This window comes from Neopsephotus bourkii, unplaced genomic scaffold (assembly GCF_033783945.1).
Source record: "Neopsephotus bourkii isolate Nb327-2 ecotype Australia unplaced genomic scaffold, CSIRO-AGI_Nbou_v1 NB_663, whole genome shotgun sequence".
NCBI classification, from domain to species: domain Eukaryota; kingdom Metazoa; phylum Chordata; class Aves; order Psittaciformes; family Psittacidae; genus Neopsephotus; species Neopsephotus bourkii.
The window spans coordinates 209,807-333,895 of record NW_026901162.1 but is presented as its reverse complement, the minus strand read 5'-3'; the positions used below and the strand labels follow the sequence as shown (position 1 = coordinate 333,895).

Below are 124,089 nucleotides of genomic sequence, written 5' to 3'. Positions count from 1 at the left end.
CAAACAGCCACAGCAATGTGATTAAGTTTAGAATTACCCTGTTCCCTGGATATATGGTATTTCTTGAAGGAGAAATAACACAAAATCCGTGGAGCTGCTTGCAAATCCTTTGTGAGAATTCTACTTCTTCTACAATGGAAGTAAGAGACATTTTAAAATTAGGATTTTGGAATGCTGATTCATTAAACTGGTAGACAAGGGCATATGCATTTGTGGCTACTGAGAATTCAAATGATTCAATAGATAATGCATAAACTGACTTTAAACTTTACTGGAAGGCTAGTAAACCAGAATGGGATGTGGCTATTCTGTTTCAGCTTTACTCCATTATTAATAAATTCTGGCTATTACTGGGGACATATCACTGTGCAGGCCCTTGCTGACCTATCAACACATTTAGAGTTTAATTAATTACTGTATATAAGTCTTTCACATCTGGTAGTAAATTGCATTTGAGCATGAATAAATGATGGATTTTTTTCTCATCAGTGATACACCTTCCTCAACAGGGCAAGCCCTTGGTCCATGCTCCCACGCTGGGCCTTCCAAGCACTTCTGATCTGCTTCAGAAATGTGGGTGGAAGCACATGGGCCTGGGAGCCAACTTGCAAAATGAGAGAAAGATCACAGAGCATCCTGTGTAATGATCTAGTGTTGTAGTTCCATTGTCTCCACATTAAGTCGTATCTGAAATGGGTGGATAATATTGAAGACAAATGAACCATTAAGTTTAATTTACTCTCATTTTCAGAAGGGGTTGAGGGCTGCTGTGAACATTGCAGAATTCCAAAGTTCTTATTAACCCAGAGCTTTATAAAATTAATTTATATGAGATTTTTAAATATAGACAGAGTAATAAAGAAAGATCAGCTGTGTTTGTCTGTTTTAAGACTCTGGTAAATTAAGTCTTCCTCTTGCAGACTTGCTCAGCTGCAGATAAGGTTGGAACATCCAGATTTCTTAGCCTAAAAAAAATCAGTTACTTCATGCTTTGTCTTTTTCTTTTTTAAATTTGTAAAAGGCTCAATTATGAGAGAGATTTTTTGGAACTATAGCATCAAGTGGAAATCAGCTTGATTCTTCACCAGATTAAATGGACTCACTGTGTGCTTTGGGGATTAATTCAGAGAAGACAGAAGCCGAAGATGCAAAAGCAGCTACTAACCTGGAGTGAGAACCACAATGGCCCTCAGGTGCTCTGATCTTCAGTGCTTCAACATCTTGCCTATAGGACCCTAGGCTTTCGAGAAGAAAGCAGAGTCCTGAACTTGGAGCCAAATCTCTCTCCAACAGGACTAAGTCAGAGGGTTCAGACCCACATCTCCCCACCCACCTGATAGGAAGACCCTGCTTTGCCCTGTGAAGCTGTCCTGCTTTGCAGCAAAGACTAAAGGCTTGAAGGGAACAACAAAAGAGGGAATACAAGAGTAGCTGTGGTCCAAGGATTAAGGGACTCACCCAGAAGGGAAGAAAACTGATTTAATCCCTACTTTAAGGGCTGTTTATGCAGATTAATGCAAAACAGGCAAGCTGCTTCTGGAACAAGGACTGGCATGAAAGGAGCACTCTTCATTCAGGCATTCAGCTCTGATGGGTTTGGGGAGTGAGGATCCTGCAATGGAGGTCCCTTCAGCAGTGCTGGGCATTATGAGGTCTCTCTGCTGATGGACAGTCTGTCACAATTTCAGCACTGACTTCAACAGAAACAAGCTTAAGCCCAAGGATTTTGAAATATTTTAGGATGAAAGCTGCCGCGCACAGTCAAACCACTGTGCAACAAGGCATCACTTTAATCCATTAGCTCTCCATTATGGGCTAAGTATGTTCCTTAATTACTGAGGATGACTTTGGAGAGTGGCTTAACCACATGATTATCACTAACATGACTGAAAAGTCTATTGTTGCATCCTAGACTTTGTCTAATATCTTAATTTCACCCTTAGGGCTGTGCCTGCAGGCAACAAAGTCAAATGAGATCCATTTAAGGAAAAATGTGTTTAGTATCAGCATTCAGGATTTAGTGCACAGAGCTTGATCGTCTCTTTATCTGCAATTCCCTGTTCAGTCATTTCTCTTGTACATTGTGAGTGCATCTTGTGCTCTGAAAAGGCCAGGCTGAGGGATAACATGTGGTGCAATTACAGCAGAGCTGCTCTTCCTGAAGTTAAGGAATGTGAACTCAAGGCCTCCCGGGCCTGTCCAGTTTTTTTAAATCAGTTGTGTTAAGCACAGAACAGGAGGAAAGGAACAGACAGGGCTTTACAGCCTCAGCTTTACAGCCTCTTCCTTCTCCCTTGGGCTGCCCCCAGTGTCACCAGTGAACAAACTACAATCTCAGCTCCCTGATGATTTGTGTTCAGAGGCAGGCAGCTGCCACATCCCTGCTCCCCTGCAACCCCTATCAAGGGCAACAGCTGAGAATATAAGGAATGCAGTAGCTCAGGTCACCTTTCTCTCACCCTCCCCTTCAAAATACTCCTCTTCCAGAAAGGAAAGTAACGGCTTGTTCTGGCAGTGCTGCACCATTCAGCAAATCTCCTCAAATTCACAATAATCAAGGTTGTGTGGGAAGAGTTCACAGGCATCAGTGTAGAGCAGGCAGTTGAACCCTCAGAAGTTGAGGGTCTTGGTCACAAAAACCATCTCTGTCAGTGCAAAACTGGTTTAAAATGTTGCTTCTGTCTCAATATCAACCCCTTTCTTCCCACTCACATGCTGAAGCTCATGCTCCTCTCAGTTGTGCCAGGGCAGCTGCTTTGAGGACTGTGCTGCAAACAGGATCAGCTCAATGACCACGGTTTAAAAATAGACCTTTTTCTTTTCTTTTTTAGTTATTCTTTAACTCAAATGATGTCAATAATCTGCTCTGCACTCCAGCCACACATGCTGTTTTGTTGCTTAATGGAAGAGGCAGAGAGACGTTATGTTAGGAAGGGAAACTGTGGCTAAGGAACTGTTTCACTGCAATACAGCCCTGCTCTCTCATCTGGCTCCTGTAGTACAACCTGGATACTCCAATGTGTACAGGGCTCTTTGGCCAATAATACTGAGCTATACACTGCTTGGTCAGGCAGCAGGATAAACTTATACCCAGTGAAACACAGATACATCATAGCACGTCTGCTGAATGGACTGTGTCATCTTTCAGTATTCATGCTGACCTTATCTTATGTGAAGCAAAGCAATACCTTTCCCCATGTAAAGACCCCAAGGATGAAGTTCCCTTATACACATTCCCACTTGTCTGGAAAGGAGTTCAATAAGCAGATTAAGCACCTAATTCAAGCCTAGTGTTTTTGAAGGAGACACTACTGGAAGACCCATGGCTATTCAGCACTGGTGGCTTCTGTTTTGGTGCATCTATAAGTGGGGGGAGTACCCCATGCTTGAATGTGCTGGTCTTAAGCTCAAGTGCCTGAGTGTCAGGCCCAGAGGTGGTAGTAAAATATTTTGCTGTATCTGTGGCAGCCTACATAATGGTGAGAAGGAGGAGGAGAAGGAGCAGCTCTCACCTGGACCTCCTCTATGTAAATACCGTGCTCAGAAGTACTAAACAGGACTGATCTCAGATGTTGGGACACAGACAGGAAGAGCAGGGAGAGGCAGGACCTGCCAGACTACTGAAAGAAGAAAACAGTTCATTTAGGTCACAACTGGAAGGAAATGGTCTGGGGCCCAGTGAATGCATTAGTTGAATAGCATGTGGTGCAGAAAGCATTGGTGGAGATGAAAGCTTGCATATGAAAACAAGCCTGAACTACAAGAAGTGTGTATTTGGCTGCTAGTCTTAATATTGGAAGTCCTCAGCCATTGTGCACTCCTGGGTGACTTACCTGGTTCAAGGATTAACTGCACTTGATTGCATGTGTCAACAGCTCAGGTCCAATCAGTTTTACTGGATTAGAGGCACAACACCTGAAAATGTAGCTCTTCTTGGGTCTGGAAGACATACAGCTCATTTACTGTAAAGCTGAGCTTGATAAACCATGTTGCACTGAGGCTAGCTCTGTGAGAAATGAGCTTGGGCATCTTGGTACATGGCTATAGAGAGCATGCTCAGTCAAGGTTATACCCCTCAGTGAATTGCATGGACCTGCTGCTCCTGCTCTCCCCAGCTCCCACACAATCAGAGATTTCTCACTACTCAGCTCCAGCTGTGACTACCAGGCCAAATGCAGCTCAGTTTACGTTTCTCACAAAACTTGGCATTTCCACAGAAGTGGAACAGAACCATCTGAAGGTTACCCACTAGAAGGACACATGAACATGTAAATAAATGTACTATATGCACACATACACCACCCCATGTAACACAGGATGGTTTTGGATTTCTCAGTGGTGGAAACACGTGTAACTCAAGGCAATGAAGTTAAACTAAAGAAAGAGAAATTTACATTAAATAACAGCAAAATATGCTGGATTATGTACTATCCTTCATAATAACCTGCGTTTCTAATATTCAACAAAGATTGGACTAAATAATCAAAACAAAGCATAGAAAATACTTTTTCTCAGGTGAGACAGGCAGAGAGATAAGCTTACTGGTCTTCATCCCTTTCTACTTTCCATGAAGCTGAGAATGATTAATGGTTTATTTCCCACAGAACATGTAAAAAAGAAAAGTACTTTTTTTACCACTCATAATATAACTGAGCTTATTAAATACTTCACTGGACTCAGATAACTCTGTTCATATGAACAAGGCAACAAACATTATCCAAAGGATGGCCACTTTCTGATTTGCCTGAAAACATCTCTGCAGCCAAGGCCCTTGCATCTGAGTCTGAGCCAAGTTGTATTCATAAGCTGGATTTACAGCACAGCCTGCTTCACACATATTTTATAGGGATTTTAATTATTTGACTCAAGGCACAGTTTACCCTGAGGAAGTTAAATGACACTGCCCTGGGCCAGATGTCCTACTGGAACTTGTGGTTACCTTAAGGAGGGTGGGCTATTTTAACCACAGTACCATCCAAACCAAGCAAGGGCCTGAGACCTCGTGTTTAAGCAGCCCTTAAATGATTACTGACCCAAAGTCAAACTTTCTCTGCCTATTTTTCAGCTGAGGGGCCTGAGCTTGGTTGCTTTGCCCTGTTGAGCAGGACAACAGCATTAACACGAACATTAGCAGATACCCCCGGGCACTGCATTTAAGCAGGAAGAGAACTTGTTAAAATGAATGTCTACTCTTCAACTAGTCAGACAACATCCTCAGCCACTTACACCTCTCTAGTTATCTCACTCTGTTTTTAAAACTGGGGAAACCTTCCTCAAAAGGACACCAAGAGTTTGATTCTTACATTGCAGAAAGGAGACGTGATGAGTGTTTCCTACCAGCTATTCTTTCCTTGGGCCTTCCCTGCATACAAGCATTCTAGATATTGCTTCTGAGGTACCTGTTATCCTCCATTAACAGGAAAAGAGAGCCTGTAAGACTAAATAAGAGTTCCAGATCTTCCTGTTGGGGCCAGGTGCATTATTTTTAAGCCTTGAGTTTAATGCAAGCACCAGATTTGGATGATCTGAATGCTGCTTTTGTCTTTATAACTCCCCATAAAACTCTCCTTATTTGACATTACAATGTCAAATCTTATTACACTATTGTCAGCTCAGAAAAGTATTTATCCCTATGGATAGTCTCCTTTATTCCACCCGAATTCCTCTTAAACTTTTGTCTCCTGAAATTCAGTATTGATAAGGCTGACATCATGATGTAGTTTAATATACTTGCGACTGAAAGAAAGTGTCTAGGTAGGATGTAGATTAAGTCTAAATTTGGAGCGAGTAACATTTTCTGCAAACATCCCAGTTTCATATGAGAATGACAGTTTTAACTGGGAACTGGCAATGATTCCAGCAAACTACGCCAGAGCAGCTGAGGTACGAGAAACAGGTGACCTCATTTCTCTCCTGCCTGCCAGTTATATCAGCACAATGGCTCACTATTCCTCTGCTTACTTATGGGCTTTTGGATATTCACCCTTGCAGTATCGGGCCGTAGCAGTACTGAGTCCTGATCTCTGTACCTCCTCCTCTGACATGAAGTGGAAAAAGGCTATTAGCTGTCCTTTAAAAATCACAGTTATGAGACTCCCTTCTCTTTTCTTGCAGATGTCAGTACTCAGATTCAAAACTTCTGAAGGCGAATGGCTTTGTGCAGATGTTTGTCTATAATGAAATAACCCAAACTGGCACGAGACATCGCAGTCTATGTGAGCAGCTGGTAGAAATGAGGTTTGGCAAACATATTTCTCTTTCTCACCGGTTGGAAACAATCTCAGTGATAGTTTGAAGTAACATGAAGGCCACTGCAGGAGACTCGAGTTCAAGCGGTACATGTTGAGGCCAGGCTGGTTTGATGGACATGTAGGAGCACCGCCAACCCGGCACCTCCGCACGCTTTCACCACCCGGGTTCCCGACCTGCCTCAGGACGCCGGAGCTGCCGGATTCGGACGGTAGCTGGGACTGCTCTGGACACCGAAACTCTGCACTGCAGAGCACTGACGAGTGGTGCGAATCCCCCTCGGCTCCGCACCGCACCGCCCCAGGGCCGGGCTCTGCCTCCCCCTGCTGGGCGCTCCCCCGCTGCAAGCGCGGCCAGCCGAGGCGCCTCTCCCGTGACGTTATGCGTGCGTCACGGCCGGCCGGCCGGGCGCGTGTCTTTAGGGCTCGCTAAAGCTTTCGGGGCGCCCCCTCCAGGCGTGCGGTGAGGGGGGGCGGTCACGCGCCGGGTGTCCTAACAGGATGTCTGGAACCCAATGAAATGTCCTGGTTTGTAACACACGCGGTGGCGCCGTAGGCACCGCACAGCAACAAGAGCCGGGTCGGTTTCGATGGCCCGGCTCATTGCACTGCCTCTGACTCTTCTGTACCTAATCGGGGCAGAGCCCCAACGTCCCACCAAACATGGGTTGTTCGCCCATGTACTCCCCAGCCTACAAGATACCAAACCAGGTACCATCAGGATCTCAATTCCAGCAGCCTCTCTAGAGAAAATGAATATCCAATGTTCACTTTAGAAAAAGCAAAGAACAATATTTTTGATGAAAGCAAAAAGGCAATGTATGAAATGTAAGACAATAAATAAAATGTTGTACCAGAGGGCAGTATTTGCAGACTCTGCTTGTGCTGCTGGAATTGGAAGCCTATGTTATGAATGACCTACAAGTCAGGATGTCTGTGTGAGGATTCCTCCTTAGATGTTTCCCCTTTCTCAACCTTGAAATTCCCATTTGGGGAAGTCCATGCACAGACATGACATGGAGCTAGAACCCAGAGCAGTGCATTCCCAACCACTCATCCACCAAAGCAAGTGGACACAGCATGAAATAAAAAGTGACCGTTCCACTGTGGCTTAAATCTGTCTCATCTGAGGCTGCCATGGTCATCTCCCTCCTTTTCTTCCCTCAGTCGCATAGCTGAGGCTGAGGAGGATATCAGTTTAGTTTAGGCATGGCCCTGGAACAGCTTTTGGTTAGGCATTTTTACATGGACGTTCTAATGATCTCACACTAACCCCACTGACATCAGCTGTTCTGCAACTACAACCAACTTACCTGCAACAGCAGGTAAAGCATTGCATAACGCTCCCTTTATGTGCTTTCTGATTAAATCAGTGCTTTGCCTAAATAAAATTGGAAACACTGGCATACTTTCTATTCTCAGGATGCCAGCGCATTTTATTGCACAGAGTGATTAGATACGTAAGTCAATTGACCTGTACAAAGTGGGGTTTATCAAAAATAGAACAGAAAGGCTTTTGGAGAACTCATTACCCTCCCTGGGAATGCAGTAATTGGAAATGCTATTTTAACTAGCTACCTAGTTCATTTTAATATTCAAATATTAATTCCTCCTTTCACTGCTATAAATGCCTAAACTACCTTAGTTATCAGCTCCTTAAATCTAGCACATTCTTTCTCAGCTATTAACATGTATCTTGCTGCTGCTAAGCAGTGCTTAAAATTGATGGGGGAACTCTGCACTCATATGCCTTCACAAGAAGAAGCAGCCCATACTGCTGCTACTCCTCCAATATTATGCCCAGTGATTTGTTTCATTCAGAATCTCAGCTGATAATGCAAACCATTCAGTATTGTGGGATGGCTTTTGTTCCCATGAAGCCTACAAGCCTTTCTGGTTTTGGCCATCAGTGACAACTGGTAGGGTTATCAGAGACACCAGCAGGTCTGGAGGTGACCTGATGTATCAATCACAGAGCCACAAGAGTTGGGGTTTTCCGCAGGATATGAGGCAGGACTGAGGGGTAATATTTGCACAGGCAGGCCAGCCATGAGGCCGGGCTCTTATCTTAATATACGTCAACCTCATTCTCTGAAATACTGGTCTGCTGGGGATGGTTCCCCACAGCTAAAGTACCAAAATCGCAGGAAGCCTTGGCCAAGAGTGAGGTTACCAAACCTCCCCACAATGCCGGCCTTGGCAGCATGCTGCAGCATAGTTATTTCATTCCGTACATCAAGATTTCTAACTCAGAGCTTGGATCCCATGAAGTCAGAGTGACTCTTTTGTGCTCACCCATACGTCATTAGTTATCACTCACCATGTAGACGAGGCCCTCAGTACCATCGGTTAGTGGTGGCCTTGGCAGTGCTGGAGTAAGGGTTGGGCTGGATGATCTTAATGGTCTTTTCCAACCTGGTTTATTCTATGATTATAAAAAGGAATCGAAATGTCAAGCAAAGGGAAGAAAGAAAATAAATATAAATAATTTAAATAAATAGTGAATAGACAAAATAGGCAAAAGAGGATGTAACAAACACTGTATGGCTGAGGCAAGAGAACAAACCCAGCATTTACCTGTGGTATTCAAATACAGAAAAAAAATCCACTGATTTCATTGAGAGCAGAATCATACCTTGGCTTGATGCCTGTGAGATTACAAGAAAAGATATCTATGTTTTCCGCCTGAAATAACCCCTGCATACTGAAAATTCACTACTTTTCACTTTCATAGCTCCTGACTGCCAACATTTTTTTTATATCATATGTAGGGATTTGTGGTTTCTGAATTGTACTTCAGGGATGTTTGGTGACCTATGAAACCCTCCCATGTTTCTGACACTACCACAGTGCAGGTCTCTTCGAGTAACACAGCCATCTGCCAGGACTTCCTCCAGCTTCAAGGACTTCAGTGGTCACAGAAGTCATATCAAAACCAAGTAGCTTCTCTTTTCCCAGCTGAGTAAAGTCTTTAGGCTTATTTATGAATATTAAGATCTCTGTATTCAAACTAGATCATTAGTTTTCTTTGAGGAGTCTGTGGACTGTTTTGGCCTTAAGAGGTAACTAGGAAAAGCAAGCTATATGAAGAGCAGGCTTCCTTCCATGCACCATAAAACTACTCCTCCTTTGAAAGAAGTGTAGGATGCCTGCACATCAGAACTGTTCAAAAGCACTGCAGACAACCAGGAAGAAAACCAAATCAAAACTAAACTGGAATGAGAGAGAGAGAGAGAGAGAAGGATTTATAAGGAGAGGCAGCTCTCCTAGCAGGTCAGCACTATAAATAAGACAAGATTAGGATACACTGAAACAAGTCCTGTCAGTGGATTTCACCAAATTCATTGTTGAATATTGGATCTTTCATTAACAGATTAATACCCTCTCAAGTAATCGAGGATGTCTTTTGTCTCTCCTCTGTTCAGCCATTAATACAGCAGAGGCAAACACATCCTTGACAGAGGATTTCTTGTTAAAAGTATTTTAGACTGTATGGTTCAGAGGAAGGGCTGACTCCCAATATCCCCTCCTTCGTGTGAAGTCACTGACAGCTAAGCTACAAACTCAGCTTGTGTTTTTCAGTATTCAGTGAATTTTTGTTTCACAATACTTCTTCATTTGAAGGAGACCGAGCACACACAGGCGAGAGCACCCCAGACCCTGGTGCTGAAGGCCTTCCACTCCAAGCTAAGCACAGTGTGTGAGACCTTGTACAAAGAGGAAGGAACTGCGCTCACCAAACCCTCAGCCTTCTCAGTAAGATCCATGGTCTGGCTCTTTGCTTCCTTGTAACTGAACAGTAGCATGTTCTCCAATTCGCAGGGAAGGGAGAAAGGCAAACCAGAACTGAACTATTAACATTTAATATTTTGACAAACAAGGTATGACTGTTGCTCTTGTTTTTCCAGCTGTTCAGATGGGCAGCCAAATGCAAATATGACTTTTTCAAGTAGTCCTACCAAGGTGTCAGTTAGCTGTGAATTTGCAGAGTCAAAGGTTTTAGTTATTGACACAAACCCACTTGTGGTTAATGTATTTAATAATATGCTGCAGTACATTTCTAAGAACTGCTAAAAGACTGCAAATGCAAAAGGTGGCCTGTTTTATCTCCAGCTAATGCCAGTTGTCATAAGCTCAAGGAAATATACCACTCCCTTCAACCCTGCCCTTTCCAAAAACTGGAGCTGGTTGGACTAAATGTTCTTTAAAAGTCAATTCTGATACCAAACATGCTGTGATTCTACAAAATCCTACCAGTAGTCCAATCTTCAACATAATTCACACATTCTAAATGTTAAATGCTCTGAAAAAAACACAGTTTCAAGCCCTCCTTCACAAAGCCTTCTTCCCTGTTTACTGGCCTTGCCTTGCAGTGCTACAACTCACACAGGTCTAGCTGTCCCAGTGAATCCCTACATGCATCCAGCTAGTGTAAATAAGGAGATAACCAGGCTGCAAGACATATTTTGAATGAAGTTTCCCCTGATGAGCTGTCAGCTTCCCCTTATCCATTTTTCTGTGCTGGTTGGCGCTGTGAAATGAAGAGCTGATTTGGTCTGGCTTTTGGCCATTTGCATAGTTCTTATTAATGAGACTTTGGATTTATTTAAATTCTGTTTCCAACAGACTCCACAGCCAGGATAAACCCTACCTGTGCACACACAGTGAAGCTCACTGACAAGCCCGTACTTGTACGACAACTTCAAAGACAAACTCATCTGGCAACCTGGGCACACCCAGTATTTTACTCCTCCAACTTCTGCCACGCACCACCCACTGTGGATTTACAAATTGATGTCTAATTGGCAAATAACTAAGTAGACACCTGGATTCCCTTTTCTGTGTTGTGAAAGAACCACTCTCCTAACTGGCTGTCCTACATCTTACAGGCACTTTAGATTTTATCTGGACTGTAGGATTTTGCTAGCTGAAGTCCTGCTAGCACAGGTTTCTGATGGTGGTTTTGAAAAGCTGCCCAGAAAGGGATCATGAAGCAGCCATGGAGAGTGAAGACAGGAGACATAGCAGTGCTGTCTAGCGAGGCTCACACAATTTAACACACAGAGTAAAAAAATGCCCTAGGGTGGGACAGTCTGAAACCTGATTTCTTAAATGTAGTTTATACCAGGTCAGTATGCAAATGTTCTGTAATTTTTAGGGTCTGAAATAGGTGGTGGGTTCCATGGTTTGGTTTCACTGGTATAAGCTGCATGCACAGTAGGATTTTTTGATTTTTTTTTTTCAGTTTAGCTGTATCCATCTAATATCAGCAAAATTTTTCAGCTACAGACCTGACCTGAAAACCAGCTGGTTTTAGTATCTTGGAAAAGCAATGTAGCCTCATGCAGCAATATTAGAAACAGCTGATATTCTCATTTGTGCAGAAGTACTAGGAACAGTAGTGCCTAATATGCTATCTCAATTAAATGAAATTGAAATTAAATTGAAATTTGGACATTCTTTGTCATTCTTTTTCCTTCAACAAGCAAGAAAAGAGGCAACTAATTTCTTAGCAAAATTACCATGATTTCATGGAAATAGTTTTCTTTCTACAGAGGGCAGTTTTGAAAGAAAATAATACATATGGAAAATCACTATGACCTGCTCAAATTACCAATGAAACAGTATCGATATTTAAGGGAGGAAAGCAGAAGTCTGCTGCTGCTAAATATTTATCCCCTGACGTTTAGCTCTGTATTTAAGTGGAAATGTCAGTGATACATTAAAAAAAAGTGATCTACCTTTTACAGGGCATGTGGCAATTTGGAGTTACAGCTCAGGTCTCCAACGGACCTAATGGGGTTAAACAAGAGTAAATACTGAGGCAACTGTTATAAAATATGTCTCAGAAGAAGCCGCTAAACAGTAAATGCTCAGGCACTCAGTTGCTTGTGGTAACTAGTACGTGTGTAAGTGTGTGGCTGCTGCAATGGTCATTTGCTATATACCACTACATCCTTTTTTATCAGAGCACGTGAGCTAGGTTTGCAGCATGCTACCTGGTGGCTGTGTGCTCCCAGGAATTACTTTTAGCATTTGAGCCCTGATAGTGACCACCCATGAAGTACTGCCAGACCACAGCTCCTCCTGAAAGCAGCAGGAGTGAGAAGCTCAAGACCTGTGCAGGGCCAGACCTCTCCAGTGGCCCTTCCAAATGTTTGGGAGTTGAAAAATCCTGTGTGGTTCATCCCACAGGCATGGCTGGAGCTTCGCTAGCAGGGGTGCAACACCTGAGAGATGTCCCTAGCAAGATTTTCTCATTCATTTGAGTAAATTTATGGCCTCAGAGGACATGGTTCTGAAGACACTGTTTTGAATGGTAATAGTGCCTTATGGATCTTCTGTTCGCCTTGCAAATTCTCACACATGTTATTCCTTTATTGAGCCAAATCAGCCATGTGTGGGCAGCCACATGGTAAACTGATCTGGCTGGAAAACAACCTCATTTTCATGAATATTCCAAGCTGTCTGCATTCCACCACTTGGTTCACTACCTAGCTGTGCAACCTGCTAAAACAGTAGTTTGGGAAGGACATGGGAACGAGTATTCATGAACAGAGAGGCAAGAACCAAGCTGGTAAAGCAGCTTAGGCAGTGCTACTACCAAATGTGAAACTAGGGTCTGAGGCTGTATGTTTCACAAGGAAATTAAGGGAGCCCAATAGAGTGCAAGCAAGCACTGGCTTACAGACCCCTGGCACAGACTCAACCGTGTGCAGGATGCTTTAAGACCAAACCCTAGATCCCTCAAATAGCTGTTACAGAAGTTCTTGGGGCACACAATGAAAAGTGGGAGGAACTCAGAGCTATAACTAAATTCAATGAAGTTGGGTCACTATATAAGCCACTTCAGGAAAGCAAGCTCTCATGATGCATCTTGGTAAGGGAGAGACAGCATGAAGTATGCAGCTCACACACTTCTTGCAATTAGCTTTATCCATGCATGACAAACCAGGCCAGCCTCATTTCTGCTTTCCCATTTAGTAAAATGTTTTAAACAAAGTATTCATTCTTTAAAGGCTAGAACTGGGAGCCTAATTTAGATGTGTACGGTGTAGGTTTCTGATGTCTTTTAGCTATTTCCTCTTAGGGGGCACAGAATTGCATCCTATTTGTGCATGAGTGCCAGCTTGGCTGGGGACAACTGGCTCAGAAATGGTGATGGAGGTGATGGGTGAAATGTATGGCTCCTCATCTGGGAGGTGGGGCCAATGTGCATGGCCCCCATCTCAATGCCATGAGGTGGGTAACAGCTGCTGAAGTGATACAGGATGCAAGTGGGAAAAATGTGAGTGAACAGAGTCCCTTAAAACACCTGCAAGGGGAGTTTGCCCCAAAGCAAGTTGTGCTGAAGAGGAAAATAACAATAATCAAGTTTGCTTAAGAGAGGGCCATCAGCTGAATTAAACAGTAACCAGGAAATTACCAAGAGACTTCTGGAGGAAAAAAAAACCTGACAGAGTCAGCTTCATAAAGAAGTCTAAACAAAGCACGCAAGTTCATGGCCCGACAACGAGAGATATCATCAGCATGGGGTATGTAAGTGTTGGGTGCCTGTAGCTCTGTGAAACTGGGAGGGGGTTGAAACTTCAGGGATTGTTCATAGAAGGGTATTCAAGCATTTGCAGGTATTTGTTAACATTCTGGGTTATCTGTTGTATTGCTGATACTGATCCTGAACATTTAAGTACGCTGATTGTCAGGTGATTAAGTGACATTAATAAATCATTGGCCAACTGTTAATGAATCCCTGTGAGTGAAACCTGGTGGGTTGAGCAGATTTTTGCTGTGATGAGAGCTAGCAAATTCTACCTTTCTCCCACTGGCAAAAATACAGACCTTAAATGAAGGTGTATTCATACAGTTCTTCCCTGAGACAAACTTCCTGGAATTCTGAATTCCTTAATAATTCTGGATTTTTCTTCTCCTCCTCCAGCAGCATTTCACTGCCATTCAAGGCAGACAGGAGCATATTCATTAGCCTAGATCATGCAAATGCCAAATGTGGGAGGAATTTAGCTCCATAGCAATACTGATAATACTCTTCTATTGCATTTACCCCGATATTTGTAGAAATACAGCAAGGCCTGTTTGGATGTTCCGATAAATTTCCCTGTGTAGAGAAGTATTATTATCAGATGTGAGCTTCACTAAATGTTTTTTTTTTTTTTTTTTTTCACACCCAAAACTGTCTTTCTCTGTTATTACTAAATTCAGTGATAGTCACAAGGCTGTTTTTCCATCAGTAGTCAGAAGTACAAAGTTTCAGCATACTAGTCCCAGGTTCGTTTACCTTTTTTTAAACCAACACTTCATTGAGAAGTAGCACAGGATTTCAGTGTGTGTATGTGCACAATTCATCTTTGTTTAGAATGAAAAGCCTTTCATAAATACCACAAGCAGTTTGGTTTTAGACTGTGTTTTCTCATTCATTGGTGCAGGATTTGTGCTGCAGTTATCACCCAAGAGTACAAACTTCATCCACATGAAATGCAAACACACATTATCACTTCTGTCATGTTAGAGCATAGGAGATGGTGTTTATTCCAGTGCTGTGATTCTTGGGGGCTGAGAGTTGGTATCTGATAGACCATAAAATCTGCTTGGACAAAATTGTCTCTGCAAAATATGTATTACATTTCAGCTGGGATTATGAGTTTGTACCACTTTATGTCAAGTAACTGCAGTGGTTTTGATCCTGTACTTTGGGCTTTAGACGCAGTTTTCATCTTGTGCAATAATGGCCTTGGAAGAAATTCAGGCTCCGTGAACTGGGCCACCACCTCAATGAGATGAAGGGCTTCTTGTGTCCATAAAAAGCCAACCTGTTCTTCACCAATGCATCATCTGGTCTAATAACAGATATTACCTCTCACTATAGGCACTGCTTCTTTTTAAGCACTTGACAGTTCAAAAGTTTCCCTCTCTGAAAGACCTTCTTGATATTTCTATGTTCTCTTTAGCACCAGAATATTGTGTGAGCAGAGTTATGTTCATTACATAAATGAGACAGTTCTATCACAACAGGAAAACTTCTCTGGGAAGGAGCCTTTGCCTGGATTGTTCCCACTGGGTTTGTCTGGGTGGACAGCCATATCTCCGTACACTCCTCCCAATTTCTGGGGGTCTCTATGTGTGTGAACACTGTTCCAAAAGTGAGACTTCTTGACTCTGCCTGCAGTACAAACACCACATCAGCTTGTAAGCCAGTCTAATTAAACAAAGGCACAACTGTCCTGGAGAAAATTTCATCTGCTTTTGAAAGACTTGGTTAGTTAAACAATTTAATGGTGCAAATACTGAAAAGCAGAAGTTAATAAAATAAGCTTGACACACAGATTGGTCCATGTTACATTTGAAAGGACACTAGATGTCTAAATAGCAGAACTTCTGTTTAAAAATGGAAGGGAGAAGTAAGCAAATGACTAGTCATCTGTTTCAAAGAACTGAACTGTGAACATCTGCATTTCCATCAACATTGATAACCAAAATAAAATGTACAGACTGTAATTAACATCTACTGTGAAGAATAGCCTGGAGGCTAAAATGCCTGGAGGAAAGAAAAAGAACATTTTCTTGAACTGGTTCGTGTTTTGTGTACTTATCCATGTAGATAATGACCTAGAAGCTTGATGACAGAGGCAACAGCACATAAGCTGAAGCAACTGAAAATATTTTGCAGTCTGATGTCACTTTTCTTGCTTCTGCTCCATCACTCAGCAGTCTCTTTCCTACCTACATTTTGTTTTTTTTTTTCCATAACGAACAGCAGATGTCACCAGGACGTATCTTAGAAACTGATTTTTTTAGCAGCAGCCCTGCAGGCTTAGGAAATGGCATGAGAACACTCTACAGAATGCCTTCCAGCATTATGATATGGAAGCTTTTAAGGGTCTGCTTCTGACAAGTGGACCCTCTCAGCAGCCGCTCTAACATTTCGCAGGGTAAGAGATCCTGTGAAAATACTCAGTTCTTCCAGCATGTTGCCTGGGAACTGCTTCTCACTAGAACAGATGAAGCGTCACTTCCTCATCATGCAGCTCTTCCATGCAGCAGTTACACAGTTCAGACGTCAGAAGTCAAACTTGTGACTCTGGCAATAAAACATTTGTCACTTTCCTGTTGAGTGCTGAACATTTGAATCAAAAAGAGCTATGTCTGTCCTTTTGTGCTGTTTAAAAGAAGGAGAGACCTTAATGTAAGTTTGGTGCACTGACTTCACATTTTCCTTTGATTCCCATAGTTCTCCCAGCAAAGACTGGAGGAAAAGAAGCTGTGTCTTTCAGGCTTGCCTACTTTAATGACTTGCAGTGACTAATCCTGCTTGATCTACTTTCTCTATTTGCAGCTGCTGTTCTTAGTGTTTTTACTCAGGGTGACTTCCTGCATTATTTAGTGCAGGTGAAATAGTTTGATTTGCTACTTAAGTTTGTCAGAGGAGTGAATTATTTCCCAGTACTGTTATTCAGTATCTGTGATGGGCAAAACAAAGAAGGAAAAAACATTTTTCTCGAAGGGACTAGTCTAGTGATCCAGCTGTATCTTCTTGATCCATTTTCTTTCATGACAAAGCTGGTTTAACAAGCAACCAGCCCCATATTTTGCCTCGTCTGCTGTTCCTTCTCACACACACACTTCCTCATCTGTCTCAGTCTTGTGTAGCTCTGCTGTACACTGGATTGCCAAGCAATGTAATTTAATAATAAGCTATAATACCTTTTTTTCTTTTTTTCATTTCAACGTATAGTCTGAATTACAGTGGCACTGGCACCTGAAGGAGCAATAAGCTTCAGTGTAAATGTGGGAACACATGATTATGAGACATGATAGCTGGCAGCAAGGGCAAGGACTTCTTAAGCCCGTTTTGCCATCCAAGAAAATACACGAAGTATCTACTCAGGGGGTATATGGAGCAATACATTCGGTGTTAAGTGTCTGTTCTGTCACACATTTGTGCGAGGAAACCACCCTCACTGGCAAACAGACTGTGAGCTTGGCTCTCTACCCCACCTAAAGAGGACTTTGCACATTTGAGAGTTAGCTCTTAAGTATCTCCATTTCCTCTGTCTTTAATCTCCTGTGTGATTCACCCTTCTCCCTTTTTCTACATAATCCACCCTTCCACACACACTTCACTTTGGAAATTGCTCTGCAAATTGTGTTTCCAAATTATTGTGGAGTCTGGTTTTGTTTTATGTTTGTTTTGTGTGTGTGTGTGTGTGTGTTTGTTTGTTGTTTTTTTTTTTTTTTGGGGGGGTGTTTTTTTGTTGGTTTGGTTTGGTTTTGGTTTTGTTTTTTTTGAGGGGGAGGCAGGGGGGTTTAGCTGTACATAGGGAATAGTTGCATCCTGAGCTACACAACAGGTTTAAACTGGAAGTTACTTAGATATACGTTCATATGGTATTTTATTGACTTTAAAGCCCCTGTATAATCCTTGCCTCAGCAGTTATACTGGTACAGAGTTTACTATTAAAAACATCCAAAAGTGACAGGTTTCTTACTGTTTCTCATGTTTGGTTCATAGCTGTAAGGATTAGCCTTTCCCCAAGATGCCAAGTTTTACCATCTGCCTTCAAATGGACAGTACTGGAAAGCCTTTGAGTCTGATTTTAATGGAAAACTGCAAGGTCTTTTAATTTTTCTTTCCTTAACCTCCCAAGCCCAGCTATACTCCTCCTGAGATCAGCTCCATTCTGTCCTTTTCTCCAGTCCACAATTTCCACTGCTTAAAAGAATGTGTGGATGGATGCTTGATTATGTCTTCTAATGAGAATCATTTCACTCACTATAGGGTCTTTAAAAAAGGCTTAATCACATCTAAACCATGAATGGGTGTTAATTATGGCTGCTGCATAGTACCACTATATTATGGTTTAACCCCATCTGGCTACTAAGTACCACACTCACTCCCTCCCCCCCCCCCCCAGTAAAAAAAGTTATCAGACTATTAGGATTAAATGAGTTGTCAAAGATATTATGGTGTTTGGCTGTAGTAGCATTTACTAATGTAACTTACTAATGTAAAGAAATACTCAGGATGTGCATTGCTCTGATGGAGATGTGCCTCAGCACTGTAAGGTTGACCAGCAAACTGAGGCTATGGTAGCTCACTCAGCAGCAGCATGACCAGCATCCCAGTAGCTGTATGGAAAGCTAAGGACACTGTCACAAGCTGTCCTTCTCTAACAGGGTTCCAGCATCTTCAGACATGTTTTGTATTTTGACTGGATGCATGTCTGGAATTCTTTAGAGGGTCAGCTCACCACCCATTTCCTGGGTATATTTTTGGCTAGGGATAATGATCCTTGTAATTATTTTGGTTTTACATGCAATTATTTTAGACTTCCTTCTTTTAGCATATTGATGATATTTTTAACTTTGAGCCCATTCCAAGTAGCTCTTTCCTGGAGAATTAGGAATAATGACTCCTTTCAAATGATAAAATTCAGTCATTATGCAACATTTGCCTTAAAACTTAAACCCCAACCAAACAAAAAAGCATTTTGGGGGGCTTCTCTGTTGAAAGTTTTCTAAATAATTGCCAAGTAGAAATACTTTAATTGTGTGATAAGAAAATACTCCTCTCCTTGATTTAAAAAGAAGTCCTGTTACCTTCAAGCAGTCTGACGCCAACACTATGAAGTCTTGGCCCTCTGTCAGGAACAATGTCTTGAACATGTTTAAATTATCTGTATTAGAGACGCCAAGGATATCTGCTTTCAGTTCTCCTCAGTTATTGTTTTATAGCTCAAAGATCTCACTGTGGTGTATATCTTGGCTACTACTGAAGTTTCCAAGCTACTTCCATGCCCAGGATATGGGAAGTAGGAAGATTGCTCTACAGAAGCCCAGTGATGTGAGCTTTTAATGCTTTCTTCTTCCAACATCTCTTCTGTTTTTTGACATTCTGCTGGGAGGTTTTGGGCAGGTTTTTGCTGATGCTTTTTGTTTTGGCATACACTAGACAAAATGGCTTGGTTTTCCGAAGTTAGTGTGGGTTATTCAGGTAGTAGGGCAAAATACCAGTTTGGTGTACCCTGGCCTGGTTGAGTTTTTCCCCTTGTCAACTTTAAAAACAGTCCAGCATTTCTTTCCTCTTTTCCCTTGTCATTCTGTATCTGTCCAGTTTTCTAGGATTTCTGCTGGTGCAATCCTGCAAAAAGTAGAGAGGTTTTTAATCACATTCCAGGCAAAGGGGCTGACACAATATGAGGGTTCCTGGCAGTACACATATACACAAAGGGCGCAGCATGGAGACAAAAAAGCACTAAGCGGAAATAAAGATGTTCTTTCTGAGCAACGTTTTTGACATATTTAATATTTCCCATTTGTATAATTCTTCTGTTGTAAGGATTTTTGAAAACTTCATGGGAATAAAGCACAAATTCCCTAGCTGGATTTTTGCCAGGTTTTAGTAAGTACTACAGATAAACCTATAGGCTTTTCCACCTTACTGCCTGCTCTTCCCCACATGAATGTGTGTCCCAAAAGTAGAGTTTGTTTTCACAAATTACCATTACATAGCTGGGAATTAGAAACACACACCAGAGAATAACACAGAATCATAGAATAGGTTTGGTTGGCAGGGACCTTCAAGGTCATCTAGTCCAACCTCCTTGCACGTCTTCAACTTGATCAGGTTGCTTAAGCATCACATCCAGACCAAGTTGAGACAACAACTGTACAACTTGGCCAGCAACTACCTCTAGGTTTCCACAGCCCCAATCCACTGCCCCATTTACTGGCTAAGTCATCATTGATGCTTAAAAAGGTAGGCAATTACTCCAGAGCATCTGAAAGCTACATTGTCAGCTGCAACTCTGCTTTGCATTCTGTTTACTGCTTCTATTTATTTCTGCATGGCACCATCTGGACTCTGCCTCCTTTCTACTTCCTCACGGTTTGCAACTTCCTAAGTTCCTGCACATGTATATGTATATATATTCCATTTTATGGACAATCAGCAACTTTTTTAGCTCCACAAATACAGCTCAGCATTCTTTATTTTTAGCCTGATCTGACTGCTAGTAACTGAAGCTTACTCGCTGTGAACCCTCTAAGGCAGCTGACTCACAGACAGGCCTGGCAGGTGGCTCAATTCCTTTCTAAAAGCTAAGTGAGACTAGATCTGTCATTTCTAGTATGCCAGCTGGTTGCAAATCCTCGCATACAGCTGATCCTTGAGGTGTGTCTACACATGTTGCCTGTAGGCCTCTATCCACCCCCTCTCACGCCAGCTTGGGGAAACACCCCCCATTCGCTCCCAATTGACTTAGCTTTGACTTGTTTGGGTTTAGAATAGAATAGAGTTTAGCTGGAAGGGGCCTATGATGATAACCTGGTCCAACTGCTTGACTACTTAAGGGCTCACCAAAACCTAAAGCTTGTTCAGATACCTCTTAAACACTAACAGGCTTGGGGCATCGACCACCTCTCCAGGAACCCTGTTCCAGTGTTTCATAGAATCACAGAATATTTTGGGTTAGAAGGGACCTTAAAGCACATCCAGTTCCAACCCCCTGCCACGGGTGGGACACCTTCCACTAGACCAGGTTGCTCCAAGCCCTGTCCAACCTGGCCTTGAACACTGCCAGGGATGGGGCAGCCACAGCTTCTCTGGGCAGTCTGTGTCAATGACACACCACTCTCACACTAAGAGCTTCCTAATGTGTAATGTAAATCTCCCCTGTCAGTTTAAAGCCGTCCTGTCACCACATGCTCTTCCCCTCCTCAGAAGGATCAACGGCTCCCCTCCTCAGGAAGCTGTATGGCGCACTAAGGTGGTGCCTCAGCCTCCTTTTCTCCAAACTCGACGAACCCAGGGTCCCGTGCCTCAGTTCCCGTTCTGGTTTGGGTTTGCTCCTTCACAACCTGTGCTGCGGCACCGAGGGCTCCCCTTCCCTCACGAGAGGGGCGGGCCAGCTGAGCCCCCCACCCCCGGCCAGGCCGCACCGCCCCTCACCACTGTCGTGGCTGCGGGCAGGGCCCCGCCCTCCCTCGGGAAGCTCCGCCCTGGGGCCTGGCCCCCTTTCTCACCCGGAGAGGGCGGCTGGCCGCCCTGGGTGCAGTGCTGGTTGTGGCAGTTGTGCTGTGGCCGGCGGGTACGGGAGCCGCGTCCGGAGACCGGAGGAGCCAGGTGCGGCGGCTGCGGGTGGGAGGCCGGTACGTGGCAGGGAGCTTGGTGCGGGTGGCAGGATGCTGTTGCGGTGTTGTTAGTGTTGGGGTGCTTCTTTCAGGGTTTATTGCCCTCCGAAGCTGCCCCGGCGGGCTGGGCGCTTCCGTGGTAAGGGATACGCGGCTTCCCAGTGCCGTGCCGGGACTACGGCGTCGGGTTTTGTTCACCGCCGGTGCCTTCCCCTGCCCAGTCACCGGTGGAGGGGAGGGAGCAGCCCCGCTGCTACGGAGCCCGGCGCTGCCAAGTCCGCTCCCTCTCTTCCTTGCACAACAAACGGATCAGTACCTTCCTTGATGCCTGTGGTAGGCATTCCTGTTTGTTTGTGTTTTGGGTTTTGTTTGTGGTGGTTTTTTTTTTGTTTGTTTTGTTTTGGTTTGTTTTTCCCTTGGAAATTCTTGTATCTTTAACACGGAATTCCATTGCTGCTGAGCGATGCTTTTCTCTAAGCTTATAAGCGTGCCAAAGCCAAGACCGCAAACAGTTCCCAGTATGACATGTACAGCCTGGAAAACACATGGAGAATCGCGGTTAACGTGGCGGCGATTGTAATTCTTTATCGCTTCCAGGTGCTGAAAAACAACAACAAACCAGGAATGCTGCCCCATCATGTCTCTCCATGCGGTACCTCTGGCCAGCTATAGCAGACCGGGAGTCTTCAAGCACCCCAGCACTGAAAAGGTAAGGAAGAGGACAAGGCAGTGGAGGATCAGTGTTTCCCTTAGCTGCTGGAACTTCTTTCAAGAAAGAGCTTTGACTTGTCAGGGGTCGTGGTAAATACTTTAAATGCTGGATGTTTCATCATGGAGTTAATGTTGGAAATACATTCCCAATGTTGAGGGGGGAAAGGCTGACTCGTTTGTGCTATGAAAGACGTCAAAGTGGGGTTTATTAGTTACGGCAGCATGTTGTGGAACTTTTCACTCACCTCTGTTGTAATATTTACTTATAAGTGCTCCTTAATTTCTTGGTTTGTGATTATTTTTTTCTTTAATATTTTAATAATTAAATACTAGAGGAGCTCTTTCCTAATCTGCGTTATGATTGAAATTGTAACATAGAATTGGAGAGAGATTTGTGTTGGAAGGGACCTTAACGATCATCTAGTTCCAATCTTGAGTGTAAATGGGAATCTTTCTATCCATATTTTCAGAACACTAATTGCTTCTGATAAGATCTAAGGGGTGGGAGTACTATTTTAAAAGAAAAAAAAAAAAAGATACAATCTTAAGATGCTTAACATTTACTGATAAAGTAGTTACATGTACCCTGGTGTCAAGTTGTGATACTTGATAGTTCCTAAGAAGTAGAGTTTGTTAATAACTGGTGTTAAGACCATTAAAAAGAAAATGAAAGTAATGGATTAAAACCGAATTCCTGTAAGAACTACTTTACCCAGTGATACTAGCTATATGAAATTTATATATATAAAGCCATTTCTCCAAATGAATGCATGGAGGGGGAGAGAAAAAAGAAAGCACTGATACTGAAGAGTGTATTTTCTAAGCACTGGCATAATCAAACACTAAATGTTTGAAATTCAGTATACTATTTTTGGCTCAAAATGTTGTTTTCTAGTTAAAAGGGGAATTCTTTGTGGGGTTTAATTTCTTCTGCTTTCCATGACTCTGAAGGGTATCTGCACTAGATATGCTTGCTGAGTCTCCTCACTCTCCCACGGGTGGAATGTGGAGATGAGTACAGGGTGGCAGAGGACAGTAAACCTTTTAACTCCCCTTTTTGTGGGACCACAGGGTGCAGGGGAGAGTGAGAGTCATCCTGGAGATGCTTCTGCATGGAGACATGTCATCCATGTCACGAGCAGGGAGAAGGCAGGAGGTACACCTTAGTTAATGCACCTTTCGATGGCCTGCCCAATAAATATGTGACCCTCACAAGGTTTTGTGAGCTTGGGGAGGAGACCTGTTGCTTCACTGTCCTGAGTGTATCTTACTCCCTTGCTGGTATTAGCCCCTTGGTATCTGTGCTAAACTATTTGCCCTAGTTCAGCTTAACCTGGTTTGACAATATGGTAAATCCAGCTTTGGGGTTAGAAATACCAAGCCGTAAGCATAATGTCCATACTCAGTGAAATGCTGATCTGGTATAAACCTGCTCAGTCAGTTCAAATGCATTGAGAATTTTTGTCAGCTTCTACTGTCAGGCTCCGTGCCAGGTCAAGTATTATCTATTTGTGTCACTTCTTGCTTTGTTCTGGGTCAGCTGCATTGCTGACGTGAACTGTCATGTAGCTATGTGCTACCAAATTAGGCAGATGTGATTACATGACCACACTTGGAGCAGTCGATACAGCTGGGAGATCAAGCAGCACGTGCATCAGGTGTTTGTGGAGTCTGGGCCTCACAGGTTTAGGTCTGCATACATCTAAATGGGCCCTTTTTTCCAGCTGCAGATTGGTGACTCCTTGAATTCTTTTCCACTTCATTGTTGCTCTTTTGCAGATATACAGGCATATGATTCGGCATTTGTATCTCCTATATGCCTTAAACACACGCATGGCTCTCCTATGGTGGAGACTTTCTTTGGTCACCTGCCTTCCAGAGTAAAATGCAAGATGCAGAGTTGAGATGCCAGTGCTCTTTCAGATGGTGCATGCTTCTGGGGGAATTTGCAGACAAATACAGGCAGTGTTTAGGTGATGTGTCAGCAGGCCTTAGCATGGTGTTCTTCCTGCTGGGATGCCTGTGAGTGTCATTACCAGACTACTGCTGTCTTATAACCGAATTGTCTGCCTGTGTGTTCTTGTTCTAGTTAAACCATGAAAGCCTAAAGGTGCCTTTCACAGAGACAGCATATTCTTCAAATTCTTCAGCAAGGATTAGCTGCCTCGCTCCAACACCTCAAATATCTGTTCTCTCAGGTATGCCAGTTCTAAAATGCCTCTCTGGGGAGCTTTGCTGGTACTTGTAATGGTAGCAAAAGCTATCAATGATTGTGTTACTAAACAAGTATAGTCTGGTTGGAGAGAGAACCTTGCTTACTGGCTTTGAAGATGGGGCAACACCAAGGTGTATTTATACAATTTGAAAGTATGGGAGTTTTTGCCTTTCAGATGGTAGTTTGCCATTTTAGTTATGTTGGCATTTTAAGTGCTCGAGAGTAAAATATTTGAACCATTCAGATGATTCTTGGTAGTTTAAATCTTTGTTCATTCAAGAAATAGTTTATCAGATTTTAATAGATTATGGCAGTTACTCACATGAATATCAGTTACAAAACAATTTAAGATTTATTTTTTTTCTTTGTTGGAACTAAACTATTTCTGTATGTATCTTAAAATGTGGGTTTTGGTGGATTTGGCTTTGCAATAGGAGAGCAGAGCAGAAGAGCTGAAAACAGTAAGGCTAAATGTTTTGTCTTGCACAGAAAACATGCAGTCTGCAGCCCAGGTTAAGGTATTCCTCTGAAATTTAAAAATTGTTTTATTTTAATGAAAACATCAAAATATGTTTTAAAGTCAGCTAGCTCTTACTTTCCTGTTCCTGCCCTTACACTGCTATGGCTGGCTACTTTGGCAAGGTGTTTCTTTGCAAATGCAACCAGTGAAATATGCAGTTTTGTTGCTATTTCTGCAAGAGCTTTCTCCTGATATGGCAGGTGGCTGATCCCAGTTGCTGATGAACTCAGCTAATTTTGTCTTGGCTTTACGACGACAGAATTGCTAGCAGCTTGTGCAGTATAGCTGATGTGTGATGTTGGTAATAACTTTTTCAGTTGCCTTTTGACAGGGACTGCTCTTCATATAGACTTGCTTTTCCAAAGTATGTGAGTTTTTTTTTGTTTTGATGCCTTCATTACTAAACTTTCTTATCATGTAATTTGAGTGCATGCTGGCTTCCAGATGAGTAACTTGTGGAGAGGCTTACTGATTTCCACTGAGAAATGTCCAGGGAGAGCAACCCACGAGCAAAGACTAGGCTGCAAGACTTGCTAGCTTTTATCTTTTTTTTTTTCACCAGCAGTGTTTAATGTTCCTCCTAGACCTGACTAGGAGTTCTTTGCCCTGGAAATGCATCTTCTTGATTGTATCTATTCTTAGAGTTTTACAACCTGCTTATCTTCCCTAGACAGTTGTTAACTTCATTGTTATGTGGTCAATAGCTTCTTCTTGAACACAGACTTTGTATCTAATCTCTCCATTGTCTGGATTATGGCAGTTCCTGTGAGGCTTTTTGTTCAAGGTATAGGACTTCAATTTATTCTTGAATAGCTACTGGTGACAGTGCCCCTTCTACATCACACTAATGTTGCCATGTTTGCCACTAAAGGCAGTTTGTCCCTTTTCAGCTGAACTACAGCTTTGTAGTAGGTCACAGAATCCTGGCAGGTGGTACTTTTGGTTCCTTCAGGGGCATTATATTAAAAAGAGCTGGGTGTGACAGCTGTTTTTCTTTATGGGTTCATGTAAATGTTGCCACCCCTATGCATAGTGGACTGAAAATTACTTTAGCCTTTTCCATGTGAGGAGGAGTGTCTGAACTAAAACGTGCAAGCACATGACCTTTAATTCCTAAGTGTCTATTTTTTTGTTTTCTTCCTGCTATATTGATCTGCTATGTATTTTGCTATAATGTGACCTTCTTTTTTACTGGCAGTGGTATCAGTAGCTGTACCTCATCCAGTTTTGTAGAACAATGATGTTTTTGAGCATGCTATCAGTCACCATTAAAGCTTAACTAATTGTGTTTGGCTAGCAGCAGCATACTTTACTGTTTGTTTATTACCTAGCCTTATCAATGACAGAATTGCTTCCAGACTGCAGAAAACAAGAGCTTTCTTGCAGGAAGAGGCAGCAGAGAATAGTGTTTGAATTCTGCTCTTTCCTGTCTCCTCACATATGTAAAAAATAACGTGTATTTTACATTTTAAATTAACCTTTTCTTAGGATTGTTTCCTAATCTCTCTGTTCCTCCCCTTCCTGAACAGACAAATATTCAAGACCAGCAGTGATTGGACATGCTGGAAATTTTGGATCATACCCAAACAGTGCTGAAGCTATCAAAGACATTCTAGTGTCTGTTTTAACTGCATCTGGTTTGAAGCCCTCTTTGGTGCTGGAGCAGACCACAATGCAAGGAGCCAAACGTCCGGACAGTGATGTGGAACAGTGGGAAGAAAGCAGTGCTGGGGATAGCCATGATGACAGTGACAGTGATTCTGCACGTTACAGCGCTGCCTGCACACAAACAGACATTCGGTTTACAAGGCACCAGGCATGTTGGGACAACACGTGCTGTGATTCCTCTAAACCTTCACTGGATACTTTCTTTAGTTCCCGTTCCTCTGATGATGATCCTGCTGCTTCCTCCTTGAATAGTTTCAGTCTTTTGGAGATGTCCCCTCTGAGGCAGGACTGCTTTACGCAGGTGACGTTAACAGGAGGCACTGTCACATCGGCTGTTTTGCATTCTGGCAGAGAATGTTATACCTCACCCAGACAGGAGCTGACTTTCACAAGGTTTCTTTCTGATTCAACTGTTGATAAGACAGCAGATCTGTTGACATACCCTGATGCTTTGGAGCCTGTGCCTATCAGCAACAGTGACAGCAATTCTCCCAGTAGATGTTCCCAGTCAGAGCCAGTCAATCAAACAGGTAACTTTGCAAGTCCATTTTTGTTTTAAGATTTCTGTGCTAGGAAAGACAACTGTAACTGAAACGGGCTTTGTTTATGGTGATTGCGAAGTAGATAAATGCTGTCATTCAAGAGGGGAGAGAGGGGAGAAAGAGCTTAAAAACCAAAGGAGAACCAGAGAGTTGGACTGTGGTTCCTGAAACAGGAAACACTCATGCTTGCAGTAGTCTGTCTCATGATGTAGAAATGCTTCTGTAATATGGAATCTTTGGTGAAATGTAAAATTGCTGAGCTGTGAGCAATGTAGAACATCCACTGGATGAGGCTTGCACCACCTTCATCTTGTCTTTACTACTACCCTTCTCCCAAAAGCGCACAGTGTGGATCTGGGTGATTAATTGGGGTGTAGGGGCTCCCTGGGATATCTTGTGTTTGAGCTGAAGGAGAGGGAGTCCCTTGATTCTGGGAATTTGGAGGCAGGGCTTTAACATCCATTCTCATTAGTATTAAATTGGCTTGTGCCAGTGCAGGACTGTTTTCCCTCTTCCCCTTTCCAAGTGTATCCAGAGTCTCAGAGGCACATAGCTCCATCCAATACAGGTCAGGATCTTTTACCAGCCATATGGATAACCCACATGTTTTTGGTGAAGAGATACAAACTGGGGGCTGCTGGCAAAGGGTGCCTCATGTTGATGCAGTGGCAGGCAGCTCAGAGTGGCGCAGGCCTATAGGTGAGGCCAGGTTCAGTGGGGATGTTCAGCATGGTGCCCCCAAGATGGCCTGGAGCAGCTGGCTGGGCCCTGGGGGCTGTGTGTGTCTCCATGAGGTGTGCTGGCCATTCTGGGCTGCAGGGCAGGGCCCTTGTCCCTTGGCTAGGATAAGGGAACAATCCTGTCATGTTTAATACCTAACAGCCTTTGCTACAGTGAGATGAAGCATCTTTGTTTTGTAAAGGGTGTTATTGGTACCTAAGGGATTATTCATAGGATTACAGAATGGCTTGGGTTGAAAGGGACCTACCTGAAAGATATCTAGTTCCAACCCCCCTTCTGATAAACCAGGTTGCTCAAAGCCCTGTTCAGCCTGACCTTGAACACTGCCAGGGATCGGGCATCCACAGCTTCTCTGGGCAGCCTGTGCCAGTGCCTCACCACCATCATAGTGAAGAATTGTTTTGAACATCTAATCTAAATCTACTCTCTCAGCTTAAAGCCATTCCCCCTTGTCCTGTCACTACATGCTGTTGTAAAAAGACCCTTTCCTGATTTTCTGTAGACCCCCTTCAGGTATCGGAAGGCTGATATTCTTCCTAGATACTGAGCCTTGGAAGGATCGTGCAGCTGATTTTCTACTGGAAAGAAGGCAAACAGCAGAGAATAGTTCGCCTGCCCTTTGTATTATAAATGAAAATGGCAAAGGCTGGGTGGTTGGTTTGTTTTGATTTGTTTTGTGTTTTTGTCTTCCTCCTTTGGTCAATTGTAGTCCTAGTGGTGACACTCCAGTGAGCTCCACTTCCAAGCTCTGGTACTTCCTAGCTATTCACTCAGAGCTCCTCCAATACCTCATGTTGGCTACAAGATCTGAAATAGGCACGTGCTATTGCAGAACCGGGAGCTCTTAATAACAACAACTTTGTCATCTGGGATAGGCTGTCGTCAGCAGTTACTATGGTGATGATTATAGTGGTTTTGTTATGCTAGGTGTTTTGTCAGGTCCCTGCATTTAAGAGGTGCCCATGAGTGAGAAGGAAACCACACCTGGCAGTTGAAGCTGGCTGGTGCCAGTCACACAGGTTTGGTTAGCCAGGTCTGGAGAACACAGACCAAGCTCCCAGTGTCAGAGGGGACCCTGAGGCATGTGTGTAAGAACAAATAAATTGTGCATGACTCGACCTTCTGGCACAAGTAGGACATGTCACAAGCTTGCATTGGGTCAGTAATGCTGCTGGCTCTTCAGGAAGCAAATGGAGGAATATGGCAGCCAGATGACTGGAGAAGTCTTGCCCCTGGTTTTACTAAAAATACTCTTCACACAAGCCAGGATCCTGTTAGACCCTGTGCTGTGTGGTGGGCTCTGTCTGTGTTAGACTTTGGTCTGTTCTGTACAAAGTGAAAATTAATGCATTTCATCATCCCTTCTTCCTTCCAACCATTTAACTCACTGCTTAGCCTGGAGCAAAGGGGAGTGAGGTCTCATTGTGCAGGACTATGAGGACGGGAAAAGGAAATGGCAAACTGAAAAAAAAGAAATAAAATACTTCATTTTAAGGCAGGAATTATACAAGAGCACCTCTTGATTTGTCATCCTTTCCATTGCTGTCTCAGAGATGGTGGTTTCTCACTTTTGTATCTCATAGGAAATTGGTGAGACATAAGAAAGTAACATATAAGGACTTAAAATCAGAAGAAATATTTTTTTTCAGTGGCATTTAATAGTTTGGGGTTTTCTTGGTTTTGTTTTGGTTTGGTTTTTTTTTTTAAATGAGATTTTCTGGTGGTCCTGTGAACTCCTGTTTGACCTTTAAAAGTATAACAAAGACCTTTTTCCAGTTGACTCATGCAACCTTCTGGAAATGCTTTCGTTATTGTTAATGAAGAGCCTGTGGCTGAATTGGATGTTTTCTAGGGGCTTTGTTGTGGCTGGTGTGTTACTGGCAGTTCATAAGGTTTGTTCCTGCTTTTAACCTGCACGTGCATCAAGGTCACTTCTTTCTGTGGCTCTTGAGAGTTCTTTCCCCAGCCCCAGCAGCCTCCAGGCAACAGTGCTCAGGAGCAGAAGGGCAACCAGACCATCTTTGCATCAGACCCAGACCTGAGTTTTGTTTCATATGCTCATCCTACTTGGCAGCAAATGCCAGGAAAAGTACTATTCTGTGAAGCTGGGAGTACTGTGGCTAATGTCTGCCCCATTTGTACATATTGCCATGCAGTATGGGATCCATTTGGATGCAGGAGGGAGATTTCTTAGAAGTATGGAAACAGAATGGCAAAGCTTTTTCCAAACTTGCTATAGTCACATGATACCAGCAGTGATTTAGGGAATCTTAAGGCTTAAGCATCTCTCTGCAAGCCCAGACAGCTCTTTTTTCTTCCAGCAATTGTGAATGAGCAGAGAGCAGTGTTCGTTGGCTCTGTTGCAAACTGCAGAGCCTTGCTGCAATCCCAGCCTGAGGTTTCGACTGTGCTTGTCAGGAGCAGTCCAGGCTGTAGTGTGGAGAAGGCTGGTGTTGGGAGCACAATGGTGGTGTCACAATATGGCATTTAAACCATGCTTCCCTGGTGATTACTCATGCTTCAGGCTGCCAGGGTAGTTCAAATGCCAATGTGTTCCCCAGATACCTCTCTTCTTAACTTCCACTACAACCTCCAGGCCCAGTGGTGTTAAGTTTTATGAAAGAAAAGTTGCTTTGCTTTCTGGAAATCACCCTGTACAAATCCTGGAAGCTGCAGAGAAAGAAATAACTAATAAAAGTTCTTGTTATACCCACAGGTTCTACTTCAGTTTTGAACATAAGTGTTATACCCTTGAATCGTTCATTGCAGGACATGTGCATGCTTCCAGAAGATGTGGAGAAGGTGAGGACAGCAAAGACTATTGTCATAACGTCATTTTCTCCATTTTGTAGCAGCAAAGCCAAATGACAGGAGGTGTTTCTCAGTAACAGAAATTTACGATAGATCTTTAGAAATACTGTATTTCCCCTCTTCTTCTCCTCTGTGGGTGAACCTACAAACCTAAAATGCCTACTGCTTCACTTACGTCGAGTTTTAATCCATTAGTTAAATATTTTAATTATTTTAAAATAATGGAAATATTTTAGAACACTACACTTCCACTTTTCTTCCCATCATTTTCCAGCACATTCCTCAAGACCAAACTTTACGGTCATTATAGTCACTTTAAAGTTACGTTAGAATTTACGTAGAATTTGTTGCAACTCCCTGCTTATGGATGGGATTTACCTCATGCTTTTACTATCAGGAGATAGGGAGAGATGTTGGGTTTTTTTTTTGTGTGTATGCGTATGATCCTGTGAGTTTGCTGTAAAAAAATAAATGACAATATACATAACAAGCACAGTAACTGTAACATCTGCAGTGATTTAAGCAGTTTCTCATAGTTTTTAATTTGGAGAAGGGACCGAAAGGGTATTAGGTGTGTGGCCAGATAGGCAGCTCACTTGAGCTTATAAACAAAGATAAAGTTGAGAAGATAACGCTGTCACACATAACTGTGTGTGCTAAATGTTAATCTTTTTGAAAAGTTTGAAAAGAGGAGTTAATATTATAGTTATTGCAAAGAGTAGAATTTAATACAAAAGAGCTTCAAAAATGTGCACAGCACTGGTTTTGTTTTAACGGGAAGTTCTGCATTTGATACAAAGCTCTCGGTGTCCCTAAACATTTTAAAACAAAAAACACCCAGTAGATCACACACCAAAACCAACGAATTTGTAAACAAGCTTTAGATACTGCTTTTTGTGAAAAGGTGTTTCAGAAACGAGTTGATGCTTCTCTATAATGTGTGGACCAAAAATATGCTTTCAGCCCCAGGAGACCAATGAAGGTAGATATGTGTATTAGAAACGACAGAGTGAGAACTACTGAGTGAGTCAAGTTCACATCAGCTACCTGTCCTGTGCAGATGACTGGGGACTGATATCATTACAGCTTAAGAGACACCAAGAGCTCAGTGCATTATGAGTGAGGTTACCTTTTTAAAAAACAAAACCAACCATCCGAAACAGAAAACCAAACAAAACCCAAAACATTTTTGGGATTGTAAAATAATCTCTTTGAAATTTATAAGGCTGAAAATTTAAGGTAAACTAGTGTCAGCAAGTCTGAGAATTGTAGTTGTGTGACAGGAAGGAGATGGGTCAGATAATCAAGAGGGACTTCCCACTGATGGAAGTGGGAGAGAATTGAGAAGGTAGGGCTGTCGCAGCTGAGCTTCACTGTGGGACTGCTTCCTAGGGTGACAGGCTTACCAGCAGGCAGAGCTGAAAGCTGATAATCATGCTAAGTACAGGAGTGTCTGTATCCTGTTCCATCTTTTTGCAGTGCAGCGTGCTCAGATAAGCTCATAATTGCTTCTATCAGCAGGATGTGCTGATATGCCGGGCTCTGCCACTACCTTGGGGTTAACCAGTGCCACATGGGCTTTTTTTAATCTTCGGGTAGGATGTGTCTTCTTTATCTGCCAAAAGGAAAAAGGCTCCTTAATTCTTTACTTTTCTAATAGTGTGTCCTGAAGTTCAATGAAAGTTGTCTCTGGAGAAACCGTGCATCAAGCAAGTGCTGTTAGTCGGTGTTAAGGGAAAGATAAAAAGTCTCTTGAAACACCCACAGAGACCTGTGGGATCTCTCTAATGTTGAGATTAATCTCTTCTAAATGCATTTGGCTATGGACAAAAATAGAACACTATACATTTCTCCTTTGAGAAAAATAAAACAGTGATAAGAAAGCAGTGGTGTCTGTTGTGCTTTTCAAGTTTTAACTATTTATAAACCCTGATGTGTGTCTTCATGCTTCTCTTCTACAAGCTTCATGCTTGTAGGGTGTCATGGATACTGATGTTGCATGGTACAATTTTCTGAGGGTAAGCCACTTTATAAAAAGCCTTAATTATTCTGCATTCAGAATCTCTAGCCTTAGGTACTGCAGGTTTTTTTAGATGGAGGTTTAGCTTTGCACAATGCAAACACATGCAGTTGAGGGGAGAGCAGGAGAGTATCCTGGCCCTCTCAGAGTTTCCATCCATGCACTTGAGTGCACCTATCTCTCCAAGGTGCATCCACTTTTGAGCTGAGCCTGGGCTGGGAAGATGTGCCCAGGCCAGCAGCAGTACCTCATGTGGGGCTGGTGGGATGCTCTGTTAGATCACAGGGAGCAAGGGATTGGAGCAGGGACCCCAGGTTTGTCTGGATGTCTCAGTGGTACCAGAGGTGGGTTTTTACTAATTCCCTTTTCCTGGAGAATGGGTGACGCAGGCAGGCAACATAGAAAGGGATGCCATGGTGAGAGGTTTTCCAGCAGGGAAATGCAGCTTTGAAAGCACTACATATTTAATGCAGTATGGATCCCAGGGGAGCTCTGCTTCTGTTTACCCTTGTCACAGACTTTCTGTGCAGCCTTGAGTTGACAGTGTAAGCTATTTTTCACTGTGTATTCCCTACTTCTCTGCCTTAACTCTTAGCACTTGAAAGCATTTTACTAACTTCTCTAGTACCCAACACCTGAAGATCTACAGTCTTTCCAAAACTTGCCACTTCTGGCCCCATCCATGTTAAGCATGCCTGCAAAACTGCTCATACACACTGACTTGAAATTAAATCCTATTAACAGGATTCACACTTGCATGCTAAATAATGCAGTGTAAGTAAAAGACTGTGTCTCTAAAATGCATGCATATTCATCAGTTAGGCATGTAATCAGATTTCTTTTTATCTAGATGGGTAAGATAATTGCCTTGCCCTTGATTAGAAAACACAGTTTACTTTTATCTGGGCCTTTTGCATGTTGTTTCTGAATTGCCCTTGGAGCGATGGTTGGTTGGTTGGGGTTTGTTGGGGTTTACATGAAAGGTGAGATAGCCTTACCTTTTTATTTCTTGAGCTAAAAAAGTATATTTCACTTTGTCTTAAACAAGTATAAAATATGTGTACTAATGAGGGTTCCAATCCTGTGTCCAGGAAAACGCACACTTTTTTGTTGCAGATATGATTATAGCATCATTAGAAAAAATGAAATGTAATATCCTAAGCCAACAAGCAGAGTCCTGGGGTGTGGAGGAAGCAAGTGGATCAGATGGCAGCTATCACACTGATTCCGAGTTCTCGTCTTACCCTGGAGTGAAGAAGTCCGATTCCTCTGTTGCTTCTTCAGACAGTGGTTATGAAGGCAAGTTACTTAGTCTGTAATGCAGTGTTGTCTGATAGCCTTTGCCATTTATTTTTGTGCAAGAAAAAATAAATGAATTTGGGCATTGCTTGGAACCAAATCCTCTGTTATCTTCTTTGAGTCTCTTGAGAGCTCTGTGCCTTGGGGATCGTTATGCCGCAAGAGTTTTCCCTGTATGTCAAATTCTTCCTGTTGAATGCTCACATTTTCTTTTTCATGTTACAAAAAATCCTAATTATAATAAATAAAACATAGATGGAAGGTTTAAGGTGCCCCATGCCAAGCACAACTTTCCATATAAAAGTTCCTGTAGTTGGCTGGTTTTCTTCCTGCTTAAATCCCTTTTTGCAGGATTTGAAGCTTGGCTCGCTCTTTCTGTGCTTACTTCTGCACTATGCAGATCACGCCATGTAACTGATTTGAGTGAAACTGCCCGGAGTATTCATTCACATGTAGTTTGAAGTAAGATAGTAAATGCTGCTGGCATTGTAATGCTTCAGTCAGTACATGAGTAATATGGATCTTTGCGATGGAACTCAAGTCTGAAGTCCAAGTGACATAACTTCTGGGCAAAAAGGAGTGGTGTGCTTGTATGTGGAAGGAGAGAGATCACTGGTAATGTAAAAGCTTTTGGTTTAGTCTCTAGAAGCTTCTTAGTTTAAGAAACTAGGGATATGCTGTATGACAGAATTGGCTTTCTGTGTGTATGTAAAAATGTCTCTGTAAATACAGGCTTTGTGCTGAAGTTTTGTTAAGTGCAGTAAAATACAAATATAACTTGAGGCAGCTACTCTATAAATGCTGGAGAAGTTTAACTGGTGTTGTCTTTGTTCTGGACAGGCTGTGCTCTGCTGCCTGTCACCTCCCCAGTGCATCTACCATCACATCATGGGGTTACCAGATATCATTGCCACAGTGACTCAGAGGATGAATATGTAATTATTGGTAAGACTTTAAAATTATAACTCTGTTGTTCAACTGAATCTATTTAATTGTTTGGAAAAATCCATTGACTTAGTAGGTGTTACTGCAGGAGAAATAACATGAGAAAATGGATAGAACAACGTATGCGTGACTCCTTACTAGAACACACACAGAAACACCAGACTGGTGCAGGATTTCCTTTCTATAAAATAATATCTTTGCTGGTTTGAGGGTGTTGTGGGTTGACCCTGGCTGGATGCCAGGTGCCCACCAGAGCTGCTCTGTCACTGCCACCCTCAGCTGGACAGGGGAGAGAAAATATGACGAAAAGCTTGTGGGTTGAGATAAGGACAGGGAGAGATCACTTGCCAATTACCGTCATGGGCAAAACAGACTCGACTTGGGGCATAGGGGAAGTTTCTGTCTTCTCACAGAAGACACCACTGTTGCCCCCCACTGCCAAACCTTGTCATGCAAACTCAGTGTAGGGACTGAAATTATGTTTAAGGATTAAACCCAGTGAATGTGGGTGAGCAAAGTGTGAAATGGGCACAACTTCAGCCAACTACAGCAGCATTGTTTGAGAGAGTTTAGGACATGATTATTTCCAAATTAAACAGGTTGGTTAGGTTTTAGGCAGCCCTAGCTCTGCTTTGAGACTAGAGCAGGTCTCTGTCCCCTTACAGTTACCAGTGCTCTGCTTCTGTGCAGGACAGTCCTGAGTTTCTTTGGTTAGCTTCTGGTTTTTACATATTACAGAAATTGAAACTGTTAAAAGTAGTTTGAGGAACATTTAACCTCCATCTTACTTTGTCCTGTTAACAAATGCATTTTTATTGCTCCCTTTGGTTTTAGAGGTTGAGGGGGTTTTGTTGTTGTGGGTTTTTTTGAGGCTGGGGTTTTTTACCTCCTTATTCCATATTTTAATAATGAATAACTAGGTCCCAAAGCTGCACTTCCAGTAGCAAGCATTATTTTGACATGTATGAATGGGGAAGTGTTTGTCTTGAGAGCAGTATGCATGGCCAGAAATAACGCTACCAATGTGAATGCTTTGTCTGCATCAGCATATTTTGTCTGTATAAACATAATTAAGAAGTGTGTGCTTTAATTCCATTCATCTCACCTGTTATTAACTTGTTTCTAGCATTAGCTGGCATGTTTGTGATTGGTGTCTCCAAATATCTGTCAGTATCTGAAAAAATCAATGTGCACTCTGCTAGTTCTGTGCGTGATTACTTATATTGAGTCCCTTCCGGTTGGACCTTGACTAGCTGGTACTTAGTCTCTCTTTACTGTTTCTCCTGCTCTTGAAGGGAGGCTAAGGTGATTATATGATGCATAGCTGTCAGGGAGTACTCTTCATCAGTAGATGTCAGATCTGCAGAGGAGATAGATTTCTTATGCCTGTTTACAAGTAGGGCCGAGGTTATTTCCCATAGCCAGCAAGAGTATTGTAATGCTGAATATATCTGAAGCTGACACCGTGGTAACACAGAAGGTAGATGTAAAACAATGCTGAGTAACAGAAACTTTGTTTCTTAGATGGCTTGATAAAATTTTCTCCTTTACCACAGAACTTGAAGACCTTGAAAATCTGTCTGTCACCCCAGATGAAAGGTACTGCTATGTATTTTTTCTGTAATAGCCTGGTGGCACTACCTTTTCTGCTGCACCAGCTTCCTGGTTACTCCTCTAGCTGGGGTGGTGAAAGGTGTGGGAGTGGTAAATTTAGCCCTCCCAAGGAAGAGGAAGGAATGCTGCTTGACAGCAAATGTCTGTGGTGCTTGGCTGAGCAGAGCGTTTCTCTGGTCCCTGGGTCTCCCTGGAGGCTGGTGGCTATGGCTCTGCGAGCATGTGGGTGTATCAAAGCAAGGGCATGGGAGTGAAGGGATGGGAGAAAACTCTTCAGGGATGCAGAAGAGGCAGTGGAGCTGCTGGTGATATGATGGATGATATGCTGCTATTTTTCACTGTATTGCTTGTATTGTATTTCACTGTATTGTCTGTATTGCTTCACTTTTCAGATCATGTTTTGAACCAGTCAGCAATTCTGCTGAAGCAACAGCCCAGGAACTGTGCAGAGCTTTCAGAAGACACTGGCTGCAGACAGACTCTGCAGTTCAACTGTCTGGTTGCCTGAGCTCATCGAAGCAAAGAGTGAGTCTGAGCTGAAAACAGCAGGCTCTTTATTTGGTTCTCCAAATAATCATTGTCTCACTGCAGCTGCTTCACTGTTAGGGAAAGGGGGAAGCTGCATTTAAAAACTAAACCAGAAACCCCCAAAAACCCTCAAGTACTTACAGATTATTAATTTATTTTACCTTAATTTTTAGAATATTTCTTTACTGTGAGGGTGGTGGGGCACTGGAATGGGTTGCCCAGAGAAAGTGGTAAATGCTGCATCCCTGGCAATGTTCAATGCCAGGCTGGACAGAGCCTCGAGTGACACGGTCTAGTGTAAGGTGTCTGTGCCCATGACAGAAGGTTGGAACTAGGTGATCTTAAGGTCCTTCCCAGCCCTAACCATTCTGTGATACAATGGGGTTTAACTGAGAGGAGACTACGTGCAGATGAAACCTGAACTTTAAAATCTTTGGGTATTAAACATTTAACGCATATCCAGCTGATGGGCGGCTCACCTTCATCAGTTTGTCTCTTCCAACAGTCTATGCTGAAAGAAGAGATTCCCAGAGAGCTTGAGTCCAGTTTGAATCTGGCTGAAGAAATAAAGATTGTATCCAAATTAAGAGGATCTTCTGGCTGGGCCCCACCAAGATCACAGATTATATTTAATATTCACCCTTCAGTCAAGTAAGTCTAGGGGATCTGAGCATTATCGTTTAGTATACCATGGGGATTTGTCTGTAATCTGCTGAAGTTGATGGAGGGAGCCTGAGTGATTGAGTAGAACCTAAGATTAGAACTAGTGCATGGCACAGCCTTCTCCAGTGTCTGTCACCAGCTTCGCTTGAAAGCAGATGGCATCTTTTTTCCCTTCTCTTGGCACGTCCTGATTAATGTGGCATGTGCACTTTTACATGTGATAGTACATAACTGCGTGGTGTTACAGTGGCAGCATGCTTAGCTGGACTTCTAAAAAATTGTGTGAAACTTATCTGGAGAATATTCTTAAGAGTTTCCCCACTTGCCTGCTGATATTTTATGGGTAGGAGGTTTTCAGAAAGTGAGGAGAAAACGGGTTATGGTTGGGGAAACTACTGTCTTGACGCATAAAGTGCTGTCGAATGCACACAATAGGCAAACTGTAATTCCCTGTTGCTGCAGGTCAGGTTGCTTTTTCAGTTACAGAGGTGGATTTCCTCCTCCTGCCCCCTCCTTGGTTTGGACACCAACTTAAGAAATTGAAAATGATCCAATTCTTGCAAGAAGCTATATTTAGAAGCAGTAATTGATAATTTAGACACTTTCACTGGTGCCAGTTTAGTTCTCTTGCACTTTGGGAGAATATGAACTAAACTGTGTTTTGCATGCTGAAAGGTGTTAACTATTTACCTCTGTATTCAGGAGAGATGCAGTAGTGGCTGCCCAAAACTTTACGTGTGTTGGCTGTGGAACCCCAATAGAAAGCAGTAAGTATTATTGAAAGGAATTAAAAAACCCTAATAAATCTATTGCTATTAATCAGGCTGTAATCTTCACCAGCAGATGTATCACCATTTTATAATTATCTGAGCTAAGGGAAAAATCTCATTGTTAGATGTGCCTGCAATAAAACAGGCAGTGGAATCTTATCACAGCTTGGAATTTCTCTCTGGGGAGAGAACGCAGTACTTGATAGATATCCTTCTCATACACAATGAAAATTCAGGACAGTTGACAACAAAACAGGAAAAGCTATTAAAAAAATAATAATTAAAAAAATCAAGCTTCCAGGCTGGATAATGCTGGTGTTACATCTTCTAATGTTTTCTTTTTATAATTCTTCTCTGCCAATTTACACGTTTCCAAAAATATCTTTTGAGAGACTTTAAGGAAGTCTTATGCAGGCTTATGGGATGTGTGGTTTTTGCTCTTTTAAAAAACGTTGTTTGTTGGGTTTTTTTCCCCTTAGATCTTGATCACAACATTCTGATCATGTTTTGTTTGTGATACCCTGTGAGAACTGCTTGAAAGCATGGTAACTTACAGGTCTGGCAGCCAGATCTTACCTAAGAAATCTTTGAAGTGACTTTCCACACTTCTTCTGCTGCTGCTCACAAAAAAGTGGCATTTGTGATGGCCTGTAAAGTGTCAGCAACCTTGGATGCTGATATAGCTGGGAAAAATCCACAAACTATATGAAAAGTATTACACAAGTGTGACTCCAGGATTAGCTTGTCTTTCCATTTGATGGAAGTGTTTTGTTGTGTGTTTTATCTTATCTTTCCTTTTCGCAGGTAAAGTGACAATGGTTTCTCTGATCTCATGTTGATAATCAGTTTGACAGATGTGGAAATGAGGAAAGCTTTCTTTTGTAATGCACAGTACAGACCTTGTGCATGTGTTTATCACTATAATAAACCCCCCTACTTATAAAAATAATCCCTAGCCCCTCACTCCAGTATATCAGAGTTATTTAGGCAGAATAGGCATACAGACAAGAGGAATGTCCTGTAAGTATTAGAAATATTCACAACTTCATTGCTCTTTACCTGCAGAATATATCAGGAGACTCCGTTATTGTGACTACCTGGGGAAATACTTCTGTGACTGCTGCCACAGCTATGCCCAGTCTCCCATTCCTGCCCGAATACTTTTGAAGTGGGACTTCAAAAAATACTATGTATGCAACTTCTCCAAACATCTCCTGGACAGCATATGGCAGCACCCGATTTTCAATGTGTCATGTATTAACAAAGCCCTCTACACAAAAAGTAAAGAAATGGACAGGGTGAGGGTAAGTGTGGCCTTTTTATTGGGAATTTGTGGGTCTGTGGGAAGAACTCCTTAGGGCAGGCTGTCCTTTGCCATGGTCTGTGTGGGAAAGATGCAAAGTTGATTTCTCCGCACTTAGACTTGTCCTGTCACAGCTTCTGGGATTTGCCCTCTCTCTCCTCAGATGAAGAAGGGAGAAGTTTCCAACTTACGCCAGAGGCTGGGAGATGTTTCCTCATTGGTTTTCTATTTGAGTTCATGGAGGGGAGCTGGGCTTCTGCAATAGATATTTACTTGGCAATTGGCTGTTGGGAAGCTCCAGAAGTTTTGATTGACTTCTTAAGTTTGTGGGCCATTAGAGAAAACACCCTTGGCTCATCTAAGAATTGTATCTCCTAACTGAGGAAGGGTATCTGTTGAAGATTAAAAGTTGTCATGTACTCTTTTTGGCTGAGGAGACACTTACACAGGTTTGGGCCTACCATCTTGGTGTGCTGACATGGAGCCATTGGTAATTTAAAAATCGTTTTGTTTTCCCCTTTATCTTGTAGGAGGTGCAAGAACAGCTTTTTCATTTAAAAAAGCTTTTGAAAACCTGCAGATTTGGAGAAAGGTATGGGCAGTGATTGTGCATGAAAAAGTTTGGTAGAATGCCTGTGGAGCCTTCTTATAGAGCCTTCTCACATTTGAGTGCAGATTTAAATGAGTTGTCACAATTTTCTCTAATGATATTAAAACTTCCTTCTGTCACATGCAGATGTAGAGTGAAGTACATCTTGTATGTACACCACATGTATGTGGTGGCTTTGTTTCTTGTACCATATTTAGACATCTGGGTTTAAATGTTAAATGTTTTTTTGTTAGGTGTATTTTCTTTCCTGCTCTGTCTCTTTTAGGTTTTCATTCATACTCAAAAGGTCAAAGATACTCCTGTATATCTGCAAGATGATTTGTCTTAAAAAATAAGAAAATTAACCAATGCGTTCCTTGAGGGTTTAAAGATTTCTTCCAGAAATCAGTCATAATGCTCAGTTCAGTTTATTTTATAAACACATTCAGATGAAAGTAGTGAACAAAAGTGGAAAATACCAAAACATGGCCATGCTTGTTGCTGTAAATTAAAGGCTTGTGGTATTCACCTCCCCAAACTGTAGGCGTAGCTAATAGGTAGATGTGTGATCTCAAACTGAGAAGTGAGGTAGGGTTTAGCATGAACTTGCTTTGTGTGATCCTTGGGTGACTAGAGAAGCAGAAGAGGCTTATTCTTCAAATATACTATACAAATATACTAGAATAGCAACTTCTTGTGACTCGATTTTCCTTTCTCTTTGCAGTGTACTGAAAGAATTTGAACAGGTTCCCAGCCATCTGACAGAGGAGCTGCATCTCTTCTCACTGGATGATCTGGTGAAAATCAAACGAGGGCAATTACTACCTCTTCTCAAAGACATTCTGAAGAGCTCCACCTCCCATGTGAACAGCTGTGAGGTAAGAAGCCAAGGGTCTTGATGTCCTTGCAGCTGCTAGTGTGAGGAATATTCATGCTAACATTCCCAACTATTTTTTCTTAGATTAAATCAACTCTTTTGCTGTCCTTGTAGCTCTGTCAAGCAAAGGGGTTTATCTGTGAATTCTGTCAGAGCGCAGATCTGCTCTTTCCACATCAGACTGCCAAATGCAAAAGATGCACAGGTATGTTCCAGACCAAACATTTTTTTTGATTCCTTAGGGAGTATGTTGGTGTGTAAAAGTGTTCAGACGTATTCAAAGAAAACATTGAGAACTTGCTTCACTGACAGCATGTGTATTTGAAAACCAGGCTGTGGCAGCTGTCTTGCATCAGTGTATTCAGAGAGTGAAGCCAGGGACTTGCCTGAGCATAACTATGCCTTCAGGGGGAGGCTAATTTTTTGGGGTCTATGCATGAGGGAGAGCATGGGACAGTGCTATACTGCTGCTGTATCAGATCCTGTTCATTGTAAATCCTGTGAATCTTGCAAAAATGTTTAATCACCACGCTGGTTGTCCCTGGTATACTTTTTATACTTGGGTTAACTAGATAGAACATCCTTCAAGGAACTCAGCCATTGATTCTTCTTTTATTTTTATTCATTTTTCCTGAATGTTGAACTGCTGTATGTATGAACAGAGTGCAAAACCTGCTTTCACAAAGCATGCTTCAAGTCTGGAGGCTGCCCCAGATGTCTGCGTCTCGCAGCTCGGAGGACGCTTTCAGAAACTCCATCACTGGTGCCTCCATGAAGCTGGATTCCTCTGATGACGGCTGATTTCAGAATATGCTCAAAGCCGAATCCTCAGATGCCTGGCTAAGAATTAAATAATGTTGTTTTAGACATTACTATTTTTAATGGTTGTCTCCTTTTTGTGGGGGTAAGGGTAAAAAACAGGGAAAAAAAAAACCAAAAAAGGAAAAAGAAGACTTTAATATCATCATTGAAAACTCACACTAAAGGAGTTTCCTCTTGACTGGTGACCGAAGGACTGGATGTTAATTCTGTGAGCAGCCTTTTGTTGGTGTGTTTTGATCTTGTATAAGATTTTTGATATTAATATTTTTGCATTCAAAATTATTCTTCCCTGTAATTCTGCAAACAATGTATAGATAGTAAAGGAGTGTTCTAAAGCCTTGCCCGTGTCGCATTTTGGAAATAGGAAGAAGTGGTAAAATATGAAATCATTCTCTCAGAAGCTTTTAAGCTTCTCTGAAAGCTTTAGGCAGATCCAGGTCTGAAATTCTGTTCTGGCAAATGCTTAATGTAAACTGATGAATTTTAAGTTTCTTTTAAACATATGTATGAAACAACTTGTTTTGGGTTGACCTTGGCCTGCTGCTAGATGCCCGCCTCTCTGCTGCTAGCAGCTCTCTCACTCCGCTTCCTAAGGAGGATGGGGAGAAAATAAAGCCCTTGTATGGGCTGTCCAGGAGAAGCAGTTCCTTTAGGAAATACCCGCATACTCCAGTGGGGTGCTTCCCATGGGCTGCAGGGGAATCTGTGCTCTGGTGCCCGAAGCACTTCTTTCCCCTCTGCCTTCACTAACCGGCATTTTTACTGCTGTTTTTCACTCCCCTTTCTTCTCTATGATGGTTCCCTATTCTTACATACATTTTCTCAGAGGTATCACAATCTTGGCTGAGGTGTTCAGCTGTGTCATGCAGTTGGTCCATTAGAGCTGGCTAGAAGCAGTTGTGTTTGACATGGGGCCATCCAGGCTACTTCCAGTGGAGGCCACCCTGCAGCTCACCCCACTGCCAACCCCTTGCCACGTACACCCAGTACATTGCTCAAGAAGTTTCTTTCCAGAGCACTTAAAACCATGAGGAGAGTGAGTGAGTGAGCCGGAGAGATGCTGCTTTTTAAATCCACCCTCACACTTGCAGACCGAGTCCTTGCCTAAAGGTGAAGTGTACAGCTTCTCCTGCCTGGTTGATTATTTCTGATGGAACTGGCTGAGGAAGCATGCATGTCTTCAGAAACCCAGAGCAGCTGTGGAACCTCTAAAGCCATTTTTCTGTTTGTGCTGCATATGAAGTACCAATGAACAGTGGCACCCCAGAACTTGAAATCACATACCAAAGTTCTGATCTCCCCAGTGGAGTGCTCTTACATGTTTTGAAGCTGTTCTCATTTTGTGCTTTGTTCTTCCTCTCCTCACCTGCTAGATCCAGCTTTTAGCACGGAAAAGATTGTCTGGGTGTTACCAGGAACTGTGTAAAATTCACTTCCACACTAATGCTCACAGTAGTTGTAAGCTCACTAACTCTTCCACTTAGCTATTTTTTCAGTGGCTGAAACAGCTTACCTACTTACTGGTTGGAAGTGAGATTATCACTTCTTACTCAAGATCACCAAATGGATACTGATGCTGGGTACGACACTGGTGAGAATGAGCGTGCTTATGCAGCTGACTGTAATTAATGTTATGCAAGAGTAAATTCTCAAATTGGGTACACGACTAACTGAATCACATGAAAGACCTTGCTGTAGGGATTTTCTGCTTACAAAAGAGCTCACTTGAATAATCCTTCTGTGGGATAAAACTTGTAGGGCAACTGAATACATCTTATTCATTAATTTAGAAAGGGTGATTTGGATTCTGGCTTTATCTTTCACAAATGTTCAAGTCTCAGTAAACAATAGCAGTAAGCAGGAAAGGGGGAGTATAAGTGAGTGTCATGCATCAAATGTTGTTACTTTACATCCACTCAGTTCAGCCCAGGCCTCCATAGAGCCCGTACAGCATATCCTGACTGTTGCTGCTACGTACCACAATGTATATTGCAGCAAGAGAAGACCCTTAGTGAGTTTGAGTAGCTGGTGAAAAGCAGAAGACTCAAGAGGATCAGCGTGCCTATAATCCAAGTAAAACTAGTTAAAATGTTCTGCTGCTGAAGGTAAAGAAAGGAAGGAGCAAGTTGTGAGGTTGGTCACGAGTTGGACGGAAGCTGCTATTTGTTGCTTTCAAGGGGGTGGTGCTCTTGACTGTTAGGTCATACCACAGCCACATTCTTGTGAGATGAGCCAGCACAAGAAACCACAGGAACATGCTGAGGTGAACTGGATGAACACCCTGAAGGTCTTCTGGTGAGAAGGAAGGCATTAGTAACTAGACCTGTAGTCACAAGGTGTTCTCAGTATTGCTGAGATGAATTTCTTCATATCAGCTGCTATCCTGGGAATAGCATAAAGCAACCACAATAAAACTGAAAGCATGTGCTGTGTCTTTCTGTTGTTTGTGATAAAGTGGCTTGGACAGGAAGGGTGACTTCTGTGCTACAACGCTCTAGGTGTCTTTAGGGTGTAGCCATGTTCTTTGAATCAAGTACTCAGGGACATAAGAGGCCAAGAAACCTACTCCTAGTTAACTGCCTGCCTCACTCAGCAATCAGAATTCAGGTCAAAGCACTATTATTAGAAATTTCCATGGAGAAGTTTTTCAAAGGAACACAATACCATACTTCACTCTTGCTGCTAACAATTTCACCTGCCTTCCATTAGTTATTTCTTTATACTGATTTGTTGTATTTTCCCCCTTAGTTTCAGTTGTGAGTTGTCTGTGTATGGTACATTGCAGCCAGGATCTTTCATGATACATCATACAACTGTTACTGTAAATAATAGAATAATACTAATTGCCAGGTGTAGTATTGACTCATGAATACAGGACTTGTTGCAACTGTAAGCAAGTATGTCAAGTAATTACGTAGCTTTATGGGCCCATATAATTCCAAGGGTGTTTGTCACACCCATTCACTTGAAGAAAATATGTGTTTTATGAGAAATGACGTTTTGTCTGGTTTTGCACACAGAGCACATGAACTTCTTCAGCAGAACCCTTTCACCTATTAATGTGCCTATTTTCATGTCTTTTAAGTTTTTAAAAAGGAAATTTACCACTATTTCACCTTATTTGCTCTATGCTGCTTGACACAGGTTTATTTTTGACCAGCAACCTGAATATTCTCAAAACCACCTGAAGTCTTCTCTAGGGTATCAGTTGTTCTTGTGTGGTTCAGTATTAACACAATCGTCAGTATCCTTTGGTCTTGAGTATTTGCCTCCTCTCATGATTCAGAATAAAGCAACAAGACCATTTCACTCTGTACATGTGAATGCCAGGCTAGGTCATGCATTGTGTATCTGTCTGACCACAGACTGAAAAAGTCTTTTGAAGATTGCAAAACCAAGAGATCATTAAGGGAAATCTAATCAGTAAAGGAGGGAAAGGAGAGCTTGGGGATAGATTTATAAGACAGGCTTGGATTGCATACACTTTAGTGGGTTGTGGAGAGACCTGAGCAAGACTGGCAACAGTAAAAGAAGTTCTGCATCAAATAAACAATCCATTCTGTCTACAAAGGATGACAATACATTTGACTACATTAAAAATAAAAATCCAGATCAAGTCTGTTACCAGTGAAATTAAACTTGCCCAGGGCTGATCCTGGGTACTGGAAGCAAATGGTGGAGATGGGCCGAGCTCAAATACTTCATGGTTTTGTTCACCTAATCCAACATGCCTGTTCTGAATGGCCCATGTCCATGCCAACTCCTGGTATTTGTTTGCTGTCATGGGCCAGAATTGTGCTATTGAGTGTTTACAGTTTGACAGTGTAGATGTCCGTGATTTAGTTAGGCTGTCATTGGTCAGTGTAACTGCTTGTATGCTCAGGAAAGTTTACAGCTTGGTAGCTGCCAGTTGCTCACCTTCCATAAAATGGTGGCGTCTTCTTATTTTTCCCCATGAGGCTTCTGCAGGTTTGTTATTTTGGGGGGTTGATGGAGTATAGCAGAAGGCAGAAGAACAAGGAAGTATTATTTTCCTCCTTGGTGTGCGGATTTCCCCTCAGTGTTATCGTTTAAGGTTCATGTATTTGCAACAAAACCAAACCCAATGCCAGCCTAATAACAGCTGCTCCAAGGGTGGGGCTGGATAGCAGTGGGATCTGGGGGCCAAATGAGTTCCCTGATTGCTGGATATACAGCACCTTCTGTCTGAAAAAACCAGCTGGTTTATACAGAAGAATCATGAACAGTTGAGGAACTGGCTGGCTGTTTCTGGTGAGCAAGAACTGGATTCTCCATGACTTTCACAGGCCTAAGGGTGAGTATCTGTGGAAATAGAATGAAGTACCTGTGTAGGTGCAGGCACACATGTATGAGTAGGTCACCACACAGACAAGGGAAACCTGACACAAGAATGCAGCAAGACTTAGACACCAAAGTAACTGAGTGTCCGGCTATAGGAGCTATATCCATGGCACAGAGTTTTGTGATGACAGTGCCCTATCTCTGGACCTGGGGTGGACACTTGAATCTTGGTGCATTGAAAAGGAGCCAGATGTCAATGGCCTAGATCCCATAAAAAGTGCTGAAATTGGGATTAGAGAGGAACTGAGTGAAATATTGCTATCTTATGGGGGCCTTGATTCAATGGTCCTTTCAAGTAAAAAGTTTTCCATTCCCTGGAAGTCTCCTCCTCGTCAGACCCAGAATTTACGTAGTCTGATACAAATTTCCTGCATATGCCTGCCTAGGATTTGGAAATGGGAAATTGTGCCTGAGTGATGGACAGATGCTTGCAGTAAGAGAGAGCTCAGGGAACAGGGTGAAATGCTTGGGGAGCACCTTGCAATGTCAGCTCTTAGCTGAAAACATAATTTTATTCAAGTGCCTGTCTTGTGCTCCAGCACTGGTTGCTGATGGTGTGAATAGTGCAGGATCTGGGTGCACCCAGAGCTGTTTGGACAATGGATGTTTGTAGGAGCTGACCTGGACTGACTTGACAGCTGCTCTTGCTGTCCCTGTGTCACTTACCTGAAATGATCTAACTCACCTTTCTTCTCCAAGCAGCACCATCAGCATCAGTTCCTCTTGGATTCTTTTCCCTTCCATTTTAATCAAGAATCTTCCAGTCGTCTATAGAGACAAAATGAAACTGAGAGTTAGAGCTCCAAGGATACCGTCTCCTCTTCTCCTAGGACACTTTTCTTCACTTTCTAAACCATTCTTACCTCTTTACAGCCCATGGGAATTTCATCATGAGATGTGCTCCCTATAATAAATAATATAATCAAATACTTTTGTTATTGCATAAGCTAAGGAAGATGTTAGCAAAAACAAAAACAAAACAAAAGGAAGCAAATTCATTGAGGTGTTGTCAGCCTGAAGAAAAGAAGTGTTTCAGAGTAGCACGGTCAGATCCTTGGAAAGGCATGCCTGCTGCGTTAGGAGATGACACCAAACATCATTCCCTGGAAGAAATAACAGTGCCTTGCATAAAGCAAAACAAATGTAGTGGTGCGGTGACTTCAAAACAAGTCAGTGACTGCTGAAATGCTGCTGTTGTGCATCAAGGAGCATGGGGCAGGAAAGGAGAATTTATTTGCTTCACCTGGAACTGGGAGACATTTTACTGTGTTCTCATCTTGGGCCAACAGTTTCTATAAATCAAGCTCCCCCTCCCTGGGTTCTCAGAAGGTGAAACTAAATCAAAGCAGGAATGGTTTTACTCAATAGAGTATGTTTTCAGGCCTCATACACATTTCATGGCTGAGATGAAAGAATGTGAGTCGTAGTTTATGTGCAAACACAGCGCTGAGGATATATCCATGCTTCTGTAGCAGAGATTTCCTAAGCTAACTCAGAACCTAGTAACTTCTGGCTGCAATAGCACAGGCACAGGCCTGAGCCAGAGTTAGAGGGGCTGGACCCCTTAAGCCCCAATCCCCAGGATTTCTGTATTTGACAGGCTGATGGCAAAGCAGAAATAACTACCAGTATATTCCATACGCTTCTTATTTCAGGAGCAATTTCTGGCTAGTGAACACATGTGCTTACCCTTTAACACAGCAAATGTGTGCAGCTGCTGCTCCAGGAGGAGCTGACTGGACCTGGCCATGACACTCCCCCAGGTCAGCCTTTCAGTTGCTCCTGCCAGCAGGTAGTGAAATCCATAAACAACCCATCTGATGGTTCTGGATCTGGCCTCTAATGCTGGGTCCAGGACCTGCCTCCATGATGTTCTTTTCCCAGTAATGTGCTGAGTGCTCACCAAAGGAATATGGTGACCATACTCTCATATTGTCCCAGCAATTTTCCTTATATTTTTGTCTTCCCAGATCTCCTTTCCATGGGGAAACTCTTCAGCCCATCCTACCCCATCCTTTTGTCTCTGAGTTCCTGCAGACACCTCATTTACCCTACCTTCCCCAGGGTTCTTAGCTTCCACAGCCACATCTTTTCCTGCTAGCTGTTCCTCCTTTCTTCCTGTAGCACGTGCCAGCAGTGGTTGTCAGTCTTAAGCATTCTTTCCTTCACACCTTACCTGCCGAGAATGTGTGCCTTAGTGCCTACAGCCTACTGCCTCCAGCCACTGTCTTTCCTGGGCACTCATCTCTGGCCTGAGTACTCCCCTGCTCTCTTATTCCTGTCCCTCCTCCAGAGGAGCGACTTGATTCAGTTAACCTGTCTCATGAATCAACCTTTGACTGTTACTAAGAGACTTCACTTTACCTAGGTCTGAAACCCCCATCACTCTCTGCCAGGCACCTTTTCACCACTTGTCCTTTCTTCCAACTTGACCTGACTTCCAGTAAAGCCTGAAACACCTTTCAACAACTTGACGCTGTTTCCCTTTGACCCTTGTTCACCTGTGTAACTTCCCAGTCCAAGGAGTTCAGAATTCCAACCAAGCTTACAGGAAAAAGCCGTCTTTCTGACGGTGTAAGACTGAGCTAGCTCACATTTTCGCTTCTCACATCCTCCTGGGGCAGACTACAAGCACATGCTTTCATCTCAGAAGAAGGAATTGATTGTAAATCCTCAGTTTTTATAACCCAGGGAATCCCACCTGCTCTAGATCTATAAATGCCATTTACCATGGGTCATGAAAACATGACACTTCTTTGTCTTCAAAGGTGGCCTGTGACCACATGTGCTGTAGTACCTGACTGTCCATAGGGTGCTGTTTGGCAAGTCAACAGGTCTTCTAGTCTTACGTGCACTGGGTCTTACCAGGAAAACAAATGCTGAAACCATGCCAGCACCTAAGGGCAGATTTCTTGAACAAAAACTACTGTCCAAATTGGAAAGCAGATGGCATAAAACTTACCTGCTGACCCTGCCACTGCTATGTCCTAGATCATGTCGTGCACTGCTCATGCAGGCACAAGGGGTAGATGGTATTTGCTGTTTGCTGCTAGCTCATCCTGACAGACCAAGGATGTTGTACAAAACCTTGTCTAATGAACAGATATCTGTGACTACACAAGACTTCTCTCCAGAGCTCTGCCTGAGTCAGGGGAAGGAGGAACAAGAGGGAAGTTACTGACACTGAATCATTTTTCTTTCTGCCCCAGTGAAGTAAGAGCCGACCCAGGGATTTCCTGTGTTTTGCAAAAAAAGATCTTTGCCCCCTCCATCCTCTCTGCTAAGCAGGCAGCAGAAAGGGGAGGTTTTTGATCCATGCATTTGCACCATGACATGCACTGCTATAGCATTTGGTACCTCGGAGTCACAGACTGAGAAAGAGGTCCCAGGGTTGTGCTGAGGGAGAAAGGAGAGGGTGCCAAGGTGCCACTCAAGAATGGCATATGACCCACCATGTGTCAGTTCAGGCACTGAGGCTGCAGGAAACTGTGGAATATATCCATGAGTGTGGAGGTTATAAGCTGCTGGTAAAAAACCCCAGGCAGCCAGGCTGGTATTAAAGGGCCCACTATGTGCCTGCATAAGAAGTATGCTGTCACACCTGGTCCTGGGCTTCTCAGCTGCAAGCCACTGCACCCTGAAAAAGAAAATATCACTTCAGTTTTGACCTGTGCACTGCCAGAGGACTTTGCCCTGAGCCAAGATGAGTGTCAAGAAAGGAATGAAGAGGGTTGTTTTTAGTGTTTGATGAGAAAGATGTGCCTTGACCTCCAAAGGGATTTGGCACACTTCACAGGCAGGAAGACTAAGGAGAGCAGTGACTTGCATCTGTTCACCACCTTCCTTTCCCCAAGTCTCAATCAATAAACCACGGTTTTCCTCTCACTGTGAGAGGTGAAAGATGCTTGCTCAGCTGGACTCCAGGAGATGGCTCAATATAGATGGCACAGGAGATTTGGCTGTTGCAAATGACAGGAATAGTCAAGAGAGTATCTTAGTGTGCTGAGCTCAGAGAGAGAACAAAACGAGGAACAGGTTAAGACTGAAAAGCAAAACCTCAGAACAGCAGGAGCAAGTCTGTTGGGAGTTTTGTAAATCTGATGGGGCAACCATGTGGTACTGTTAAGTGCAGATCACTGCAGTTGTTCCTATTGTGAGCTTCACTTCACTCCTCCTGCACACACATCTTTCCTGTGCTTACCAATGTACAAGTGGGCTGCGGCAAGCAGTTGCTTCCTGGGAGAAGGATACACAATCCACAAGGGACTAGGCAACTGCACCACATGCTGCAGCTGGCTCAACAGCCAGCCCTCTGTGTTTGCACAGAATCCTGTCTGTATGTTACAGGTACAAAACGAGATGGGTGTATCCACACACCCAAGGAATGTAGTACACAGTCCTCAGTCACTGTCTTTTCCTCTGTAAGCAATAGCAGAGGACATGCCTGGCAGTTATTATCTGTGGCCCAAATCCTCCTGATTGACTGCATGGGCAGATGTCACTCACAGCTACCTGATCCTCTGTATCCAAAGTGCTCTTGGAGTGCCATGCTCCATCACCTGTATTACCTGCACCATTAAGTCACCTTCCAGTTGACTGGAGCAGTGAATTGAGAAAGAACTTTCAATGACAAGGTTCCTTTCCCTCAAAACCTGCCTGCCTGTACAGGTATGTCTACACGCATCTCCTTGTACACGCATGCACACACACATGCACGCGTGCGCACATGTAGGGAGCAAGGACCAGTGCAAAACCACCAAGAAATGCCAAGTTTAACTTTGGCTGAATTACAACCTCATTTCCAAATTGGGCCGCATCTCAGAAGCAGGAATGCTGTGTATTGATCACCCAATAACACACTATTGCTGCATTATCTAAATGTGATGTGAAAGTCAGAGATATATTTTTAATGAACTTTCGATAAAACAGGCAATGATTTTTCTTCTAACCTTACCAGAGGCTTTGTCCTCTGCCTCCAGGGTACACAATTTCAAATTCAGTGTTAGCGGGAAGATCAAACTGAGACCACCAGCACAAGCTCACTGTAATTTTAAGTTTTTCCAGTCCTCTCTTTGAGAAACTGTGTAAGCATGACCTCTGTATGTTGGCCATCACATGCAAAATATGCCTTGTACTCCAGTATGTGGGCTGGGTGTCTTAAGTTCCACTGCAACAAGTTTTAGAGGGTGGATCTCCTCTGATACTAACTTTGCATCTAAAGGCTTGTTTGGAAGTGCTTTGGGGAAAAGGAAAGCAGGGAAGGCTTGAAGACTTTCACAAGGAGAATCATCAGTGTTGAACTGAAAAGCTGCATTCACATTTGAACTGTTTGATCACCATTTTCATTTCACTCTGCAACAGAAACTTCAGAGGGTGACTTGCTCCCTATGCCTTGCTCTGCAGGGTAAGACAGACTGTGAGGTATTCAGTTTAAACCTCGATCTTGTCACGATCTCGTCTCACTGCGCTAAATATATAAAATAAATGTAAAAACCAACTTGTTTTCAAACCTCACTGGAAAAGTACCACTAGAGGGGGATGGTTGTACACAACTTAAATCAGGTTTCTGCGCTGCAGGGTAAGGGACTGGGGCCGCTGTCTCGGTGCCTCAGTACCACTGCAGGTGTTTGCAAAATGCAGCCCAAACCATAGAATCACAGAATGGTTTGGGTTGGAAGAGACGTAAAGATCCTCTAGTTCCAACCCCCTGCCAGGGGCAGGGACACCTTCCACTAGACCAGATTGCTCAAAACCCCATCCAACCTGGCCTTGAACACTGCCAGGGATAGGGCAGCCACCAACCTGTGCAAATACACCCCAGTGTAGCTGTAGCCACATAAACTGCAAAACCTGCCCAGAATCAGGACCAGAGCCCAGAGTGCTAACCTCAGCAATGTCACATTGCTTTGTCTGTGCTGCTCTCTGCTCCGAAGGTGCACCTGCAGAGCCACCCCAGGCTGAAGATGAGCAAACGTTCATCCCAAGGAAGCAATGCCCACACACAGCGGCAGTTCCAGTGTCTGCAGAACACAGCTGCACCAGGTGTTTACTTCAGGCTCTGGGTCATCATTCTCACATCTGCAAGCTTGCTCACTTCTATTCCTATATTAATTCCCTAAACTCCTTCTACTGCTACCATTTTGTGAAAGATGCACTGAATGCCAACTCACTCTGCTGCTGCCAAGTTAGCAATGCAGAGTGCAGTCTTCTGCCGCTGCCTGGTGGAAGCCTCTGAGTCTGGTCTAGAAACCCTAAATGCATTTGGAGCTCTTTCAGTCTGGAGATGCTTTCTATTAATTAGTCCTGGGAAGCTTTACAGCCATTCCTGACATAATGGAAGGAACCTCTTAAAGATATCTCTTGAGCAGCTCAATGTCAGAAAATGTTTTTTCCTGGGGAGACACAGGACTACTGTTCCTTAAAGGTCTATCCAGGTAGGAACTGACACATAACACCTCCTCCATGTCAATCTAGCTCAGCCTAGCTCTCACTTGGAAACCAGAGTGAAGCAATGCTGCACCTGAGATGATGATAATAATATTATCAGTTTGCATGGAAGACAACGTAACCGCAGCTCGCAGCTCACGGCTCCTCCTTCACCAGAGCACAGGAGGTCATACATGTCCATATTTATCTGAGCCTGCAATCCCCCTTGCAGAAGTACCTACTGTATTCTGCAGTGCTAGAGGTCATTTTCCTTCCTGTGAGCAGTCAGGAAGAGGCAAGACAAAGCCAAAGGCTGCTGACAAGTTTACTGGGGTTCTTACTAGTTCCTGGATTTGATGATGATTTTGAATTTCAACCATGGGATCTTCAACTTGCAAAAATCTACATCAGTCCCAAAGACCTTTAAAGAATGATAAGAATCTCCCTTACTTTGGTGCCATGGAGCTTTTCCATTCCTCCTCCTCTCAGAATCATGGGGTAGTTGTTCAGACCACCTACTCTATAGTAGGCATTGAAACTGCTGCGGTGTCTAGAACAATTTTTTACTCTGCATGTTAAGCTTTAACATGTAGCAAATGGCAATCTTCATGCAAGTGACACACTTCCCTGTTTTGTGTTTGAATAATTCTCATTATCATTTGCATAAACTCCTTCAGATCTTCTCTCTTCGCTGTAAAACCCATGAGTTCTACTAAACCTCTGAATTCCCTCTTTCAGTTCTCTTTCTGCTATATCCACTTCTGCTTCTCCATTTAAGTTTCTCTGATTTCACTCCCAGTCCATACTGCTGTCTACTCCCATTTCTGGCAGCCCCGAGCCATGTACTTGCTGAATTAACTGACCCTGGTAAAAATCCCAGCAAAGAGATAGTGGTTTGAGTTTTTTACGACAATTAGTATGTATAGCAAGTGGAGAAAGGCACAAAGGTACCTTCATTCTCCGCACAAACCAGATTTCAGGAGCTAACAGAGCTGCATCTTTGGTTCGACCTTCATCCACAGGCACCTAAATACTCATTTTAGCTCCATGAGGCACTTGAGAACTCATTACTGCACACATTTGGGTGCATTACCATTCTGTGGGAACCACACAGAGAGAACAATGAGTTCACTTAAAATTGCTGAGGAGGAGCGTAGAAGAAAAACTGCCTGCACAACCATGCAAGGGTTGCAGCACTTACCAGGAGTTAAGTGGAGGCCTGTATCTAGTGGAGTGCCTCAAGGGTCAGTACTGGGACCAGTATTATTTAATATATTCATCAATGATTTAGATGAGGGAATTGAGTGTACTATCAGCAAGTTTGCTGATGACACTAAGCTGGGAGTGTCAGAAGGCTATGCTGCCATCCAGTGAGACCTGAACAGGCTGGAGAGTTGGGCAGGGAATAACTTGATGAGATATAACAAGGGAAAGTGTAGAGTCCTGCATCTGGGCAGGAACAACCCCAGGTTCCAGTATAGGCTGGGGAGCGACCTGTTAGAGAGCAGTGTAGGGGAGAGGGACCTGGAGGTTCTAGTGGACGACAGGGTGACCATGAGCCAACACTGTGCCCTAGTGGCCAAGAAGGCCAATGGCATCCTGGGGTGTATTAGAAGGGGGGTGGTTAGTAGGTCGAGAGAGGTCCTTCTTCTCCTCTACTCAGCCCTGGTGAGACCTCATCTGGAATACTGTGTCCAGTTCTGGGCCCCTCAGTTCAAGAAGGACAGGGACCTGCTGGAGAGAGTCCAGCGCAGGGCAACTAAGATGATTAAGGGAGTGGAGCATCTCCCTTATGAGGAAAGACTGAGGGAGCTGGGTCTCTATAGTTTGGAGAAGAGGAGATTGAGGGGTGACCTTATTAGTGCATATAAATATATAAAGGGGGAGTGTCACGAGGATGGAGCCAGGCTCTTCTCAGTGGCAAACAATGATAGGACAAGGGGCAATGGGTACAAACTGGAACACAAGAGGTTCCGCTTAAACTTGAGAAGAAACTTCTTCTCAGTGAGGGTGACGGAACACTGGAACAGGCTGCCCAGGGAGGTTGTGGAGTCTCCTTCTCTGGAGACATTCAAAACCCGCCTGGACACGTTCCTGTGTAACCTTATCTAGGTGTTCCTGCTCTGGCAGGGGGATTGGACTAGATGATCTTTTGAGGTCCCTTCCAATCTCTAGCATACTGTGATACTGTGATACTGTGAACTGATACAATGTGGGAAACAACACTAAGCATCAACTAAGCCCCTACTGAACTGTACTGGGGTTTAAGAGATACCAAATCAGAAGCTGGAGCTCTGATCCCAGTTCTGTTGCAGGCTGTCTTCGTCATCAAGTCACTTAGGCAAGGGTTTTTTATTTGTTTGGGTTTTATGTTCAGAAAAACATCAGGCATTTCAGATTTGGGGACTGGAACTCATTGAATTATGTTCTTTTTTTCCTATAGCAAACAAAATATATTTACAAGAAATACCAAATGTTTTTGCAATATCTTCTATAGCTTGCAAAATTTTGCTGTTTCTATAAACCAGTCCTAGATGACAGGTGTTATGATGTAAAGTGACACATTGCTAGCAGTGAGGAAGAATCTGATCCCTCGCCAGGTATTACTGGAAGAAACACAGGGTCAGCACATAACTTCATTGATTTTACATAGGGCTGAGTCTGCCTTTGATTTTGATTCAATGACATATTCATTGATATGAAACAGACCATTCAGAGCTGAAAGCACTTTAACAGTCACAGGTTGTCCAACAGAGTAACATAACATGAGATCTTGTCTTTCTTTCCTATTTTATCTCATTTGCTCTGCTGCAATTCAGATCACTTTCCACAAAGTACTGGAGTCAAGCCTTAGTGTGGGACATGAAGCTTCTATGGCATGATGATGAGCAGGCATGGAAGTAAAAGGGAAGCCTTCCAAGGCTAAATATGTCCTGTAATGCTGGATGAGCTAAAGTCCTTTGCCATACCGAGGCCCACTGCAGCAGTCACAGACAGTAAAACTACAATGGAGAAGAAACTGGTCAAAAAAGTTAGTGTCATCATTCTAAGACTATACACACACCCACAGCAGTTAACTCTGTCACTCACAAATGCAAATTAAAGAAATCATCTGGCCTCCAAGTGACTGTGGTTCATTGCTGGAGAAGGTGCTTTAACTTCCTCAGCTCCATTTTAGCAGAGGCTTACACTGTTGCAAAGGAGTAATTACTCTGGCCTTAATGGACAGTCTGCATGGCTCCCATGGGGAAGAAAGAGACAGACATATCAAAAATAGAAAGATGTAACGTAGAGTGGAGTGGGGAGGAGAAAGAGGGAAGAAAATGATTCTGCAATTCCCAGAAATGGAGCTGATACCTTTTTTGTCTCAACTGTGAGCTACAGGTTCATCTCCCTTCTAAACAGATGTGAAGCTGCAACACATATTTTATCTGGAGAAGAGGTGGCAGTATAAAGCCCTAGGAACCTTAAATACAAGAAAGTACTTGCATGCCTTATAAATGATAGAATCATAGAATAGTTAGGGTTTTAAAGGACCTTAAGATCATCAGGTTCCAACCCCCCTGCCATGGGCAGGGACACCTCACACTAAACCACGTCATTCAAGGCTCTGTCCAACCTGGCCTTGAAAACTGCCAAGGATGGAGCATTCACAACTTGGGCAAACCATTCCAGTGCCTCACCACCCTTACAGTAAAGAACTTCTTCCTTATATCCAATCTAAACTTCCCCTGTTGAAGTTTTAACCCATTACCCCTTGTCCTATCATTATAGTCCCTAATGAAAAGTCCCTTGCCAGCATCCCTGATACTGGAAGGCTGCTACGAGGTCTCCACGCAGCCTTCTCTTCTCCAGACTGAACAGCCCCAACTTGCTCAGCCTATCTTCATACAGGAGGTGCTCCAGTCCCCTGATCATCCTCGTGGCCCTCCTCTGGACTTGTTCCAACAGTTCCATGTCCTTTTTGTGTTGAGGGCACCAGAACTGCACACAATACTCCAAGTGAGGTCTCACGAGAGCAGAGTAGAGAGCCAGGATCACCTCCTTACACCTGCTGGTGATACTCCTTTTGATGCAGCCCAGGATACGGTTGGCTTTCTAGGCTGCAAGTGCACACTGAAGCCGGCTCATGTTCAGTTTCTCATCGACCAACGCCCCAAAGTCCTTATCTGCTTTGAATCTCTTCACTGCCCAGCCTGTAGCTGTGCCTGGGATTGCTCTGACCCAGCTGTAGGACCTTGCACTTGGCATGGTTAAACTTCATGAGGTTGGCATCAGCCCACCTCACAAGCGTGTCAAGGTCCCTCTGGATGGCATTCCTTCCCTCCAGCGTATCAACCGAACCACACAGCTTGGTGTCATCGGCAAACTTGCTGAGGGCGCACTCAATCCCACTGTCCATGTCAGCGACGAAGATTTTGAACAAGATCGGTCCCAACACCAATCCCTGAGGGACACCACTCATTACTGGTCTCCACCTGGACACTGAACCATTGTGTGTGACCATCCAGCCAGTTCTTTATCCACCAAGTGGTCCATTCATCAAATTGATGTCTCTCCAATTTAGAGACAAGAATGTTGTGTGGGACAGTGTCGAACGCTTTGCACAAGTCCAGATAGATGACATCAACTGCTCTACCCCTGTCCATTAGTTCCGTATTCCCTTCATAGAAAGCCACCAAATTGGTCAGGCAGGATTTCCCCTTAGTGAAGCCATGCTGGCTGTCACCAAGCACCTTGTTGTTTTTCATGTGCCTTAGCATGCCTTCCAGGAGAATCTGCTCCAAGATTTTGCCAGGCACAGAGGTGAGACTGACTGGTCTGTAATTGCCCGGGTCATCCATTTTCCCCTTCTTGAAAATGGGGGTTATATTTCCCTTTTTCCAGTCGTCAGAAATTTCACCTGACTGCCATGATTTTTCAAATATGATAGACAAGCCTCTCTTAAAAGTAGTTTAATATTCACTCAGATACCTTCAAGATTTGAACTGAGCATGCCTGCATGGAAACCATTATTTGCCCCATGGCAACCTTTGATCAACATTAATTTCACATGAAAATGTGGACAAGTATTAATTTTCACTCTTCTAATACTTGCAAAATTACTGATCAGAGGCTGACTATGCCTATTTCTTGCTCACAATACTCCTAAGGGGGTGGCAAGAGAACATGACACATACTACTTACTCATCCAATATTTTCTTAATATCTTCTGTGATGTCTATGTATCTTTCCTTTAGGTTATTTGTGGAGAGGCAAGGGGCAGCCAGATGAGTCAGCTTCCGAGGCTGGTTCTGAAACTTTTCATTCCACAAGAAGGGATGTATGAATTTATTTTCTATTTTGAGGAATTTTAATGGAATATCAAAATCCCAGATGGCAAAGCAGAGAGCTGGTTCACTTCAATGTCCAAACATTTGAGCTTTCTGTATTTTGAAGGACCACCAGGCATTTTTACAGTGTAACCTACCTTGACCATAGTTATATAATGTCTTAATTCCCATTTGATGAATTAAGAAACCATGGCATGTATATAGAACATTCTATGTGTTTCTCACAGTGCATGTCACATTCTAGACGCAATTGTACATGCAACAGTTTTCTAACTATAATTTAAACACCTGGATTATCTAGAAAGACAGAGGTGGGTGTATCTCAATGCATTACATGTGTACACACAAAACATCAAGGGCAACAAAAAGCAACACAATCTTATGTATGGGTAATTCCTTTTCTACTGTTTCCACTGGGTGGGTTCCACAGAGCTACATTTTAATCCTTATCTCACCAATACTTCACACTGCTTGAAAACAACACTACATGGTTTAGAAACACATTCTCTTTCTTTATCATGCAAATCAAGTCTATGCACACATATGTCATCCAAATGAAAGAATGACTGTATTTTGCATAGGGATATTTGAATTACAGCTATCATCAAGATGCTTGCAAATAATGTCTGGTTCTACTCTATCCACATTTATTTCAGGTATGCCATTACCATTTGCTGGTTTTATTTAAATGAGCCTCTCACATAAGAGAGGATTAAGAAGGGCGAGAGACGGTGCAGTGGATCTTCCTGATGTATTCAGTGACACAATTAATATCCAAGCATGGTCCACAGCATTATGATGTATAGATCTGGTTTCATTTTATGTTCCTTATACACCTGAGGTTCTTGATTTCATTAGGAGTAAAGCTAATATCATTACAGGCAGCACCTGGATACTAGAGATCTTCTCATAAAAGTAATCTACAATGAAAGAAAACAGAATGATGAATTAGAAACACAAATGACAGAGAATCATGGAGTTAGAATAATTTAGACTGAAGGAGACCTCTGGAGGTCATCTAGTCCAACGCTGCAGATCAAACCATTTTTAACTGCTACACAGTGTGTAGGTGTGCATGGTTTTTACTTAGTATGGAAAAGTATGGTGGGTTAGCCTACTTTGAGCATCCAAAACTGTGGTTCAGCTCTTACATGAGCTGAAATGACCTCTAGAGGTATTCTCTCCCCTCAGTGTGGACACGGAGATGGGTGCCTCAATTAAGTATCTAAAGCCAGGAGGATGAAGGTAGGGCACAGCATTCAAAAATATTCTTAAAAAGGGACTTCTACACTCCAGAATCAACACAGGTCAGTAGAAATTTAGTGTATTGACTGAATTTTAAAATGCTGACTATTATTACTGCTACTCAAAGGCAGGCAGTAGAGCTAAAAATGGAAGCCATAAGAGCATTCTTTCTCAGAATGTGTTCAAGTAGAATGCCTATTTACTGAAAACAAGCCACAGCTGACTAATGCATTTATGCAGTGAAGATTAAATATGGCAAGATATCTTACCCAGATGTAAGGTGTGATACACCTTCATAACAAATGTGATACATTCCTTCATAGCAAATTGAAGGAAACTCTAAACGTCTTCAGTGTGTGAATGTCATTAGGGATTTTTCTAATGAAGTTGTTCAGAAGCACCAAGACTTACGAAGTTTTAATATTAAACACCGTAAGAGGTGTGGTAGCTGCACCCACACTGACTGAAGAGATGTTGAGACACAATAACTGCTAATAGATACATGTGCTGACTTGCCTCTGCTGGAATGTAAAAATGTATCTGCTAGCTCTAACAGATATTCACTGACTTTTGTCCGTCTCAGATTTTGGTAATCATCTGCTGATTTTGGTCACAACTGACTATTGCTAAACCCATACATTGTTTGAAAGCCAAGAACCCTCAGACCATATTTTTGATCACAGATCAGATTTCACTAGGATATAAACGGGGTCCTGCCAAAGGGCAAGAGTTGAGTCAGTCCTCCTCAGAGCAGCAGGTCTGCAGCCGAGGACTCTCCTCTTGGGTCAGGATGCTGCCTGAGGTAACACCTTGAGGTTGAGAGCCTGCAACTTGACTGGCAAGTGAAACGTGTTTTGGGTTTATTCTCTTTAAAACTTAAACCTAAGTGGGTCTTATAGTATTTGATTCCACTTGGCATCTAGAATGTGTATTTTACTGGTGCTATCAGAGTAGTAAGTGGGTTTTGATTAGAATAATTTCCTTTGGGGCTTGTAACCTACCCAAGTCAATTCTGTGGACCTCCACAACAGAGACTAATAGCATGTTAAACTCTGAAATCCTGACTAAGTGATAGAAAGGATTGATTGTGTGCATATATATATATTCCATTAGACATAAGCCATTGACCAAGTATGGGACTAGGAATGGATCCAGGCACACCTATAGATTTCAGTAGCTACTCATTCCTATTAATTCCGTTTACATTAAGCCTGCTCTAATTTAGATCTCCTCAGTAGCTGCAGGTGTTTAGCTGCTGCAGATCATGTCTGGGCACTTTAAGTGAGCTGGGCACCAGAACACTGGGAACTGTAGCTCATTTCTGGTGGTCGATAAAGGACAGGAAGACCCATGCTAGCAGACAGGAGCTTGGGAGGGCAGCCATGAAGACCTCTCTCATTCTTCCTGTGATTCTTCCTAAATTCCAAATAATCAAAAAGGTAAAGAAGTTGAATATTGTAAATTATTATTGTTGATGTCTTATAAGTATCTGTGCTATGCTATTTGCCTCACTGATTACATTGTGAGTCTTTGGAAGTTATTTTTATATCTAAACTATAAAATTAAAGCCTTACATCATTTTAGTGAAGTCATGGAAAATAAGCAGCACATACCTTTATAGAAAAAAGAATAAATTATTGAACGACAAGTTAAGATAGACCAGGGTATTCATTAAAGGGGTCAGTGTGGGAAGGTGAAACAAAAAAAAGGCCTAAAAGATACATAAAAAGGATCAGCTGCTTAAAGAAGCCTCTCAGACTTTTAATTTAAATGCAAAAAAAGTAAGATCCTTAAGAAAAAATCCTCAGGGATCACAGATATATCATGAAACAAACCCAGAAATACAGTTTGACTGCCCTGTGGATGGAGTCAGTTTAAACAGTGTCAAACATAATATGGCCTGAAGGCCAGATTAGCATCTCAAAGCCCAGACCACCCTGCCCCACGCCACAAAATACTTCACTGTCATTCCTACCCCCTTCCATCAAATCCAGATAACCTGTTCTCTTTTTCAAGGTGCACACAGTAGAGCATTGGATTTTCTCTTAAATTTATCCACTCAAGGAGCAATTCTGGGCTACAGGTCATGAGGGAAAGAGTAGCATATGTGCACACTGCTAACATGTTTAAGCTTGAACCCATTATCCCTTGTCCTATTCCTACAGTCCAACATAAAGAGTCCCTCTCAAGCATCCCTGTCAATTCCCTGCAGATACTGGAAGGCTGCTATGAGGAATCCACACAGCCTCCACTTCTTCAGTCTGAATAGCCCCAACTTCATCAGCCGGCAGCTCACTGGACCCTGATGCTAACCCTAACCTTAACCATAGTTTGCATGGCATTCTGGTTGTGAGGCTGATATCCCCTAGAAAATTGGTGTTCCAGATGAGAAGGGTATTGAAGGAGCAATGCTGGTGCAGTGCTGTGCTCCAGTTAGAATGACTTTGGCAGCTCCAGTATCTGTGGAGCTGTAGGCTTTGTGTCACTCTGAGACCTAACCCTCTCCTGACATTAATTTGAAGGCATCCTGGATCTGAGGCTGACGTCCTCCAACCAAATGGGTGTTGCAGATGTGGAAGGAGCAATGTTGTTCCAGTGCTGTGCCTTCCTTGGCATGCTTTTGGCAGCCCAAGAATCCCTGAATCTCTATGCTTTCTGTTTCTCTGAACATTAAACGTGTCCTTACAGTAATCTGCATGGCATATTGGAGCTGAATCTGACGTCTTCCATCTGAATGAGTGTCCCAGATGAGAAAAAGTATTGAAGAGCAATATTGATGGAGCATCATGCAGCTTTTGGTTTGACTGTTTTAGGCCTAGTGCCCATGACGCTTTGGGCTTTCAGTCTCTCTAAACCCTAAACCTAAATCTAACCCTAATTGACATGGCATCTTGGAGGTGAGGCTGACGTCCTCCAACCAAATGGGTGTTCCAGATTAAGAAGGTGTTGAAGAGGAAATGTCAGTGCAGTGCCATGCTCAACTTGGAATGCCTTTGGCATTCCCAGCATCCCTGGAGTGGTAGGCTTTGTGTCTCTTTGATCCCTAACCCTAAACCTAACTCTAATTTGCATGGCTTCCTGGATCTGAGGCTGATGTCTTCACAATACATGTGTGTCCTAGCTGAGAAAGGTGTTGAAAGACTAAAGTTGATGCAGTGCTGTTATTCACATGATATGTGTTTGGCAGCATCAGTATCCTGACAATCTAGCCTTTTTGTCTATCTGAACCATAACCCTAAACATAGACCCAATATGCATGGCATCCTGGATCTGAGGCTGATGTCCTCCTGGTCATTAGACAAATGGGTGTCCAAGATGAGAGAGGTGTTGAAACAGCAACACTGGTGGAGTACTCTGTCCCTGTTGGAATACCTTTGGCAGCGGCATTGTCCCTGGAGTTGTAGGATTTGTGTCTCTCTGAACCCTAAACCTATACCTAATTTGCATTGCATCTTGGATCTGAGGCTGACCTCCTCCATCTGAATGGGTGTCCCAGATGAGAAAGGTCTTGAAAGACTAATGTTGGTGCAGTGCTGTGCTTGCCTTGGCATGCCTTTGTCAACACCAGTATCCCTGGAGGTGTGGGCTTTCTAAATCTCTGAACCCTAACCCTAATTTGCATGGCATCCTGGATCTCAGGCTGATGTCCTCCATCGGAATGGGTGTCCCCCATGAGAAAGATGTTGAAGGAGTAATGCATGTGCAATGCAGTGTTCCCCCTGGAATGCCTTTGGCAGCCCCAGTATTTCTGGAGTTGTAGGTTTTGTTTGTATCTGAACCCTAACCCTAGCCCTAGCCCTATTTTGCATGGCATCATCGATTTGAGGCTGACGTCCTCCAGGCACATGGGTGTCCCAGATGAGAAAGGTCTTGAAGAAGCGATGTCGGTGCAGTGCTGTGTGCCTGTTGGAATGCCTTTGACAGCCCCATTATCCCTGGAGTTGTAGGCTTTGTGTCTCTGTGAACTCTAACCTCAACCATAACCCTAATTTGCATGGCTTCCTGCGTCTGAGGCTGATGTCTGCCAGCGCAGTGTCTGTCGTAGGTGAGAAAAGTCTTGAAAAACTAACGTTGGTGGAGTGTTGTGCTTCCCTTGGCATGCCTTTGACAGCATGTGTATCACTGAAGCTCTAGGCTCTTTGGCTCTCTGAACCCTAACCCTAACCCTAACCCTATACCTAATTTGCATGGCACCCTGGTTATGAGGCTGATGTCCTCCAGGCGAATGGTTGCCCCAGGTGATAAAGGTGTTAAAACAGCAATGTAGCTGCAGTGCCATGCTTCCCTAAGCATGCGTTTGTCAACACAGGTATCCCTGGAGCTGTGGGCTTTCTAGTTCTCTGAACCCTAACCCTAGCCCTATACCTAATTTGCATTGCATCTTGGATCTGAGGCTGACCTCCTCCATCTGAATGGGTGTCCCAGATGAGAAAGCTGTTGAATCAACAGTGTTGGTGCACTGAGGTACTCTCCTTGAACGTTTTTGGCAGCCCCAGTATGTCTGGAGTGGCTTTGTGTCTCTCTAAATCCTGACCATCTCCTAACCCTAAATTGCATGGCATCTTCGATGTGAGTCTGAAGTCCTCCATCAGAATGGGTGTCCCAGATGATAAAGGTCTTGAAAGACTAATGTTTGTACAGTGCCGTGCTTGCCTTGGCATGCCTTTGTCAACACCAGTATCCCTGGAGGTGTGGGCTTTCTAAATCTCTGAACCCTAACCCTAATCTGCATGGCATCCTGGATCTCAGGCTGATGTCCTCCATCGGAATGGGTGTCCCACATGAGAAAGATGTTGAAGGAGTAATGCGTGTGCAGTGCAGTGTTCCCCTTAGAATGCCTTTGGCAGCCCCAGTATCTCTGGAGTTGTAGGTTTTGTTTGTCTCTGAACCCTAACCCTAGCCCTAGCCCTATTTTGCATGGCATCATCAATTTGAGGCTGACGTCCTCCAGGCGCATGGGTGTCCCAGATGAGAAAGGTCTTGAAGCAGCAATGTCGGTGCAGTGCTGTGCGCCTGTTGGAATGCCTTTGACAGCCCCTTTATCCCTGGAGTTGTAGGCTTTGTGTCTCTGTGAACTCTAACCTCAACCATAACCCTAATTTGCATGGCTTCCTGCGTCTGAGGCTGATGTCTGCCAGCTCAGTGCCTGTCCTAGGTGAGAAAAGTCTTGAAAGACTAACGTTGGTGCAATGCCGTGCTTCCCTTGGCATGCCTTTGACAGCATCTGTATCCCTGAAGCTCTAGGCTCTTTGGCTCTATGAACCCTAATCCTAACCCTAACCCTAACCCTATACCTAATTTGCATGCACCCTGGATATGAAGCTGATGTCCTCCAGCTCTATGAGTCTCCTAGATGAGAAAGGTGTTGAAGCAGCAATGTTGGTGCAGTACTGTGCTCCTGTTGGAATGCCTTTGGCAGCAGCACTATCCCTGGAGATCTAGGCTTTGTATCTCTGTGAGCCCTAACCCTCTCCTAACCCTAATTTGCATGGCATCCTGGATCTGAGGCTGATCTCCTCCAGCCATTTTTGAAGGAGCAATGTTGGTGCAGTACCGTGCTTCTTTTGGAATGATTTAGTCAGTCCCAGTATCCATGATGCTGTAGGTTTTCTGGATCTCTGACCACTAACAGTAATCTGAACCATAATTTGTATTGCACGCTGGTTCTGATGCTGATGTTCTCCAGCCAAAGGGTGTCCCAGATGAGAAAGGTTTTTCTAGGGAATCATGTTGCAGTGTTGTGTTGCCCTTGGTAGGCATTTAGCTGCCCCTGCATCTCTGGCCCTCCTCCCCGCCATCCAGAATGTGCTCTGGAGGCAACACCTTCTGGGTCCTGTTTACAAAGGACAGTTTTGCTCTTCGGTCTTATTCCTCATTTGGACAGATACATTTATTTGATTTCTTCAAGGACAAGATAGTGTGCTGGATGCTTTGGTCCTAGTCTGCTGATAGGATCATGACAGTTTAAAAGCAAGGTAAATTTAGGATGGTGCTTCTTTAGTAACAACAAACTAGGGTCATATATCACTCACTTAAAGTACTGTTTTTTCTGGAGTTTGTAATTACGACTTCAAGCACAAAACCAAGACTTACTGTACAGTTGCATGAAAATCTGCCTTCATATCTAACACATTTCTAAGATGCTAAAATATATTTCCTGTTCCCAAAAGAAAGCTATGTCAAAAACATGTAGGATTGTTTTGTACTGAGCAAATTGGAATGTCTTGATAATTTAGGAAGGATTATTGTTTAATCTTCTTACGAATCTACACTTCTGTTTAATAAATAAGATGACATTTCAAAGGCAATGTGCCTTAGACAAATAAAATATACACTGCAAAACAGAAGTTAAGACATTTAAAAAAAAGTTGAAAGTGTTGACCACTTCTATAATTCAAACAAATTGGAAAATTTTGGACCACTTTTTTAATGCTGGCCATCAAGCCTCCTGGAACACCAGAATACTGACTCTGAAATGAGGAACCTCTCCATTTTTTTCCATTAACCTTTGGCATGACTCTGCCAGCTTCTTTACATGGGACTTTAAAATTTCTGTACAAACAGATCTTCACTGCAGCATGCAGTGACACAGATTTCTGGAGTTTCTGGACAGAAAGCTGCATTTTCAGGAACAGAACCCCAGCCTCAGCACAGCATCAGGTTTCTCAGTTCTCCCATAGACAAAAATAATGCTATATGACAGGTCTTTATTTACCTTATTGGAAGCCTTAGCAAAGCTGCAGAGATCATTGTGTTTAGATGCTGCATAAAGTTACAAGATGTGAGGACTGTCTAATAAGGCAGCAGTGGAGAGACTCTAGGAATAACTGGAAGTCAGCCTGCTATAGAAGAGGACACAGCACAACCGCAGCAATGTAGGGCTCTGCACGAGCTGAGAGGCAGGGCTGCACTGACCTCGCTGTCCTGCAGACCCATCTGTATCTCTGTATGTAGCTGCATGTCACTGTGTGGATCTGTCAGTCCACTCAAGGCTAGCTTGGAGCTCTCTGCAACATACAAAAGATGAGTCAGGCCTCACAAGGTTGGGACAATGCTGTTGTATTATGTACTTTTAAATAATTTAATGTAATTTAAGCAGCTTGCCTCAAAAAAAGAATGGATGCAGCACAGCAAAGACATCACCAGTGATGACCATGTGTCGTGGCTTAACCCCAGACAGACAGCTTGTTCACTCACTCTACCCCCCTCTTGCCCTCCCCCTATTCTCGGAGGGACGGAGAGGAGAATCAAAACCAATGCAACTCCCATGGGTTGAGATAAGAACAGTTTAGTTTGGGTCAGGTGTCCTGTCTCTGCTTCCTCCCGGCTTCCCCTCCTCCCTGGCAGAGCATGAGGCTCACAAAGTCCTTGGCCAAACCAAAACATCATTTTTATCAGCTTTGTTCCCAGCCTGAAAGTCAAAACACAGCACTGCACCAGCTACCAAGAAAGAGAAAAATGACTGCCACTGCTAAACCCAGGACACCATGAACCAAGAATCTTTTTAGTATGTGGCAAAGCCTGATTTTCTACTAAAAATAACTTGACAAGACTAGTTTTTCCCCTCTAAAAAGAAGAATAATAGTGCTGTTAGCAAATAATTCTCTTAATAAACAGTAGACAAAGTGTAGAGAAGTTGAATAAAATAAGGAGAGGGGTCATTTGAGGATCTCAGCTGGTAAAGTGGGGAGTAGCTTCATTGATTTGATGCTTTAGAGATGATTTGTATAGCTGAGGAATTTATATACTGTACACTTTGCAGCAACGAGAAAAAAGACCTATAAATATTCTCTACAACAACATAAGTGTATCTCTGGAAAGAGTGTGAAAAGTCAATAACCTGAAACTGTTCAGAAATGACATCCTTCTCCAGAGTGCTTTAGATTTTGTAACTCTAACCTCACTGTCACTTAAAGCCAAATCAAGATTGCATATTAAGTTGTTATAATTCCACTATATTGTTAATGCAACAGCTGTAGTCCTTCATAGTCCACAAGTGCCTTGCTGCATTTCTGAGAATCTTATTTCCCATAGTGCAGTTTTATTATCAAACAATGTCATCCATCTAGTTTCTCTCTTAAGAGTGACACATACTGCTTGATCCTGTCTGTAAAGGGCCCTTCCTTTCCAGGTTCAGGTAGCTTTAAGTAATGTCTAGTATAGACTTTTTCTTTCTTTTCCTCTTCTAAATGTTCTGGTGAGCCAGATCTTCTCACCCATGGCCGTTTCTAAAGAGAAGTGCAAAATAATAGTGGAAGACACATTGCATGTGGAAAAACTAAGTTCCTTTATACATATGGTTCAGAATCATGCTTTTAATGCAGTTTTGCAGACAACATGGAGATATGACTCCTCTCTTCAGAACAGGGGAAAGACTCTTCAAAGGGTGAATCAAATATTCAGACAGCTGAACTCAGTGAAATTGCTTACCTCTTTTTGCTGATTACCAAAAGGTTTATAAATTCCATTTACTTAGTTTATTCACCTCCATTTAATGACTGTGTGGTGGGTTTGCACTGAGCCTTCATGTCCTACACCACTGATGCAGAGATTCATTTCATACATCTCCCACTAGAACTGGACTTGGCCTTTGCAATCTGGGCTATTCCCAAAGAACTTATTCTAGAGTTCTGTTGGTTCCTTAGATGGTCCCAAATTTCTGAACATTACTGCAGCTAGTGGTCATTTAGTTCTGAACGTTTTTATCAACAAAGAAATGCTTAGTAAATCATTCTTCATTCAGCTTGTGTATTTCCACAAGGTTGGTGTTCTGTTCGCTTTGTTAGGGAGATGTTCCCTTTGTCAGGGAAACTCATTTCCAGGGACCGGCTGAGGAGGAAGTTACTCCTTATAGCTCTCTGCTACAACTCCGCTCTGAAAGAAAGCTAGGACTATTGACTTATCTGCCTGATTTTTTTGCCCTCCACCACAGTGTTTGACAGCTTCCAGCCCTGTGCTGGGCACAGTCCACACCCTGACATTTCTGCTGCCTTTTCAGCCAGCTGCTTCATTGTGTTACATCCTCACTTTGTATACTCCCCTGCAGAGAAAAGGACTTCTATGCCACACCACACCATCTTCTTTTCCCAGCCCAGGGCTCCCACTGTCAGATCTCAGTCTCACACTTCATGAAGCACAAAACAATTCCATCCACCAAGTCGATCAAACTACCGTTGCTGAAGAACTGCTTTCTGATCAATGGGCATGTTGTTGCATAAATATCTTTCAGGTGTAACGGTTCCGCTTGGAGAAATGATCCTTGAACAAAATTTACTGGGCAGCTCGTAGATTCTTGTCAGGTTTACTATTTAAATACATGATCTATAAATAGCATCCATCACTAATATGTACTACTACAAGGAGAACTTTGTTTCAGAATAAAAGGTTTATCTATCACTTTTAAAATGGTTTAAATCACTGAAGCACAGCTCTGATAGTGAGCCAGAAATATTTACATCTGTTCAAGCAGCGCCAGACTGGAAATGTATTGTATGGAAGGAAATTTTACCAGCCCTTCAAAATAATATTTGGAAGGGTTTAATAATATCAAGGGGGGGATAACTATATTGCCTGAGTTTTCAACCTTATTTCTCTAATTGCAACTTCTTTACTATTTTAAATACTGTTACAAATGTATTACTTTTAGTATATTCTTGTTTTTCCTTTTAAATTAATATTACACAATGATAACAAATATAGTATGACATTATTCTAACAAAATGTCAATTACCATTTATTTCAAACATCTTTTTTTTTTCTTTGTTTGCCTGCTTTATTGGCTATGTCGTGATTGAGGTGTTTTAGCTATTTAGATACTTCTAACACAACTACAGAGGCTAGATGGAAAGAAAGCTTGCTTCGGTGTCTTTAACCCAGTTTGTAGGGACAGCATTTTTTTTTCATGCTACCACTTTGTGCTGATCTTTACAAAAAAGCACTGTAAAATTTCTGTATGCTGCAGTTGTACAGTAGATCCTAGGGCTTGGCATTTTTGACAGAAGTCAGTGAACCTGACTTCAGGTGCCAGGATCCTTCTCTACAGATCTGTTTCCAAGCTTGGTGCCTAGTTTCTAGCTTATTTTTTTTTATTATTTAGGTTAAAAATGTTTTTATTATAGCTCATGTTATTATTTTTCACTTTCATTTTTAAAGGTTAGTCCTTAAATATCTAAACGATAGCTACTTTATATAAACTGGAAAGAGCTTTTCATTCACATATATAGGCCCACAAAATGCCCAGTTATTTCTGAACCATACTGCACTGCGAGTCCTTTGTTTTAATTAGAAATCCTTGATCCCTTTAAAATAATGTAAACCAACACGTGGCTTTTTTCATGGATGTATATTCTAAGAAAAGCAGGACCATTCCCCAACCATTTCAAAAGTGATAGATAAACCTTTTATCCTGAAACTAAGTTCTGTTGTAATGGCTCTCCTTGTACCTATTAGTGATGGATGCTATTTATAGATTATGTATTTAGTAAACCCTATTTTTTTCATTTAATTTTTCATCTTCATTTGAGTTGTATCTCACTTCCCCTATGGTGTGACTCCATGTGATCTAATTTAATTTTTCTTGATGCCACCAGTTTTTCATATTTTCTCTCATATCTATGTATGAGTGAGGGGGAATGCCTCTCTTATCCAGTAGGTAGTGATCAAGTCTGATAGGTGGAAGACCTAAGTTGCAGAACCTGCCTTGACAACTTTTCCACTGTTTACATGAAGAGCCTCCCAAAGATATGCAGGTCATACAGGTCACACTACAGTCTTATTCTCACTGCTTTCCACTAGTAGATTAACTTCCAGTCTGTCTTCTATGTAAATTTTAGAGAACACATGGAATTTGAAACTATGCACTATAAGAATTGTCTTTATACAATTTACCTTTACCAAAATTCTCCCTCAATTCAGAGGACAGCTTAGGATGCAGAGGCCTACAAAGCAGTTTGATCAGTCATTTTCTGCTTTGCCCTTGTTCCTGATGGATGACTGAAGATATTTCAAAAAATCAGAAGAATCTGAAAAGGCAAATAAAAAGAAATAGTCATCTCTAGTTTAAGGTGTTGAGCTATAAATGTCTGCTCAGATAAACCGCGTGATGAAAGAATCATAAAACAGAAGTGCAGAAGTGGACAAAAAGAGCATTTGTTCACTTAAGAACTGATTCAACAGTTTCTCTAGTTATCATTAGTGTTTCAGGAAATAAATTGGTGATTAAAAAAGAAAGTAATTAACTTTACTTGCAGTAAGGAATGTTTTTCAGCACCTCGGTCAGAAAAGGTGGGGCAATTGGAGTTTTTAGTCTCTGTTCTAAAGGAGGAACAGTAAAATAGAGAAACACCCAACGTCAAGCTTTCTAAAAGCTCCCAGAAACAGTTTTCTGCTGGATAAACAGATTTAGTAAGAGCAACAGTTTAACCCTTGTAAAAGGCTGATTCTGCAAGTAGCTATTTTACGCTTTGCTGTGGTTTTGTCTTAGTTTATGAATACACGCAATGATAATGGTTTCAATCAAAAAAACCCTGATTTGGTTTCAAAAATCCTCTTATTAGTAGCCAAGTTTAGCAAATCTCTGATTCACAGTAATTTTCAAGATAATCTCCATGCTAAATTGCAGAGGGTTTTTTTTTTGTTGTTTTGTTTGTTTGGCCTTTTTTTTTTTTTTTGTAAGGCTAGAAACATGTAAGACATCACAGAATATAAAGATCTGGTACTAAAGAACTGGAAATCAGAAGGAAAACACAGAAGGGAAAGCACTGATGAAGGTGACTTTGAAGAGAAACTGAAAGTGCCATCAGGAAACTAATGGTTCACAGGAAGATTTATTAAGGTTTAAAAAATGGTCATATACAGCTAGAAGCAAGGACAACTCTATGCAAAAATATTTCAGTAATGTAAAGTAGATAAACTTGAAGCTTCAGTGCAATTTTGCATGTGGACAAGTGTCCTGGGTTTAGCAGTGGCAGTCATTTTTCTCTTTCTTGGTAGCTGGTGCAGGGCTGTGTTTTGACTTTCAGCTGGGAACAAAGCTGAAAAACAATGATGTTTTGGTTTGGCCAAGGACTTTGTGAGCCTCATGCTCTGCCAGGGAGGAGGGAAGCCGGGAGGAAGCAGAGACAGGACACCTGACCCAAACTGACCAAAGACGTATTCCATACCACAGCACGTCATGCCCAGGAGGTAACTGGGAGTTAGCTGGAAAGGCTAGGTGGACTGCAGGGTTGGAGGAGGTATCGGTCGGTGCTTGGTCGGGCTGGGGGGGCGAGTTATCGGTCACCTGGTGATGGAGTGTTGTATTCTCTTCCCTTGTTATTTCCTTTATCATTACTATTATTGGTGGTAGCAGTAGTGATTTGTGTTATACCTTAGTTACTAAACTGTTCTTATCTCAACCCATGGTAGTTGCATTCTTTTTGATTCTCCTCTCTGTCCCTCTGAGAGTAGGGGGAGGGCAAGAAGTGTGTGGGGGGGGAGTGAGTGAAAGCTGTCTGGGTGGGTTTAAACCACAACAACAAGATTAATTTTAAATGAGTGTACCATTATATAAAGCTGTGCTGAAAAGAAAAAAATATTGCGATGAAAGGGACAAACATTCCCGAATTATGCAAACAGGGCCGAGTTCTGATGTGACACTTTGCTAATGTGCTTGAATAACAGTTAAACAAGGGAACAGGGAAAAGAAGAAGCAGGGGAAGTTTGAAAAGGAATCCTGGAGTTCAGTTATAGCCATCCTCAGTTTGAATAAATGGTCAAATATTGCAGCAAGATGAGTGACCACTGCATGAAAATAACTGGAATCTGGCATGATTCATGATGTTAACCAGGGGCTAGTGACAACATCCTTGCAATAAACTGGAAGAACAGGAGGAAGAATATAACATTAAAAACAAAACAAAACATATAGAAACACCAATAACATCAACAAAACCACAGTGAACCAAGTCTTGAAAAAGGCAAAGAAGTTGAGTTTCAGGAACAAGAACAAAACACTCTATAGCTATGTCTGGACTTCCCTGGTGATTCACTGCATCTTATCATCACAGTCTTTCACTCTTCAGGATAAGGGTTCTGGTACCTGACACATGGATAATAGCATAGGGAATAACTCATCTTGGTAGACACCTCAGGAGTTCTCTAATCCAATCTCCTGCTCACAGCAGGGTAGGCTATGAAGTCTGAGCAGATTACTTAGAGCTTTACACAAGGATGGAGACCCCACAACCCCTCCGGGCCACCACTGGGCCTTCCTCCAACATTGATAAAAATCAAAACATAGAGTGCACACCCAGTTAGGGCACATCTGAAGACAGATGAATGTTCTTTTTTCTCTCATTTATAGGTAATCTGTGTGAAAACTGGATGACAGATCAAGAATGGTAAGAAATGTTCACAGATATGGTTAAGAAGAAATCATCAGTGCCTTGAGGAGCACTGCCTACTAATTACATGGGGGTAGAACAGACTAAATAAATGAAGGACTAGGATCAAAATGGAGTGAAAGAAGTCCTGACAGTGAGTGGAGACAGCACATTCAATTGGCTCAGAGTCAGGGAAAGAGGTGAAAGCACCAGAGGAAACCTGATGTTACAAAAAGGAGCAGTGTAGGTAAGAAGGAAAGCGGGAGACTGGTGCAAATGCAGCACAGACAAGAAACCCTAGTGTTTCTGGTAGAGGAGAAAGAGTTGTTCAAGGTGCTACAGACAGGAAGGATAAAAGCAAGCCAAGGAGAGAGGGAACATGATTTTCTCATGAGATAAAGTTGATCATTATCGTTGGTAAGATTCTATGTAAAAATAAAAATGAAAGCAGAACTGAAAAGTCTAAAGGCTGTGGCCACAGAAGCATGGCTGTGGTCACTAATGTAGGTGCAATTTAGTTCAAGACACCAGGCATTTGAGCCAGCAAGACTCACCAATGCTTAAGGAGGGAAGAAGAAAATGAGTAGTGGGGAAGTTCAGCCTGATGCATATGCAGGAACCGAATGAAAGATACAGTAGTGAAGAAGATGGTGAACCCTTCCAGGCTAAGACCTTGCTAGGGGAAAAGAATGAAGTCAGGGGCAGAAGGGGGATGGAGGGAGCAATATGCAGCAAACATATCAGGAAGAGGAAGAAGGACACAGGGCAACATCAGGAGTGGATTAAAAGAAACCTTGATACAGTTGTATCCTGCTGTAAGCACGGCCAAGTATCAGGAACTTTCTGCTTCATGGTATCAAAACCAAGTTAATGCTGATCAGGAAAAAGCATCTGTTCTGTGTATCAGCTTTGAGAAAGTCTTTACAGAGATACCCTTAAAAAACGTATTTTATTGAGCAGTATAATAACTGTACAGTACAATACAATACAAAATACTAGTAAGATACAACATTGTGCTTGGTTTTGTTCTTCACCCTAAATCTTTCTCATCTTTGAGCTGAAATTTTCCCTTCTCCTTATTACCATTTTTACACCTTCACAGGTGCCTTGCACAGCACTGTCTGACACAGACAGAACATAGGAACCCTTGCCCAGACTTGGCTTCTGCCTCTGATCTGAGGTGCGGTAGCTCAGCCACAGCATCTGTGAACACTGTACACACACGCTGGGGACTTCTCACTCTGAAAGCTACCCAAGAGAAAAGGACCTGGGGTGCTGACTGATGGCTGCTGAACCTGAGCCAGCTTGTGCCCAGGCAGCCAAGAAGGCCAACAGCATCCTGGCCTGTGTCAGCAATAGTGTGGCCAGCAGGGCCAGGGCAGTGATCATCCCCCTGTACTGGCACTGGTGAGGCTGCACCTCTGATCCTGTGTTCAGTTCTGGGCCCCTCACTACAAGAGAGGCATTGAGGTGCTGGAGCTGGTCCAGAGGTCAACAAAGCTGGTGAAGAAGAGCCTGGAGCAGGAGTGTGCTGAGGAATGGCTGAGGGACCTGGGGGTGTTTGGTCTGGGGGAGGCACAGGAGGGACCTTATCGCTCTTTACAACTGCCTGAAAGGAGGTTGTAGTGAGATGAGGGTTGGTCTCTTCTCCCAGGTAACAAGTGATAGAACAAGAAAGAGGTAACAGCCTCAAGCTGCACCAGGGGAGGTTTAGACTGGATATTAGTAAAAATTTCTTCACCCAATGGGTGCTCAGGCATTGGAATAGGCCGCCGAGGGCAGTGGTGGAATCACTGTCCCTGGAAGCGCACTGAAACTGTGTAGATGCCTTTAGTGACATGGTTTGGTGGTGGACTTGGCAGTCCTCAGGTAATGGCTGGATTTGGTCTTAGAGGTCTTTTCCAACCTATCTGATTCTGTGACTCTCTGATTCAGCCATTGCTGCCCGTCCCTGACAAGCTGCCCCGGGCACTCCGCTGCCGGCCCCCAGGCTGGTAGCGGAGCCGCTCTCTGGCCATGGCCCACAGCAGATTCACCTTCCTCTCTCCGCAGGGGCGGCGCGGGCCCCTGTCAGCCACAAACCTCTGGCACTCGGGACTAACCGGGCTGGCGTCCCGCACCCTGGCGTAAGGCCACTGCAGCCCGCGGAGAGCCCGCGGCAGCCCGGGGTGCCTGCCCTCCGTCACCCTCCGCCGCGCCAGCCACCGCCTCCGCGCCGCCCGCAGCGGCAGCACGCGAGGCCAACAGAAGGGGGCGTGGCCACAAGGGTGTGGGCGGGGCACGGCCGGCGGGAGCACGCGAGGGGTCTGCGGCAGCGCGCCCGCCGCTGCCCCTCATCGCCTGTTGCGGCGCCGCTCCTCGCTGGTAACTACTCTCTCGTTGCAGTTAACTGGTGATGGTGGCGATGATGGTGATGGTGATGATGGTTTTCTCTCTAGGGGCTCGCGGAGACGGTGTGAGGGCTGGGGGGCGGGCGTGGAGCTGCGCAAGGGGAATCGTGCATCGTCGGGGGGGTTGGAACCGGGGCGCCGGTGCTGTGGGTCACACGCCCTGCCCGGAGCCCGGGTGGGATAAGGTGCAAACGTGGTGCTCTTCCTGCAGAGCGGGGTCGAGCTAGGCCAAACCTCCTCCAATTAGTCGCAGAAGTGTAATTAATTTCAGCAGTGGACCCGGCGCTGCACTCCTGGTTCAATTGCTCAAGCGTTGTAGAAATCTCTCATGGGTATAAAGTCTGTTGGAAGTGACTTGGAAATGTAGAGCAGGGCAGAGCAGGGACTGGATGGGATAGGGAAGGCTGGGATACCGAATTAGAGGCAGTTTTAGCATCTCTGTTAGCTGAAAATGGTCTCATTAGGTTGCATTTAGGGACTGATGAGCAGTCTGCATCCGCGTTACACAGGCTCTGATCACTCAGCATCGTTTTCTGTGTCAGAAACTGCTTAGTGGATACATTTAACCTTAGTATTTATTTTTTAAACTCCTTTGGTCCATAGGGTCCTGCTAAGGACAACTTCTTTAGAGTGGTAATAGTTTTGAGAATCTTTGAAGGGTATTTCTTTTGCTTCCCTATGGAAATGAAGAAGCTGGTTTGCATGTTGCAGATGACTCTGCTGTTTGTCCCCTGCCTGCAAGGGTAATGCTTCCCTACCAGGCTGGCAGCAATCAATTCCCGTCTCTTGCTTCTGCTTTTCCTTTGCACATATTCCACTGTGTAAAGTGAGTGGACTAGGTTGAGGGAAAAAATTGGATGTCTTTGCACAAAAGAAACTGTATAAATTAAATGAAAGGTATGGCTGCAGCGGGTGTAATAGATGCCAGAGGGGAATTATTTATGTAACACACCAAAGCATGTACATTTTTTTAATGCAGTCGTCATCCAAGGATCAATACTGTGCCCAAGTGATTTATTTTATCATTGGCTTATGTGTTTAGTGGTGAAATTCAAAGCGAAATGTCTTGACAAAGAAATACACGTTATATGCACGCCATGTGAAATCATGAGCTCTCTCCCATTAGGCTGTAAGCTCATTTGGGCAGGTCCTCTTGTGTTGCTGTCTTTTCGCAGTAGTGATGGTTACATATCCACCATGGTGCGGCCACGCACTGCATGGTGCTTGGGACTGGTGGTACACCCCTTCCCACCCTGGCACCCCTTTTTGTGGGAGGCAGAACAGGGGTGCTTATTCCTGCCTTTGGGTTTGGAGTTGGGTATGATGAGGGTGAGCATTCAGATCTGGGAGCCAAGACACTCCTAATTCCCTTGGTCAGATGTAGGTGCCTGAACTGAAGATGACACTCTGAGGAAGGCTAGAAAGATATCTGAAGGGTACCAGAATCCTCACTGAAAAAAGTTTGTATGTGTTCATGCTGTTGACAGTGAAATATTGTGTTGCAGTCTTTCATTGGAGATAAATGTGGAACTTTAGGACTGGCAATAGGGGTAATCCAACAAAATCTTGCCAAAATATTTAATCTTTATTCTCCAAAGCACTGACTTCAGCAGGGTTAGTAGTTAACATGCACAAAGATGAGTGTTTGGAGGAGGGGACACTGGGTTGGCACACGTGCTGCGGATGATGGTACTGAGCTTGGGTTTGGCCAGGTCTCGTCTGCCAGGTACTCACTGGCAGGGGTGGTAAGGGAAGCCTTTCCCACAGTGCTGCCTCCTGGCTCTGCAGCAGTGTACAAGCCAGTGCTAAGTAGTATGTGGACCCCAGACTGAAAACCCTACCTGTTGAATACCAGAGTGTGATGTAGGCTTCCTCTCCTGAGGAAGTTTTGCATCCTGTATTCTGGGAGTGGGATGAAATTTCACTCTTACAGGACCTCCTGGCAAAACCTCTCCAGGCTTCACTGGACTGTGATTTTCCTCATTTCAGATGAGAGGAACAAGGTGTCCTTTGTGTTTGTGAGAGCAAGGTGTATCTTTTTTTGTTTCAGAATAAAAAAACAGTTACAAGACCTGTGCTTAGTACACCATCTCACTCAAAGGCTTGTGGGTGTCTGGTGTGACACAAAACACATGGAGAGACTTTGGCCCACATCCCCAGCAGTGTCTGGCATTGATCTCCATTAATGATCTGCCTTGGGTGACTGGTTGGATGGTTCTTCCATCAGCTGCTTCCAAAATCATCCCCTTTATTTCTTTAACAGTTTTTAAGACATACTAATCGTGAGTGAGAAGGTCAGCAACAGTGACAGTCCAGTAATGATGTATGCTATAGATGTTGTTTCAGAGTTAAAAGCCAAGATGAAACTTCCTTTTCCACATTACCATATCATGTGGTGCTTCCTCACCATTAACCATTTCTGTCTCTTGCATCCCATCATCATCTCTAAGACAGACCTGCAATTCATGAATTTTCCTATGTGCAACACGCACTTCAGGTAGACCTTGCTAAAAAAATAAATCCTCAGAACACTAATAACCTTCAGTTATCCATGCCAAATCAGAGAAATGAGCAGCAAGGAACCATAGGCAGGGCTGTGCTGAGAGCCCAAGAGAACTCAGAGATAGACATCTTCTACTTCTCTGCATGCACATGTATAACCAGTGCTATTGATAAATAACCAGACCTATTTATTTATATATTTATGAATTTATTTATTTTACAGGTAACCTGCAGCTTTTCTCGTGAAAATACAATCATTCGTCAGAAATTACAGTCTCTTGCTTGCTATTATAGTCTATTCCTTTATGTTTTTGAAGGCTAGATAAAAAAGTACCAATTGTAACAGTGTGGGTTAACAAAATGGAATGACTTTCATCAAGAAGAAGCTAGGACCATGCTGCTAGTCCTCCTACTGACCTTTAGTTTTGGCAACATAGGGAGCACACAACTGGATAATTCACAAATTGGTAATATCATTACAAGGTGGACTTGAGGGATGGATTTCTAAATTGATGGTGGACTCTGCAAAGAAAAAAATCTACTTTCATTCTCTCAGTATTTTGCTTTTTTTCAGGCACAAACTGTGCTTCCTTTGGTCAGAGACCCTCTGGAGAATGCCTCAACTCTTGGGAGCCCTGAAGTTCATCCCACTGCGTACGGGCTTAGGAGCCTGAGTGGATGCTCAGTGTTAGGGAGGGGAATACTCCCTGTGTAAACTTGTGCAGTCTGTAGGCTTCCTCTTTTCCTTCCTACCCTACCTAGTGACCTAGTGACCCATAGTATTTACAGTGCATTCATTTCTTTCTCACTTAGGGGAATACAACTATTCCAATTTCCTTCTTAATTATGGAAAGATAGCTAGGCCACTTAATCAGCATTTTGAATAAACCTAATTTATTTTTTTAATTTGCTTTAGTTATGTTTAACCTATTTTTATTGTGATCATCCTTATACTTATTTTTTTAGAGTTTTATTCTGAATCAATATCTACATATTTCCCTAGTTTAAAATTTCTGTATCTGTGTTGGTGTTCATTATTGAACCTTCAATATTTGCTCTTCCTTTCCTGTTGTGGTATTTTAGCACTAGTAGACCTTTATTTGATTGTGATTGGATGCCCTTGACCATTACTGTTTCAGGAAGCCACAGAAGTTGTTTTGTATGTTTTTTTGCTTTAAAGAAAATATCAGAAGAAGGTCAGCACATTTCATTTTGCTCTTGTAAGCCCTTATCCTGCAGGAAGTGAATTGTTTCAGCTCATATGTATGAGCTAAGTAAACATGTATGCTTTTACATCAGAATTTTCCTTCCTGAGCACTGCATTTTCTTGTAACACACTGAACATGAGATTTGTGTAGATGAACAGCAGAGGTCCCTTCCAACCAATGTATCCGTGTTACTTCTCAGCCTGTTCAAACTGGGTACCACAGGATGGAAAAGCATGGTTAAAACTCTAGTGTTCAAGTGTCTGGGACAGCAGAGTGGCAGCATGTCTTCACATCACAGTTAAATCAGTGAATCCAAAAGTTCATTGGAAAAGGAGGTCAGCATCTTTCTGGAGTTGATTTCCCCAGAGATAAAGCCCTGTAAAGCTGCAGTAAAAAAATATTTGTTTCAGAGACCTGAGTATTTTTACGAAGTGTTTTTGTTCCTGTAAGCAGAAATAGATGTATTTCTTAGAAAAGTGGAATTTCTTTCCTCATTACAGTTCCTGTAACTGTGCTGTTATGTTGCCTTGAAATGAAGGGGGATTTGTTAACTTTTTACCAATGCTTGTTGCCGTGTTGGCATTGAATTTCCTATCCCTTTCAGGGCAGAAAAAAAATAAATAAACAGAAGTTTGATTTTCTTGTATGTACAGGTAAAAGGGAGCCAGTGTGCTGGGGCAGAGTAGAATTGAGTGGAAAAAAATTCCCATTGGGTAAAAAGCCAGAGTTATTGAGGTATTTTTGTTGGTTGGTTTGGGTTTATTTTATAATAGTTTGTTATGATTATTATGTTAAATAACAAGGAAAAAACCAAACCCCACTCTCTGTTCTTAAGCAGAAGTCTCAAGTTGAATCACTGAAGACATACATAAAAACAGTATCTTCAGAAACAACTTATTTGTTTCATGATTATGTAAAGAGACATGAGAGCATTCTCTAATTTTTTATATAGACAAGTTTCTGAATGACTTCAAGGAGTTGTAAATATAATTTTCTTCTACCACTTATGGGAAGAACTCAAAGAGGAGATTTCAGTCTATCTCATAGACAGACGCTTCTTTTCATTTACAAGACCATAAATAATTTATGCCATATATAAAAACCTCCTTAGAAATTATTCAACCTTTACCCTATTTTAAACTTCAAAGCATCTGTACTTCTAAATGTCAACAAACTTTTCTAACATTTGTGCTCTGTTGTTTTCTATACAGTCCTTGCTTGCCTGACATTCTGTAAAGAGTAAACATATGTAAATAGAATGTTCAGTTTGTGAGATTCTTACAATGACGTACTGATAACAAACTCCTGCAAATGTAACTGGGTCCTATTAGTTAGCTTTGGCAGACTATTTTTCTCTTTTCCTCCTGTATGTTTGCTGTCATGACCTGCTCCTCAGTTTTGTCACCTGCGTATCCAGGCCAGGGTTTTAAAAATAAAACAAAGATTTCAGATTATCCAGTTTAAGACATGAAGAAAATAGAGCAGTCTCTGGAAAATGCTGAGCAGCTACTGCCAGAAAGCTCTACTATACTCCTTAGGGTGCCAGGGAAGAGGATGCATCCAGGCTTTCTGGAAGACCTGCAGACTACAAGTTTATGGAAGTCCTTGTGTTCTGGATCTGAGAGTTCACCTGGCTTCATTCAGCAAAGGCCAACCATCAGAAGTGGAAATAGGTTGAATTACATTTTGCATGCATAGTGAGGTCATTTGTATATTATTGACTTGACCAGATTGGCTTTAATAAGGAATGTTAATCAGAGCTGTGATTAACACATGAAGCATGAGCAGGGGCACAACGAGCAACAATGTCAGAACATTTATTTTTGCCTGTGAATTAAAATGAAGTAGTTTATGCATTATTGGGAAAAAACCCTTAGTTTCTCCTAACAGCTCTATTTTCACTTTGCCATTCTCCGTAAGCATGCTTTCCCATCAGCTTGGATGCTGCTCATCGGGGAGATCCTCACTGACTGCTTACCAATGTTATAAAGCTGGGCAGAGTAACTCCGAGCTTGGATGATCTCCCTTTACTAAAAGCACCACAAATCAGAGGAAAGAATTCTCTTCATCAGGTACCAAAAGCTAGATGCCTTGTGAAGATGGCTGGTGGGATTGCTACCATAAAGAAGCCATCTCTGAGTGTGGGAACAGGCTCCCCTTTACCTGGTGGGAGAGACCTTTGGTGCCATCAAGTCATAAGCCTGGGAGCATCTGCTGAGTGTGAAAAGATAACATAGGCATCACATGGACAGATGGTGTGAGGGACAATGGGCAGAGGTAATAACACTGTGCTGCTCCCTGATGAACTTGGGGTCATCAGCCACCAAAGGTCTCCTATGCTTGTGAGAGTGTGTTTCTCAGAACCAACACCAACTGCAAGCACTTTAAAAAGCAGCTGTATTTCAACATGCATGTCAGTAGGAAGACTGATATTTGCAAAAGTTGTTGGGTATTAGGTAGTACGGGAGGTGTCAATGTGCACAGGGTATTTGGGACAAATCATTAAAATAAATATGTCCTAAGAAGAGAAACTGATGTTTTGCAAATTTGCTTATTTATGGTGGTAAATGTTTTACAGGATAAGGCAGTAATCGGTTTCTTTATTCTTATATTGCAAACAAGATCTTATATTGTCTATTTGCTAGGTCAGAAAAAGATATCAAAGGAGAGAGAGTTCCTAGAAAATGACAAAGGGATTTATAGGTAATCGGAGAAGGAAAATGTCCTTACTAAAGATCCTGTATAACCACCTTCAATCTCCTGTAAGTAACAGGATGACTGACACATTTTACATCTAATTTCTAGTATCAGAAGGAATCAAAATATTTGTTATTACTAATTGGTTTTGGGCTTTTTTAAAAGAAATACCACCATCTTGTTTTGATTTGGGGTGTTCATTCAGTTAAGCTGTGATGCATCAGTGAGGCCAAGTATTTTAATGTGGATGCTGCAGACATAGATGAGAAAACAATTTGTCAAGCCAATTCAAAAGCAGCCTGTGGGTGAGTATTGGCATTTTACACTGGTGTTCAGGTAACTCCAGCTGTTCTTGCTGCAAAGCTGCGAGTGCCCAAGCATTCACTTTTGTCTGCAGCTGTCGTTTGCATGCCAGTGTCCCGACTTCATCCACATCTACTTTCACAATTACATGGCCCATGTAGATAGGAAGAGGAAGGACTGAGGGAGTGCCTGATGGTTAGACAGTTTTTTCAAACCATGGGAGATATATTAAAAATATGTCTTGTGTGGGTTGTGGTTTTTTTGGGGGAGGTTGGTTTTAGGGGTTTGTGTTTTGGTTTGTTTTGTTTTTTTTGGGGGTGTGTGTGTTTGTTTTTTTTTTTTTGTTTGTTTTTTGTTTTGTTTTTTGTTTTGTTTTTTGAAGTAGAATGCATCAGTGGGCAGCAGCTCAGCTGCTACCAGGTTTTTAAGCTGTCTTCTGCAATCAAACTCAAGTATTTCTGCAGTACTCTGCCTTCAGTGTCTACATGCCCTTAGTTAAATGGTTTTGTGCAACCAATGATAACCAGAAATCCTAGGAGATGCAAGAGAGGTATTCCCTTAGACTGTGACCACCATGTACCTGCCATGTGTTTATCCTCTCATCCTTCCTCTTGGAGCCTTTCTTGTGGTGGGATTTGAGGACTCTCCTGTGTTGGCCCTGGTGCACAGAACCCATGCAGTGGTATGTCCCAGTAATTTTGGACAGAAGCACACAGTCTTTGCTTACATGCTGACTTACGTTGCCAGGCAGGTAGCAAGACCTGGTGAAAAGATGGCCTTTAGAAAGAGTTAGGGTTTGTGGCTGCAGATACCTGTGTGCTGGGAAGGAAGCCCACAGAGCTCTGTGGGGAGGCTGCAGAGGAGCTGGTGTGTCTTAATAAATGCATAGTATTTTCCCTCTCATTCATAAGTCAACATCTCTTGCAGTCATTGCTGGAACATACCCTTGGGCATAGCAGCACAGTTCACATGCCAGCTGTCCTTGCAGGGGACATTCATGTGGCTGTGGCCAGAAATGTACTTGCCAAAGGTGTCCCTGAGCTTTAAGAAGAGAAAGCCCACAGTACTGATATGGTACTGGGATGTGGAAATGCACTTGTTTTTAAACCTAAAGGTAACAGCTCTTCAGCCATGGAGGAAACAGAGGTTACAACATATAGCTGAAACTACAGAGGAAATGTAAACAGGCAGAACTAAACCTGCTCTTTGCAAAGGCACCTGCAAACCCTCTTGTTTAAATGTGATTTGCAAGTCAGATCCTGCAGCATGAAGTCTAGGATGAACTTGCAATATCAGTGTGCTGCACAGGAGCACAGTGGGTCTTACCTCTTTGTGAAATGAGTCGGAAGAAGATTGGTTTGTAGGGGATCATTGCAGGACCTTGGAGCCACCCCCAGTTTTTCTTCCTCTCTATGTTGCAATTGCAGAAACAGTTCATGTGCTGAGAGGGACCAGGCAAACTGGTGGGATTTTCTTCATTGTGAGATCTTTGCTTGGCTTTGCTATGGCTTGGCTGTCTAGTGATTCTGACAGCTAAAACAGGTATTTCATTACATGCTACTCAGTCATGTAATATGTAATGCTGTGAAGAACATAGATACTTTCTACTCTAATGCTTAGAAAAGAATTTAGAGATACTGACATGTAGGAAACTCATTGCTGCTCGTGTGAAACTTGTAACTCACAAGTGGGAAAAGGCAAAGAAATGGCTGAAGGAGCGTTAAACCAGCCAAAGCAAGTTTAACCAGCAGGCAGACTGCTCCTGCCACTCATGACACTAAACTGTCTTTCCTTTGAGCTATTTGGTGGTTTGTGCTGATCTTTTATCTCCACCTCATTCCGCCTCTCTTGTGTGGCTATCCTTCAGTCCTGGCTAGCAAAGGGGATGGAAGAAAAACTGAACGTGCTTCTGCCTTCTACTTCCCCCTACCCTTAGCAGCTCTGTGACTGATGGTGGTAGAGCAAACCTTCTGACTATCTATCTGTTATATCTGGTTTCTCTTACCTCCCTCTATGTCTCATCTGTGGGGGTGCATACCCTTTGGGTAAGCTTTCTTTCCTATCTTCTGTCTTTCTTCATTCCTGGAACCACAGTGCCCAGAGGCTCCAGAAGCTATTTTAGAAACCACCCCTAGGAATAAGAAGACACAAAGATGAAAAGGGAAAAAAAGCTGAGAACCCAGAAACATTCTAGAAGAAAAATCCCCAGCTGCAGTACCTCTTCCTCTCTGCAAAACTGAGGAGCAGGGAAAGATGATTTCTGGCCAGCACTTTACAGTGACTAAGGCCTTTTTTATCCTTGAGCAGTAATGTGGCTCATTGTACCTGGTGCTGATTTTTGGAGTGGACTCCATGGACTATCTGTCCATGGCAGTGGTTGCCAGGTGTGTCTTTGCCACTTGCTTTGGTGAGAACATGCCCAGAAGAGCAGGATTGGCAATCCTGATGCCTGTAACAAGCACACACACACACACAAGATACAGTTGTGGAGTTTCAGTTTCTACTGGTGAATCTTAGCGTCTCTCTGTGTTCCGAAAGGTCTTTCAGTTCAAGCAGTCAACAAATTATTGTTTTCTCTTTTACAATGTATGCCTTCTGTATGATTGCTAAATTAACTACCCAACAGAGACGGGATTCCTGACCATATTTTAGTTTTCTAGCTTTGTTGTTTTCTAACATGTTAGCTAAACATGTTGTTTGCTAAAACTTGTCTAGGTTGCCTCAAACTTTTGCTCAGGTGTGCAAAGCCTCACAGTCTTGGTCACCATTACTGTCAAAGCCTGGCTATTGTTCTATATAGACTTCTAGAGTCTGAACATGTCTTTGGTTGAATACCCTTCAGTTGCCTTACAAAGCACATCCATATCTTTTCAACCTTATCTCAGCTGAGCTCCCAAGAGGTTATCAATGCCAAGAACTAGGACAGGAAGGTATCTGACCCGTAAGATGAAAAAAAAAAAAAAACCAAGGAAAAGCTTGGGTTTGCTTATTTGAGATGAGCAAAGCTGATACTGAAAACATGCAGCAATTGTAACTGGGGTTTCGGGGGACTTGCTCTGATGCAGAATTACAGCCAAGACCAGCTGTAAACAGGGTGCATGATTGCTTGCAGGCAGAGAGGTACAGAAATGTCTCCCCCTTCCCAAGCTTTTTCCTCTCATAATTGTTATTTATGTATGTCATGGAAGGGATTCATCTCAAATACAAGCTCTGACTTGGAGGTTTTCTTAATCACCATGTAAAAACATTACTGGGACTAGATTTGCCAGGAAAGACAGTGGCCTTGTACTCATTCCTTTTCCAAAAATGGAGATGTACCAGGTAAGAATTTTATGGATTTAGGACCTTTGCAGAAAGACTGATGTCAGATACCCCTGTGTTTAATTTCCACCCAAAAAAACCAAACCACGCTATCTTTTTTTTTTGTCTTCCTGCAGCTTCAGTCGATGCAGGATATGTTCTGAGTGAAAGGCTGTCATCCAGCGCAGCACATGGTCGAGCCTAGTGCTGGCTTCCATCCTTCACCTGCAGGAAGGGTGGTGAGTCCCCTTGACACAGAGCCAGAAGAAGAGCTGGCTCTGCAAATACAACCATGGCAAGGTTCGAAACAAAACCCCCTCAATTTGGGCATTTGATCTCCAGATTCTGTACTGAGATATTTATTTTTTTTTTGGATGTGCTGTAGAAACACAGCAAGTTCCTCCTGGGGAAGGCGAACTTCCCCTCCCAATGGGGAACTAATAACTGCTTGTATGGGTTTCTGAGCAGCAGTTTCTGTGCACAATTTCAGATCACTGACCCCCAGGCTTGGAAAATGCAGGTGAGAGGCTGCAAAACGAAGTGGGGCTTCTGAGCTGAATGTGAGCTGAGTGCCACTAGAAATATTATGAATAATGCTATCAGAAGAGCACTGATGAGGGCAGAACAAGCAAAACCGGCTAGAGTTGGAGTCAGTGATTGAGGAAATGGCAAGAGGTAGGGGGAGAAAGATAAAAAATACAGACTATGTGCAAAGGGAAAAAGAATAAAGGGAAACATGAAAAAAAAAGGAAGAGATACAGAACTAAAATTTTTAAAGAAGCTGAGTGAAAAGAAAAGAAAAAAGTAAAATAAGCTAAAAGCAAAGCAAATAGCCTGGGAGTTAAAATTTCCAACATTAAAAAAGATATAAAATCAAAGCATAGTGATAGACTATTCAAGACGGTATGCATGGGAGTGAGCCTGCATGCACATGACATTTTGATCAGTCCTCCATTCCCATCTGGATCTAAAGGAAATTGAATTATTTCTTTTTCTTGGCAAAGAGCTGCCTGTGGGGAATTTGTTTGGGAGAGCAGCTTCATTTATAGCTGTGGGATTTTTTTCCTGCTGTTTCACCAGTTTGCAGCAAGAAGACAGGTACTAGAAATTCTAACACTGGGATGGTGGTGCCTGGCTTCCCAGCAGAAGTGCTTTATCTTTGCCGTGGCAGGCACTCTGGGTGCATGGTGGAGCTCTGAACCCACGTAGCTGGCAAAGGGGGGAAGCTCGGTTTTATACTGTGCCAGAGTCACCTACTTACAGTTCACTCACCAAACATCAAGTGAGATTGAGATGGTGAGTGTAACAAATAAATGAGAAGGTTGGTTAACTATGAGAAAGCTTCTGCCAGATCCGTATTCTCAAAACTCATGACTTTGTTTCCATCCAGCTTTGCAAAAACAACTGTCATAATAATTATAATTAAAAATAAAATATTTTTTTCCATCTGTTCCTCCATGCTTTTTACTCCTGTAAGCCTCTGGCCAGCTAAGCCACCAATGTCACATCTTCATACTCTACTCCTGTCAAAAGATTAAATATTTCCTGAAACAAAACCAGTACAAAAATTAGGAAACAGGTTTGGGGCTGAGTCTGGGTCTAACCAAGACTGGTTTTCACAGGAATGCAAAAGAAAAAAACCAAAAAGGAGGTGTGCACCCTCCTGTCACTGCAGTCAGGCTTGGGAGCTGGCAGAGCGTCATGGCCAGCCCCTCAGTGAACAGTGGCCGGGCTTTCCAACCTCTTCTTCTCTCTCCCCCACAAAGTAAAACCTAAGGTTAACTCATGCACTGTGATTAATATTTCACTAGTACTCCCCATTGCAGCAAATGGCTGGTTCTGCTCAATAATTCATGTCTGGGTGTAGCCTATTAAATTTGTAGTGGGGTGTACACTTTCCTGTTATTTATTTATCACTGCTTTCATTTTACAGGGTCTTTTTTTCCCTGGTATTTCATTTTTCACTTAAATGCCTCTCCTTCAAAGTTCAGACTGCTTGCAGGAAATTAATCGTGCTCCTTACACCTTTTAAGTAAGGCTAAGCTCTTACTGCAAGGGCCTGGGCCATAAAGAAGACTTTCAGACACACAGCAACTTCAGTGCAGGATATCTCTTTGAAGCAAATGACTTTGGGAATTTGGTACCAAGTCTGACAGCCCAAAGTTCATCCATGGCCTCAGAGCTGTTTGCTTTCTGTTTCATAGGGATGTTTGGCTACTTCTGCTGTGGGAAAAACCTGCTTCAGGACCAGAAGCTGATCATTACTCTGTCTCCTTGTCTGCCAGCAGGCACTGTTCTCTCCTAAGCCCCTGAACATATACTTTGGGAAATGTAAATCTTTCTAGGCTGATTGTAGGATGTACCCCCTGCTTAGAAGTGATCTTTTTCTTTGCTTTGTGGAAGCAGCCTACTCATAGCTTATTCAATCTTTGTGGCTCATCTTGATTGTTAAATAACAGGCCTTGACAGTGAAACTGAAATACAGATTTCCTTAGAAGACTCTAAGGCAGGTGTTCAAGAGTTAAGAATTTGGAAACTGTGAGCTGCACAAGGATGTAAAATCATAAACTAGTCTCCCAACTTAGATTTAACAGGGCATTACCCTCCTGGTCATTCTGCAAAGGAGAAGCTGAGGTTTGGAGAGCCACTGCTTCTGAGAATGACCCCACCAGACCCATGCGTTTCAGAGCAAGAGATCTTTCTTTCTGCATTCCTGTATCTCCAGATGTGCCGATATACAAACCTAGATGACCCTCCCTACCCAAGTGTCATTGCCTTGTTACTGATTCACACCCAGATCTGCTGTGTGGCAAGTTTCCCTTCATTTTCTTCCCACCTATGTAGGCATGGGCCATCACCCTCCTCCATACTACCTCCTTCCACCTCCTCTAGCTCCATGCAGCAGCTGTGCAGAGCACTGTTGGGAATGATGATAGAGAGGTCCATGGGGGTCAGTAGGTCCTGGCATGGAGGGTGGTGTTTGCATGGGGGTTGGTGATCCCACATCTCAGGGAGGGAGAACACAGTGGTGGACTCCAGCTGAAGGTGAAGCTCTGCAGGGATAGCTCTGCCCCAGTCCTTTCTGCATGGACAGACTGAGACAGAGAGTGAGATGCTCTTGTTGCACCAACAAATATTTCATGACAATCATGATTCCACCCCAAAAGCCCCCAGTATCCAAGTTCTGACAAGTTCAATGGGATCACCCACTATTGCTTTGCATTCTCAAGGCTTCTTCTGGCAGATGTAATGTGGGAAGAAAACAGAGTAAAAGGTGTTATTTTCACAGGCATTCTGCAAAGTCCGCAGTCTTTAGTATTCTCTCTCCTGCAGGCATTTCAGGGTACGTTGCTAACATAGTCCCAGCATCTGGTCAAGTTACCTACCCCCACCTGAGCACATGCTATTGGAGTAATGACCCCTGCTTCACAAGGACTCATTTACCTTTCAACAGCATTTAAGTTCCAAGTTCAGAAAGGAGGCAGGCATTTCAGTTCCTAAATCACTAATTGCTACAAGAAGTGTCACTGTTTTTAACAGGAACAACAACAGGGTCACACAGAATAAAGGTGTGATTCAGATCACATCAAAGTGTAGTAGGAATTAGATAGGGTCCTATGCACCTAGTATAGGTACTTATGTAAGAGCAAGATATTTGTTTGAATGAGGTCACTTTTAAATATTTTCCATTCATTTTTATCTGCCCTAATTTTTTTATGGACCAGGAGGTTCCCCTCAAAGGGTTCATTTAAAATTGCGCTTTCGTTATAACAAAGATACTTTGCAGGGTCTGCAGGAAGCTTCCACTGTCAGCTTGGAAGATGTGTGCTGCTGTCCCTGCTCTGCTCCCACCATGCCCTTCCCAACCTGTGTATGTTCTTGGATAGAGGACATGTCCACAACCCATGACTGTCAGCAGTGGCAAGGAAGGCATTGCATTATATGAATGTGATTTTGTGAAATAATGGCTTTTGGAGAAACTCATTCCCTGAAGTAGAAGGAGGCTGCAAGAAGGGAAAGGTCTTCAGAGACTGCAGTGGGCAAACGCAAGAGCGAAGAGGTGGTCGTGCCAGAACAGGCCACCACAGGAATACCCTTCCCTAGTTCCCACAGAGAAACTGTTCACCTGTAGCACACCCCAACTCCCTTCTCAGTTGGGGATCCCTGTATACCCACCCTCTCTGGGCTGCTAGAACACAGTGTTGCCAAGTAAGATGCTGCTGTACCTCTCCTTAGGCAGTTGCCCCAGTTCCTCCCAGTATAATTCCCATTCATTAGTGGAAACAGGTTCCATGGTTTCCACAGGCTTTTTGGGTTGCTGCTTACCTTGCTAAGCAATATCTGAGCTTGATGATGGGAGAAAGTGGGCAGTCACCACCCTTCCTAAGGCTCCCCATGGCACCCAAGGGTGAAGGGGAGGAAGGTAAGAGCCTGTTGGCAGGCAAGGAGGCGAGAGTGAACTCACATTGCTGCTCAGAGCTGTGGGGCTGACACAAAGTCAGAGGAGAGCAGAAGCTGTGGGAGAGGAGGAGAAAAGTGATGGAAGGGTTTGAAGTCCACAGTGACACAGTCTGGCTGACCTGCAGAGAAGCTTGGCTGCATTGGATGTGCAGCAGGATGAAAGTGTCAACCTGGCAAAAGGTAGGTGGAAAGAAAGGTCCCACAGGCACAGGGACAATAAGGGAAAGCCTTTTGAAGTGTTTTAGTGGTGACAACATAGGGGAAAGGACTGGTTTTGAGCCATTCAGCTGTGGCTCAGGGGCATGGTCTTTTTATAGTTATAGTCCTCCCTCTGTGAGTGATTAGACACAGTGCATGCTAATATATGGTGCTTAACTTGTAGACAATCATTTCAGCTGTTTCCTAATGTCTTTGCCCTCCCCTTCTGTAACTCTTCTGCCTTTATGCAAGTAGATCACAAAGTAGCTACATTGGGATTTTAGCCCTAAGACTGAAGCTGTAAGTCAAGTGTATTATTTTTCTAATGTAGGACAGTAATGGACATTTAACGCAGTACCACAGTACATCCTACTGTAACACTAGCCTGTTGCTAACTGTAAGCGTACTTCATTGTAAAATAGAAGGTATTTATATTGAAGAGTTACAGTTTAACACACTTCTAGGAAATAGATGCTATAATGACTGCCTGTAGTATCCTGCCCCATGTAAGAAATTGCATTTGAGAGATCATTGTCACATAATCACATAATGTCAGCATTACCACAAACAAACTTCACAGAGGTACAAGTTAACCAAGTACAGGTAGGAGTTAACTGTTGCACCCTACCAGTAAAATGTATTTCAGTGCTGCCCAATAGAACCACAAAGTGGTTTGGGTTGGAAGGGACCTTAAATACCACCTAGTTCCAAACCCCTGCCACTAGACTAGGTTGCTCCAAGCCCCATCCAGCCTGGCCTTGAACAGTTCCAGGACTGGGCAGCCACAACTTCTCAGTTGTGAAGAACTTCTTCCTAATATCTAAGCTAAATCTCCCCTCTGTCATTTTAAAACCATTCCCCTTTGTCCTATCTCTATGTGTACTTGTAAAAAGTCCCTCTCCATATTTCTTGGCACAGTGCCTCCATTTCTTTAGGCACTGGAAGCTGCCCTAAGGTCTCTCAGAGCCTTCTCTTTTCCAGGCTGAACAACCCCAACTCTCTCAGCCTGTCTTCACTGGAGAGATGCTCCAGCCCTCTGAGCATCTTTGTGGGCCTTCCTCTGGACTCACTCCAACAGGTCCACATCCTTATAAAATTGTTATCTGTGTGATGCTTCAAGGATGCACAGTGCAGAATTTAAACAGGGTTTGCTGTAACAGGACTTCAGCTGGGGTTGTGTGTGAAGACTACTTAACAATGTTTGGTGAGACAGCATTATTAGGTATACACAGTGACATCCCAGTAGATCTTGAAAGAGGGCAGAAAGAAGGAAAGGGAATCATGCTTCCCATGGTAAATCTATCAAAATCTTTTGTTTATACTTGCCTTATAAATCCATCATACTTTAAATCTCATCCTCACTGTCCTTGTATTTCTAAGCTTGTTTGAGCACTCTTTCAGCACAGCTGCTGCTTATCGGTATGAATCAGTGCGGTGTGCTTATGACACAGTATTGAGCTCAATCTAAGTGACATGAATATAAAATACCATGCTCTAAGATGGAAAATCTGAGTTCCTCACCTATCTTCTGCATAAACTACAATAACTCAAGAAAGGATGTTAAGAGTGCTTAGCAAACATCTCTGGTAAGGAAAACCCCACCCCTAGTTTTCCTGTGCAAGATGTCAGATTTAAGGCATGCAACCATTTGGTGTCCTCTTCCCTATCTCAGTAAGGGTATTGCAGCATTTAGGGAGATGTTGTGGAGAGCAACAGAAAGAATTAAGGATTTCAAAAGGTCTGTAAGAAAAAAAGTTGGGGCAAGCATCAGGCTGGTGTTAAATATCCTAGAAAACAAAGAAGAGGAGCTGTGGCAGAGTCTATCAGGTAATGAAATAATGAAATAGGGCAGGTATTTTTCAAATAGAAGGAAGTCATAAAAAAAAATCCTGTAACATGTTCAACAAAATTACAAGTTTTGTTTTGTAAAAAAAAAAACCAACCAAAAAACCAAAAAAACCCCACCCAAAAAACACCCAGAAAAAAACCCAAAACCAAACACCAAAAAACAAAATTACACATTTCAGTGTAATTCTGAATACAGCAAATGTACATGTGCGTCAAGGATGGATCTCAGCTATGGAGATGATGAAAAAGCTCTCTACATCAGTATGTAACTGATGGTACAACTGGTCTGATGAATTGTAAATGGCAGCTTCTTCATTAAAGCCATTCAGTTTGGTCATTTTTCCAGCTGCCTGTTTTCAGAGGTAAAAGTCAGAACAGAAGTTGTTAAAAAAGCTGAAGGATGATTCTTCAGCTTGTGGAAAGAGGTGGAAATTTTGCTGTTAAGGCAGGACATTTCTTAAAATCCCCATGGGGTTGATGAATCACTTTCATCTATTGATGTTGTGTTTTCAGTTCTGCAAAAGCTTCTAATGCTGCATCATCAGGGTTGAAAGAGAGTTAATATCTGCACCTATCAAGCACTTTTATGCTTGACCCTCAGTGTAGCTGGGAAAAGTACCCTTGAAATCAGTGTCTGTTGTGAGGCTGCATGAGGAGCACTGTGTCCTGTTTGAGGCTCCCCTGTACAAGAAAGGCTTTGACAAACTGTAGAAAGATACCAGGATGGTCATGGGCTGGAGCACATGATATCCAAGAAGAGCTGGAGAGGGCTGGACTTGTTCAGCCTGGAGAAGAGAGGACTGAGAGGGATCTTCTTGGTGTCTAACACGTACCTAATTGGAGCTTATAGAGAAGATGGAGGCAGCCTTTTGTCAGACATGCACACTGAGAATAAAAAGGTCACAAACTGCATCAAGGGAAATTCCAGCCACATGTAAGGAAAAAACATTTTCACAGTGAGGACACTCAAACTTTGGCAGAGGCTGCCCAGAGATGCTGAGGGGTCTCCATCACTGAGACACTGCCCCAAACACTCCAACTTGACTTTGCGGCCGGCCCTCTGCTGAGCATAGCGTGGGACTGAAGACCTTGTTATGCAAGTTTAGAACATGGTGCTCCTATCACCAGAGAGAGAAGGCGTTTTGTGTGTGTGTGCACATGCTTAGTGAGAGAGAACAGAACCAAAGAGGGGTAAAACTAAGAGGAAGCAGTCACATCAGTGGAGCTATTGTAGGAGTAGTGAGGTAGACTAGGTAGGTAGTAGTAGAGGCAGACCAGAGATTTCCTTATAAAGACAAAATCTATTTCACTTCCTTCTCTGGGCTCACTCACTCTTGGGCTTTCAGTGTTGGGTTTGACGAGCTGCTTTGCAGAAAAGGAGGACCTTCCTAGTGACGCAGCAACCTTTCGACACACTGCTTTGTAGTTACCCAACCTACAAGAAGTTTAGTTTTTCTTCTGTTGGTTTCTCTGTTGGATTTGCCGTGGTTGAGCTGTTGCTCTGGCAGTTTGGACCCACCGCTTGAACCCAGGAGGTAAGACCATACCACCTGCTGTTTCTATGGCAAGCTGCCCTCATGGGGCGTGCAAGCAGCTTAACTGCACAGGAAACTGTGGTCGCCGTAAAAAAAGCAGTGCAGGCTCTGTACTAGCATAAAGCATTTGCCAGTTGTCTTGTGCATGACATTTCTGCTGACCTTCAGGAAAGTGTTTGAGGTATTTAATCGGGCAGAGCGGTCTTTAACTGAGTAGAGTGGTAGTCAGAATTTGCATTGGTTTGGCAGGGTGTGATGATATAAGAAGCCATTATATAGATTACAGAGTGGATCCCTGTAAGAAGGTGATTGTGATGCCAGTGATGAAAAACACAGATCATAAAGCTAATGTATTTTGGCCTGTAGTGCTTATAATATACTCTGTTGACTGTTAGGACATTTATACTAGGCTTTTATAAATGTAATTTTACTCTGAAGACAATAAATAAAACTGATTCGTGATGGAGCCTGATTGTAGTAGGGACTTCTGCTTTAAAAACAGTGGTATGGGGTGGTCCTGTCATCGAATTTGCCTTTTAAAACCTTGACTGTTGAAGTTGGTCAGGTCTGTCCCTTGTCTTCTTTGGGATTTCTGCTGAGACTGTGGATGATCTGTAACTTGTAAACGTCTGCAGATATATTAGGTGGTTTTACTGTGAACAGGAGCCTTTGGGCTGAACTTTTTGCTCTGTAGAGCAGTAGGCTTGCTGGTTTTGTCAGAGAGCGTTTTCCTCAGCACATGGATTTGGTTTGAACACTACCTGTACAACTGGCCCTTAAGCCTGTGAACAGCTTGACTTTTGAAGCAAATGGGACCTCAGGTCTTTGTAGCCAAAGTCACAGACAACATCAGCCCTCACTGCTGCAGGTGTAAAGAAAACCTCTAGCAAGTGTAGGTTAGATTGGGCCATCAAGAGTGCAGATGGGTGCTCAGCAGATGGCTGTTTGATTGTCTTGATAAAAGCAGATCATGCCCTGAAACCTCTCATGTAGAGGAACTCCAGCATGCATTGCTTTCCTCTCCTACTGCTTGTCACACAGGAGCATTTGCCCTTGTGAAATGGGGCCAGAGGGCCTTCAGAGGGTCAGGACTGGGCTGGGGAAGCTCTGCTGGCTGTCAGGAGATGTGGAACGCCCCTGTTTTCCTGCAGTGGGAAACTCCATCAAGGAGACATGTGAGGGCCAGGAGGGACTGGGAGGTACCTGCCTACTTGCTGGTAGCAAGAGCTGGGATTTCTGCTTCAGTCCTGACCATGAGATCCAGATTTACTTAGCTGAGAAGCTGAAGGAAATGCTCATGGAGTAGGTCAAAAAGAGCTTTTATATGTTACTGGTTTTGAATCTGCTTCCTCAATGAAACCAAATAAGGGTTTGGACTGATACTGTTATGGTTATAAAATGTTTGAGAGTCTTCATGGAAGTCACTGTACTTAAGTAAGTCTAGTGGTGTTGCTTCTCTCTCCCTGCTCACAGAACCTAATGTGTACTCCATCATGTTTTATTATGCTACCATTTTTTTTAAAATCCTGTTTCCTTCTGATTTCAGTTAAAATAGGGCTGTGTAGAATGGAGCAGAGCTATCTACTTGATAGAATCATACAGTAAAAATCATCTTTTTTTTTAAAGTACAAAAGAGGATGAGTAAAGGGGAAGGAAAGAGGGAAGATAGGAGAGTACACTGCTTTCAGAAATGAGCTGATTTTCATACTCTTAGCCCTTTCATGAAAAAGGGCAGACTGTAGTGAAATGCTGATACAAAACAAAATATTTCACAAAATTAAAAATATATACTAATAGAAAAAAGGAAATGGTATTCAGATGCTGCAAGATGAAGCAGAGGACTCTGCATTGGTCACTCTGTGCATCTTTTCAGTTATTAAAGGGGAAAGCTGTAGGACAGGAAACAAATCGCTGCTGCTGGGTGAGATGAGTGGGGTGTACCAGATATGGAGGCAGCACCCATGGGAGGGTGCTGAAAAATCCTGCTGAAGTCAGTGAAGAGCCCTGCAAAACTGAGGACAGAATACAGCTCCTGGCATGGGAGCAACAGCAACAGACTCATAAATCTAGATGGAATCAGTCAAATGCAAACATTCATTTGTATCTAAAAATAATATATCCACCTCCTCTTTACAGCTGGAACATGTTTTTAGTGCTTTCCATGCTCAGAGGAACTGTTTTCTTGCTAATGAGCTGGAAACACAGGCCATGTTCTCCTTTTCTTGTATCAGATACCAGGCTTTCACAGGACATTTGGGACTGAGTCAGTACTTTGTGACCTTCTGCCGTCAGGCTGCAGTGTCATGACTGCCTCACAGGAATAGGATAAGAGGGTTTTTATCTGTCTGCCCAGGGTTTTGCGTCCTATCTGCCACTCCAGTCATGATGGGGCAGATGTGGGGTAGCTCCTCATAGCTGTATCCAAAGCAGCCCTGTAGATGATCTCGTTCCCCACCTTAGTGAAGGTGGAACTGGGTAGAGCAGGGCTTTCCTCACCAAATAGGATATCTGCTCATTGACTGAAGCTGTTTGTCAGTTTGGGTTGGTTTGAAAAATAACTTTGGACAAAAAAAAAAAGAAAAGGAAAATAGGAGAGAAACAAAAATGACTGGAAAGCAGCTGAGAATCAAAGTTTTCCTTTTTCCATGGAAAAATGTTTTCACTTTAAATCTGGCTTGTGTTTGTAAAGGAATAGGAAATATAAGTGAGCCAACAAAAAATGTAGTGTACTGGATCAATTTGCTCTTTTAAAAGAAAAATTCTACAGACTCTGATTGAAAAATAATATGCATATGTATAGACTCTCCCTGGTAAGATGTATCTGACAGATAAAAGACACATAAGGAGAGTATTTATGGGTTCACCGCTCTGCTTCTTCAATATCTTCATTTCCTTGAAGGATTAGCACTCCTTGCCACTGAATGGTATATTGGAAAGAGATCTCCACTTCTCTACAAATCCTGTGGCTTTTCCCTTCCCAAGCTCTGTTGACTCATACTTAATTTATGACTTGGGCATTGCATTGACACATAAGGTCCTTTATAAAACAGAACATTAAGAAAATAACTCATGGGCATCACCATGTTGCTTTCTGAGCAGTGATAGATGTCTTTTCTCTCTTGTTTCTTCAAATCGTATATGAAATATGTGAAGTGCAACAGCTTAATAATTCCAGTGCCTGCATACACAGTGAGATTTTGCTATTGTAGAGTTTTAAAATGCCTATGAGACAAAGGTTGTATTTTATTATGAATCTTTATCATGTACCAGAGAGGAACTATTTGCCATAATCTCAGAAAGACTCCGGTCTGTGTTTTGTATGCTGATTTAAACAGCAAGATCCCACCCAGACCAAAGGTACTGTAATCGAGGTTACATGTTGCAAATAGAGCCAAGTGCATTTCTGTCTACTTTAGGATTTAAAATTCAGCTTATCATCTTTGAGGTAGTTAGAAAAACCTTTTATCCATGTATATATCCATAGCTATTTAAATACAGAAATAATTGTACCACTAAGTGCACAACTTGAAAAAGGAACTTTTTATTATGAAACACCTCATGTGGTCAAAGATACTGCCATTTGTGCTTCTTAAATTATTTTCAAAGTTGTTGTGTACGAAAAGCACCTAATTGATACATGGTTCAAAACCTGATGGTATTTGCTGATGCTGTCAGTCATGGTGAGTAGCTGCCTAGCTGAATAACTCATCAGCAAGGACGTTTCTACTTTTTATCTTACTCCATTAGGAGAAAAATACCTGTCACAAGAAAATGTCCACATAATCTGCCTGGAAGCTGTAACACCAAACAAGAGTAAAGGGTATGGATGGTATTGTTTTTCTAAGATGGCTGGATACCCTAGAGCCATCAGTGCAAATTATCACTGCTCTGAACTGGCAGTAAGGCTGGGGAAATTTAGTGTTAATGGTACTTTCCTACTTTGCTGTGGGTGCTAGTGTGGGGATGCAAGCAAGTTATTTTGATCAGAATGGTAAACATAACAACAGATAATAAATATATGAGAAAGAATCATGATAATAATAGCATGTTGAGAATGTAAAATTGAATTAGGAGAAAAACTATTCTGGATTATGCAAAAGTGTATTGGCAGGTGACTGCCAGTAAGACAGCTTTGCCTCTTGCATTTTAGTAGAAGTTTTTTTCTGATGCGCACAGGATGAAACTTTAAAATTCAGGAACTTCTAGGCCACACTGTTGCAGTTACAGCATTGATTCTTCTTTCAACATGAGAGCACTGAATAATTTCTATTTTTCTCACCCCTTAGTGAGAACAAAAATGACAAAAATGTGTCTCCAGAAGGAAAATACCTATCAAAGCCTAACTCATAAATCTTCCCTTTTCTTGTCTCCTCCTCAGCCCTTCCATACTCTAGAAAACTAGCTGAGACACATCATTTGAACAGAAATTCATATAGATATATGGTCTTACATGTGGGACATTATGAGAGAAAGGTAGATGGAAATATTTCTGTGGAGGAATATTCTATCAGGGATATTCTAATGAGTGACCAGGAATAAGGACAGACCCAAAGGTGAAAGAAGTATGGGACAAACATCGAATATACTCAAGGTACTCCCTTTTTTTCTGTCCTGCAAGATGCTTCAGATCTATCACAAGAGTTTCTGCACAATTCTGAGGTCACTTCTCTTATTCCTGCCTGCTCGTAGCATTGTCCAGGGCAGGCTGTGTGTTGGGGAAGAATTACTGGTGGTACCTCTTTAATACCAGTGAGGAAGGAAAGGCTAATGCAGAAAAGAGCTGGGGAAATGTTCCCCAACCCTTACAGGAAGCTGAACATTTGGAAATTGAATTCATGAATGAGATAAGAAAGAGAAAAGGAACTGGAGCTGAAAGCTGTCATAAAGTAAAAGGCAGAGTTTTCCGTGCAGAGGGCTCCTATGCTGCCCCATGCAACTCTAACAGCTACATTTTGCAGCAGTGAGTGTCTCTTGTTTCAGAAAAAAGTAGTTTGAAGAGAAGATAGCAGGAGATAAGGAAATTTCTATATGACAGGGCCACACTTGCAGTCCTTTGTCTGATCACTCTCCAACAGCTAGGGAACCTCTGGAATTATTAACAAAGTATTAGTGTGGAAAAATAAAGCTCTGATGGTAGAAATTGAGTAAATATTAGCAATTTATTCAAGTTTCTCAGCACCAAGCTTTCAGTTAAGTTATCTTGATGATTTAAATATGTGTTTGTGAAATGTAATGTTGCTCCATGAGATTCGCTTTTTTGCTTTGGAGAAAGGTACAACTTTATGTCTAGCTGTAAAGTGTGGTTTCACATCTTCAAGGTTTTCACTGCCTTGCTTGCAGTAAAGCTTAAACACCAGAGAAATGGAGGAAAACATGAAACAAGGTAACTACTTAATGAGAGTCTTGGAAACCTTGAGGTTTTAATGGCTTTGCCATTTATTATTTATATTGCATGGTGGGTGCACGCTTTGCCAAGTAATGTATAACCAGGCAGCTTCTCAGATTATGGCTTCAAAACTGAAAGAGATGAAAGGACATCAATATTGCTGTGTTTCAATTTAGAAGTAACATTCAGGTTTGAGATTATTATAGTTCTTCCTTTATATTTCAGACTGAAAATAGTTTGTTACTAGATCTCTTAAAACGTCAGTGCGATAGTAGGTTCTTCTTAGGATAAGGTCAAATAAAAGGACGCTTAAATGCATGGCTGTAATGTATTGGTTTGAAAATGACAGCAGGAAAGGGAGTGCTTCATAGAGGCTTTTTTGCTATCAGTTTGGTATGGTTGTCAGCAGCTTAGGTGAGACCATTTTCCCATTTTTACATTAACCTGAAACTCAACAGTCTTCTGGGGAGGAAGGAGTGTATTTGCACAACTTTATTTTTGCTTTTGCTGCAATAGTGGGTTTATGCTGTTTATCAAAAAAAGAATGAAGTGTCACTTCCAGGCAATGTGTAATCCAGATGTCCTGATGCCATCTGAAGTTCAGTCTGTCTCAAACAGTGTTTTATATTCCTTATGAGTTTTTATTACCATCCATTTCTTTCTGGTTGGCAGTTCCACTGTCTTTCTTGCTCTGACCCACGGAGCTGTCTTCCCCTCCTCAGCATCCTGCCTCCACATCTGAGCATGTGCCGACTTTCATCTTGTTCTCTCTAAGGAACTTGAATTCTTTCACTGATCTCTGATAGCACCAAGTTCAAGATCCTTCCTCCCAGCTGCTGCTGACCTTCAAAATCTTATCTGTGCTGAGAGCTAAGCTGTTTCTATTTGTTCCTTTCCAAACTCCCCTCCCTCCTGCACAGTTTTTCCCATTGCTTTTTGCTGTACATGTCTGTGATCAAAGCCATTGCCTGGTTCTCATTGACTGATTTTCCCTTGGCTCCTTTCTCAGCTTCTCAACAGCTATTCCCTTCAAATAAGCTATTTCAGCTCATTCATATTGTCATATAGTCCATCTTCTCCACATATTCTCCTTTGCCATCCTCTGCGTTTTTTTTTCTCTGTATCTGTCTTGTCATACTGATTTTGAAAATGATTTGGACGGGGGCAGCACAATTTATGCTTACAGTGCTTTGTGGATTATCTGTAATTAAACTATTCATCCAGGGCTATTGGATGCCCTCTTGATAGGATGCCCTCTTGATAGGATGCTCAAGGTATTTTCAGTTTGCATTGAGGTCAGTGAAGTGCTTAAAGTGTTTGGCCCCTGGAAGCAAATGAATCTGCTCTTGGCTGATAAAATCAGAAGGAAAATATTGAACATGACCTCCTCCACCATTGTCCAGAAGCATTTTACATTTCTGTGTGCCTAAATATCATCATTTACTTTTAATGATCTAAGCAAAATAAGCAGTTTGTATACTGAGAAGTAGCTTTTTGAAAATGGATTTGTTACTTTTTGGTGTGTGTTGCTAAAGCTTTGGGCTTTAACTCTCTTGATTTGTGTATGGCTTGTTTTTAGTACCTGAACGATTTAAAAAATAATAGTATTTTTAAATTGTGAATAGCTCTAAAACCTTTAATCTGAAAATTCTGATTTTGATTAATTGAGTGGAATATGGATTTTCTTGATGATGGTGTGAGATTTTCATGTGTCCAGGTTCATTTTAGGGAATCCACATGTTGCAAAAACAAAGAGCACGCAACGTTAAGAGATTGGTAGTGAGGAATCAGAGGCAGGAAAGATACCAGGATGAAGATGGAAGACTATGGATCTAATTTTACCCTAGTATATGTTACCCACATTGCTAGTGGACCACAGGGATTTTTACAGGTAATCCTTGGAAATATGGTGGTTAGAACCACTTGTAGTATTATATTAGTATTTCAGTAGCAATCACCAGCTTGATTGTGCTGAAAACTGTACATGGGTTCTCTTGCCCCTAGAGCAACTGCATTATGGACTATACTGCATTTCTGTACTTATGAAGGTTCAAGTGAATTAACCAGTTTTTCTCTGGAAGGTGTTCTCACCCTAAAACCACAGCGATATGGCAGAAAAAGGGTACTGCAGGGAGACAGTAGACAAAAAGCTAAGCACATGAAATTGTCTTTGGACTGTTTCAAAGCCATATCTGTAGTGGTTGTCACAGATACAAAGAATCAATGCTTGAGTTCAGGAGAGCATTAAATCTGAAGCCCAGATAGGCTATACACAACTCTGTGTCTCTGTAGAGAGCTAGAGTACATCTGTAATTTTTTACATTATCTATGTATATCTTTCTATAAAGTTTGGAATCCAAGCCTCCAGGATGCAATGCTTGTTTTAGGCTAGGAATGAGGTATTTCAGGTATTTGCTTTTCCTCATTTGAGCACTGTAGCTACAGCCACGACTTTCCAGGACCAACTCAGGTTTCCATTCTATTCTATTTAAATAGTTGTTTGGTTAATTAATTCTTAAAGAGACATAGGACACTAGAGTGTCACAAATATAGAATAATAGATAGTTCATCTCATTAACAGTTTCCTCATGAATAGATGCAAGGGAGAGTAGGTGCATGGAAAAGCAGCGGGGTATAATGTGTATTTTCTGGCAGTGTATTAAATGATGTTGTGAAGCAGAATTCACCAAGTGTTGGATTGTTCACCCACTAATAGGGAACGTGAGCTGGGATTAGACCATTGTGAGACAGGTTAGTTTTACCCTACTGATGATGTGTTGTTGCAATAGTAATCCTGCTCAGTATGAGAGGAACCGCAGTTCAGACCCCTGGCGTGTGCACTTGGGTGAGGAGCCACTGGCACGAGGCTACCATCTGAGGGCTTATGACTGAATGCCTCTGAGTCAGAATCGCGCCTAGACGTTTGATGTTGGGATGTTGCATCATCGGTCACTCAAGATTGACCCAGGAAATGAGAGTCTTGTTCAGAATGTGTGTGTTAAAGCCCTTCCTGAATCTTTGTTAGTGAAGACAGGCCTTTCTCATGGGAGAAGGAAAACTCCTATCTTCAGACCCGGGCTGATGGAGCTCGTCTGGCCTTGCCAGGTCTTCATCTCAGAGAAGGACACTCTTACATAACCTACGACCTTAGGACTTTGCTGTCACCGTCCAAGTTCACTAGGCCGTGGCAGTTAAACCTCAGGTGTAAACGGTGGGGCCAGTTCTGAGCAAGCTGTGCCTCACCTAAAAAATCCACTGCGCAGGCTGGAAGGGCTCACTCTCACTTGTCTGTATGGACAGGCGAGGGTCGAAACAGCAGGTGACAAGGTGCATGGGAAGCTGCAAGATCCAACGTTGCATGCGGGGGGGCCAGTGCATGGGTAGCTCGAGTTAGCTCAGGAGTTGACGGCCATGGTCAAACACTTCCTGATTGCCTCAGCACCCTTTTTCCCAGGTTTGCATATCCCACATGCCCTTGGTCATCATGCTTGTTGTAAGCGTGGTTAAAGCCCTTCCCAAATCTTCGCTCATGAAACAAAACCATCAATTAAATGATGTGGTGAATGGATGTAAACTTTCCCTTTCTGTTTATTAAGAAAGGTGTGTAGAAAGGGAAAGTCTAATCCTTCTTCCTGCTTTATATCTTTGATGAGAGGAAAGGCAGGAAAACTCCCAGCCACCTATTCCTAAAGTGCCGTCTAGCCTCAGGCTCTAACTTAGGTACCTTGAAGGGCAAGTCCCTAAATGCTCCCCATAACCAGGAAGAGAAGTAGCCCTCAAGGAAGCCTGACCTGGTTGCTCTGAACACTCTGTGAAGAAGCTTCTCTCCATCCATCCATCCATCCATGTGTCTATTCATCTCATAAAGGTAATCAGCTTCTCATTAGGTATCCAAGGGTAGGCAGTGCAAATATCCCAGTGCAAATAACGGAGGGCTTCAGCCCAGAGGCCCAGGGGCAGACAGGGCTGCTGCTTCTTTGCCAGCACTGCTGAAGAAGCACAAGGTGAACTGTTCTTTCAAAAAGGGAATTACAAGAATGAGCATGGTTTTATCCACTTTCCCCATGAGAAACAAAAGGGAGCAGATATAGGATTTAATTCCAATTAAATTAGCATTTAAACAAAAAACTGTTGGGATTTGAGCAGGGCCTGGCAAAACAACAACAGGGACATGGATTTGTATCTCATGTATGGAAGATTTAACCCCTTCACTTGATTTTAGGATGCAGAGAAGAGCTGGGCTTTCAGCTATGGGGAGCTGCTCCAAGACTTTGAAAATCCAATTGAAACCCTCTCTTTTTCATCACAGCTGTAAACCCCAAAAGGCACCAAATAAAACCAAGTGCTTTCTTTTTGCAGACCTGCCACTCAGAGAAATAAGAAATGGCATCAACCGCACACTTCTCAGAGGAGGAGATGGCAGAGCTACAAGAGGCTTTCAGCAAAGTCGGTGGGTACAGCAAACAGGAAACACTGCAGAAGTGTGAAGCCATGGCAAGCTCTTTTCTCATGTGCTGTTTGGTCATAAGCAAATGGTCCTTCACTCCAGTGCTGATCTGCTGTATCACAGAGACCACAGAAAGTCCTTTTCCTGCCGCTACAGGCCTCCTAGATGAAACCACATCAGCATGCTGCAAAGCAGTGGCTTCTTACCAGAGGCAGATGTCACGGCAATAAGTGGATTATGAAATAACCTCAAAAGCTGTACAGAAACCCATGTTGGAAATACCCTCATGTCTTTTCCTAAGAATATTGTTTATTCCTGATGAAGTATTTGGAAAGGAAAAAGTTTTTATTTTAGTGGAAATTGCTTACTTTGGGGAGGGAAAGTCTGGAGAAGACAAATGTGCAAATGGCCACAAAATTTGTAACCCCTTTACTATGACCTTTCAAACGACATATATTTTTAAAGTGTGTCTTTCCTTTCCAAGACTTTAAAGGTCTTATCTGATTTGTCTCCTTTAAAGTCATGCAGACCATCCCTGTCTACCCAGATTCTAAAGAAAGTTCCTTGTACCTCTCACAGATTGCTTAACTTTTATTAGCAGATCTGTCAGCCTCACTGGATTATGTGTTAATCAGTTGTCCTTGCTGCTTCAGGTTATGGTTGTTTCATTTCTGAGCACACAGTAGTCCAGGCTGGCAATCTTAAACATGTGGTCACTGTGTGCCACATACACCCGAGGCACTGACAAGGCAAATACTGGAAGGAAACTCTTGTTCCTCTCCCAGACATTTCCTTCTCCAAGTCCAGACCCTTTTGTTGTATGACTTCAGAAATGGATAGGATGCTTTTTGCAATCTACATTGATCCATGCTACTGATGCTGAAAGACAAGTGCCTTTTTGAAGCATGCAATGAGCAACTCATGTTGCAACTTACCACACAGGAAATTACACATGCCTCTTTGAAATCACCTCAGCCTCTGGGCTAGGGGAAAAGAATCTGCAGAAGAAGAAACACACAGATACATAAAACACAAATATAAATATGTAAGCATAAAAACATATACAGGTACATAACCATGTACATAAGCATGGCTTTTCAACAAAACCTCTCCCTGCGATAGATTCAGTTTTCTTCTTTATCTGTGGAGATTTACACAAACTGGCAAAGAAAGAACTATGTAACCTGTATTGGTGATCTTCTCATAAAATCCTACCCTGGATCTTGCAGCTGGCTCGGCAGGATTATCTGTTTAGCACCATCTCAGAGAAATACCCAAGCTTTTATTTTAAGGATGACCATATGCAGTTCCAAACCTCTAAACTCATGACTTCTGATGATACTGGAAATAGGCCAAAATCACACTATACCTGTGAATATATGTATGCATAAAGTGGAACTACGTACAGCATGAATTCCATTCTCTTTAGCTGCTCTGTAGACAGGATACTCCCTCTTTAAATTATGTTTGTCTATATATAACCTCAGAAAGTAATTACATGCATCTAAACCTAGCTTTGTTAAGGTATTGCTATATGTCTAAAACATATAAATTCATCACTGTTGGTTTTTGTTTGTTAAATGGTGATAGTAATTTTTTTTTGGGTGCGAATGACAGAACAGCGGTTGAAAATACTGGGTTTCAGGATAATAAATTTTTATATATAACATACCCTTCCCCAGGTAAAATCAATGCAACAGCCTTTTTTGTACATTTCATTGGGCTGATGTAGAATATAAATGTTTGCTTGAATCTTTGCAGATGTCAGTGGGAATGGCTTCATCCATACCAACGATTTAACAGATGTGTTGAAAGCAGCCAATCTCCCTCTCCCAGGATATAAAGTCAGAGAACTCATTCAAAATTTGACAACCACGGGGGATGGCAGGATCAGTTTTGATGAATTTATTTCAGTAAGTAAGATGCCATGCAGAATACTGAAGATGCTCTCTAGGGCACATGAGAGGCACAAGCACAGGGCACGGGGTTGCATGGGTATCTAGCTTATCCAAGGAGTCCCCTCACTGGAAAAGATGAAAGAAAGAGGTAACCCAACTAGAAATCCTTCAATTAACTGGGACAAGTTGCATGAACACAGCTGCATATTGAATATACTTCATAACTTTCAGTTTGCCTGATTTAGCTGGATAAAGTTTTACAGTTATGAGTTGAAAAAGGTTTATGTTCTGGCTAAATGGTTGTCATGGTTTAAGCCCAGCCAGTAACCCAGAACCACGCAGCCACTCGCTCACTCTCCCCCTTCTTCCCCTCACCCGCTCCTGGAGGTATGGGTAGGAGAATCAAAAGAATGTAACTCCCACAGGTTGAGATAAGAACAGTCCAGTAACTAAGGTATAACACAAACCACTACTACTATCACCAATAATAATAATGATAAGGGGAATAACAAGGGAAGAGAATACAACTGCTCACCACCCACCGACTGATACCCAGCCTGACCTGAGCACTGATCTGGGCCTTCCAGGTAAATCCTCCCAGTTTATACAGTGGGCACAACATGCTGTGGTATGGAATACCCCTTTGGCTAGTTTAGGTTAGGAGTCCCGTCTCTGCTTCCTCCCAGCTTCCCCTCCTCTGTGGCAGAGCATGAGACTCAGAAAGTCCTCAGTCATAGTAAACATTACTGAGCAGCAACTAAAAACATTGGTGTTACCAGCACTGTTCCCATGCTGAAAGTCAAAACCACAGCACTGCACCAGCTACTAAGAAGGAGAAAAATGACTGCTACTGCTGAACCCAGGACAACGGTTACAAAAACTTGTCATCAGATTGAAACTGGAAAATTTATGGGGCTTTTTTTTTTGTTTTTCTGGCCTGAACTGGGGTAAAACCAAATGCTAAAACAGTGGAATTCCCCTCGGGATGGAGAAGTAGATTTTTGCTTGTCCTTTCTTCAAGCTAAAATTGTTACATTTTAGCTCCATGGTTTCATGCCATATACATTTCTGTTACTTAGCTGATCTTTGTTCACATAAAACATAGAAGTTTTGTATGATCCTTTTCTGCCACGGCAGATACACAAATTTTACACAGAAACCCACTGAATAATACACAAGCTGTGCTTCCCTATGTATGAAGCAGAGAGGACGTGTCTCATGGCCCAAGAACAAACTGGTTTAACTTGGTTTAGTTCTCTGAAATTTCATAATTGTCTCTTGTGTTTGAAAGATTTTCCAAAATTTGAAGAGTGATGATGTTGCTAAGTCGTTCCGAAAGCAAATCAACAAAAAGGAGGGGATCTGTGCCATCGGTGGGACATCCGAGCAGTCCAGTGCCGGCACACAACACTCTTACTCAGGTAGGTATAGCTGGCCTACACTGATAGCAACTAGGAACAAATATGTTGTGGTAGTGATTCACATTATTCAAATTACCCTTGGCTATTGTGTTGTTACCTGTCTCCCCTGTATCCACTTCTGATATGATTCTGATATGGCCACCATGACCCACTACCACTATCTCTGATGGTTATCGCTTGAGCAGAGTTATAGAGAAGAAATAAAGGTCAGGTTGGGGGTGAGGGGAGCACACCATCACAAATGCTTCCAAGGTCTCCACCCACCTGAACACAAAGGACACCTCTGAGTTACTGGAGCCCCTGCAAATGCTGCTGGTACAGGGTAGCCCTGTTGGACTACAGGGAATATTTGCCCACTATCCTCTAAATACTATTTGGGAGAGTCCAATCCTGGCCAGGCTCTTCTAGATATTTAACATGTGGAGGGTGTAATATACAACACAGAATTCACCATTTAAACTTACTTGAAGTTACATGGGATTTTTATTTAGCAAAATGATACAACAATGCATTAAAATTCTGGTGCAACTACAAATTACACTTAGTAGAGCATAGCAGCTGCAACATACAGTTGAATCACATGAACTTCATTACCAGCGTCTATAATACACCTATTCTCATGGCACCAAGCAACCCCAGTCAGTGGGAGGGAGTATGGAAGGAGTATTAACCAGCCCAAGCTCATTGCTGCCTTCAGCTTATTTGCCTGTCTCCTCAGAGCATTGTAGGAGTTTGTTGATTAGGCAGACTGATCAACAAACTCCTCCAGTCACACTGGTGGGTGAGTCTTCTCCCCCAGATATTCTGCCTTTGTAAATGAAACGATGTTAGAAGTATTGCAACAGCAAGCTGATTGATTTGATGTTGTGTTCACAGAGGAAGAAAAGTATGCCTTTGTCAACTGGATTAATAAAGCCCTTGAGAAGGATCCTGACTGTAAGCATGTGGTCCCGATGAATCCAGAAACAGATGACCTCTTCCAGGCAGTTGGTGATGGCATAGTGCTTTGGTAAATGATACCTATCTTTCTCACAACTGGGAACCATGAGTCTGCAGAAACTCACGTCTCTGCTTAATGGGAAACTACTGACCTTACATCAAGATCATGAATCTTTGCAGATGCAGGGCCTTAATAATGCTAGGGGATTTTCCTTCTTTTATCTTCACAAATATAAAGCTTCTTTTATGTTAAATGAGAGTTTCTCCTTTCCTATGGGCCCTTGCAATAAGATGAATTTGGTGAAATTTGAGGAGTCACTTGGATTTATTTTTGTGCAAGGACTTTTGGGGCTTCACACAAAGCAGCAAAAGATAGTGAGTGCTTTCACAGAAACTTTCTGCACAATAAACTTCTCACACAACTTCCCCTTGTGGCATTCTTTGCCTCACACCTATAGTACAACCTGCACATGACCCAGAAGAATTTCTTGCATGCATGCCTGTGTGTACCTGGGAAAACAGAGGCTGTCTATATTTTTTCAGTAACACTCCAACTCTTTGACTTGTCCTACAGCATAGTGATAAAAACTGTATTTTGTGTTCACATATCTAGTAATGTATTTCTTGTTGTTTCTTCTTTTATTTCCAGTAAGATGATCAATTTCTCAGTGCCAGATACCATCGATGAGAGAACAATCAACAAAAAGAAACTCACACCCTTCACAATACAGGTACTAAAATACAACAAGATTCTTTGCTTTTCCCCTTCGGATGCTTTGATGTAATCACTTAGCACAAAGGCTGGAGATACCGTGGCCCTGCCCAACACAATCAAAGTTTTTTATGGCAAAGTGAGATGCTCAGGTCCACATCCTAAAACCATGAAGATTTATATTTCTGTTTCTTTCCAAACCTATGAGCAATCTGACTAAACAAACTATGTTTGTGTTTGCCCAATATATTATGTTTACCAGTTCACACAACAATATGTAGAGATATATTTTTATAGGAACAGCACCTACATATCTGGATACAGAATATAAATAGATATATAGAAGAGATACAAACCTAACCCAGTTTAGCCCTCAGCTACTCTGATTTGATGGAACATTAGCCAGGCTCAAATAAGCTCAGAAGCCATTAAATTGGATTTTTATGCTGTATACCACATTTTTCAGTTCTAATCGTTTTGGTCAGCAGCATAGCTTAGTGATGCAGCTCAGATCGATCCCTGTCACACATAGACATGATTTGATCAATAAAGCTTCCACTTTAACTTAACCCTTTTAAAGCTCTCTGGTGGAGAAAAGGTAATTAATTGGAAATGCTCCAATATTTCTACCTTATGAGAATTTACACTATGTCTCTCTCTGCATTTTGTACCTAATCAAATCTCTGTCATGCCAGCGGTGCTGAAACTCATGTGAAAAATTGCAGATCTGTGTGATAAATTGTATTTTCCAGGCTTCTTTGCCCTCTCTACTTGCCCTGTGTTTACCAAGTCACCTTTCTGAATAGTGCAGACCAGATTTTCTTATACCCTTTTTTATAAATGGGAAGGAAATGGCAAAGGAACATAATGTTCCTGAAACATCAGTTTCTTTCTGCCCCTCACTGTGAATGACAGAATCCCTCCACTTCCACTGGACGCTCGAAGCCAGGACTCCATGCTCCAGATTATGGATTTTGGAGCATGGAGAAGATATCCAGACTTGATTGGTTCTGACCTTGGCTGAATGTCAAGGTTGAAAACCCAGCAGGTTCATCCATACTGACTTCTATGACATATGCTGGTTATACACATTGCTAGCTAGCAACTTATTTCTATCTTAGGTATTAGGTCTTTTGCATAGTGCTTAAAGAGAGATGAGCCTGGAATATCTGATGGCTGATTGGGTTGTAGCTCCCTTATTTCTCCATGTGTGCAAGACACGGGTGGATAGCTTGCCCCATGCTAAAGCTAAGGCTGCACTTGAGCATCTGCCTATGCATTAGCTGTAGGGAGAGCTGGGGTTTGATAACCAGGACTGAGCCCAGACATCTCTATGAATACATCTGTATGATCTCAGCTCCAATGCCTTGTGACATCGTGTCTTTCACCTTTGCCAAAGAACTCCTTTCCATCTTCACATTGGAACCCAGAACTTTCAATACTTAAAGGGGGATTATAAGAAAGATGGGGACAAACTTTTTAACAGGGCCTGTTGTGATAGGACAAGGGTAATGGTTTTGAACTAAAAGAGGATAGATTAGGACTAGATAGAAGGAAGAAACTTTTTACAATGAGGGTGGTGAAAAACTGGCACAGGCTGCTCAGAGAGATGATGGCTGCACCACCCCTGGAGACATTCAAGGCCAGGTTTGACAGGGCTTTGAGCAACCTAATCTATCTAAATATGTCCCTGTTTATTGCAGGGGGTGACCTTTGAAAGTCCTTTCCAACCCAAACTGTTCTATGATTTTATGTTTCTATGGTTCTGTGATTCTTCACAGTGAAGCTACTTGTTTATTTCACCGGTTTTGTCTGTCCTCCCTTCCTGTGTCCTCAGTTCTCCAGTTGCTGCATCATTCAGAAGTTCTCTTCTTTCCCTAGGAAAATCTGAACCTCGCCCTGAACTCTGCTTCAGCCATTGGGTGCCATGTTGTTAACATTGGAGCTGAAGACTTAAAAGAAGGGAAACCTTACCTGGTGTTGGGTCTTTTATGGCAAGTCATTAAAATTGGACTCTTTGCTGACATAGAGATCAGCAGGAATGAAGGTATGTATGGCTCTTCATTTCAGTGCCCTACTACTATCACTGAACAGCCTTTAGGATAAAGTTCTTTTTTAAAAAATCTTGATTTAATTTTTTCTTCAAGTGTTTTTTGCCTGTCTTCTTGCCTGTGCTAATTTCCCTTGCTCTTCACAAGTTCCAGCACTCCAAAGTCCAAGGCTATGTGTAGGCTTGTATGTGCACAGCGAGTTTCGTGCTCATTAGGTCAGGAATGATGGTCTACACCCAGGTATATTGGTGTTTTGGCATTAAACCTGGGATAAGGAAATGCCACACTGCATTTAGAAAGCTTTGCTCTTTTCTTGCTCTTGGTTGTCAAACATCTCCTCTTTCTTTATGAAATCAGAATTATAGGATCAGAGACTAATTTAGGCTAGAAGGAACCTCGGGAGGTCCACCCTGGATGTCTTCTGGTTCAGCCATCCAACCACCCACTTCAAGCAGTACCATCTCAAGGTTAGGTGAGGTTGTTCAGGACCTTTTCCAGTGCTCTCTGGGCAGCTTATTCCAAAGCCCAACCACTCTTGTGAATTTTTTTTTTCCTTATATCTAGTTGGAATTTCCTTTCCTGCACCTTGTGACTGCAACTTCTTATTCTTTTGCTGTGCATACTGGGAAAATGCAATTTTGGCCCCTCTTTTGTTGAAGTTAATACTTATTCCCTTCTCAGACCTCTTTTCAGGGTAAACAAACTTAGTTTTCTCATCCTCTTCTCACGTATCATGGACTACATCTGAACCATCTCGGTTTCTCTCCACTAAACTTGCTGCAGTTTGTCAGTGCCTCTCTTGTACTGGGAAGTCCTAGGCTGGACACAGCACTCCAGTTGTGACTTAGCAATGCCAGATTTCTCTGAAATATTTTCAGTGTGAGGCTGTGATTATGTACATGCGATCCACATGGCACCTTACCTCACTGCTTTGTTTCCTTCACCTCTGGATAGTCCACTCAACCAAGTGACACTGCTTTCCTCCAGTTCCTGTGCAGGTGTTACCTTCATTGCTTCACTCCTTGCACATTTATATCCCTTCCATAGCCAGAGCCATCAGTTCCCATTCCTTTATAGGTAGACATACCCTGCTTAAAAAGCTATTTTTCCATTTATGGTATTTTCTCCTTCACTTCTCATCTCAGATTGAAGTTTGTCAGGATAGACAAGCCCAGATAATTTTGATTACTTTTCAGGTTCTGGCTTGTCCTGATAACCTTTGACTATGGGACACTGTATTTCCAATGAGCTCTCATAAGCACATGGTATCAAGGCAGTAATACATCCCAACCTCTGTGGGAAATACGTGGCATGCACTAATACCATGTTTGGGTTTCCCCTGGCCATATCACATGCTGGCTCAGAGTAGCTCAGAAGACATTTAATACACTCAAGTTGCTCTCATCCTCTGTTCATATAAGCTTTTAGCTAACAGCAGTTATTTAATTCCCTAGTGAATGTCTTTGAACACGGCACTATTAAACTATGTTCCATTTTTTATTACTGTCATCTAATTCTTTCTGTCTGATTTCCTGATCATCCTCTGTATTGACTATGCCACCTAGTGAATATCATCATCAAATTTTTAGCACATTGCTAGTATATGTGCCAAGGTAATTGATGCAAAAGAGATGAAAATATTAATAAAAAAATCAATCTATGATCCACCTCCACAAGAATACTTCTTCACCCTACTTCAGTGTTAATGTTTCTCTCTTCATAAAATACACCGTCCACTTCCAAATCCTTTTATTATCCCCTTCTGGTTCAGTTTAACCCCATAGTACCCTATATCAAATTATCTGTGGAACTCTAGCTATAGTTTCCTTTCTGTAGCAAGTCCATATTTCTTTCAAGGAATCCTGCATTTATGAGAGTGGATCCTTCCCTCCTGCCTCTTTCTTCTTTTATGAATGTAACTACTATGCTAATATTTTATATAAATAGGATATCTTCTCCGATTGCCAGATGAGTTAACCCTACTGGCCCATGAGCTCATGAAGTTATGTGCAAGTTCTTCAGAATACCTGTGTGGATTCAGTTTCAGTGTAAATGCTACTGAGATTTCATCTAAGATGAAAAAACTCTGTGTTCATTTTTTCATTCCCATCTTGCCCCTGTGCTCAATATCACTGCATCCAGCTCTGGAATCCTCAGCACAGAAAATATATGAAACTGTTTCAGTGGGTCCAGAAGAGGGCAACAGAAATGTTCAGAAGGGTGAAGCATCTCTCCGTGAGAAAAGGCTGAGAGTTGGGGTTCTTCAGTCAGTAGAAGAGAAGGCTTTAGGGAGACTTCAGCAGCCTGAAGTACTTAAAGGAGGCTTATGAGAAAGATGGGGATAAGCATTTTAGCACAGCCTGTTGTGACAGGGCAAGGGTAATGGTTTTAAAATAAAAGAGGATAGATTTAGACTAGATCTAAGGAAGAAATTTTTTACAGTGAGGGTGCTGAAATACTGGAACAGGTTTCAAAGAGAGGTGGTGGATGTGCCATCCCTGGAAGTGTTCAAGGTCAAGTTGGACAGGGCTCTGAGCAACCTGATCTAGCTGAAGATGTCCTGTTCATTACAGGGGGGTTGGACTAAATGACCTTTAAAGGTCCTTTCCAACCCAAACTATTCTACAATTCTATGATTGTCTTTAATTAAGATCTGAGGCAAGGAAATAGGGTAGTTCTTAAAGCACACTGAATTCGGTTTGTGTTTCTATCTGATCCATTACTAGATCCACAACAGCCTTGTCCCCATTTTATTGATGAAACCCTTTTCCTCTTTATGTCCTCTGTCATGCTAACTTAGCTTGAATTTTGGCAACACTTTGGTCCCTCTCTTTTAGAAACTTGGGGTAGCAAAATTTGAGATAAAATAGTTATACATTCTCCTCTGTAAGTATTCACAGCATCATTTTTCTTTCCCTGCTTAGCCTTGATTGCTCTTCTGAGAGAAGGAGAGAGCCTGGAGGATCTGATGAAGTTGTCTCCAGAGGAACTGCTGCTGAGATGGGCAAACTATCACCTGGAGAATGCAGGATGCAACAAAGTCAGCAACTTCAGCTCAGACATCAAGGTACAAGAAACACTGACCAACAACAGCAAACCAGCAGCTCCAAATCCAAATCCCTCTTCTCCAAAAGGGGATTGTTCACTGAACCAATCCAAGCAGCTGAGACTGCTCTGCCAAATAAATGGGGCCAGACAAATAAAATCATTTTAGTATGGTTTACCTTTCTGCTTAGTAGTATTCCTCCTCCTCCTGACCTCAAAGCCCCAGCACACCACATGCCTAGGAAAAAAATGGCTGCTGGTTCTCAGCACAGCATATGGACTCTACCACTGTATTTTCAGTTCCCTGTCTCTATTGCTTTCCTTTCCAAAAGTCCTTAAATGCCTCTTGACCTGGCTTTAGTTTGTAAAAGTTAGACCTTACTCAGACATGTAACTAGGTGTAGAAGAGGATGGGGATCTTCTAGTTCCTCCACTTGATCTTTCCTTCAGTACAGCACCTGGGTTATGTGCTCCTGTGTCCCAACCTTTGCTCTGTCCCTGCATGCACTTACCTCCACATTTTAATTCTGTGGGACTATTCAAAATAATATAGCTAGATAGGGAGGCACTTGCAAGGATGGGTCTCTAGTCCATGCAGCATGTGTCATGTACTTGGGACTTCATGGGCTTGTGAGTGCAAATTTCAGCAGAGCTTTTTCTGTAGGATCTTTACTCTTCCTATGCAAATATATTTGAACCTCAGTGGTGCATTCTGGTGAGTTTCAGATGCTAAAGCTACAGTGTGAGGCACGGCCAGCATCCTAGGGCTGTAGTGGAGGGTGTCTGAGCTTCCAGGAAAGCCAGGGGATGGCCAGCACACCAGCCTCACCAGCCATGACCCACCCTGCCTGCTGCCACCATAGCATGGGAAAAGCTATATTTTGAAGAGTATTAGTTGAGTTAGTTAGTCAAGTCCCTACATACTAACATGTAGCTTTGTTTTCACTTATTACTGAAGTGAGATTAATGTTTTCCATATGCGGAAGTAACATTACATTTCACAAAAGATTAGCTACAACATGTTAAATCCTTGTCTTTTTCCTGCCCTCTTGCCTGAAAAATGCTGATACTGTTGTTGGTTTTAACTTTTGTTCTTGAAAACTATGCTTTCTCTTCCATAACTGTTCCAGCATTTCTTTGAAATCCGCTTTAAACATCTGCTTTCTCCTTCTGCATTTTCTTTTATTAAATGCTCAGCAGCCTGACTTCTACAGCATTATAAAGGTACGCATTTTCTTATCTGTAATTTAATGTTCAGATTAAGCCAATTCTAATACCTTTTTGTTGTTGCTGTCCTTTTTGTAAGTAAGTGCAACACACAGCATTTTATCTCAGGCACTGAGCGTTCTGCAGCGTATATATATATTGGCTTTGAGAAGAAATAGATCTGGCAAATACAGCATAAAGTAGGAACTGCTAAATGCTTCTGGCTTAATTAATTTAATTATGTAGCCCAAAGATTGATGCAATAAAAATGAAGCACGCAGGCACATTGTTCAGAGGAGCATTGGCATACAGTACCTGAGCCTTAGATGTAATTTTTCCTCCCTTTAATTTCTCTGTCACAGGACTCAAGAGCTTATTACCATCTGCTGAACCAGGTTGCCCCCAAGGGAGATGAAGAAGGCATTCCGGCTATTACTATTGACATGTCAGGATTAAGGGTAAAATGAGATAAGTTTAAAGTAAATGCTGATATTTTCTTTCACTTGCATTGCTGGCCAACACAGAGTTGCACTGGGATGCCAGAACAAGGAAACTCTTTTGAGCACTGCAACTTGATCTTGTATTTCAGAAATCAAAGCTTTCAATGAATTAAATGGTGTGTTTTCATTAGATATTATTGCTGAAACTCAAACAACCATTGAATGACACCGATAAACTAACATGTAACAAGTATATTTCAATATATTTCTTTGTGAATTTCATCAAACCATCTGCCTTTACAGGGAATATAACTGTAAAAGCATTAGGGTGAGATGGCTGGATTGCAGGTAACGCCCATTTGGAAACCCAGACCCAATGTTTGTAAAAGTGGGAAGGGAAATAATTATAAATCCAACAAGGACCTGCTTTAACATCCTCACTTGCAGCTCCATGTCAGCTCCGGGTAGTTCTCGTGTGCAGTGCAAGGCAATGGGGTGAAGCTGATGATCCCATTTTTATTTGGAGCAGGAGAAGGATGATGTCCAGCGAGCAGAGTGCATGCTGCAGCAGGCAGAGCGACTGGGCTGCCGGCAGTTCGTCACCGCCACCGACGTTGTGCGGGGGAACCCAAAGCTAAACTTGGCCTTCATCGCCAACTTGTTTAACAAATACCCTGCCCTTCATAAGCCAGAGAACCAGGACATCAACTGGAGCTCTATTGAAGGTGAGGAGAATGCAAATGAAGGATGTTTCTGGACACCAGTGCCACAGTATTCCTGGCTCCAAGTTGATGATATGTTAACCTAACCTCATGTCCTTCAAATACAGTCACTGCACCATTAGCACAGGCAGCCTAGAGAAAGGGAGGCTGCTCTTCTTCTGCATGTGGCTTCTTGTATTTTGGAGGTCTGTTCTGTGGATAGCGTATGTTAAAAGACAAAAATATCTGTGGGATATCTAAACCAGTGCAGACTATTGACTGTGCTGGTTAGTTGAAATTAGGGTTGATTTGGCATTCCCTTAACTGAGAGAATAATTTAAAGCTCAGATCTTGCATAAACCTGCTGCTTGCTTACTCTGGGTTTGGGTCAGGGCTACTGCTGTATGGATCATTTGCTGAGCTTCAGGTCCTTCTTTTTCAGCCTCATAGTGAAGCTGTTCATGCTAGGGCACAGGCTGTTCTTGATTTCTTGAAGGCATTTCAAGGCCAATCTGTCTAAATGCCATAATATATAGGGCATGAAGAAATATTACATGCTGCACCATGCTCTCTTATTTCACATGTCAACCAGTGTCTCCTTCTGTTTATGGTTCAGTGCACTGCAAATTCTGAATTATGGTTTCATCACAGGACACTTATTTTACTGGAGCATTGTGTTTTACAGGCCTGTTGATTGATGTATCTGTTGTTTTAGGTGAGACAAGGGAAGAGAGGACATTCAGGAACTGGATGAACTCTCTGGGTGTTAATCCACGTGTAAATCATTTATATAGGTAAGAAGAGGTATTACACTTTCTTCAGATAATAAATTTGGCCACCAAATTGCTTAAAACCCGAAAACTTTTGGACCCTATTAGTATATTAAGAATATATGCTCTTTTTGTTTGCTTTTTTGCTTTGCCTTTTTTTTTAATGGAAAATTATCTTTACCTCCACTAATAATTTAGTTGGATTCCTTTCCTCTAATCTTTGGCAATGATACATCTTTTCTATTGTTTTCAGTGACCTGTCAGATGCCTTGGTCATCTTCCAGCTCTACGAAAAGATCAAAGTACCAGTAGACTGGAACAGAGTGAACAAACCACCATATCCTAAACTGGGTGGCAACATGAAGAAGGTAAAAAAAGTTGGAATAGTTCCAGTAGCGGTGCTCTATCCTCAAAGGATGTCTATATCATTTCAAACAGCAATATGAGCACTTGCATTGCTCTCGAGTCCCAAGTACAGCACATTAAATGATGTTTTTTGTCTAGTCAGGGAATAATTATTCATCCTGAAAAAAAAACGTATCTTTGACTCATGAGCTCTTTTGACAGGTGAATAATTTTTTTAAAGAAAAAAGACTCAGCAGCTTTGGTGTCAATATTTAAGAAATGTATTTGCAGGCCACTTTTGCTACTGTCTTAGTCACCAATTATAATGCATCTTCACTGTAAGTCATATGACACCAGCTTAATTGCAGCTGTCTGGATCACTGCGCTCCACATCAAATGAAGACAGTGATGATAAGCATTCTTGACCAGATGCCTCAAGAACTGATCACAGAGTTGATGCTAAATACAAAGCTTTCTCCCAGCTATCTGGATGAGTAATTCCATCCAGTTAAGCCAGAGTGATTAACTGACCACAGTATTGACTGGGACAGTAATCCTTTATCTCAGTGCAATGCTGTGATGTTGGATGTACCCATGAGCCATAGATTCATATTATCCAGGGAAATCAGTTTTTCAGGTCCTGATGGTGAAGTATAACATTTCCTTCTATGTTAACTGTTTACCATGGTGTTTTGGAACCAGCTACTGATAGTCAAACAGCTGTATTATCACAGAGCCTCAAAGCTTCTTTTTGCCCAGGAGGATCAGGACTAAGCAACCAAAAGAATTTAAAGTAACAGTGCCTTGTCTTCTTTTTTTTTCTATATTTTTGAGCTGCACTAATTGACCCTGTCATTTACAGCTTGAAAATTGCAACTATGCAGTGGAACTGGGAAAGAATCAAGCCAAATTTTCCCTTGTTGGCATTGCTGGGCAAGATCTGAATGAAGGAAACCGTACGCTCACGCTGGCCTTAATCTGGCAGTTGATGAGAAGGTATGGCAGCCAGACACAAACTGCAAACTATATACTCAGTTTGCATTGTGACAGTCTCCTGCTGCTATCACTGAGAAGGCTCGACATGCTTTCTAACTACTCTGCGCTTATATTCAAAGACAGAGCAACCTTTTGCTTGCTCCTAGTTAGGGATGCAATCAGGAAGCACATCATCTTGTGGGCAAGGCCATTACAGGCAACTCATGTAGAATATTATTATTGCCACTGTCTGTATAGCATGAATAAATGTTCATTGCATGAAAGAGAAAAAAATAAATTGATGGTCTCTGTATCAGAGAATGGGAAGAATGTACTGGAAACAAGGAATTGATGAAGAAGGTTTGTAATCTGCTACCTGAAGGAGATGCAATGAAATAGCTCTCCCCACTTTAATGTAATTCTCTGTGTATGTGTGTGTTTGTGTACATGTTTTAGAGCTCCATAACTTTGTGTAAAGAGACCCAGTCTTTAGGAACTGAACACAGACTAAATTCAGCCTGTAAAGCAAGGTACAGGTTTATCAGGCAGTTAATTAATCTAGGGATGAGATTACTTGCCATCAATTTTGGATGTCTTTCCAAGGTGTATATTGACATATAAGCAAAATATTCCAGGCTTGTATTTATGCAGAAGGTCAGTCTTAGATGAGCATAATGATTCTTTTATGGCCTTAAAGCCAGTGATCATTTTTTTAAGCACTATGAGAATGAGTTACGTACACCAAGATCCACTAAAAGGGACCTTTTACAATTCTGAAAATCAAAACACTTCTGACACCTGCAAAGCAGTGATAAGGGAACTGGGGATGAATTAGACCCATTAGATCAATTATCACATTACAGTGTAATTCGTATATGCTCTGAAGGGTGGGAAGCAGGGCAATATCAGTTCTAAGAGGACTGTTGGGGTGATGTCTGTCAAGCTGCACACATACAGGATGGTTCTGAGGTTACGGTAGACTTTGAGCAAATGCAGATATCCTGGCTTCCCTCTTAAGGTACACCCTGAATATCCTTGAAGACATTGGTGGTGGAGAGAAGGTCAATGATGAAATCATTGTCAGCTGGGTCAATGAAACACTGACTGCAGCTGGGAAGAATTCAACCATCTCCAGTTTCAAGGTATATTGTTTTGTTAGAAGTCTCTGCTAGAGAATCTCTTAACTAGTGTGTCTGTTATGTTACATATGTTGCCTGTATATAGATGCATATATGCATATACATGCACAGACTACATTTTTTTGTATAGTTAACTACATAGTTTGGTCATTTTTTATTCCCTTTTAAAAGCATGTTCAGATATACAGATTTTATTCAAGGGGCTTTATTATGAAAAGTTAAGAGAAACATAATATGGACATGACAGGAAACACTTTGAATGCCAGTTTGACACTGAAAACCAGAGTACAGGGGCAGGAATGACACCTGGAACTAAGCAAGAATTGCTGTGCTGTCAATTATTATTAAACAACAGCAATTACAAACGACAGTATTACATACAACAATAACAATACATTTATAATCAGGTAGACCATTCGGGGGTACCTCACTCTATTTTGCAAGGTACCATATAAACAAAGGGCCAGACAAATTCCAGAGAGCTTTTAATTTTTCTAACACATCTGCAACATTTTCCAAGTTGGGGAACACTCAATAGATGTAAATCAGCAGCTTGCACGAGGCAAGGACAGATCCATCAGACTTCACATAATGAGCTCAGGAGACACACAGCTGGTCCCCTTGCACCTCCCATCAGCAGATGTGTATCAGCATCATCTCCCCATAGAAAACAAGTTCATTAGCCCAGCACTCCATCTTTTTCTTTAATGACATTGCATTCTATGACAAGGTGACCTGCCTGATTGAAGAGGGAAAGGCTGTGGATGTTGTCTACCTAGATGTTAGTAAAGTCTTTGACACTACTTCCCACAGCATTTTCCTGGAGAAATAGGCAGCAAGGTTGGTGTTGATCTCTCTTGTCCCAGGTAACAAGTGATAGGACAAGAGGAAATGGCCTCAAGTTGCACCAGGGGAGGTGTAGATTAGATGTTAGGAAAAATTTCTTCACTGAAAGGATTGTCAAGCATTGGAACAGGCTGCCCAGGGAAGTGATGTAGTCAACATCCCTGGTTGTACTGAAAAGATGTGTTGATGTGGCACTTAGTGACGTTGTTTAGTGGTTTACTTGGCCACGTTAGGTTAACAGTTAGACTCGGTCTAGCCTAAATGATTCTATGATGTCTTATCCATTGGGAAAAAAACCCCAAAACCAAACAAAACATAAATCCTTTAAATGGTTCTTAGTCTGGCTTAGATGAAAAATGATGCTAAACAGCCCTTTGTGAAGATCTAAATGGTATTTGACTGAGCTGTCCATTGTTCTTGATCCTAGACTCAGGCTTTATGGGAGATCTGTCATTCTGTTTTTGCATCTAATTGTATTTTTCATCTATGCAGGATAGCAAAATCAGCACCAGCATGCCAGTCCTGGATCTCATTGATGCCATTCAACCAGGATCAATCAAATATGACCTCTTGAAAACAGAGGACCTGAATGATGAGGAGAAACTGAATAATGCGAAGTATGTTTCTGCCAAGTGACACTTACATGAGTTACCTGCTCTGTCTTTGAAAACTGCTCTGCTATCATTCTCATCTGGCACAACCTCAGCTAGTACTTCCAGAGTTAGAAGCATGAAGGCTAGGAGTTAGGCAGTAAAAAAGACTATCAATGGAAATGAAGTGTGTGATGTTATATATAATTCCTGCTATATAATTCCCTTGAAGGGATCAAAATCACTTGGCTTCACAAGCCCCTATTTTCTCTTATTAAATTTAAAACTCTTTCAGAGATCAGGGAACAATGCCAACAATAGTGAGCCATGGAAACCAGTGATTAGAGGTCAGGATACCTCTTTAGTCACATACAGGTGGAACAAGGGCATATTTAAGAGAGAAGGGGGAGAACAGGATTCATGCCTGAAAAACCGGGTTTATGAGTGTGGATATTGATTTTTTCTCCTGAGTGCAAATCCAGCAAAGAGCCAATGCTGGGGACTTCTCCCTTTCCTTTCAGAGTTACACAGATCACTTCCCAGTCATCATCAGTTTAGCTTCTATTTTGCTATGTGGCAACTACAGTCAGAACTGCCATCGTTTTTATAAATACCACTGTTCTTTTTTCCTTTCCATTTCCTACCATCTGTTCTCTTTCTTTCCTTGCAATCCCACATGTGCTTCTAACTATACTTCATTTCTTCATCCCTCTGCTGATGTTTATCTCTTCTCCCCTACCCCCTGTTGTCCCAGCCCTCTTTCTCTGCATTTTTGCGAGAATTTCACAAATGTGTGTTCTCTGCAGTAGGAAGAACCTGGATTTTCTAGGTTTTTGTTAAAAAAATAGAACAGCCAGTAGCAGTGCAACAGTGCACTCTGAGCAGGGAGATGGGAAGTTCAGCTTACAAATTCTGGGTGAGACTCAGGCAGAAGAGAAGTCCCTGTAAGTTGATTTCCAACAGCACCAGCATCAGCTGTTGATTTCCAACAGCACCAACATTTCCAATCTTCACCAACATCAGTCTTCTGCTTTCCATCCTCATAAATCTATATTTATGTGCAAAGACTGAGTCACAGAGATCGAGGGGGAGCAAGGCCAGAACGGCTGGTGGTGAGGATAATCTTTCAGGGGATGGGAAGCTAAATGTTTCATACAAAAATTCAACCTGCAGTCTCCCATGCTGCAGATAATCAGTGTTCTACCATCTGGGAATTTTACTAGAAATGTAGTCCTCTCTGAAGCTTATACATTCCTATAGAAAAATTTACTTTTGATGAATCAGTAAGTTCCCAACTCATTCTGGTATTAATTGTGTAAAAAGCTTCATAATAGAGGGAAAATTAATACTACTGCACTAATTTGCTTGCTTGTTTGACCTCTGCATTGCAGGTATGCTATCTCTATGGCAAGAAAAATTGGAGCAAGAGTCTATGCCCTTCCAGAAGACCTGGTTGAAGTAAAACCCAAAATGGTCATGACAGTGTTTGCTTGCCTTATGGGAAAAGGCATGAAGAAAGTTTAAAGCACAAAATACTTGTACTGATGCCTGGTGTTCACCCTTTTGATTCCCTCAAACTGCTGGATGCTCTTCTCCGTATCAAGGAATATGCAGGGTGCTCATGCTTTAAAGGCATGAATGTTAACACGGTTCCAGATCATACTAAAGTTGTGTATCCACATGTATCCAGGAAATGTTTTCTTTTGAACAGTAGTATGTGCTCAACCTTTTTTTTTTTTTTTTGCCTTATTTTCCACTTCGCTAGATATAACTATTTCATACTCCTGAATAAGTTTTCATACTTTTATTAATGGGTACCAGGGTATTCTGTCAGAGTTCACCTGGAGATCTTCATTTTGGGAGATAAAGACAGCTTTTAGGATTATGAAATGTTATATACTGCTTCCGCCTGAAAACGTCTTCATGCTTTTGGTAGCATTTCTGCCATACTTTCCTTTGGTTTGCACCTGGGATAACAAAAAGGTATCCCAAAGCCAATGCAAGTATTAGTGACTGTACTTTTTGAATGGTAGGATCCTCTTAGGAAATTTCTGTGGAAAGAGAGAAGTTTCTGGGCTCTGCAGTGTGTTGCTGATATGTGAACAGAGCAGTACTTTTCCCTGCAAGTTACACCTCTGCTGTCAGAGGCATTACTCACAGAGTACATTACTACTCACTGAAAAAAAATATATCGTAACCTGGTCCTCCAAGAACATCCAAACTTTGGAACCTTTGCAGGGAATGCTCTCCAATGGATAATTCATTTTTATGTCATAATACACTTAAAATATAAGCAGATTGGGAAGCATGATGGAAATGAAAGCCATGTTAAAGAAACTAAGGGGATACACTCAGTTAGTAGCAATATGATAAGAAGTGAACCAAAGGAACACAAAGTGACGTACTTGTGTAGTAAATACAAATTAAACTCTGATAACTTCACGGACTTGCACTCCAAGGACTGTGGCCTGGATTCAGGAGAGCCAATTAAAACTGTGCTTGCATATGAAACATATACTAAAATGCTTCCCTGAACCCAGGCTGGGATCCTCAACAGAGCTAAATCAGCATAGCTTTGCAGCTAACAAGGCACTGTCAGTTTGCCTCAGTTAAGGACCTGGCCCCGTCCATGGGTAGTCAGTGGGATATATTTGCACTGAATCTCTTCTTTGGCATGATTAATTTACTGTTCTGGCCTTTATGTGGATTTTACTGTGGTGAAATGCGGAAGGAGGGAATTTGGCCTTAATGCAATCCCATTGACACAGTCTCAGTCCCCTCCCTTTCTCCCTCCCTCCCCTTCAGCCCCTCCAGAATTGCCTTAATAAAGAATCAATATTCAATGACATGAGAAGTCTCTCCAAATAAAATGTTCTATAAAGCCAAATGTGTAGTCTTTGCTTTTAGTAATGCATGTGCTAATGGGAGAGAGTGTATCATAGAGCTGAAATAGAGACAGATGTAAAAAAACCCAAAACTGTGGGCTCATTAAGGATGTATCCTCCACATTGTTATACTGCAGATGGCAGAAAGTAGGAAGAATTATTTCTAATGTCATTTCTGAACATACCACTCCAAGACACCACCAAAGATGGGACTCTGCTGGCTGGACCTGCAGCCTGGTCCAGTATGACTTTCCCCATTCAATGCAGTAACCGTCATTGTCTTCCTTTGCTCATATACCCACAAACTTTGGCTCTTTTAGCATTCTGCAGTGCAAGCAGACTATTTTGTTTCTGTACTGATGTACATAACCTGCTCCTGATCAGATCTGGGCACCCTGTTCTTCTTATGAGCTTGTGTGTTTAATACAGGGTGGGAAAGGTGCAGCATCCTAAGATAGATTTCATCTAGTCATAGTATTTGCCAGTGCTGGCGGAGAAGGAGAACATCTCTGGTGTTACAATGGAGACGTCACCCCAGGTTATTGCCCAGCAAGGGGGAGTTACCAGAGCATACCACACCCCTATGCTGCTGTTCCTCTTCCCCAGCATGGGACCAAATGTTGCCATTCAAGAGGGGTGGCACTGAAAAGGTGGCTGTTCTTCCCTTATGTTGCCTTACTTGAAAGTCCCACAGATGTAAACCAGAGTGAGGGAAATGCAGACAACAGCATTTCTCTCTGGTGGGATGGCCATGTGTTTTGTGTGTGTTTCATGCGTGCTTGCAAAGTGCAAGGGGCCATTTTTGGCTTGATACAGAGTGTAGATCTGGAAAGGCCAGGTTATCGTGCCTGAGGACAGCCTTGCTCCGAGTGATGAATGGGAGATGGTATCAGCACAGGGGTAAGAGGAGGGGCTTTTCCCTTGGTTCCAAACAAATGCAAGCAGCAGCTATCCCCAGACAGAAGGGATTATTCAGGTATTTCCCATTCACCAGCCCTTAGCGACTCAGTTTTTGCACAGGGGTAGGATTTTTAGAGAAGCCTGCTGAGAGAGGCAGGGAGAGGAGGCTTTCACACATCGTGTATTTCTCAGTG

At 42.5% G+C, this 124,089-nt stretch overlaps 2 protein-coding genes and 2 long non-coding RNA genes across 6 annotated transcripts; 2 read left to right on the top strand and 2 right to left on the bottom strand.

The window, feature by feature from the left end:
- Positions 1–253: 253 nt before the first annotated feature.
- Positions 254–6,417, bottom strand: LOC133212049 (uncharacterized). Of its 2 annotated transcripts, none has more exons than XR_009725366.1 (4): positions 6,266–6,417; positions 3,513–3,620; positions 1,166–1,240; positions 254–965 (listed from the first exon to the last, which is right to left on the bottom strand). It is a non-coding gene; the product is annotated as an uncharacterized LOC133212049 (long non-coding RNA). The 2 variants fall into 2 exon arrangements; XR_009725367.1 differs by having other exon boundaries at positions 1,166–1,235.
- A 15,399-nt stretch (positions 6,418–21,816) lies between these two features.
- RUBCNL (rubicon like autophagy enhancer) lies at positions 21,817–42,112 on the top strand. The gene is made up of 15 exons (XM_061353073.1): positions 21,817–22,101; positions 24,193–24,301; positions 26,368–27,036; positions 30,506–30,591; positions 33,712–33,919; positions 34,760–34,864; positions 36,421–36,463; positions 36,871–37,003; positions 37,512–37,657; positions 38,372–38,436; positions 39,505–39,743; positions 40,273–40,334; positions 41,056–41,209; positions 41,323–41,413; positions 41,871–42,112. Exons 1-15 carry the CDS (start codon positions 22,030–22,032, stop codon positions 41,981–41,983), a joined length of 2,295 nt encoding a protein of 764 aa, XP_061209057.1. The 5' UTR covers positions 21,817–22,029; the 3' UTR covers positions 41,984–42,112.
- A 23,565-nt stretch (positions 42,113–65,677) lies between these two features.
- Positions 65,678–74,925, bottom strand: LOC133212048 (uncharacterized). The gene is made up of 3 exons (XR_009725365.1): positions 74,849–74,925; positions 72,409–72,474; positions 65,678–66,399 (listed from the first exon to the last, which is right to left on the bottom strand). It is a non-coding gene; the product is annotated as an uncharacterized LOC133212048 (long non-coding RNA).
- Positions 74,926–75,101: 176 nt separating this feature from the next.
- LCP1 (lymphocyte cytosolic protein 1) lies at positions 75,102–121,823 on the top strand. 2 transcript variants are annotated; one of them, XM_061353071.1, is made up of 16 exons: positions 75,102–75,121; positions 102,945–103,035; positions 104,794–104,945; positions 106,222–106,351; positions 107,228–107,360; positions 107,940–108,021; positions 109,884–110,049; positions 112,978–113,120; positions 114,667–114,762; positions 115,274–115,469; positions 116,161–116,239; positions 116,469–116,583; positions 117,423–117,556; positions 118,554–118,677; positions 120,013–120,137; positions 121,502–121,823. In XM_061353071.1, the coding sequence occupies exons 2-16, from the start codon at positions 102,969–102,971 to the stop codon at positions 121,632–121,634; spliced, it is 1,875 nt and encodes a 624-aa protein (XP_061209055.1). In that variant the 5' UTR covers positions 75,102–75,121; positions 102,945–102,968; the 3' UTR covers positions 121,635–121,823. The 2 variants fall into 2 exon arrangements, with proteins under 2 accessions (XP_061209055.1, XP_061209054.1); XM_061353070.1 differs by lacking the exon at positions 75,102–75,121 and adding an exon at positions 92,891–93,199.
- Positions 121,824–124,089: the final 2,266 nt, after the last annotated feature.

Excerpts from the sequence above, each read along its gene's own strand:
- RUBCNL (XM_061353073.1), top strand. The coding sequence starts at position 22,030 with ATGTCTCTCCATGCGGTACCTCTGGCCAGCTATAGCAGACCGGGAGTC. Across the intron at positions 24,302-26,367 it reads TCAAATATCTGTTCTCTCAG|ACAAATATTCAAGACCAGCA; the intron begins GTATGCCAGTTC and ends CTTCCTGAACAG. Across the intron at positions 30,592-33,711 it reads TTCCAGAAGATGTGGAGAAG|GAAAACGCACACTTTTTTGT; the intron begins GTGAGGACAGCA and ends TCCTGTGTCCAG.
- LCP1 (XM_061353071.1), top strand. The coding sequence starts at position 102,969 with ATGGCATCAACCGCACACTTCTCAGAGGAGGAGATGGCAGAGCTACAA. Across the intron at positions 107,361-107,939 it reads GGTGATGGCATAGTGCTTTG|TAAGATGATCAATTTCTCAG; the intron begins GTAAATGATACC and ends TTTTATTTCCAG. Across the intron at positions 113,121-114,666 it reads ACTTCAGCTCAGACATCAAG|GACTCAAGAGCTTATTACCA; the intron begins GTACAAGAAACA and ends TCTCTGTCACAG.